At 46.5% G+C, this 144,179-nt stretch overlaps 1 protein-coding gene across 1 annotated transcript; it reads left to right on the top strand.

Annotated features, from left to right (window-relative positions):
• The first annotated feature begins 23,517 nt into the window (after nt 1-23,517).
• LOC144800839 (riboflavin-binding protein-like) lies at nt 23,518-72,660 on the top strand. Its single transcript, XM_078671713.1, has 7 exons — nt 23,518-23,628; nt 37,880-38,031; nt 40,999-41,098; nt 46,305-46,433; nt 53,008-53,116; nt 65,772-66,008; nt 72,191-72,660. The coding sequence occupies exons 2-6, from the start codon at nt 37,893-37,895 to the stop codon at nt 65,991-65,993; spliced, it is 699 nt and encodes a 232-aa protein (XP_078527839.1). The 5' UTR covers nt 23,518-23,628; nt 37,880-37,892; the 3' UTR covers nt 65,994-66,008; nt 72,191-72,660.
• Nucleotides 72,661-144,179: the final 71,519 nt, after the last annotated feature.

Here is a 144,179-nt window from a genome sequence, read left to right on the forward strand (position 1 = left end):
TGTTTTTAGTTCTCTGAAGTGGGAGCTGTTCCGCGTCATGTGATATCTGCCGACTGATGCCGTGATCATTGGCCCCTTTACTCCAGTCACTTTCAAAGGTTCTTTTGCGAAAGCGCTGTCCAACTTTTTTACTTGTCTCTGTTTCACTAGCACAGTGTCTCCTTCTTTAATTGTTGTGCCTGTCGCGTGTCTTCTCTGGTCAGCATACGCCTTCATTTTCGCTTTTTGTTCCTTGTCTCTTGTCGCGATGTCCTTTTGTTCTGTTTGCTCCACCTCCTTTATTTGTGGCAGTCTTGTTCTGCTTGAACGCCCTAATACCAGTTCTGCAGGGCATTTCCCCGTGGAGCAGTGGGGGGTGTTGCGATAGTCTCTTAGCACCTGACATAGGGCCTGCCCATTTGATATTTGTGTCAGCTTTGCTCTCTGTATCGCCTTTTTGAGGGTTCCCATGAACCGTTCTGCCATGCCGTTCGCCTGCGGCCACAGCGGCGTTATTCTTCTGTGATTTATTCCCAGGTATGCCATGAACTTCTTAAATTCCTCGCCAGAAAATGGCGGGCCATTGTCTGTTTTTAGTGTCTGGGGTGAGCCCCACGCTGCAAATACATCATCTAGCACAGGCAGTGTCGCATTTGCTGACGTTGATGCTACTGGTCTCACTATTGGGAATCTTGAGTATTCATCTATGATCACCAACAGGTAACTTCCTGTTTCTAGGGGCCCATAGAAGTCTGCTGCCAGCTCTGTCCACACCGCTTTCGGAAGTGGGGACATTTGCAGTGGTTCTGGCTTTGATGACGGCCCTGTTATTTGACAAATGTAGCAGCGCGTCACCATTTCTTACACCATATTGTCTAGTCCCGGAAACCACACTTTTTCCCGCAACATTTTCTTTGTTGCTACAATTCCTCTGTGTGATTCATGTGCCAGCTCCACGGTTCTTTTCCTCAGTGTCCTGGGCATCACTATCTGTGTGCCTCTCATTATTATTCCATTCTCGCATTCCGACAGTTCTTCACTTATCCTTTTGAAAGCTAACAGTTCTTCTTTTTCTACCCCTTTTTCCACATGGCTGTTGCTGTTCACGTGTCTCCATCTTTGCTGTTTGGCGATCTTCATTGATTCCTGCATGGTGCGATCTCTTTTTGTCTCATCCTGCAGTTCTTCCAATGTGATTGTCGTTGGTGTACTGAGTTTCAGTGCAAAGTTGAGGTATTCTTCTGCCATTGTTGTTACTTGTGATGCTTGTGGCAGAGGGTGCCGCGATACATAGTCAGCCGGGTTGTGCTCTTTTCCTGGCTTGTGAATAATCTTGAAGTTGTAGTCCATGAGCCTGATCCCCCACCTCTCTATCCTGGGCGGTATTTTTGCATTTGGGTTTCCATAAATTGTTGTGAGTGCCTGGTGGTCTGTTATGATTGTAAACGGCTTCCCGTAGATGAACATATGGTAGTGTTCGCAGGCCCACACCACTGCCAAGCTCTCTTTTTCTGGTTGCGAGTATCCTTTTTCAACTTCTGACAAGCTCTTGCTTCCGTATGCCACTATTTGCCTTGGGGAGTCCCTCCCTTGTTGATGTTGCGCCAGCATTGCTCCTAGTCCCACTGGGCTGGCATCTACTGTTAACTCGGTGCAGAGTCTCGGGTCAAAATAGGCCAGATGATCCACTGCTGTGACGGCCTGTCTTATTTCTTCGAATGCCTTCCTGCATTCGTCGGTCCACAGGAAACTTTGTCCTTGTTTTGTCAGCTCTCTTAGTGGTGCACTTACAGTGGCAAAATCTTTGATGTACCTTGCGCAGTAGCTTGCTAAGCCAAGAAATGACCTTACTTCCGCTACATCCGTTGTTTTTTTTGCTTTTTCCAATGTTTCCACCTTGCTGTGATCCGGCCGCATCCCTTTCCTGGAGAAGATGTGGCCGAAGAAAACCAGTTCATTTCTCCCTAGTTCGCACTTATCTTCATTCAGTGTCAAACCAGATTGCTCCAGGTGTGAGCACACTTCTCCTAGAGCTTTGTCATGCTCTTCGTCTGACTTGCCAAACACTAAAATGTCATCGCTGTAATTTAAGCTGTTCTTTATTGGCCTTATTATTTGTCTTATTGTTTCTTGAATATCTCTGCCGCCGATGAGATTCCAAAGCTCAGACGTTTGTATCGAAACAGACCTAGGTGGGTAGAGAATGTTGTGATATATCGAGACTGAGGATCCAGTTCTAGTTGGTGGTATCCTTTACATAGATCCAGTTTGGAAAAACGCCTTGTGCCTGTAAGACAGCTGATCATGTCGTCCAAGTGTGGTCCAGGATGTCGTTCACGTTCAATGGCCTTGTTCGGTATCCTCATATCTACACATATTCTTATCTTCGATGTGTCTTTCTTTGGGACAGCTACAATGGGTGATACCCAGGGCGTTGGTCCTTCCGCTGGTTCTATTATGTCTTGCTTTAGTAATGCTTCCAGCTCTTCGTCTACCTGTGGCTGCAGGTGTATTGGCACTCTTCTGTGGTGCTGTGCGACTGGCCTTACTGTCTCGTCAATGTGCAACGTGATTTGTCGGTCCTTCAGCTTTCCTAGTCCTCTCAGTAACTTGGGGTATTCTCTCAGAATATTTTTATTTTCTGACATGTTGTATGTCATTGCCATGAGACCCATTACTTGAGCCGTGACGTTGCTCAGTAGGCATGGTGCCGGGATGTCTCCTTTCAGTACGTGTATCTCTTCAGTTGTCCTTTGATCTTTGTATGTCAGCTCTTCTTTGAATTTTCCCATGTTTGTCACTGGTCTTTTGGCTCCCCACATGAATACTCTGACTCGAGATGGTTTTAGAATCGGCTTTATTTCCATCTCGTCATATTCAGAGATGCACATAATGTTGCATGTTGCACCGCTGTCCAGGACAAAGTCTGCTTCATGTGGCCCGACCTTTATGTTCACCGACTCTGTTTTCTTTATTTTATTTTTTTGTCTATCAGGCATATTCTTTCTTCATCTTCCTCGTCTGTTTCTGACTCTGCGGTCATGAGATACAATTGTTCCGTTTTTTCTTCTGCTTCCTCTTCTTCCGATTCTACTGATGAGCTTCATGCCCCTGTCTCGACATGTCTGATGTGTCTGTTTGTTGGTATTCATGTTCTTCCTGGCCTTCCTCGGTCGTTTCTGAATTGCCTCCCTTGGCACACACTGGCATAGTGATCTCTTCCATTACACTTTCTGCAGGTCTGGCCAAAAGCCGGGCACGGGCCTCTGTGTGGGAACTCTAGTCCGCGCCTGTAGCAAGTTCCTTCCGTCTGTTTTTTCGCCGTCTGTTCATTCTTTTCTTTTCTCCAACCTCCTGAGCGGTTGTTGTTCGTCATTCGCTGAATCTGTTCTGTGCCTCGTCCTTTGCCTTGTTCCATTTCCTTTGCGTGTGCCGTCGCCCTGGCTTCAGCCCCTCCCAGTGCCAGAATGTTTTCTAATGAGATCGGTTCTTTTAGGATCCTTGTGCGAAATTCGATGTCACAACAGCCTTCGATGATGCGTAACCTTATTGCCTGTTCATTGTCGAATTTGTCAAATTCGCAATGAGTCACCAGTTTCCGCAACCTTGTTGCGAAATCATCCAGAGATTCTTCTGCTTGTTGGAATGCGATCATGAAGGTGTAGCGTTCGAAATCAACATTTCTCTGGGGGTCAAATTTATTCGTTAAACACTTCTTTAGTTGGTCATAGGTGGCAATCTCTTCTTTCGGCAGGGTCACCATCAGGTCCTCCACTTCATCTCCTACTAGGTTCACAAATAGGCCTCTCATCTTTGCTGCTGTTACATCAGTAGCTTCCACATAGTTTTCAAATCGTCTGACCCACTTTTCCCATCTAATTCCTGTTTGTGGTTCAGAAAGGCTAAATCGTAGTGGCCTTCTGCATTGCGCACTCGGTTTCGGGTCTGCCATTTCTTCTTTCTTCCTTCTTTTATGTCTTGTTTGTTTCTTTTTTCTTCTCTTTCTTTAGTTTGCCAGTAAATTCTTTTATATTCCTTTTTTGTTTTCTATTTCTACTTTATTTCTCTTTGCTTTTCCTCCCCTTGGCTTTGCCTGTGCTTTATTTTGTTTTTTCTTTCAAAATCGGCGTTTTTTCACTATTTTCGATTCATCCTGACCTTAAATTGGCCGCCCGGGTTTCCTGCTTGCTGATTGGCTCTCGCGCCTGACTCCAAAATGGCCACCGATAGTCTCGCGAGACTTCGCAGCCAATTGTGTTGTTGACTGACTTCAAAATGGCCGCCCGCGTGTTGCTGCTCGCTGATTGGCCCTCGCGCCTGACCCCAAAATGGCCGCAGAGACTCTCGCGAGAGCTCGGGCCAAATCTTTAAACTTCGCGCTGTGCTGTACGGCGCTTACCGGCACAATCAGTCTTCTTTCGCAGCGGTCGGGGTGGGCTCCTGCGTCGCTGCGCTTCTTTGTTGGCGCTTCACTCAGTCTTCACTTCTGGGCACGATGCGATCCAGGGTGGGCTCCTGGTGTAAAATCGCTTTTTACTTCGATGAGCACGCAGAGGGATGCGTACCTTCGTCGCCAGATGTCGTGTTCCCTTGACCCACGAACACACAGGAAACGGTAGGGCTTTCAATATTATCTTTATTTGCTTTGCTCTCACATTTCTGTAGCTCGTCGTGCCCTCGACCTCTCGCCTCAAGGTCCTGCTCCTTAGTGACCTCTTGGTCCCCACCCCTGACCGGATGTGGTGTCCGGTTTCTCTTGTCCCCACCCTGTGCCCCAGGGTCCTAGTGCCATTTCCACGGCACGACAACACCCTTGTCACTGTGGACTCTCTCAGATGGGTCTCTGAGACTCTAGGGCAAAGATGGCGATCCCATCCCCAACAAGGGGCATAGTAGTGCTTTGGACACGGGCATAGTTATGAGGGCCATTTGAGGGAGTCAAGCTGGTAGAGAAAGGCACTCCTTGTAAAAGGGTCTAATGGCATTGCCTCTTCCCACTTGGCTAGCGCCACGTTGACAAAGCACCAAATCGCCAGGCTGGAAGGAGGAGCTCCGTGTTGCTCGTACAGTCGCCATTTTAAGGACAGGCAACACGCTTTAAACGAACAGCCGCAGAGCCCCAAATAAAGTTTTAAAAAAAGCAGCATATACCTCATCAGGTGTGTGTCCATTTGGATTAAGGTTAGTTCCTTGGGTGGTTCCAGCATTATACTTTGATGGCGCCGCTTTGACCACAGCTGCCATCTTAGAGTCAGGCATTGAGCTTTTGTTGCCTCTCTCCCCTCCGCAGGGCGCTGCAAGCCGCAGGCCCGGTATCAACACAGGGCAGTCATCAGGGGTCCCGCCACTACACCACACATCAGTCAACAACGGATGCACAGATACACAATCACTTCTTCTCAACATCACTGTAATCGGAAAGGCCGGTCGTTGTAATGCATTTAAGCCGCCATTTTAAGAACAGGCTTTGTCACGATAAGAGCCCCGCAAATTGTGAATACTTGGGTTATGGATTTATACCCCGTTATGTGGTCAACATGTGTCTGCCAATGTGACAATTAAGTTCAAGGTATTCATCAGGACCAAGATTTTATGTCACTCTGCTGGCATACAGTGCAAAGAATAAAATATAGAAAAATGATACTCAGGCCTCAATTTAATGGTGTCAACGCCTGATCTTTAGATGCTTCTTGCTGGATTCAGGTTACAGCAAGCCGGGACTAAAGAAAAGGAAAAGACCGCCATTAAAGTGAAAACAAAGCATGGGGCGCTTTTACAAAAAATAAGAGTCCCATGCTGTGCGTTCACTTAAATGGTGGCCGCACCCCTTTCTTTAGATGCGACTCGCCGTAACCTGAATATGGCCAGCAGCGTCTAAAGAAAAGGGTGTGGAACCATTAAAGAGGCCTCACATTTGCTAGAGTATAAGCTTTTGGTGTTATAAATGACAATGCCTTTTATATGTGTGTTGCTTTTCAAAGCACATAAATAAAAGGCATCGTCATTTACAATGCCAATAGGTTAAACTCTCGCAAATGCGAGACCTATTGCATTGCAAATGCTTGTTATTGAAAGTGCAGAGAGAGTTGACTTTTGTAGCTGCTAAAAGAGCCTAAAATGCGATCTAGATAGGACTGAGGTACTTGTGGATGCTGTGACTGAAAGCAGTGGAATGCATGAAGCAACAATGATTCACCCTCTGTTGACAAACTACGAGGTCCGCTTATACGTGTAGGAACACAAACTGAGACACACAGGCAGTCAAATGCATGGGACACTGATGTGCAAACAGTCACCATCGGCAACATGTGCAGCGCATGTGCACTGTGAAACTTCTCTGCCGGCAGCCACACAATTAATTCATTCACTCACATTGGCTTGAATGCATGCACAGTCACACTTGCACAGGCAGACTCTAGGACACTGCTGCACGATGACACGAGCGGCAGTACTAACACACATGGTGTGTGTTGCCTACATAGAGTGCGCACCCAGGCTCAACAGTTCTGCCCACCATACTCTTAGTACCACAACCGCAGGACACACACCCCATCCAAATGAGTCTTTCATTGCACAAGCCAACTCATGACAAGGTGACAAATACTGACTTCAGGGTACGATGGATATATATTCCAGGCTCCCTCAAAACAGGCACGGGTGTGGATAAATCCCCAGTGCAATGTGAAAACGCACGCGCAGTACAGCTAGCTTAGAACGTTGGGAGGGTATAGCAAGGTGTGCTGTACAAATCAAATTTTTTGCAACTTAGCAGTAATATTCATTTAATTATATGTGTGGGTGTAAACTGTAGTGTTACAAAAAGACATATTTTACAGGCATTGTGTTTTTATTTCAAGTTGTCAGTACAATATGGATTTTTGTACACTGGGGGGGCTACAAATCTATTTTTTTAACTTTTTGAACAATAGCGGCACCCGTGCCTTACTTTAGTTACGCGCGGGCGCCGTGATTGTTGAAAAAGGAAAGAAACAGATTTTCTTCTATTTGTTTACTTTTTCAACAATCGCAGCACCCAAACTTCATCCACAGCCATGTCAAGCCAAAGCGCGGGTGCTGCGACTGTAGCAAAAGCAAACAAATAGAAAAACATCCATTTCTTTACCCTTTCAACAATCCTGCCACCCGCGCTCCAGCTTAACATGGCTGAAGATAAAGCGTGTGTGCCGCGAAAGTGAAAATAATGTAAATAAAAGCATTACATGCGTGTGCTGGTACCTTGGCCTGATCCCTACGTTATTACCGGCTTTTTTACACCGAAGGTCGCATGTTTGATACCGAGCGCTGAACGTACTACCCTGGTGACATCCTGACTGTGGTGCTGGAGTAAGGACAGCCCTCTGACTCCTGGGAAGGTTGCTGAGGAAGTGGTTGCCATGACAATACAAAGCAATTGGCACAAGCAAAACAAGATGGCATCGGACTGTCCACTGTCCGTACGTACACATGCACGTACGTGTGTATGTTTACCTTTGGCTGAATGGCGAGAGCAGCCATCTTATTCCAGCCGTACAATCTTTGGCTGAATCGATTGCAAAAGGCACTCGCAATGGCGAGAGCAGCGCATGCGTGCTGCTCGTGCCAGGCGGGACCTAAAAACAACATATCAAAGAGAGAAATGATATCACTACACCAACGTGCACCATCACCCTTCACTCTGATGAAATACCTGGTCAACCAGGATTCAAAGATCTTACCTAAGATCAATGTGTATGATTCGACTGAACCATCAACAGAGTCTCTCACCATGTTGATTCCGCTAATTAGAGGTATAAATCAAAATTAGAGGTTGGTAATAACAATATGGACATGCCAGCATACAGACATTACCTATACAGTGGTAAAAAGTCGAACAAAAGCAGTCACATCAAGGGGTGTGTGTTCATGTTAAGTTCTCAAACAAGGACCCAGCCCATTGACTATATATCTAAGATAAAGGTATGGATGATGCCTACATCAATAAGTAGTGGAGGGGACACATGGTCCTCATACTAGTAAAATACTGTATCTGATCCACAAAGGTGAAAACAAGATAGTATATGTGGGCCGGAACCATCGGAGGCCCTTAGGTTTAGCCGTGTCAAACATGTGAAAGTAAGGGGTGAGGTCGAGCTCTTCAACCAAGTCCTCTTTGGCATTGGGACCATGTTCTTTGTTATAAAAAAACTTCTAACCCCTCTAAATCTAGCTACAGTGACTTATAGTGTTTTAAAATTCTAAAGGGACTGAACCTAGGCCCTAACAAGACTTTTAGTAATTTTGCAAAAAAATTGCCAATTTCAAAAATCAGAATTCTAAAGACAATTTAGGAGCTCTGTCGTGTGATCAGGTGGTAACCAGGTAGTCCAACAAATGCAAAGTAGTATATCCAACCGCTGATTCACCAATGTAGGAAGCTGGCTCTGTATATACTATACCAAAGTGAGGTTTAGTGTGCACAGAGTACAGTGGAACCCCAAAGGTAGGCAGAGGTAAAGTTAGATAGCACCTCTGAGAATCAAGGCTGGCAGTAAAAGTGCATGTTTACGTATACGCTTGTAGATTTTCAAAACACATAAATAAAAGGCATTGTCATTTACAATGCCAATAGCTCAAACTACCTATTGCATTGCAAATGATTGTTATCTGTGTCGCTGGAGTGAGGCCTACCGACCCACTCATGTAAAGCTCCGCTGGTGTCTACCCAACTCTCTCTAGCTAGTATGTAGCGCTGTGTGGGTGCGTGCGGTTGTGTGTGTGCTGTAATGTATGGGTGCATGTGTATGGTACAATACATGGAGGCCTGTGGATTTCATTTTGGAGAAATTGCAAGAGGTGTAACTAAACTTTATCTATTCTAGTTAAATCCGTAGTATGTCGAGAGAGGCTATGAATTAACAACGAGGTTTCAGATATCAAGTTAATGAATGCAAGCCAGCCGTGAAATAAACAAAAGCAATCACGAGAAGGGAAAGGAAGATGTTCAAAGAAGAAAAGCAAGCAAACACCACAAATATATAGGATTCCGAGTTTTCATTGCTAGCTAACATCAATTTCAAGTCGTGGTTGCGGTCATTTGGACCCAACTGGTAAACATGGCAAAAACACTTCTGCGCAATTAGCACTTGCCCCAGTGCTGCCGTTTTGTTTCACATCATTTACAGACTGGGGCTAAAATGTGAAATTAAAACTGTAATTTGCGCCTGTAATTGCTCCAATGATGTAGTTTGCCCGGGTGAGTGCCACCAAGTGCGAGCTGGTGGTACTGCAGGCTTGTGCTGCTCACTCTCAGGACACCGAGCCATGTCAAAGCCAAATGGTCTGGGTCAATTGTGCTTAACGCATGGCAAGAGCATTTACGCATGCCTGTGTTTACATGTGTTTGTACAATAATGCCTGACCTATTGTCTTTGCCAGTGCTTGTTTTGCTTAGGTTTTGTATATAAATATAGCAGAGACATGCTGTCTTTTGAATGTTTAAGAGCACCGTGTGACAATTAAGTATGCAAAAAAAAGGCAGACTAGAGGGGGAAGTATTGAGAGAGCCAGAGGAAAACATGTCTGCAGTTATCATGCACGGGAAAACAACAGTGCACATGAGAAGGAAAGCAAAGACACATGACGTTTGTTAATTGTGAGATCAGCTTCTCCTAAAAAATAAAACACACGTGACATGAAACAAGATGGCTCCCATACGTTAACTGTACTAAGCCACAGGCCTTTATTAACTATGGTCAATCTAACAGCAATAATACACAGTTAATAGCATGTGCGTGTTTATATGTTACAGTTGATAAAAAGCAAAACATTTCATTTGAAAAACCCCTTTCACTGTGCATATTCCACTTTAGTGCCCAGTGACAAATTACTTTATCAGATTATTCAGAGCAAGAATAGTACTGGCACTAAGGGCCTCATTTATGAGAAATGATGCATTGCTGCGTGAAAGCATTGCTGCGTCACTTCTCAGTGCGCACTCCTTGCGACATACCTGATGCGTCATATTTACTGTATGACGCATCATGTCGCAAGGAGTTACAGATACGTCAGTATTTCTGACGTATCTGTATGGCGCAAAAGTGACGCATTGCTGGAGTGAGTTACAAAAGTGACGCAACTTCACAAATGCATCCTTTCACATGTGGCAAGCCCCATGTGAAAGGGCCTGCGTCAGTCTTACACCTGCTGTGAGGCAGGCGTAAGATTTTGTCGCAACGGCGTCCTAGAAGTGACGCAGTGAAATCTCATAGATTTCACTGCGTCACTTCTATGAGGCTTTTTGCAGGGGAACTCTCCTCCTGCACACATAATGTAGCACAGGAGTTTACAAAGTGACACATCTGCTTAGATGCGTCACTTTGTAAATAGTGCACAACAGGAGGCATGTTGTACGCCGCCGATGCGTCACAAAAAGTGACGCATTGGAAGCGCAAAACTGACGCAAGGCCTTACAAATGAGGCTTTTAATCTTTTTCACTGAGTGGATTCTGTTAATGTCAGTGCAAATGTACCCAGCCATGGCATAGCAGTTGCAAAGTCTCTGTACAATGCATTTAATACAGGCCCCAGTGTCCTGTCGTGATATAAACTCGAATCTGGGAAATAAATTGTTCAAAGGAATGTTCCACCCTCATCCCAATCTTTAAATCCATGTTTGAAGTATTTAAGGGAGCAAATCCTAGGTTTACTTATTGCTCTCTCTTCCTTATTACTTTGGTAAAGGGATATGCATTTAACTATGAAATATTTCTCATCTGTAAGCACCATTATACATCCCAAATGTAGAATGCTCATATCTGCATTTTAATTGGGGTTCCCATACTTGTGCTAAAGAGCTCTGTCGGTGCCCTTGCCTGACCTGGGGCCCACTGTAACAGTGTCAACAAGACTTTGACCTTGTTACAACATGGCCACCATGTACAATATACATGAGCAGGCTTCTCTCTGAGCCCATACTGCAATCAGTGCATCTTTTCCCCTTCAGCACACAGACTGCCGCTGAGTCCCAGGGGCCTTGAATAAATAAAGCTCCCCAAAGCGAAAATTCTGAGAACAGCACATTTTTCCTTTGTTGAAGAATCAGCCATGCTTTCTGGCGTCCAGCGATGAAACCTTGGCGCTTGCCCTTTCTGGCCACATAGGGGTTATCTTTGTGGACATTGTGTAATCCTTTGAAGCTCCAGGTCCAACATTCCAACTTGTCAATGGGAATGTTTGCACAGTTCTGATGTTTACTGCAGTATTTAACAAGCATTGGCAATTTCACTAGACCGGGCTTTAAATGAATGCTGTATGGTAATATGAAGCATTACAAGAAGGTAGCATGGGAATTGATATGTATTTGTGTGGAGGCAAAGATGTGTAGAATAATATTGGTGTAGGTTAAAGGTTTAGGTGACAGTTGCACTGTCAAGCCAGATTTACACATCCATATAGGTGAATGACTGCTCTCCTCCCATCTCCCATCTGTGCTGCTGCCAGAGAAAAGCTCCATACATTCTCTAGTTATCTTAGACACTTTAATAGCATTACAATGGCATGTGTGTGCATCTGAAAGTTCAGATTCAGGCAACCGGATAAATAAACAAAATGATCACAGCTGAGTTGAGGGCAATCACTTTTTTGTGGAAGCAATCAAAGTCTGCCCATTCAAAACATGTACTGCTGCCACCCAACATGTGGGCGAACAAAAACCCCTGTTCTGGTGATTCTCACAGGATTGTCTGGCAAGAGCCACACTATCAAGCCAGACCATAGAAAGCAGATAGCAGAAAGCAAATATTACAATTATTGTTAAGTTATTCATGGTTCCTCTTGATGGTATCGAGGACATGTGGATGGTTTTGTATCAGCTCTCCTGTTCTTTCCTCGTGAGGGTTTTATGAAACACCCATGCATACCCAATTATGGTCCTTGTATTGTTTCATTTTGTCCCATGTCTCTCTTTGTCCTGACTCTCTCTGGCATCATGTGTTAGCATTGGTCAGGAGTCTGTAGTGATCTACACTCATTTGTACAAAAACAGAGTTCCTTTTCCTGATTTTATACCTTATGTGTGGTGTGCCTAACCCCGTCGGGGTGACCACCTACGTGAAAGAGATTCTGCAGTATTGTTTAGGTTACCAAATTTACAACTTGAAATATCAAACCCTTCGGTGTCATGGGGGACCATATATGAATCAAAGACTTTTTAAAATTTGTCATACATTTATTTATAAAATTTTGTTAAAAAGATCATAGTACCACAATACTGTTACATGAAAAAACAATGCAAGATATATATTCAGTTAATACAAAAAATGTTTATACCACACTCACTAAAACAATTTATAGTTTAAAAACTGCTTGTGCAGCAATGTTTACCACAGACATATTAATACATCATAATAGTAGAGCAATATCTTAATAGGAACAAACTGTCGACGCGGCGTTTCGGTGCCTCTTTTATTCTTGCACCTTCTTCAGGACTCGTTCCCTGATTGGTCACATCCAGGTAATATTCCCTGGATCTTTTTTCTCTATTCTTATGAGTCCGTTTAGCATCTGCTCATATTTTTCATTCCCTTTGTTTATAAGAAATGTCACTCGATATTCTCGGTCTTTCCTCAGAGTGTATGGAATTTAACCACTTCAGTACGGTCCTATTTCCATTTATCTTTTGGTCATGAGGAGGACGCCTCTGGAAGCTCCCTTTTGATATTTCTTCTCCCTGCTCCGTCTTACTGGATGACAAGAGTTACTTTTTATTTACTTCACTCTTATGTGTATAGATCCACTCTGGGGTTGGAAATCTTTTAGTTGAAGCCTTTTGACTTGGCTTGCATTGGTGGTGGGAGCTGAACTGCGTGGCGTCCTCCTTCCTTCTGAGTCTTCTCGATCTACACTCATACTTCTTAGTATTCCTTCTCTTAGGTGTGTAATATTGTTGTTTATTTCTTTTTGGTCTGCCATTGTAGCCAGGAGCACCATTTCCCTACAGCAGAGAATAATGCATGAGCCTAAGGTAAAAGTAATCCTTTAATGCATGAACCCTTTATTACAATTACTTCCTCATCACTTCTATGTCCCAGTCCTTATATCATGAAGTGTGTCCACACACTGATGGTAGGCAACCCCTACCTACCTAAAACAAAAAAATAAACTCCTATCCACCCAGGTGTGCCTATAACGTACCACATTTTTCCATAAACCACCTCTGTTTGTGCTTGTTTAACTTAGGATACAGTCATCCTGTGATCGTGTAAGTAGATAGGTGTTACAGCTTAACTTTTTGGCCAGTTTGGATCTGTTCCCCGTCGCTTGCAGTTTGTTCAGTTGTGGTGTGTGTTCCTGGTTTTACTGGATTCATAGGACCTTGCTGGGCTTGTTTTCTTGGTTCATTCAGCAATGGGCTAATTTGGGTATGTATAGTGATGCTACCAGTGTTTGATCAGAGTTTCACGGGCTTTCTGTTTGGCTAGGTCCTTGGGTTGCTTGCTTTCCTTGATGTCTCCGTAGGCCTCCATCAGTTGAAGTGAATTTCCCCCACACTCATCTATTGAGTCTGGAAGTGGGCATCCTGTTTGCTCCCTGCTGTCTTGGGGCTAGGGTGTGCCTGCCAGGTATATAATGCTGGAGCCTCCTTCACTGAAAGACTGGTGAATGCCCCCCTTTTTTACTTCCTATGGTGCGGTATGGTTTGGGCTTCCCATTAGCTCTTTGCTGAGCCTGGAGTTTATGGGATGTTATCCTGTTTTTCTGTCTTGTTGTACTATTGTATGTGCCAACCTTGCTGCTAGGTTTTCTGGGGTCTGTGTGGTACTGCTCTGGTGCTTGCCCAGCCTTTTATTATCTCCTTGCTGGGCTTGGGGCTGGTGTTGGATTTTCTCTCTTGACTACGCTGCAAACTTCTGCTTATGGATATTGAGGCTCCCCATTGACTGTGAAGCAGAGTGTGGGCAGGAAACATCCATTAAAATGCAGTCATTACATCGCACTGCTTTTACAACGCAACTGTTATAACGCAACTGCCTTTACATCACATGCCATTACAATGCATGTCACTACAACACATGCCATTACAACACATACCATTACAACACATACCATTACAACGCATGCCATTACAACGCATGCCATTACAATGCATGTCACTACAACGCATGCCATTATAACAAATACCATTACAACGCATGCCATTACAATGCATTATTAGGTAAGTAATGGAGATTTTTTAGTTTTAGGGTGGGTATGGGTGTTGGGGTAGATGGGAATAGTAATTTTTAGCCCTACACCAGCCAACACTTTCACTACTGTTGCACTCACTGGAGTGCGAATAGTATTTTTTACCCCTACATTATTCAACACTTACACTACTGTTGCACTCACTGGAGTGGGAATAGTAATTTTTACCCCTACACTATTCAATACTTACCCACTGTTGCCTTAAAGGTATTGTACGTTGTAATGGAATGCGTTGGCATGGTAGTTTAAACAAATGAGTTGTAATGGCATGCGTTGTAAAATCATGCGATGGTAGTTGCATGTAAAACCGTGTTGTAAAAGCATGCGTTGTAATTGTTTGCGTTGTAACGTTATATATTCGTAAGGGCATTTTGCAACATGCTCCGTACCAAGCTTGAGACAAGAGTGTACCTTCAATATGCTTGGTACAGGGGACCACTGGGTGGATGAAAGCTGAGTGCACCCCTTATACTAGTGTACAGACTGACCATAGGGTTCCCCCCTTTGTCCACTACTGGGCTTCAGCCTGGTGGGATGTGTGCCCTGTATCTGTCTCCTGGATTCTCGTTTGAACTGGGTGTGCCCCTGCTTCCAGCTGGGCTTTTTGGAGTCTGAGTGGTACTAGCTCTATTATTTGGCCTACTGTTGCAGTGCATCCTGCAGAGATTAGAGCTTGAAGTGTCCTTACCCTTATGTGGCACTGGACACTTCTTCTCTGTGGACTGGTGTTTCACTCCTTTTTTTCCTGTGGTGAGGACTAGTCTTGGGTTCTCCTCTGGGCTTGCAGCTTGTATACCATGTGCTTCCCATTGCACTCTCTGCTGGGCTGTGGGTTTGTGGGATGCATTTGCTGGCTCTTTCTCTGACTAGCCGGATTGCCCAAACCTCTCTCACCTTTTCGTCATATGGGTTAGCGTGGGCTGCTCCTCTTGAACTTAACCGTTTTTTCTGTGAACTGCTGGATTCTTATTTGCATGGGACTGTTTTAGGTCTGCTTTGTGTTGGCAATTGTGGGCTTGTCCTACTGCCCCTTTTTTAATTTTTACTTTTAGGGAGAGGAATTGGATGTGTATGGATGTATTGTAATTTGTGCAAGGACCTTTTACAAAGAACAAGATAAGTAGATCATTAGCAATCCCCAAATAATTGTACAAAAATGTTTAACACCAACTTCCTTTTTTGGAAAACAAAGAAATGAAAGAATCCTCCTTAACCGACCTCTTACATAGAGAAAGCAACTCCTAGAGGATGCCATGATTTGAATAGCCAGGGTGATGACGGCGTCCAATTGGATGTCTACGTTATTCGCTGTCATAACAGAAGCATGCCAGAGGCCTATGGTGCCAGGCCAAGAATTTCTGTTGGTGCATCAGGATTATCAAAAGCACAAAGATCTCTGTTAGCACAAATTAATTTTGAACAGTTCAACATCAGACTCGTCACCCTCCTTCATGCAAGATTTCTTGCATGACACACAAGGCCCTTCACCACAACTCACCCGCCTACCTGGCCAAAAAACTTGAACTATCTGAAGGTAGTCAATCAATCAATCAATCAAAGCATTTGTAAAGCGCACTACCTACCCGTGAGGGTCTCAAGGCGCTGGGGGGTGGGCGATGCTGCTACTACTCGAAGAGCCAAGTCTTGAGGAGTCTTCTGAAGGACAGCAGGTCCTGGGTCTGCCGTAGGTGGATGGGGAGGGTGTTCCAGGTCTTGGTGGCGAGGTGGGAGAACGATCTGCCACCGGAGGTCGCTCTTCGGATGCGGGGGACTGTGGCATGGGTGAGGTCGGTGGAGGGGAGCTGGCGGGTGGGGGTGTAGAAGCTGAGTCGGCTGTTGAGGTACGCTGGTCCGGTGTTGTGGAGTGCCTTGTGTGCATGGGTGAGTAGCTTGAATGTTATCCTCTTGTTGACGAGGAGCCAGTGCAGGTCTCTAAGGTGAGGTGTGATGTGGCTGCGGCGAGGGACATCGAGAATCCGGTGTGAAGAGGCGTTCTGGATGCGTGGAAGCAGTTTCAGGAGTTTGGCCAAGCTCCTGCTTAGAGGGCGTTTCTGTAGTCCAACCTGCTACTGACGAGGGCCTGGGTGACCGTTCTTCTTGTTTCAGTGGGGATCCACCTGTAGATCTTGCGGAGCATGCGGAAGATGTTGAAGCAGGAGGAAGAGATGGCGTTGACCTGCTCGGTCATGGAGAGGGTGGAGTCGAGGATGACCCCTAGGTTGCGTGCGTGGTCGGTGGGTGTTGGAGCTGTTCCCAGTGCGGTCGACCACCAAGAGTCGTTCCAGGCCGAAGGGGTGGATCCGAGGATGAGGACCTCCGTCTTGTCCGAGTTCAGCTTCAGTCGGCTGTTCCTCATCCACTCGGCGACGGCTTTCATTCCTTCGTGGAGGTTGGTTTTGGCGGTGTGGGGGTCCTTGGTGAGGGAGAGGATCAGCTGGATGTCGTCGGCGTAGGAAATGATGTTGAGGTCATGCAGCCGGGCGACGTGGTCGAGTTGTGCAGTTGAACAGCGTTGGGCTGAGGGATGTGCCCTGAGGTACGCCGCAGATGGTCTCGGTGGCTTCGGAGCGGAAGGGGGGAGGCGGGCGCTCTGAGTTCTGCCGGTGAGGAAGGAGGTGGTCCAGTCCAGGGCATTCTTTTGGATCCCGGTGTCATGGAGGTGTGTTTGTAGTGTGTGGTGGCAGACCGTGTTGAAGGCGGCTGACAGATCCAGGAGGATGAGGGCCGCGGTTTCTCCGTTGTCTAGCAGGGTCCTGATGTCATCGGTGGAGGTGATAAGGGCAGTTTTGGTGCCGTAGTTGCTGTGAAACTCGGACTGGGATGGGTCCAGGATGCTGTTTTCCTCAAGGTAGGGGGTAAGTTGTTTGTTGACGGTCTTCTCTATGACCTTCGCCGGGAACAGGAGCAGGGAGATGGGCCAAAAGTTCTTGAGGTCCTTGGGGTCCGCCTTGGCTTTCTTGAGTAAGGCGTTAATCTCGGCATGCTTCCAGCTCTCCTGGAAGGTTGCTGTCTCGAAGGAGATGTTGATGACTTTTCGGAGGTGGGGTGCGTTGGCTGTGCTGGCTTTGTTGAAAATGTGGTGTGGGCAGGGGTCTGACGGGACCCGGAGTGGATGGTGTTCATGACCTTGGTGACGTCGTTGTCGTTGAAGTTGGTCCAGGAGAGTAGGCGGTTGGTGGTCGTGGGGGCGGGGGTTTCAGTGGTTGTCGTGGTGGTCATGTTGTTGAAGCTGTCGTGGATGTCTGCGATCTTGCGATGGAAGAAGGCGGCCAGCGAGTCGCACATGTCTTGCGAAGGTGGGATGTCGTTGGTGTTGGAGCTGGGGTTGGAGAGTTCCTTGACTATGTTGAAGAGCTCTTTGCTGTTGTGTGCGTTGTTGTCTAGGCGGTCTTTGAAGGAGGCCCTTTTGGCTAATCTGATGAGGTGATGATGTCTGCGGGTGGCATTCTTGTGGGCTGTGTGGCTGTCCGGTGTTCGTTCCCGGAGCCAGTTCTTCTCCAGCTTTCGGCAGATTTGCTTGGAGGCCTTCAGTGAACCAGCTGGCTTTCTTGCTGGTTTCACTGTTGGAGGGTTTCTTGAACGGGGTGAGGGTGTTGGCACAGTTGTCGATTCACTGTCTGAGGTTGCGGGCGGCGGTGTCAGCGTCGGTGGGCTCGGGGGGTGGGCTCTGGGAGAGGGTGGTGGTTAGCTGGTCTTCGGCGACTTTGCTCCAGCAGCATTGAGGCATCTGTTGGGAGCGGCGGTGTGAGGTGGATGCAGCGATGGTCGGTCCAGTGGAGTTCGGTGGCGTGGTTGAAGGAGACGTGGGGGCTTGCGGAGAAGAGGGGGTCGAGCGTGTGTCCGGCGGAGTGGGTGGGTGTTGTGAAGAGTTGTCTGAGTCCGAGGTTGGCTAGGTTGGCGATCAGGGTGGTGGAGTTGGTGTCGTTGTTGTTCCCGAGGTGGAAGTTCAGGTCCCTGAGGAGGATGTGGTCCGTGAAGGTGAGGGCGTGTGTGCTGACGAAGTCTGTAGACGAGGGTTCCTCTGAGGGTGGTGTTTGGGTCGGTGTGGATCTGGAAATGCAGGTGTTCGGTGGTGCTGAGGGTGTCGGCGGTGCTGGTCGAGACTCTGAGGGTGTTCCTGTGGACGATGGCAATTCCTCCTCCTACTACGTTGGTGCGGTCCCTGCCGGTGATCTTGAAGCCGTCCGGGATGGCTATGGCGATGTCGGGTGCCAAGGAAGGGTTCAGTCAGGTCTCTGTCAGGAAGGCGACGTCTGGGGAGGTTGAGTCGAGTAGGTCTCAGAGTTCAACGGCATGTTTGCGGGCGGAGCGGGTGTTGAGGAGGATGCATCTGAGGTAGGTGGGTGCTTTCCTGGTCGGTGGGTTGGCGGCTCGGATGCTGTTGTAGATGCAGTTTCGGCAGGAGAAGGGTCCTTGTGTGCGCGTCGGGGTGGCCAGGCAGCAGGTGCGTGATCGTCCGGTGTTGAGTACGTGGAGGGTGCTGGAGTTGTAGTGAAGTCGGTCGTTTTGACTTTTGCAGGGGCCAGGGGTCCTGGCACTGGGCGCGGTCCAGGCGCGGACGGGCGCAGACGGGCTTGCCTTTGGCGCTCCTGCGGGGCGGCCGCGCAGCTGCCGTCATAAGAAGGGGAGGTGGGAGGGAGGAGCAGCTGGTAGGTGGGTGGGCAAAAGGGAGAGCGAGGCGGCGGGGGGACGGGGCCGCAGGGGACGCAGCGGCAGGAACGGGGGGCAAAGAAGGAATGGACAACAATGGGGAGTAATGGCACAGAAGGGAGGGGGGAGCAAAAGACCAACAGCAGATTTACAAAGAGCACAATGGAAATTACAAAAGGAAAAAAGCCCAACAGTGAACTATACCAAGAGCACAGATTGCCGTAGCATAAAAAGAAACCAAACCACGAGCAGGAGCAGTGGGGTCTCGAACCCCTGAAGGCAGCAGCGGCAGCAGGCTGGGGCACGGGCACACAGGCGGAGCTGTGCGGTGTGGGGAGCGACCTGCCAAGGGTCGCTCTCACTGCCACGCAGCGGCCGCCATAAGAAGGGGAGGTGGGAGGGAGGAGCAGCTGGGAGGTGGGTGGGCGAATGGGAGAGTGAGGGGTCGGGATGCAGGGGACGCAGCGGCGGGAACGGGCAGGCAAAGAAGGAATGGGCAACAATGGGGAGTAATGGCACAGAAGGGAGGGAGTGCAAAAGACCAACAGCTGATTTACAAGGAGCACAATGGAAATTATAAGAGGAAAAAAGACAAACAGTGAACTATACCAAGAGCACAGATTGCAGTAGCATAAAAGGAAACCAAACCATGAGCAGTGGCAGGGGGATCTCAAACCCCTGATGGCAGCAGCGGCAGCAGGCTGGGGCACGGGCACACAGGCGGAGCTGTGCGGTGTGGGGAGCGACCTACCAAGGGTCAAGGGTCTCTCCTCAAGACATTCTAACTCCCTGCTGCTAAAGCCACCGAAGTTCAAAAAGAAAAATAAGTACAACCACTCCTTCTCTGGTCTAGCTCCCAGAATACTGAACTCACTACCTCCTGAAACCTAAAAATGATTCTGATGAATAGATTCCTTCACTAGTCATCTTTTGTCATTTAGCCTTACTATTTTCATGTCATTCCTTGGGATTGTGAATCTTCCAGGATGTTTTTGATCAATTGTATCTGTATTTATATGTGGTTTTGTTCTCTGTTTTGTCCCTCTTGCATTTTCGCTTATGTGTATGACCTGACTGCTACATGTACAGAGCTCGGACACCCTGAAGGGTCATGTTCGCACTATATAAAACTCTGCAAATAAATAAATAAATAAATAAATAAAATGCAGCAGATAAGTGGGGCGAGGTGGTTGACCTTTCTGGGATTCCCAATGCACTTTCCTAAATGATGGAAAGTAAGAATCAAGCTGAACATGTTTCTGGTGATCTGAAAGGAAGAGACTGGCCCAACTATGCACCACCCCAAGAACATATATATCTTCCAGGGATCAGATTAAAATCTGGTGATCATCAGTGTTGAAGGCAACTGACAAATCCAACAGTATCGGAGTCCGGACACTGCCTTGACTGATCAACCGATACAACTCCCACAGAATCGAGATAAACACTAGCTCTGCATCCAAACCAGGCTTTACCCCCACCCGATGAGAACCAAAAATAGGAGTGGCCTCTACAAAGTCCAGTACTCCACTAGCTCCCCATAGCTACAGGTGCAAAGTTCAAGGGACTCAATGCTGTTCACAACCCCCTCGAAGCGAAAGGACCAAGATGTCTACAAGTTAAATTCAAGCAATAAAAACAAAACAGGACCCTGTCCTCCAGGCTTAAACCTCGGATCAGCATCCCTCCTTACTATAAGAATTCGTAGGAGACCCTGCTTTCTCAGTACAAGCCACCAAGCTCTGGAACTCGGTACCAGTCAACAATGGAAGTATTCAGAAGCATATTCACTACAGAAGACAGCTAAAAACATGGCAACTACATCATCCCACAGGCCTGGGATAGAACAAGAACGACATTTACACCCTCCATGACTATTGTTTAAAGATTACATCCCACAGACATGAAACGGCACAACCCGCACACCACTTTCTATATACAGGTAAGTCATGAAGGAATGATCTATGGCTAACTTGGGTATTATATAATAATGTCAATTCATATATAGCCCCCCTGGCCCACACTAATTCTAATACCATAACATCTAACAGTCACCAGCCAACTATTGCATAATCCTCTTACCCTCACATGAGACATATCTGCCACGGGGTTTGTCCATCATCCAGTACTGTACTAGTCCATAAGCCAGCCATCACCCAGTGAACATGCATGGAAATTAAAGCAATCTGCCACATACTGCTGGCCAATCAGATGACTCTAATATAGTGCACCACTGGAGGTCCCAACTATCTGCACACTATGACCACTTCCTGACATCTCACAATGACAAGCAAATATGGGATCCCAGTAACATAGTCCATCCCAGCAGATCTCTCTGTCATTTCTCCCTCCAGACCTGTCTGCTCAGGGTCATAAACATATAAACAAAATATCTCAGGTTGGACCACCCAGGGGATTAACCAGCTAAAAGAACTATAATCATAAGAAATACTATAAAGGGACCCGCAAAGTTGCTCAAAGCTACTAGTTTAATAAAATCCATTAACTGAGTGCCTCTCTCACCTTTCTTCATCCATCACACTGCTAAGCGCTGCATCCTATAACACATCTCCTCAATGGTCATCATGCCCAACATGCAAACACTTCCCACATAGGAATAAAAATATGAAAAACACCCTTCCAAACACATACCTTGCAGAGTGTAGCATGCTACCCATGTAGGCAAGCGCATCAGTGCTCCACAAAGGGGAAGTAAGCTCTATGTAAATGTTGCAATATAATGCAATACAATACCTGACCACAAAGTGCCCATTCCAATATTTTCACGGACTATGTCAGCCACGAGACATCACAAAAATGGGCAGAGTTAGCTGGATGCAACAAAAGCTTTTTAGGCAGGGGGCGAATGTTCGTGGACCTAAAGACCCCAGTTAGTACCCCCCTCGATAGTAGGTGTGTTTTGGGGCTTAGTAGAACTTGGAGAAACTGAAACACAACAGTTGTGCCTCACAAACGGGCATATTATCAAGGGCCATTTTGCCGTTTTTTTGGCTTTAAAAGGTAAAAAAGCAGCGAAAATGACATTGCCCTATCTACAAGGCGGTGCTAACATGCATTCGCACATGTTAGCACCCGTTTTCCTGACACCTCGCTTTGCATCTCTAATGAGATGCAATGTGGGCGTCACTGGGGAGTACTCTTTGTAAATTATCGCTGATGTGCACATTGCGATATTTACAAGGAGGCCCACACTTTTTTGCAAACCACGGTTTTTGCCAAAAACTAACTTCTGCAAAAAAGCTGACTTAGGGATACTTGCCATTGGGGTGGATTTTGCTGATACGACCACAGGGCTGTATCAGCAAGGTTATCGCCGTTTTCCATGGAACATCGCTGAAAAACCAGCGATGTTTCATGGAAAACACCGCTATCGCTGAAATAATTATCGCCACTGTGCTATGCGTTGTTAATACAGCACTAGCATGGTGATAATTACCAGCGATAGCCGGTGATAAAAATTTTCACGCTGAGTGCGGCCAGCGATAATTATCGCTGCCGTTTGATGATAAGCCCCAGGGTCTTTAACTAATTCTAAATGGTCACCTATATTCCAAGGCATGCCTCCCTGCATATTTGGGAACAGTTACGGTATTTCCATAGCGCTATTATGGGTTTTTTTTAAAGCACATTGGCGGAAGTGTTATACAGCATGTGAGTCTTGTCTTCTTAAATGTTGTAGCATACACCCATTGAAACTTCCATTGAAATCTATATTTTTCATTATAAAAAATCTTAGCCTGTGCTTATAACATATATATGGCACTCATAACAGCATATCTTGCCACATTGTATAAATGAACTGTGAATGACAAATATTCCTTTTCAGTGATGCCCATTTCAGCAGTCTCAGAAAGATGAAAAGCTGAGATGCCCTTACTGGGGATCAAGTCAGAATCCTGCAAGTTACATATGGATTCCTACATATGTCAAAATGCTGGTAAGTGTACTCATGTATGTACCCATGAAGAACACATGACGTGATGTATAAAATGTTCTTTCTTTACCATGATTTCGGGATGCAACCATTCTTTTGTTCATTTTTTTAGACACACCCCGCCTTCTATCCTTCCGAAGTGAGTAAACTGAGTACCATGAAGTGGGAAACAGGAAATTCTGTTACTTTTTACAGTACTTAGAAACGGTACAATTGTGGTATTTACGGCTATATGAAAACAGTTCTTATTTTGTAAATTATCTTTTTATTGTTATGAATTGGCTTACCTCAGGAACAAAATAAAACATGTCAATATAAGATAAACCACCACTGAGATATATATGTTCTAATTGCATGCACATTTGAAATTTATTTTCTTGGGAAGGCAAAATCATTTTCAGGTTGTTTTTGTCATGTTACTGGTTTCGCATAGCAAGCATGTCATGATACTCCCGAAATTACATGAATTATGCCGGTATAATTTAAATTTCGCCCTGCTTCTCATCTAAAACAAATGTTCAAAATGTCCTCCAACTAAACCTTTGAATGTGAATAAAACCGGCATACAGTGTGTAGAAACGAGCAAGCACAGGGGACGAGGCAGCAGCCCCTCTCTGAGTGACATGTGGCCGGCTGTGCCTTGACCCACCGTCACTGTCCCTGAGATAAGAGCTTGTTAGCTTTTCACGAGGTGAATGGACTTAAACACGTGCGGGGGCCTGCAGGGCTGCCAGGGGGTATATAGGGACTGCCCGAGAGGAGGCCGGCAGACGTCCATCGTCAGAGGTGCAGCTGAGACCCCACACACAGCCCCAGCGGCAGAGGTAAGATTGAGAGGGCCTGAAAACCAGCCCCTGTTACTCTGCAGGGCCACTGTGCACCCAGAAGGCCAGCTGGGTCCGGGGAGCCTAGAAGAATGTATACTGTGCAAAGTAGCCTAGCGCTGGTGCAAAGTTACTGCAGAAAGCGCCAAAAATTGCCTTTAGTAAGTTTATGGGGACAGCGGGTGGAGTTCTGTATTACCAGGAGCACTGCACATACTCCTGTCCCTGCAGGGGCCTGGCTTATTAGTCAGTGGGATACAGGGGGTGTGAGTTTGAGATTTCCCAACATGCATTGCAATGTATCCCCCCCAAAAAAGATGGCCCCATGAGCCAAGGGCACCGTGGCGGGGGTGGAGATTATGGGTCGTGGTGGTTTGTGGCATTTTACAGATGCCCATGGGCAGGTGCACATTATTCTGAGAAGTAAACAACATTTGTGAAGCCACTCAAACCCATCCAAGCCATGAGGCATCTGTGTGAATGATGTCAAAATATCTCAAAATCCTAACAGACACCTAACAAAGGAGCGCTTTGGATAGTCTATTATAGGTGACTGCGGATGGACCAGGACTGGGGAAAGAGACCTGTATTCCTCTCTGTGCTGATTGGCTCCTTGTAGGATCCTGAGGCCAGGTGTCCAATAGATCCATCTGTTGAGTACATGGCTTAGTCCCACTGCCACTTGTAGGTTACAGTTACAGGTCAAGTCTCAATGAGGTAGCGCATGAAGATGAGTGCTGCTGGTGTGATGTGTAATCTGCAGGTCACATGCTTCAGTGGCAGTAAGATAACCTGATCAATTAATGCACATGTGTGTCTGCAAATCTGAGTATGTGCCCTTTATACACACAGTGTTATAGCAAAGCATCTGTCCTCATTTACGCAAGGATAATGGCCTGCGCTAAATCCGATTTTCAGGTAAAATGGCATCTCTCAAATCACCTTTTAGTGTAAATGTCTCGCCTTTTAGCTTTACAACATATAAAAACACACTTGTAGTTCAGCTGCTGCTGGGGCTGACTTTAGCGCTGGTGGCGCCTGGTGCGACAATGATTTTTGGCGCCCCACACCCATGACCGCCTCCTCCAACTCTCTCACTACCACCAGGCAAAAGTGCCCCTCATCTCTCCAATCATAAGTTATTACTAAACACAGTGCTCCACCTCCTCTGCCTCTCTGTGCCTAGAGTGTGGTTAGGATGCTGTGGATGTGAGGTAAGTGTCTCTCTGTGCCTAGAGTTTGTTTAGGATGCTGTGGGTGTGAGGTAAGTGCCTCTGTGCCTAGAGTTTGGTTAGGATGCTGTGGATGTGAGGTAAGTGTCTCTCTGTGCCTAGAGTTTGTTTAGGATGCTGTGGGTGTGAGGCAAGTGCCTCTCTGTGCCTAGAGTTTGTTTAGAATGCTGTGGATGTGAGGTAAGTGCCTCTCTGTGCCTAGAGTTTGTTTAGGATGCTGTGGATGTGAGGTAAGTGCCTCTGTGCCTAGAGTTTGTTTAGAATGCTGTGGATGTGAGGTAAGTGTCTCTCTGTGCCTAGAGTTTGTTTAGGATGCTGTGGGTGTGAGGTAAGTGCCTCTGTGCCTAGAGTTTGGTTAGGATGCTGTGGATGTGAGGTAAGTGTCTCTCTGTGCCTAGAGTTTGTTTAGAATGCTGTGAACGTGAGGCAAGTGCCTCTCTGTGCCTAGAGTTTGTTTAGAATGCTGTGTTTGTGAGGCAAGTGCCTATCTGTGCCTAGAGTTTGTTTAGAATGCTGTGAGTCAAGTGCCTCTGTGTGCCTAGAATTTTAGAATGCTGTGGGTGTGAGGCAAGTGCCTCTCTGTGCCTAGAGTTTGTTTAGAATGCTGTGGGTGTGAGGCAAGTGCCTCTCTGTGCCTAGAGTTTGTTTAGAATGCTGTGGGTGTGAGGCAAGGGCCTCTCTGTGCCTAGAGTTTGTTTAGAATGCTGTGGGTGTGAGGTAATAGCCTCTCTGTGCCTAGAGTTTGTTTAGAATGCTGTGAATGTGAGGCAAGTGCCTTTCTGTGCCTAGAGTTTGTTTAGAATGCTGTGGGTGTGAGGCAAGTGCTTCTCTCTGCCTAGAGTTTGTTTAGAATGCTGTGAACGTGAGGCAAGTGCCTCTCTGTGCCTAGATTTTGTTTAGAATGCTGTGAACGTGAGGCAAGTGCCTCTCTGTGCCTAGAGTTTGTTTAGAATGCTGTGGATGTGAGGTAAGAGCCTCTCTGTGCCTAGAGTTTGCTTAGAATGCTGTGAGCATCAGGCAAGTGCCTCTCTCTGCCTAGAGTTTGCTTAGAATGCTGTGAGCGTCAGGCAAGTGCCTCTCTCTGCCTAGAGTTTGCTTAGAATGCTGTGAGCGTCAGGCAAGTGCCTCTCTCTGCCTAGAGTTTGTTTAGAATGCTGTGAACATGAGGTAAGTGCTTCACTGTGCCTAGAGTTTGTTTTGAATGCTGTGAACATAAGGTGCGTGCCTCTCTGTGCCTAGAGTTTGTTTAGAATGCTGTGAATGTGAGGCAAGTGCCTCTCTGTGCCTAGATTTTGTTTAGAATGCTGTGAACGTGAGGCAAGTGCCTCTCTGTGCCTAGAGTTTGTTTAGAATGCTGTGGATGTGAGGTAAGAGCCTCACTGTGCCTAGAGTTTGCTTGGAATGCTGTGAGCGTCAGGCAAGTGCCTCTCTCTGCCTAGAGTTTGCTTAGAATGCTGTGAGCGTCAGGCAAGTGCCTCTCTCTGCCTAGAGTTTGCTAAGAATGCTGTGAGCGTCAGGCAAGTGCCTCTCTCTGCCTAGAGTTTGTTTAGAATGCCCCTCATCTCTCCAATCATAAGTTATTACTAAACACAGTGCTCCACCTCCTCTGCCTCTCTGTGCCTAGAGTTTGTTTAGAATGCTGTGGATGTGAGGTAAGTGTCTCTCTGTGCCTAGAGTTTGTTTAGGATGCTGTGGGTGTGAGGTAAGTGCCTCTGTGCCTAGAGTTTGGTTAGGATGCTGTGGATGTGAGGTAAGTGTCTCTCTGTGCCTAGAGTTTGTTTAGGATGCTCTGGGTGTGAGGCAAGTGCCTCTCTGTGCCTAGAGTTTGTTTAGAATGCTGTGGATGTGAGGTAAGTGCCTCTCTGTGCCTAGAGTTTGTTAGAATGCTGTGGGTGTGAGGTAAGTGCCTCTGTGCCTAGAGTTTGGTTAGGATGCTGTGGATGTGAGGTAAGTGTCTCTCTGTGCCTAGAGTTTGTTTAGGATGCTGTGGGTGTGAGGCAAGTGCCTCTCTGTGCCTAGAGTTTGTTTAGAATGCTGTGGATGTGAGGTAAGTGCCTCTCTGTGCCTAGAGTTTGTTTAGGATGCTGTGGATGTGAGGTAAGTGTCTCTCTGTGCCTAGAGTTTGTTTAGGATGCTGTGGATGTGAGGTAAATGTCTCTCTGTGCCTAGAGTTTGTTTAGGATGCTGTGGGTGTGAGGTAAGTGCCTCTGTGCCTAGAGTTTGGTTAGGATGATGTGAGGTAAGTGTCTCTCTGTGCCTAGCGTTTGTTTAGGATGCTGTGGATGTGAGGTAAGTGTCTCTCTGTGCCTAGAGCTTGTTTAGGATGCTGTGGTGTGAGGTAAGTGCCTCTGTGCCTAGAGTTTGGTTAGAATGCTGTGGATGTGAGGTAAGTGACTCTCTGTGTCTAGAGTTTGTTTAGAATGCTGTGGACGTGAGATAAGTGCCTCTCTGTGCCTTGAGTTTATTTATAATGCTATGGACGTGAGGAAAGTGCCTCTCTTTGCCTAGAGTTAGTTTAGAATGCTGTGAACGTGAGGCAAGTGCCTCTCTGTGCCTAGATTTTGTTCAGAATGCTGTGAACGTGAGGCAAGCGCCTCTCTGTGCCTAGAGTTTGTTTAGAATGCTGTGGATGTGAGGTAAGAGCCTCTCTGTGCCTAGAGTTTGCTTAGAATGCTGTGAGCGTCAGGCAAGTGCCTCTCTCTGCCTAGAGTTGCTTAGAATGCTGTGAGCGTCAGGCAAGTGCCTCTCTCTGCCTAGAGTTTGCTTAGAATGCTGTGAGCGTCAGGCAAGTGCCTCTCTCTGCCTAGAGTTTGTTTAGAATGCTGTGAACATGAGGTAAGTGCTTCACTGTGCCTAGAGTTTGTTTTGAATGCTGTGAACATAAGGTGCGTGCCTCTCTCTGCCTAGTGTTTGTTTAGAATGCTGTGAACGTGAGGCAAGTGCCTCTCTGTGCCTAGAGTTTGTTTAGAATGCTGTGAACGTGAGGCAAGTGCCTCTCTGTGCCTAGAGTTTGATAGAATGCTGTGGGTGTGAGGCAAGTGCCTCTCTGTGCCTAGAGTTTGTTTAGAATGCTGTGGGTGTGAGGCAAGTGCCTCTCTGTGCCTAGAGTTTGTTTAGAATGCTGTGGGTGTGAGGCAAGGGCCTCTCTGTGCCTAGAGTTTGTTTAGAATGCTGTGGGTGTGAGGTAATAGCCTCTCTGTGCCTAGAGTTTGTTTAGAATGCTGTGAATGTGAGGCAAGTGCCTCTCTGTGCCTAGAGTTTGTTTAGAATGCTGTGGGTGTGAGGCAAGTGCTTCTCTCTGCCTAGAGTTTGTTTAGAATGCTGTGAACGTGAGGCAAGTGCCTCTCTGTGCCTAGATTTTGTTTAGAATGCTGTGAACGTGAGGCAAGTGCCTCTCTGTGCCTAGAGTTTGTTTAGAATGCTGTGAACGTGAGGCAAGTGCCTCTCTGTGCCTAGAGTTTGTTTAGAATGCTGTGAACGTGAGGCAAGTGCCTCTCTGTGCCTAGAGTTTGATAGAATGCTGTGGGTGTGAGGCAAGTGCCTCTCTGTGCCTAGAGTTTGTTTAGAATGCTGTGGGTGTGAGGCAAGTGCCTCTCTGTGCCTAGAGTTTGTTTAGAATGCTGTGGGTGTGAGGCAAGGGCCTCTCTGTGCCTAGAGTTTGTTTAGAATGCTGTGGGTGTGAGGTAATAGCCTCTCTGTGCCTAGAGTTTGTTTAGAATGCTGTGAATGTGAGGCAAGTGCCTCTCTGTGCCTAGAGTTTGTTTAGAATGCTGTGGGTGTGAGGCAAGTGCTTCTCTCTGCCTAGAGTTTGTTTAGAATGCTGTGAACGTGAGGCAAGTGCCTCTCTGTGCCTAGATTTTGTTTAGAATGCTGTGAACGTGAGGCAAGTGCCTCTCTCTGCCTAGAGTTTGCTTAGAATGCTGTGAGCGTCAGGCAAGTGCCTCTCTCTGCCTAGAGTTTGCTTAGAATGCTGTGAGCGTCAGGCAAGTGCCTCTCTCTGCCTAGAGTTTGTTTAGAATGCTGTGAACATGAGGTAAGTGCTTCACTGTGCCTAGAGTTTGTTTTGAATGCTGTGAACATAAGGTGCGTGCCTCTCTGTGCCTAGAGTTTGTTTAGAATGCTGTGAATGTGAGGCAAGTGCCTCTCTGTGCCTAGATTTTGTTTAGAATGCTGTGAACGTGAGGCAAGTGCCTCTCTGTGCCTAGAGTTTGTTTAGAATGCTGTGGATGTGAGGTAAGAGCCTCTCTGTGCCTAGAGTTTGCTTGGAATGCTGTGAGCGTCAGGCAAGTGCCTCTCTCTGCCTAGAGTTTGCTTAGAATGCTGTGAGCGTCAGGCAAGTGCCTCTCTCTGCCTAGAGTTTGCTAAGAATGCTGTGAGCGTCAGGCAAGTGCCTCTCTCTGCCTAGAGTTTGTTTAGAATGCTGTGAACATGAGGTAAGTGCTTCACTGTGCCTAGAGTTTGTTTTGAATGCTGTGAACATAAGGTGCGTGCCTCTCTGTGCCTAGAGTTTGTTTAGAATGCTGTGAATGTGAGGCAAGTGCCTCTCTGTGCCTAGATTTTGTTTAGAATGCTGTGAACGTCAGGCAAGTGCCTCTCTCTGCCTAGAGTTTGCTTAGAATGCTGTGAGCGTCAGGCAAGTGCCTCTCTCTGCCTAGAGTTTGTTTAGAATGCTGTGAACATGAGGTAAGTGCTTCACTGTGCCTAGAGTTTGTTTTGAATGCTGTGAACATAAGGTGCGTGCCTCTCTGTGCCTAGTGTTTGTTTAGAATGCTGTGAACGTGAGGCAAGTGCCTCTCTGTGCCTAGAGTTTGTTTAGAATGCTGTGAACGTGAGGCAAGTGCCTCTCTGTGCCTAGAGTTTGTTAGAATGCTGTGGGTGTGAGGCAAGTGCCTCTCTGTGCCTAGAGTTTGTTTAGAATGCTGTGGGTGTGAGGCAAGTGTCTCTCTGTGCCTAGAGTTTGTTTAGAATGCTGTGGGTGTGAGGCAAGGGCCTCTCTGTGCCTAGAGTTTGTTTAGAAGGCTGTGGGTGTGAGGTAATAGCCTCTCTGTGCCTAGAGTTTGTTTAGAATGCTGTGAATGTGAGGCAAGTGCCTCTCTGTGCCTAGAGTTTGTTTAGAATGCTGTGGGTGTGAGGCACGTGCCTCTCTGTGCCTAGAGTTTGTTTAGAATGCTGTGAATGTGAGGCAAGTGCCTCACTGTGCCTAGAGTTTGTTTAGAATGCTGTGGGTGTGAGGCAAGTGCCTCTCTGTGCCTAGAGTTTGTTTAGAATGCTGTGGGTGTGAGGCAAGTGCCTCTCTGTGCCTAGAGTTTGTTTAGAATGCTGTGGGTGTGAGGCAAGTGCCTCTCTGTGCCTAGAGTTTGTTAGAATGCTGTGGGTGTGAGGTAAGAGCCTCTCTGTGCCTGGAGTTTGTTTAGAATGCTGTGGGTGTGAGGTAAGAGCCTCTCTGTGCCTGGAGTTTGTTTAGAATGCTGTGGGTGTGAGGTAAGTGCCTCTCTGTGCCTAGAGTTTGTTTAGAATGCTGTGGGTGTGAGGCAAGTGCCTCTCTGTGCCTAGAGTTCGTTTAGAATGCTGTGAACGTGAGGCAAGTGCCTCTCTGTGCCTAGAGTTTGTTTAGAATGCTGTGAACGTGAGGCAAGTGCCTCTCTGTGCCTAGAAATTGTTTAGAATGCTGTGTTTGTGAGGCAAGTGCCTATCTGTGCCTAGAGTTTGTTTAGAATGCTGTGAGTCAAGTGCCTCTGTGTGCCTAGAATTTTAGAATGCTGTGAGCATGAGGTAAGTGCTTCTCTAAGCCTAGAGTTTGTTTGAAATGCTGTGAACATTAGATGAGGCAAGTGCCTCTTTGTGCCAAGAGTTTGAGTTTGAGGAATCAGAAACCTGTCAATTGTTTGCAACCGGATTTGCGCTCACAAACCATTGAGACATAGCATTGTGATTCAGAATTTAGAAGAGACGTCCTAAATACGCCCCCTTCCAAATAGCGATTCCGCATGGCTTCCTAAGTACAGTTTGCGATTCAATAATCTGATAGAGAATTGCAATATTTAAAAAAGCCATTTTGTGGTCACAAACCCTGTGATTTAGCAAATCTCAAATCTGATTGCTTTTCGTTTACAATGCGGCGCACCATGGGGCAAAAACGGCACAGATGCGTGACGCATCTGTGCCGTTAAGGTGGCGCATTGCTGGAGATGCGTCGCAAGCGCGACGCAGTTCCAGCAAGGCTCGGGGTGCCCCATCTTTGCAATGCTGCGTCAAGACCTACGCCTGCTTCAAGCAGGCGCAGGGTTTTGACGCAGCATTGGCCTGAAAGTGACTGAGTGAAATCTTATAGATTTCACTCAGCCACTTTTGCGAGGCGCACCTGCCCTGGAACGCCCCCCCCCTGCGCCGGAACGCCCACAAGCGGCACAGGGCTTTACAACGTGACGCATCTGCCTAGATGCGTCACGTTGTAAATCGGTCGTAGGGATGCGCCACGTTTACGCCGCCTTGCGTGACGCAACAGTGGTGTAAACGTGGCGCAAGGGCCTCATAAATCTGCCCCACAATGAGGTGTTTTATTAGAATTCACATTATGATATTCCAGCAACTGAGAGCAGTTATATTTTGCCCCTTTCAAAATTAGAGTGCTATAAAGCAGACAAATAGTAGGACATTTGATTATCTTCAATTCCCTTACATGATGGCCTCATAGAACTTTTATAAGGGAAGGAGTATTTTTTTACTTTGTTGCAGACCTGCCAACTAAATCAAAACTCACAGTGTGAGAAGGGTGGCGGCGGGGCCTCATGCTGAGAAGCACCTAAGAGGAACTTGTGCACCCACCCCACCTGCAAACTCCCCCCCGCACCCCCCCCCAAAAAAGAGCATAAGCATAAGCTTCCTGACGCTGTTTCCAATGTCCTGGGGTGTTTTCACAACCATTAATGGACGTCGGCAGTTCAAAGCACTCCCAAAATGTGGTGGAAACTACTATTAAGGGTGGTTTTCAGCTTGTTTTCCCTGCCACCGTGTGATATTGGCTCCTCACCCAGTGACCGTGTGAAGGGAGTTGATATTGACACGGTGGCATGCTTTGTTACAAGGATAACTACCGTAGGCTGAGATCTACATACATCTTGTTCTTTAATTGTTGTTAAAGGTTAATGCAAGTTGTGCAACTTAGATGGTATCCATGGATTTATTTTCTGAACTTAATAATAGATGTCACAGCTTGAGGCAGGGGTGTCTAACGTCACTTGAGACAGATTTGTGGCTAATTTTCAGTAAACAAGATAGAATAAGAGTACAGAGAATTCATGTAAAAGGTAATCACTTACTTAGTGGTTATCCTAAAAAAAATGGCATGGGGTCTGCCCTTCCAGACACTCGTTAGACAACTCTGGGTTTCAGCATGTACCGCTCTTTCCTAGATCAGCATGATTGCACGAAACAAATTCAAAAGTTAAAACTGTGTTATTCCGATTTTCACTGGTTAGAAACTAAAAGTGAATTACAATGGTCAATCGGATAGAGAATGCGGCATTTCGAGAATTGCTTTCAGTGTCAATGACATCATGAGGTGCAAAAGGGATGCCGTGTTAAGAGTAATTGTATCTTCATCAGTGCAGGAAGAGCCTTGATATTTGGAAAACAAACAATGCTAAATTTGCAGGATGCTTTGCCAGTAATTGAGGCAGTGGTTTCTTACAAATTATCACCTGTATTCAAGCTCTCCATGGCAAAGATTGTTATGTTATATGTATTTGTAAAACTCACTATCACCCGCATGGGTATCCTGGTTCTAAGCAGTTGTATGTGCCTAGTCCCGCCAATGGAAGGTTGGTTAATTGAAAAGTCAGGTCTTCAGATTCTTGCGGAATTCAAGAAAATATCAAGAGGCTCTTATGTAGAGTTGGAGGCCGTGCCATGCTTTAGGAGCGATGTAAGAGAACGCCTGTCCTCCTGATCCGGTTCTGTGTAGGATGTTTGCGAGTAGGAGTCCTGCGGAGTAGAGGTATCTGGGTGGTTGGTGGAAGAAAATGCAACTGTTCACGTAGGTGGGACCTGAATTGTGTAGTGCCTTGAAACAGGGTGTGAGGAGTTTGAATTGAGTGCATTTATGTATTGGGAGTCATTGTAGGTCCCTGAAGTGTGGTGTGAGTTCTGTGTGGGAAGTTGAAGATGAATCTGGCTGCCGAATTCTGGATGGTTTGTAGTCTTTTAGTGCGTTGCTTGGTATTCTGGGTGTAGAGGGTGTTCCCATAGTCCAACTTGCTGGTGACTATGGCGTGAGTGACAGTTTTTTAGGTCTCACCTACGCAGCTTGCATGTGCTGCATAGGAGACCTTTAGCCGTCGTTCAGCTCTTTTTTGAAGCACATACTCGTGCTGCAGCCTGCATTTCTTAAACTTTCAGCGAGAGGCCCGCTTGCGCTTGTTTTTTGTTTGTTTCTGCCCGAAGCACTTTTGGTGCACTGACACCTTTCAACTCAGCTTCAGAGGCACAGCGCCTGCCACGCAACAGGTGTACCCATGAAGCTACCTCCTCTCCTCCCCGGAATACATTAGATTTTTCCCATTTGCGAGCGAATGTTGTTCACCCCAAGACACTCTGGCTGAATTAATATAAGTGAGTCCCCGCTCCATGGCAGCATTTGTTAATTTATGCATAAATTTTATTTCTTTACACCGTCCATTAACATCATCTCAGAAACACAGGGCCTGCCCCGACCGGTGTACCCACATAGCTCAACCCACACCTCCCCTTGAATGCCATAAATGTTTCACACTTTGTTAGCGAATGTTGTGTGCCTTAAGTAACTCCGGCTGAATTAACATAAGCAAATCCCCGCACCATGAATTATTGCCATGGGAACGAGCAATGACGCGCACACTGCTTGCATGCCTTTATGTTGTTGTTTCTGTTATACCACACTTAGGGGCATAATAACAAGGGCTTTATCTCTGCTTTTTGGCTTTAAAAGCCAAAGAAGTGGAGATAAAAATATCGCCCTATCAACAACAGGGTACTAACATGCAAAATCGCATGTTAGCACCCTTTTCCACTACGCTTCCCTTTGCATCTCTAATGAGATGCAAAGTGGGCATTCCAGAGCAAAATAATAGGAGCAATCACAGCTAAGCGACATTTCTCCTATTATTAAGCTTCACACTAACCCTGTTAGAGACAAAAAAAGCAGCGCTAACCACGGTTAACGCTGCTTTTTTACGTACGCTAATTGTCAGACTTATAAAAACCAAAGGTGATGATGGACGGAGCGTTGACAATACAAACACTCACCCCCAGTCAACTGATCTGGGTTTAATCCATCACCGTTCTTTAGCTCACTCAGCCACCCCAGTCCAGACATGGCCATATGCAAATCAGTCTGACCCTGTGCCTCATGGGAACAGTCCTGCCCGAACTGCCAAGCCATGTCTTCCCTGGACCGGAATCAAGCTTCCCAGGACCGGTTTCTGGCATTACATCCGTCTTCAGTTGGGCTTGCTTGACTCCAGTCGCAAAGTGAGCAAGGGACTCACATCTGAGCATACCCTGCCAACTTAGGGCAAACAAAGAAAAACCAAAGGTGATGATGGACAGAGCGTTGACAATACAAACACTTACCCCCAGTCAACTGATCTCGGTTTAATCCATCATCGTTCTTTAGCTCACTCTGCCACCCCAGTTCAGACATGGCCATATGCTAATCAGTCTGACCCTGTGCCTCAAGGGAACAGTCCAGCCCGAACTGCCAAGCCATGTCTCCCCTGGCCCGGAATCAAGCTTCCCAGGACCGGTTTCTGGCATTACAGCCATCTTCAGCCGGGCTTGCTTGACTCCAGTGGCAAAGTGAGCAAGGGACTCACATCTGAGCATACCCTGCCAACTTAGGGCGAATAAAGAAAAACCAAAGGTGATGATGGACGGAGCGTTGACAATACAAACACTGACCCCCAGTCAACTGATCTGGGTTTAATCCATCACCGTTCTTTAGCTCACTCCGCCACCCCAGTTCAGACATGGCCATATGCAAATCAGTCTGACCCTGTGCCTCATGGGAACAGTCGAGCCCGAACTGCCAAGCCATGTCTTCCCTGGACTGGAATCAAGCTTCCCAGGAACGTTTTTTTTGTTTTTTTTTTTATTGTCAGACTTAGCCATGTAATCCAATGGGAGGTGGATTAAATGGCTAAGTCCACCATGGGCTATCAACAAGGATATCCCTATCCTTGTAGTTTTATCGCTGCATTACCAGCGATAACCTCCCAAAATGCTGCTATCGCTGGATTTTTTATCACCTAGGCAGTTAGCGTTGTTAATAATGCGATAACCAGGCGATATTATCCAGCGATAGCCGGCGTTAACAAAATTAACACTAAGCGCCCTTAGCGTTAATTTTCCCTGTTCCTTTTTAATATGCCCCATAGACCTTCTAGAAATGCTCATGTTTTGGTCTCTGAGCCTTTCTCATTCAATACTCTTCTTGGACAGCATTGTTACATGTCCAGCAGATAATATGCCATAAAAATAACTTGCACACTGTGCCACCAAACAGGGAAAAAATCTTGAACAAAGATTAAACATGTAGTGTGCTATGAAACTCTGCGTTTACGCCGTGCTTGTTTTAAACACCAGCTCTCCCAGGCTCTTCCTCCTTCTCCTCCCCCCACTCACAATGTCCTGCTGCATCCTTCTCAGGCTCTAACTCAATCTCTCACACAGAAAAATAAATAGCAGACTGATGACCCCCACCTAGCCCTCCTCCCACCACAGTCCCTAAATCTGCAACAGCCAATCTCCTACCCCAGGGTCTGTTTTTTTCAAAGCCCTCCCAGGATCTCCCATCCCCACTCTCCGTCCTACCTCTAAGATCTTGCTGCATCCTTCCCCTGCTCAAACCAGGACTTTAAGTGGGATGAAAAAAACTGGGGGAGGGTCTCTCAAAGGGGCGTGGCCAACGATGTTAAGGGCGTGGCTCAGAAACACCAACGCTAAAAAATCTGTGCTTATCATAGTGTGTTGCCCGACCTGTATTTTGCTGTTGCTGTCATTGCATCCAGATATATGATACAACAAGTAACATCATACCTACAAAAAATCACAACTATTGGCGTTGTCAATGGTTGTTAGTTGCATTAGATAAATTAAGCAGCAACTATGGCTTGTACATAATATTGAAAAGCATCCACTTAAATCCCTGGTGACACCAGGACAATGTTGCTGCTTCTGAGTTTCAAAAAGAGAAGGGAAATCCCGAGAGAAAATGACTCTCTTTAAAGGATTTCCCTTCCCCTATAACTTTCACCTGGCATGATGTCATGCCATAGCTTCTCCACTAGTGAGAAGTGAGCAATGTAAGCCCGCGCACATGGATGTTCCTGCTGTCACTGCAGTCCAGAAAAACGGACTGCCTGTGCCAGGCCACAAAACAGAGCCCGATAGAGATCCGTTTCGAGGCCTCCTCAAAAAATACTGTCAGTGCTCAGACCCGGTGAGACCCAGCCCACTTAAAGCCCTGGCTCAAATTCGAGCTGTACAGGAGGATTAAAGCTGTTGGGCAGCAACTTTCTCACTACCAAATAGGACTCTGCTTTATTAGAAGCTGCTTCCTCTACCTGCAATAAGCTAATGCAGTACACTTTGACATTTCCTTATTAAAATCTATGTATTTGTTTTCCATTCAATATTGCCTGTATCTTAGTTTTCTTGATTTTCCAAGCAGCTTCAGAATCCGGCCACATCACAGTTCAGAAGTGCACCGCACTGAACCATGCAGCACATCACAATACTTTTCAGCACACCATATGACACCAACTTACAACACAGCACGTAACAGTACAGTTTACAGCATATACCATAGGAGCACAGCACTTTAAAGCACAGAATATGACACCACACAACAGCATTCCACAAGACTTTACTTTACACTGGAGCACACACTAGCCGAGAACATCACCTTTGAAAACGGCACATCACATCAGGCGAGAGGGTACCATGTACAGCAGGTCACACCAGAGCATGTGACATAACAACAAAGCAAAACAAGCATTTGCATAGACAATAGGTCTCGCCTTTGGGACCTTATAACTGTTTAGCCATGCAATAGTTAATGTTGTTGCACCAAGGATATTGTGCTGGATAACTAAACACTTATAAGGTCCCAGAGGCGAGACCTATTGGCTATGCCAATGCTTGTCTAGTGTTGCTTGTGAACCATTTGAAAAGCTTTCTCAGCATCTTCATGGTGTGGAAGCAGGATGCAGTGACAGCGTTGACTTGTGCAGTCATGTCCAGTTTGCTGTTGATGATTATTCTGGGATTCCTGGTTTAGGTTCTAGGTTATCGGTCAGAGTCGGGCCGGCCACCAGTTGGCCTCACAAGGTGAGGTATCCTTGCCGAAGATCACTATTTCTGTCTTGTTGGTGTTGAGCTTGAGACAGTTGACTTTCATCCAGTTAGCGACTTTAGTCATGCAGGTAGTTACCTTGTTTCTTGTGTTGGTGGCCTTTTCCGAGAGACAGGGTATGAGTTGATAGTCGTTTGCGTAGGAGAGAATGTTGATGTTGTGTGCGTAGATGATGCTGGCCAGAGGTATCCTATATGCATTGAAGAGGATGAGCGATGAACCTTGAGGCACTCAGAAGATTAGTTTGTGGGCTTGTCAAATGTGATGTTACTGATTCAGGAGAAAATCGGGTCCAATATGTGTCTGGCAGTGTGGGTGGGGTTAAGTAACGTGCTGGGTAAGGCCAAGGTTTCCTAGGTTTTCTAGAATGGACGCTGAGATTACGTTGGCGTGGTCTTCTAGGTGAAAGTTAAGGTCTCTGAGAAGGATGAAGCTGCTGGCGTTGGTGATGAGCGGTGCAACAAAGTGGTCCTGGTGGTCCTCCCGGAAGATGGTGGCTTTGATGCATATTTTGAACATGAGGTGCTCCATGTGCTGCATACGACTTTACCAGAAAAGGAAGCTGCCGAAAGGAGCTCCCCACTGGATGTAATTTAAAGAAAGATCACCATATTTTTTTCCTCCACAGATACTGTTGGAAGATGCGGGCACTAGTGACCTTGGGTATTCTGGCCATTCTGACGCTGGGCGCATGTGGGCATAGCTGCCTCAAAGGACCGGATCACAAGTCTGTGCCCAGTCCGGAGGAGAGCATGACTGCGTGTACCCTCTACGCTAACGGTAAGAGCATTTAAAACTATTATTGTAGCACAAATCTATAAAACAAATAAAGCCCTCAATTGCATTGAAATAAATACTGATAACATTTTATCTTGATTCTACTGTTAATGCTTCAAGTCTCCTACTCTACGATTCATTGACTAGTTTATTGCTATATGTCGCAATTGCATGTCTAATGTAAAGAAGACAAGCCTATACCCCTGGATAAAGAACTCTAGAAAAAGAAGTCAGGATCTGGGAGCCTCTGGATGGGAGACTAAATAGTAGAACATAAGAGCCCTGGGTACCTGGGAGAGGTCTGTCAGAGAAGAGAGGGTCTTCTGGATAGACTGGTATATTCCCAGGTGACCAGAGAGTTTTTGCTTTTCTATTCTCAGGCCTTGTCTGCAAGGTTGATAGAACTGCTTGTGGTTGTTTTAACGCAGGGGATGCTATTGCGTTGAATACTCACGAAAGTCTTGCAGCTAGAGTTATCCATGTATCGCTGCTTGAGCTCTCCATGAACAGATCCTGATCCCCCTGCTTGATCTCTCTATAAACAGATCCTGATCCCCGCTGCTTGATCTCTCTATAAACAGATCCTGATCCCTCGCTGCTTGATCTCTCTATAAACAGATCCTGATCCCCCGCTGCTTGATCTCTCTATAAACAGATCCTGATCCCTCGCTGCTTCAGCTCTCTATAAACAGATCCTGATCCCCCTGCTTGATCTCTCTATAAACAGATCCTGATCCCCCGCTGCTTGAGCTCTCCATGAACAGATCCTGATCCCCCGCTGCTTGAGCTCTCCATGAACAGATCCTGATCCCTCGCTGCTTCAGCTCTCTATAAACAGATCCTGATCCCCCGCTGCTTGAGCTCTCCATGAACAGATCCTGATCCCCCGCTGCTTGAGGTCTCTATAAACAGATCCTGATCCCCCGCTGCTTGAGCTCTCTATAAACAGATCCTGATCCCCCGCTGCTTGAGGTCTCTATAAACAGATCCTGATCCCCCTGCTTGATCTCTCTATAAACAGATCCTGATCCCTCGCTGCTTCAGCTCTCTATAGACAGATCCTGATCCCCCCTGCTTGATCTCTCTATAAACAGATCCTGATCCCCCGCTGCTTGAGCTCTCCATGAACAGATCCTGATCCCCCGCTGCTTGAGGTCTCTATAAACAGATCCTGATCCCTCGCTGCTTGAGCTCTCTATAAACAGATCCTGATCCCCCGCTGCTTGAGCTCTCTGAGAACAGATCCTGATCCCTCGCTGCTTGATCTCTCTATAAACAGATCCTGATCCCTCGCTGCTTGAGCTCCCTGAGAACAGATTCTGATCCCCCGCTGCTTGAGGTCTCTATAAACAGATCCTGATCCCCCGCTGCTTGAGGTCTCTATAAACAGATCCTGATCCCCCGCTGCTTGAGCTCTCTATAAACAGATCCTGATCCCTCGCTGCTTCAGCTCTCTATAAACAGATCCTGATCCCCCGCTGCTTGAGGTCTCTATAAACAGATCCTGATCCCCCTGCTTGATCTCTCTATAAACAGATCCTGATCCCTCGCTGCTTCAGCTCTCTATAAACAGATCCTGATCCCCCGCTGCTTGAGCTCTCCATGAACAGATCCTGATCCCCCGCTGCTTGAGGTCTCTATAAACAGATCCGGATCCCCCGCTGCTTGAGCTCTCTATAAACAGATCCTGATCCCTCGCTGCTTCAGCTCTCTATAAACAGATCCTGATCCCCCGCTGCTTGAGGTCTCTATAAACAGATCCTGATCCCCCTGCTTGATCTCTCTATAAACAGATCCTGATCCCTCGCTGCTTCAGCTCTCTATAAACAGATCCTGATCCCCCGCTGCTTGAGCTCTCCATGAACAGATCCTGATCCCCCGCTGCTTGAGGTCTCTATAAACAGATCCTGATCCCCCGCTGCTTGAGCTCTCTATAAACAGATCCTGATCCCCCGCTGCTTGAGCTCTCCATGAACAGATCCTGATCCCTCGCTGCTTCAGCTCTCTATAAACAGATCCTGATCCCCCGCTGCTTGAGGTCTCTATAAACAGATCCTGATCCCCCTGCTTGATCTCTCTATAAACAGATCCTCATCCCTCGCTGCTTCAGCTCTCTATAGACAGATCCTGATCCCCCCTGCTTGATCTCTCTATAAACAGATCCTGATCCCCCGCTGCTTGAGCTCTCCATGAACAGATCCTGATCCCTCGCTGCTTCAGCTCTCTATAAACAGATCCTGATCCCCCGCTGCTTGAGGTCTCTATAAACAGATCCTGATCCCCCTGCTTGATCTCTCTATAAACAGATCCTCATCCCTCGCTGCTTCAGCTCTCTATAGACAGATCCTGATCCCCCCTGCTTGATCTCTCTATAAACAGATCCTGATCCCCCGCTGCTTGAGCTCTCCATGAACAGATCCTGATCCCCCGCTGCTTGAGCTCCCTGAGAACAGATCCTGATCCCTCGCTGCTTGAGCTCTCTATAAACAGATCCTGATCCGCCACTGCTTGAGCTCTGAGAACAGATCCTGATCCCTCGCTGCTTGATCTCTCTATAAACAGATCCTGATCCCTCGCTGCTTGAGCTCCCTGAGAACAGATTCTGACCCCCATTGCTTGAGCTGTTCCTGCACTGATCTTGATTCCTCCTGCTCAATTTCTCCATGAACAGATCCTGAACTCTTGCTGCAAGTGTTCTCCATGTAGAGATCTTGATCCCTTGGTGCACTAGCTCTCTATAAACAGATCCTGATCCCTAGCTGCTCCAGTTCTCCGTGTGCAGACCCTGAGCCCTCCTGCTCCAGTTCCCCGTGTACAGATCCTGATCCCAGGCTGCTCAAACTCTCCATGTACAGACCCTGAGACAATAGACTTGGACATAAAAGACGAGACAGTCAGCAGTGCATTTCTCCTGTACAATTCTCTCACTCTAGAGATGTCATGTGATATCTTGTGTTTTATGCACAACAGCTTCCTGCTGCCATGCAAACTACACCGACCAGCTGGCCGGATCCCCCGTCATTGCCGTGGACAACTACTACTGGAACAGATGCGGGAATCTCAGCGCAACGTAAGGGATGCTCTGATCACCTGTGTCAAAAATATGTCAGATTGATGTGTGCATGTACAATCTCAGTTACAGCCGCGGCCCGTGCAGGTAAGAGCGGTGGGACGGGTGGGGGGATTTCTACGGACTATCCTCTCTAGTTAGGACTGATCTGGGGTTTCATTGGGATTCAAACTGGTGAATGAAAATCATTGATTCCCTTTGAATAACTGGTGGACACCAGGATTAAAAGCCTTTATCTGTACCATAACAGGTGAATTTGACCCAGTGACCAGATGTTGTATGATGAGTCCCATCTACTTCTCTATTGGCATCTATTCCTTTCATTAAAGGACATCAACACCAGCCTCAGCTGGCAGCTAAGCTGGCAGTGCTAGTGCAGGGGTCTTAGAATCAATCGATTTGAAATCTGATCAACTCCCCACACTTTCACAGATGCCCATGGAGAGTAGAGATTAACTGCATGGTTTTGTGGTTTAGTGCTAAGATCTGTGCACAATAGACCCTGAATTCTGGTGTTTGTAACCTTTGTACAACAGAATAAAGTTAGGCATGAGGGCATGACCATCTATAAACAAACTTTCCTCATCTTGACCTAATTCAGATTTGTTGACAAGAGGCATCTTACCAGGATACTTCCACTTTTCTGGTCACTATTCTTCTTCTACAACCCTTTCTCCATACGTAAAGCCCAGTGTGCTACCGACATCTACCTCCATTGTCATAAAGGTACCAAGTTTAAAAGTCCTAGAAGTACAAAATACTCTCTATTTTAAATAAAAAAGTGCTGCCTGCTGGGAATGTATGTGCAATGTGATGCAGTGGCCAGTTGCAAATATTCACATTACAGTGTTTTTTAATTGCTCCTTATTAAGCATTTTACAAGCAGGATACAGAGTCAACATCTTATAGGCGCAATCAACATGTTTCAACTTGTACAGAGCTTGCGGGTTCCTGCTGCAGCGGGGTCAGCTGCAAGGACACGGCAAACTCGCTAGCTATGGCATGTGGGTGGTGGCCGCATCAGGATTCAGGCTGAGGTGTGTGTGATGTTGTTGCCTGGTAGCGGTCGACAGACCACACATTACAGAGTTGCTAGGAGGTGATAGATACAAGGGGAAATGGAATGGAAGGGGGAGGACACAGATAGGGTGGGAGATATCAAACGAAGGGATACTGTGGATGCAGAGGCGTAGGCATGATTATGGCTAAGTGGTGGAATGGGGCTCTCTCTAGCCAATGTTGACTACATGCGAACCAGGAGGGCTATCTGACACACTTCTGAGTTGGTGAAGAGCAAAGCCTTCAATCTTTTGATCTGGAAAGAAAGGTCTTACAAATTTCAGGGCTTTTGGTGAGAAAACATTTGCATGCCATGCATACGTATGTAGTGTCAAGTGCGGTAAAGTGGAGGTGGCTGGGCAACCATATTGATCTAGTGGGAAGTGTTAGTTGTGAGTCTAGTTTCAAAACAAGTAGGGTTATCCAGCCCGGAACTGGAGGAGAGGCAGAGGGTTTGGAAGTTGAATCTCCTCCTGCTTTTACTAGGAGCCATTTGTACTGACCATCTCTGAAGCCAGTGGCTACATCCACAGACGTTTTATGAACTTCATGATCTGGCTGTTTAGTATTTGGAGAAGACCACATAAATTGAGTGTAAAGGTACTTAGTGTGCTTGTTTTGGACTCCTTTTTGGTTACTGAATATTTTTGCACTCAAGGTGTTCATTTCAAAGTCCATCCTTAAGGTTTCATTTAGAGTTTGGATGGAACTAAAAAATAATCCAAATTCTAGAAGAACCTCGACATATGTAGTACAATCCACGGCTGAATTTTCTCCACCAGGAATATTAATGCGGAGGAAAATCAGCCGGTGAATTATAGTCTGTATTCAGACTTTCCTCCAAATATTGGAGGCATTTCAGTTCCCCTCAAACAACAAACATCTGTGGTACTAACGTTCTGTGTGTCCACCCCTGCATGTAAGGTTCCAGTTGAAAAGTGACGAAAGCGTGGATAAATGTGCAGTAATAATTTTTATCACAAAATGATCCTATTGGTGTGCAATGCAGGGACTGCCAGCCTTTTGCTGGTGGTAACAACATGGCTAACCATGCTGTGATATGATAACATCAATTGAGGGAAGTGGTTTTACTGAAAAACAACAATGTCCACAACAAGAACATCCACGGTTTGGCCCAGTACCCTTTGGAAAAGGGAGACGGATACAAGTTGGTAATGTGCAGTAATAATTTTTATCACAAAATGATCCTATTGGTGTGCAATGCAGGGACTGCCAGCCTTTTGCTGGTGGTAACAACATGGCTTAATGTGCTGTGATATCATAACATCAAATGAGGGAAATGGTTTTACTGAAAAACATCTATGTCCACAACGAGAACCTCCACTGTTTGGCCCAGTACCCTTTGGAAGAGAGAGATGGATACAAGTTGGCAGATAATATTGACCCCACAGCCTCTACGGTCATAGGAGTAACTTGCTCCGAAGAGTAAAATCCATTGATCGTGGTTGTTCCCCATTGAATGTAATTATTAACAGCTACTGTGGACTTTTGGCAGGAGTGTGTGTGTAGTTGTAATTTGGAGGAGAGATGAGTTGTGTTGAAGGGTGCAAAGACCAGACACAGATATAGACAGGAGTGTGAGAGGGCTAGCCATTTGATGAAGTTCAATAATAAGCCAAGCAGAGCTCTTGGAGACCCATGGACGGAGACGCAAAGTCTGGGCATGTTAATGCCATATGTAGCAGCATTATTAATATGTGGTGTGCTGAAACTCACTAATTGTAATTGTATTTATAAAGCGCTTCCTACCCCTGACGAGGCATCGCAGTGCTGTTTGTTAATTTAATTTTTTTAATTATTATTTTTTCCTCAATATTTCAGTACAGAAGCACTTTGTTGATAAAATAGTTATGATAACATTTACATATTGTGATAGTTGAATAAAACAGGAGCACATGGTTGATAAACATGCTAATCTTAGAATAATATATATACATTTACTATAAGTGTAGTACAAACTCATACTTTCAAGTAATATATAAATATTTATTTGTATTCTATCTTTACCCCAATATTTATATAGTGAAGGACTTGTAGATAAATAATGGTGATAATATTTACTTACCGGTATTGTGATAAATGAATAAAACAAGTACCCATAAGCATCTAATCAAATAACTTACAAGAAAACTATGCAGCACTGGCCTGTAAACATATTAAGGATTGAATATATATAATATATATATATATATTTCTTAAGCAGACCCAAAGAATATCTCGTTTTTAAAAAAAACATAGTTATTACAAATACTTGTACAAAGAAATACACACATTTAGATCGATACATGTAATCACATTCTAGATGTTTACAAACACAGGGCTATGCTGTACATTAAGTTTGAGTATGGTGGTTATATGGGAAAGAGCCAACTCTTGAGTAGTCTTCTGAAGATCAGATATTTGTCCATGGATCTTATATTTGGGGGTAATGAATTCCATAGTTTGGCTGCTTGAACAGAGAATGATGTAACACCTATGGTTTTCTTTCTTGTATGGTGGGGTTTTGAGGCGAGGTGCCAATCTTGAGCGAGGTTCCTTCATTGAATGTATTTGGTGATTTTATTCCTGATGAAGAGCAGTTCTATTTCATGTACTGCTTTGTGAGTGATACAAATCAGCTTGAAGGTGGATCTTCTTGCAAAATAGCGTTTTATCGTTCTCTGTTATAAGTATCTTGACCAATGTATTAGCTGCATTGACCATAACTTTTATTGCTGTCTTTTTAGTGCTCTTATTCTTATGTATGGTTTTAATTAACTTAGGCATATAATAAATAAACAAAAAAGATATAAATAAATAAGTACCCCCAGTGAGTGGAAAGTTTAAATAGCATTATAGCCTTTCGGACTCAGACTGTACCGTTATTTAAAGGGCCCCCACCTTCGTTATAGACTCTCGCCTGTGGCTCTGGTCTATAACTGGGGTTCAGGGCCTTTAACAACTGTTATAGCCCTCGCAAGTGGGCTTGGTGAACATTAACATAAGAAGGGTCTGTGGTAGGACAGTTACTCTCTATGCCACCATGCACACACCGTACTTCTCGTTTGATTCATGTGTTGTAGCTCTAAGTATTATTTTGTGTTTGTCCTACTGTATTACAATTTTGAAGCACGATTCATGTATTGTCTGCCTCTTGTTAAAATTAATAACAAGCGTTTATGAAAAGAAATTAACATAACTAGTCACATAATGACAAGTGAGGGTGAAACAACTATCAGGAAGTGAGTGGTGTTTATATATGGTGGCCAATAACAGCTTTTGGTTACTCGCCAGCAGGAGCATAGTCAGGGAAAGGGCAGGTGTGAGGCTGTCTGACCAAGGCCCAGACAAGTGTATGTAAATGTGAACACAACAGAGTTTCATCATTACAAGTAGTGGGAAATGCGCAAAGTGTAAGTGTCCAACCAATCAGCAAGGAGATGTAAGCAGTGCAGAACAGCTTAACCAATGGAGAGTTGGCAGGAAGTCACGAGGGATGAAACAAGAGTTGCGCCCTGGCAGTCGCAGGAGATGATGTCAGAAAAGACTTCAGATAACTTGCCATTGTCCACCAGAAGACCCTGTTACTCTATTTGGGTCAAGAATGACACACTTTCTAAGTATCCACCATGTGATGTTTGTGTCATATAAGCAAATTGTAGGCCTCTAGAACTGTGAGCCCGCCTGGCTCTGAGATTCCCCAGTGATCACCAGGCATTTTGACCTCTGTTTGACTTTGTTTTACTAAATACATTAACAACACACTCATTTTCATTATTGATTTTCTGCCCTAGTACCTAGTATCTAGTGATTCCTTCTTTATACATTCACTATCGTATTCCCTTTTCCTACTACAGGTCAGGGACCTTTTCTTTGCTATTAACATACATGAAAGTTTAGTAATTCTGTTCCAGACCGTGGCAAGTGCAGGGCTAAGGTGTGAAGTCACCAAATTCAAGAGAATGCAACAAGTCTCACTCGATTGAATATGTGTATTAGATATCAGACCACCTTCTCAAGGTCGTATCTACATTGCATGCGGATTTACTGCCTACTTTTTATGCTGTGTAATGATTTCGGCAAACATGGGCTCTCTGTATCAGCAAAGTACACTGTATCTTGTAAACAATGACCTTTCATGTCACAGGTGTGAAGATTACCTGAGGAAAATCCACTGTTTCTACCAGTGTTCTCCACATGCGGCTCACTGGATAAACGCCAACTACACAGCGGCCATGGTCCGTGTTCCTCTCTGCCAAAGCTTCTGCGATGGGTGGTAAGTCCAGGCTTAGTTTTGGATGAAGTTGTTTTTTATGGGTCAGAGTCAGGTGTGTGATGAACACTGTTCAAGACAACCCCATATTTGCCCTACTCTTCAACTTATTTGACAACAGTATCATTGACCGAGGAGCATAGGGGGTGGGGAAGTGAAAGGACTCCTGTGTGACGTCTTGCTCATGTCCCTGTGAATACCAGGTGCATCTTACCATATTCCTGGTTGAAGGTACTGTTTATTCCTTTGCATCCTTTTCGAGTGACCTATGGTTGCAATTAATCAATCAATTTGTAAAGCGCGCTACTCACCCGTGAGGGTCTCAAGGCGCTGAAGGGTGGGGGGAGGAGGGTGCCGCTACTGCTCGAATAGCCAGGTCTTGAGGTGTTTCCTGAAGGTGAGATGGTCCTGGGTCAGTCGTAGGTGTGCGGGGAGGGAGTTCCATGTCTTGGCTGCCAGGTAGGAGAACGATCTTCCTCCGGTGGTGGTTCTGCGAATCCGAGGGACGGTGACGAGGGCGAGGCTGGCGGAGCGGAGCTGGCGAGTCGGAGTGTAGAACGACAGGCGGTTGTTGAGGTATTCGGGCCCGTGTCGTGGAGCGCTTTGTGTGCGTGGGTGAGCAGCCTGAACGTGATCCTCTTGCTGACGGGAAGCCAGTGCAGGTTTCTGAGGTGGGTAGATATGTGGCTGTGGCGAGGGATGTCGAGGATGAGCCTTGCGGAGGCGTTCTGTATGCGTTCAGACGTTTCTGAAGTTTGGCTGTGGTTCCTGCATACAGGGCATTTCCGTAGTCCAGTCGGCTGGTGACGAGGGCCTGGGTGACTGTCTTCCTGGTTTTGGTGGGGATCCACCAGAAGATCTTTCGAAGCATGCGCAGGGTGTTGAAGCATGAGGATGAGACTGCGTTGACTTGCTTGGTCATCGTGAGGGAGGAGTCCAGGATGAATCCTAGATTGCGTGCGTGGTCCGTGGGTATCGGTGGGGTGCCCAGCGTCGTGGGCCACCAGGAGTCGTCCCAGGCGGATGGGGATTGTCCGAGGATGAGGCTGAGCTTCATCCATTCTGCGAAATCTTTCATTCCGTCCTGGAAGTTGGCTTTGGCGGTGAGGGGGTCTTTGGTGAGGGAGAGTATCAGTTGGGTGTTGTCGGCGTAAGAGATGATGTTGATGTTGTGTTTGCGTGCGATGGCGGTGAGGGGGCTCATGTAGATGTTGAAGAGGGTAGGGCTGAGTGAGGAGCCCTGGGGTACGCCGCAGATGATCTTGGAGGCCTCGGAGCAGAAGGGTGGGAGGCGGACTCTCTGGGTTCTGTCGGAGAGGAACGTTGTGATCCAGTCCAGGGCCTTTCCTTGGATCCCAGTGTTTTAGAGGCGGGTTATTAGGGTGCGGTGGCAGACGGTGTCAAAGGCTGCTGAGAGGTCGAGGAGGATGAGGGCGGCTGTCTCTCTGTTGTCCATCAGGGTCCTGATGTCATCGGTGGCTGCGATGAGGGTGGTCTCGGTGCTGTGGTTGGCTCGGAATCCGGACTGGGATGGGTCGAGCGAGTTGTTTTCTTCGAGAAATGCTCTCAGCTGTTTGTTGACGGTCTTCTCAATGACTTTAGCTGGGAAGGGGAGGAGAGAGATGGGGCGGAAGTTCTTGAGGTCTTTGGGGTCCGCTGTTGGTTTCGTCAGTAGGGCGTTGATTTCTGCGTGTTTCCAGCTTTCAGGGAATGTGGCTGACGTGAAGGAGTTGTTAATGACGTTCCGGAGGTGGGGTGCGATGATGGTGTCGGCTTTGTTGAAGATATGATGAGGGCATGGGTCGGAGGGGGAGCCGGAGTGGATGCTGTTCATGACGCGGGTGATGTCTTCGGTGTTGATGGGGGTCCATGCGTTGAGGCTGGAGGTGGGGGTCATTGGTTTGGTGGTTGGGGGCGGGGTCTGGGGTCCAAAGCTGTCGTGTATGTCTGTGATCTTGCGGTGGAAGAATGTGGCAAGGGAGTTGCAGAGGTCTTGTGACGGTGAGATGTCGTTGTTGCTGGCGCTGGGATTGGAGAGCTCTTTGACGATGCTGAAGAGTTCCTTGCTGTTGTGGGCGTTGTTGGCCAGCCACTCTTTGAATGATGTCATTTTGGTGGTGCGGATCATCTGGTGGTATTCGCGGGTGGCGTTTTTGAGATTAGTCATATTTTCTTGTGTCCGCTTGTGGCGCCAGGCTTTTCGAGGGTTCTGCACGATTTCTTTGCGGTTTTGAGGGGGTCTGTGAACCATGCGGTTTTTCTGTTGCTAGTCTTGCCAGGGGGTTTCTTCAGAGGGGCGAGGTTGTCGGCGCAGTTGGTGCAACCACAACCAATTTGAATTCAATAGACCTGGAGGCAAATCCTGGCTTCCTCATTTGACCCTCTGTTCTCATTTTAGGACTATCCTGTTACAAGGAAAATCTGTTAAATATCAAAGGTTCGGTGTTCATCTGTTAGTGCTGAGTTGACGTGTTAAAGATCTGTACAATGATTGTCTGTCCAATAATCAGAAATATGTCAAATGGAGCCTCTGTGAAAATATGGACTTAAAAATGTATGCTACTTAAATATTTGTATTTTGTAGATGTATTTATTAAATTTGATATTGCTCAACCTTACCCAGTACAATAACGTTTTAAGACAACAACAAGGCAAGCGAATAACATAAATCAGTGTAAGCAAACGCATCACAATAAAAGCAGCAGGCAAAAATTACCAAAATAATAAAATATTCCAGTACCCATGTCACATCTGAAACTGGTGCAGAATAATAAGACCCAGCCCTTGGACACAGTCGACAATAGTAAATCAATGTTAACTGGGGGATACATCCAGCAAATGGCTTTCAGATTAAATGTAAAACTTTGGAACTTAACTTAAGACAAAAGTAGAGACTCACACCAGCTAGGCTACAGTTGGAGGATTACCTCCACATGTATTGGGTCGCCTTGGAGGCAGTGCTTGCGGTTAAGTGAGAGACGTAAGACCCTGGGGTTGTTAAATAGAACTGACTGGACAGGTAAGTAGGAGAGACACTCGAGGTGGGTTTCCACACCTCAATATAGACTCTGAATTCAACATGATGGTTTTCATTTTTCCCAGCACATAAGCATAAATAGTTGGAAGACACCCATGGTTTGTTAGGCAAATGGTGACACAATGCCTATCCGGAGCACCGGGATCTGAGTGACATGTGCTGCGTTAGATACCGCACACCATAGGCTGATATTAGATGTGCAAGGGTAACCATATCAACATTCAGCCGTTAAGGGAAAGCCCGGATCACTGCGTAACCAGCCTGAATGGGGAAGAGGACAAGTGCCCCATGTAGACTCTCCCCGTGTGGACTCACTGGTTACCCCCCTGACCTCCCCAAGAAATGAATAGATCCAATCCAGTGACGTTCTTCTTACTCCCAATTTCTGGTTCAAGTGCCTGTGCAAGAGTCCATAGCCAGCTATACCAAAAGCCGCAGATGGATCTAATAGATTTAAAATAGAAGGACATCACAGGTTCTAATGTCAAAGAAAATGCACCCTCATGTCCAACACTACTGCACTGTTCCCCCGGCAAGGTCGAAATTCTGTTAAATATCTGAAAATATGCAGTTAGCCTTCAACTATATTCCTGCACTTGGGCCTTAGCTATGGGTTCAAAGGATTTTGCCAAGGACCTAATACACAGTTTGTCAAAAGAGACAGTGCAATAGCCTTCTTCACTGCTGAGGGATAGAACCCATGTTGCAGAAAGTGTTTACTAAACACGAAATGTTGCAAGACAACAATAATGTAATATTGTTTTTTATCACTGCCTCTAGAATGTTGCAGATTTGCTATTTCATTTTGTACATAATTCGCGACATGACAAGAAAGCAATCAAAATCAGAATTAACAGAGGGGTATAAGGTGATAGAAACAGCAGTAAAGTAACTGAATATGGGGTCTGTCTCAGTGGCAGATCAGCTGATGGAAGTAAGATCCCAGAAAAATACATTTGGGGAAAGGCATGTCCTCCGCTCGCTTGTTAGAGTGCAGACTCGTTAGATTCGCAACGTATTTTAAATAGCTCTCGCGTGACCTTGCAGGCGTCATCAATGCCTATTTGATAAAGCCTCAGTGTAGCCCTCTGTATCGCCTTCTTATACTGCCTGGGGTGAGATATATGGCTGTTTTGGCAGGATCAAGTTGTAATTTAATCTTCTTTATAATTGCATTCTGTTTTGCTTCAGAGTCAATATGTCTTTGATAAACCAAAGTTTAGAGAGTATAGTCTGCTGAAGTACTTTCTTACCCTCATTTATCTAAAGTAATTTTTCAGTTCCACGTCTCGTTTTCCCCCTCACATCGGCTCCCCCACACTCTCAGTATTGTTCCTCGCACCTCCCACCTTGTTGGTACATTCACAGCAACAAGTATATGTTTGCTGGGATTCGACTAAATTGTTGCATGAAAGTCCAAGCCTTGGCTCACAAATGCAGAATTTATGGTGCTAGCGGAGGTGTAGAATGCTGCACTCACTCAACCGGCATTTGCCGAAGAAAGATTTGCAGTGTGGAAAGCCATCTGAGATGTCTTTCCTACTTATCTCTCCAATCAGTGTCATTTTCAGCAACTCCAGGGGTGACTGGATTCTCTGGTGAGTAGAAAAGGAGATGTTTCTTCTCAAAGAGGCCCATACATTTCCCCCCTGGTTTGCTGCAGCGCACCATATTGCTGGAGCATTTCTATGCTCGGCTGTCACGTGCCCGGGATGGGTCAACGTGACTTAACCTTGATGGCACCGTGGACAGCTGACCATCGTATCGTAATTTCTTCCACCGGGGCACTACAAACAGAGCTGTTCGGGAAGTGGGGTTACACCCCTTCCTTCTCTCTACCGTGGGAGATTGTTTCGCCTTCTCCCCCTCGACTGTTGCATTTTCCCTTTGTTCCCCATTGTAGGTTGCTTATCTAGTAGTTACCCACTATTTGCCCAGCTCAAGCATCTGTTCTCTGAGATCTATACTCTGCTGTTCCAGGTAGTTCTGCATTCTACCTTGTTGGGTTCCTCATCCTGTGAGGCGATTTGGCTGTGTATTTATTTTCAATATTCCACTCTTGTTACTGCCATGTAAAAAGTCAGAAAAAGAATTGAATCCAGAAGATGTGTGTTTGCTATTCCTCCAGTGTCTTGAAATGTTTTCTTTTAGTTTTTTAAGCTGTGCTTTACAAAAAGGCATTGGTAAAGCCAATAACTTGCACTCACATTTAAAGGTGGGACCTATTGGCTTTGACAATACCTGTTTATTAAATTGCTCGATCAGCACTGTGGGTATAGCATGCATATTTTTACATATAAAAAAAAAAAATTAAGAACATAGAACAATGGAACTGGGTTGGTGGCAGCAGTTCTCAAGAACCCTCAATATCTCCCACGTCTTCTACTCCTTATAACTCTTCGATTATCCCAATGCGATAGTATGTGAACATATAGACTAAGAAATACAGAGTACAAAGATAAAGGTTCAAAAAATTTGAACTTTAAACCTGCTGGCCATGGAAAATATAATGAAAACAAAGTAAACATACATCTAAAGCCACTATCAACCATTTGCCACAAAAATGGTAGTTCTGAATGGTAAGTTTATCTAGGACAGGTGGCAAGAGAGTTTGACTGGGTAAGGACATTTTGAACAGCTACATGTTTTTGTTGGTGGATAGTTTTCTATTTTCCTTATTTTTGATTTGCCTAATTGTGCATGCTATAACCAGGCCAGCCATAAAAGATTGAAATCAGGGTCTTTACTTTTTTTTTGTGTGCGTGCTTATCTCTGTGCGGCCTTGTTCCGCAGTTTACTACCCCCACCCTGCCCCTCCTCCAACCCACGTCAGCGCCCAGCAGCACTCCCACCACGGGCCGCTACTGCAGATAACAGGATATACTTTCATACTGTACACTGCAGCATGATTCTATTTATGATATGAACATACATGCAGTAAGTTAACATTGTGGCGGAAGCTCACAGGCCTTGGAAAATGGTGTACATTGGGGATAATCATTTATGGATCTGTCCTTTAAGTGAGTAATCTGTGCAATAGGAATCTCCACACAGCTTAACAGAAAAGGAAAATGAAAACTGAAGAGGAAATAAAAAATAAAAACAAGAACCAGAATGAATAAGAAAAGACAAGTCCCCAGTTGTACGTGTGCTGCCCAAACCACTCCCGGCTCTAGTGAAAGATGCTGGTATCACATGGGGGCAAGTTAAGTGACATTTTGTTAAATCTTGTGAGGGACATGTCTTTGTTGCTGTTAAAATAAGCAAAGGGATCTGTTGGTCTTGGTGTAACAGCGCCAGAAATGTCCTTTTCATGTTAGACTAAGTGCAGGTGGGCCAAAAAGTACTTTCCACCATCTTTGCCTTCAACTCGTACCACCCCACCCCACACCATCCACTCACACCGCTCACACTAAAGCTCACACAGAAAACAATTCTCCAGCGCCAAAGTACGGAGCTAGGTTGTCTGAAACATTCAGCTACATTTTTATGCATGGAAGGAAGGGGCAAGAAATAACTCATGTATCTTATTTTAATCAGGTTTGATGCATGCAAAGATGACCACACATGTGTCCGAAACTGGCTGACCGACTGGACGGTTGACGAAAATGGAAACCAGTGTAAAAATGAGTGCATCCCCTACAGCCAGGTAAGTACAGCCACTGTGGAGCTTGTACAGAAGGATATGGGGCATGAAGAGCACCTGGGATGGGGGAATTGCTTTGACTTTTATTTATTTAATGTAGTTTTATATAAGTGCAAACTTTACCCAAAGGTGTCAGAGCGATTTACATAAGAACCAGGGGGCATATTACCAAGGGCCGGTGATACAATTATCGGCGCAAAGCGGCGATAATTATATCGCATTATTGACAAGGACAAGCTAGGCCGTGTTTCCTTGACTTAGCTCCCGTTTTTCACACGCCTCGCTTTGCAGCGATAATGAGATGCAAAGTAGGCATGGCTGTGAAAACAACATGGGTGTAGCGTTAATTTAAATCGCGCTAACTCTGCCTTATCTCGGGAATTTAACGTTCCTGACTAAGGCATACCTAACATGGGAGGTGGATTGTGGGGCTAAGGCCACAGGGCCTATCATCAAGCTTATCACCGTTTTCCATGGAACTATCGCTTTAATATTTATCGCCATACCGCTAAGCGTTGATAATACAACGCTAGCTTGGCGATATATTCCAGTGATAGCCAGCGATAATTAAAAGCGCGCTAAGCACGCTCAGCGATGATTATCGCTGGGGCTTGATAATATGCCCCCAGGTAAGTTATATAAGGTACACAAGACAGACACACTAAACACACTAACAAGTTACATATATGCAGTTCCAGCTCAAACTATTTGCATATTCATATTGCAAAATATAAAAGGTGTCAGCGTTATTTTGTTCTAACCTGCTAGTTTGAGCCAATGGCCACCCATCCGCTCTCTGGCCAGACAAAGGCAAGCCTTTCATCTCGCTTAGGCCGATAAATGTAATTGGATAATTTCACCTGTTATTTACGGTCAATGCTTAATTTGTAAAAATAATATAAATAATGCTAAGTACTTGTCCCCCAAAATTGGGAGGCAGGCCTTACCTGGAGTGCCACTTCTGCCTGGAGACCTTGCCACCTCTTCCAGCAGACCCACCATCAGCTGTGCCAACAGCCTGGTGGGTGGAGCAGCATGCACAACAGTTGAGAGAGCAAGAACAATAGCCCTTCTTTTATTTCCAGAGTGGTTCATGGAAATAGAAGGGCTACCAATACACTTAAAGGGTGAAGAACCACTGTAATGGCTGTTGTTCTATTTCTGTGCTCATTGGAAATGAAGGAAGGACGAATTGGCTGTCTCTTGTGGCCCACTTGCGGACTGAGAAAGTGCAGGAAGTGGCAGAGAGTCTTCGTCCTCTGGAATAAATGTTGGTAGTGCCCACCGGCACAAATTAAGCACTGTTTATAGTGCTTAGAAACGACAAACGATGGCTCAGAGATCTAGGCTCTTGCTGTCGACATTTCTGTGACTGGCGGATCGCAAGTCTGAGGTCTAGGAAGGCCTATTCATTATTGGAAAGACTATTTTCACAAATCCTAAAAACCGGTACTTTCCAGATGCCTGGAAAATTATATCGGTGATGCCACTCTTAAAAGAATCGAATCTAGATCGCGAGGAACCAGGCAACTATAGACCCATAGCCAGGATTCCTTTCAAAGCAAAAATTCTCGAGAAACTTCTAAATAAACAGCTGTCTAGATATCTGGCGGAGGGTAACTGGCTGGATCATTCTCAATTTGGTTTTCGTGAGGGTCACGGAACGGAAACGGCACTGCTCACGGTGGTGGAAGAACTCAGGAGTGTGCTGGATGATGGAGGGAAGGCCGCCTTGGTTTTATTAGATCTATCGGCGGCCTTCGATACGGTCAGCCATGGGACTCTCCTGAACAGTCTGAGAGAAGCAAGGGTCCATGACTCAGCTTGTGCCCTCCTTGCATCCTATTTAGGGAACAGAACTTTCTCGGTAGAACTAGGAGAGGCAAAATCCAAATTATTTAGTTCACCATGTGGGGCTCCTCAGGGGTCCTCTTTGAGCCCCACCCTTTTTAATTTATATGTTGCACCACTGGCAGAAATTATAAGGGGTTGTGGCTTTACTCCAGTATCCTATGCCGACGACACCCAGATAGTGGTGTCTATCAGCAAGGATGTGAACGAGACGGCAGAAAAATTTAAATTGTGTATGTCACAGGTTAGCCAGTGGATGCTGAATAATTGCCTAAAGCTTAATGGGGACAAGAGCGAGGTGATGCTACTGGGGGGTGACGCAAACATCTGGTCCCCGGCCTGGTGGCCTGATAACCTGGGCATTTGTCCAGATCCGTCAGAAAAAGTGAAAAATCTGGGCATTACTCTTGACAGCAAACTTTCATTTGATGCACAAGCCAGCAAACTGGCCTCAACAGTCTGGTTCATCTTAAAGATGATAAAAAAAATACTGCCGTACTTACCAGAGGATTCACGAAAGACAGTGGTGACAGCTCTAGCCTGGTCGAGGTTGGATTATGGGAATGGTCTGTACGCCGGGGCTAGAGTACAGATCCTAGCCAAACTACAACGCCTGCAGAATGCAGCCGCAAGGCTGGTGCTTGGCATCCCTAAATATGAGCCAATTGCCCACAAACTAAAAATTATACACTGGCTCCCAATTGTAACAAGCATTTACAATGCAACGGTTTCGCCTTTGCAAAAGTTAGAGCTATTTGCATTGTAAATGACAACATTTTTATTTGTGTTGGTTTGGAAAACAGATAAATAAATGGCATTGTCATTTACAATGCCAATAGCTTAATCTCTCGCAAATGCCACACACACACACACCCACAGAGAGCCCCTACACACAGAGCCCCCCACACACAGAGCCCCCACACACACACAGAGCCCCCCACACACACCCACAGAGCCCCCCCACACACACCCACAGAGCCCCACACCCACACAGAGCCCCCCTCACACACCCACACAGAGCCCCCCCTCACACAGCCACACAGAGCCCCCCCCCACACGCTGCGCTGGGGCAAGCAAGGGAGACAACTCTCGGATGCAAGTATCTTCAGAGAATAGTTACTGCTTGTGTACAAGGCGATGAGGCAAGGAGATACACCGATGTACACTCACCTGAGAGCATCGCTAGTGTTTGTCCTTGCACTGTAATCTCAAGGCGCTGGAGCGAGGATTAGATCAGTATCAAGCCTCCTGCAAGGATTGCTAGTGACTGTCCCTTTCGCACGAACCTCAAGACGCTGGACAAGAAGATGCGACGAGACACCAGCCTCTAGAGAGGACCGCTCGTGCTTGTCCTCAGAGGGTGTTCTGAGGTCGCTGGTGAAGTACACGATTGTCTCTACCTAATATAAACTTATTTTGACTTGTACTTAAGTGGTTGTCTATTTACTTATATACTATTGCGCGACCATCTGATGTGTCTGTAAGACTTACCTTTTGTCCCGAAATGTTGTCCTGAATTTTGACCTTCTGTCCTGAATTTTTGTCCTGAATTTTGACCCTTTGTCCTAAATTTTTACACTCACCTTCCTGAATTTGCACCCATGCAGTTGGTCACCCTAACTGGCCTTACACTCACCGCTAACCGACTTCCTGAACTCCTACTTGGTAATTGTGCGCCACTCAGAGCATGGCCGTCCGAGAACCCCTTCTACGCACTGCAGATGGCTGAATGCAGCCAATCAGCAGCTAGCAGTAGCCTAGCTAACCTATCAGATCTGCCTCCTACCCTCCCTTCCTGGTCTTTTTTGGGGATGGACAGCGAATTGGATCATGTGACAAATAGAGGAGTAATCCATCCCACGGGGCTCTTCCACATGTAGAACCGAGAGGATCTTCCGCATGTCGAAATGTGCACGGGCGATGCTTAGCATGGGGAAGGGCACATGAACTACAAGAACGTAACGTGAGCTATATGCAAATAAGCGGTGTGCGCAGGCGGTGCTGAGGGAACAGCTCATCACCTCTGGAGGTGTGTGTTGCATGCACAGCCACTTGGAATCTGCACTGATCAAAGGCGCCAAGTGGGCATAATCTGGACACGTGCACTCCACACAAGAGTTGTGTGCAGAGGAGTTGGATATATGTGCTGTAGCAAGGGGTCACTAGCTTTTGTATGTGCACAGGGACAGGACCTGTGCACTGATATTAACAGGATCCGGGCATCAGCCCAGATCGCAAGAACTGTGTGCACCGGACCCCTCCTGTGCTGCTCCAAGAAGCGGGAGTAGAGGATAACGTTGGACACCCATACAGACGAAAAAGCGGTATGCACAGGAGCTGCACGTCTGTACCGATCGCGCTGCGCAGCTTTTTCACGCAGGTGAAAACCTAATGAGAATAATAATATGTGGCTTTGGAATACGCCCTCTGTTCCATTGGCTAGCTCCATAAATGGAGGCTAGCCATTGGAACAGAGATCTGTCCGTCATGGCCGGACCAGATTCGTGGGCGTTCTGGCGATTTTTACTCATCCCGCCCCTTTAAGAACGTCATTGCGGCGGTGGGCGGGTTTACTTTTTTTTCTTTCAATGTTTGTTTTCGTCATTTCGGCGAAGATGGTGGCCGGGCAGTAGCTTGTTTAAGATGCTGCAAAGTGTGTCCCGACCTGTGCCAGGGAGCAGGCCACCGTCTGTGCCAGGGTAACCCGATCCTTTCCCCGATTTCCCAAAGGTTCTGCGGCGGCGAGTTCACGAAGCTCCGAAAGCGGAGCATTTATTATGAATGCCCTCCTTCACCCCACTAGACATAACAGTCGCTTAATTAACTTTTGGGAAATCACACATTTCATAACATCACCTCCCTCCCTTTAAACCACCACAAGCAACCAAACGCACACCTCCCTGGTAGCAGTGCCTTCTGCAATGTTAGGTTTGCTGGTGCTTTGCACAAGTCAGTTGGCGTTATTTACGCGGCCAGATGTTGTCCCAGCGGTTGGTGACTCGGATGCGTTCGTTATCTCTCTCCTTTCTGCAAGGGGCGGTTCCAACACCGACATCTGCTCATTTCGAAGTGCTTCTCTGGGCTGGAAATAATATCTTAAAGTGGCACCAGATACAGAATATTAAATCACCCCAGCCCTCTTGGCTTTGACACTCACTGACCCCTCGACTGAGAGGAACACTTAGTGGCTTTTAAATTAAATTGGTGTTTTCTAAAGCGCCCACGGTTTCTTTTCCACCACGTCGCAGCACTATTTGAGAAGAGAAACTGTTCTGAAAGAGGTTCCGCAATAAGAAATTGGGAGGCCGCGCTCGTTTCGAGTACACAAGCTAGCGTGTAAACTCACCAAGCGGAAACAAAACTCTTTTTGAAACCGGATACTTTAATTTGGAATGTGTCTTCTAACTGTACGTACCTCACTGGTCAGATCCCGCCACCCCGCGCAGACTCTTACATGGGGCTCGAGAATAATGTGATCTGTGGTCAAGATGGCGAATAACATCTGGAGATTAAAACGGTACAGTATTTGGGGCCTAGGCTCGTTGACGTGGAAGCACACCTTATTCAGCAGTTATTGTTCTATGTCTATCTTTTTTTAGCGTTTTGCCAACTCTATTATCCAGTGGAGAGTGGCCCATCGAACCCTTGCAATTGCTGTATTATACTTTACTCGCTCAAAAGTCCGTTTCCCGAAGCCAGAGATCGATATATATATGTGTGTGTGTATATATATATATATATATATATATATATATATATAATATGTGTGTGTGTGTGTGTGTGTGTGTGTATATATACACGTATGTGTATAAATGTGTGTATATATGTGCGTGTGCATATAATATATATATGTGTGTGTGTGTGTATATATATTCTATCTTTCAGCAAAATAATCTTTACACGGCACTCCGTACTTTTAGGCCTCCCTTCCCTCTTGTCTCCTTAAATATGGATTTCGGTGGGGCGGCCGCTCTGTGTTCCCACACACACAGCCGGCCCTTGTTAGGCGATTGAAGTTGCAGCCTTTGAGTGGTTTAATTGGCTGGCAGGATATAACAGGATTTCCTACTCCCGGCCACTTACATCTGAAACTTACATGGCCAGCTGAGCGGAGTGACAGACTCTCCAGCCGCTTTGTGTGCTAATGAGCAGGCTGCCAGGAGAAGGTGAGCTTCGGCTGGGAAGAACCACTGTCTAAAATAGAAGGGGTGTGATTGTGTTTTTATTACACATGTAACTCTCTCAACTAGTGTGCCCTGAAATGCCGGGGCTTCACACGTTTGTATGAACCGGTCTTTTTCTGGCTTGTTTGCACGGTTACAGCGGGTTAATGCACCTGTAGCAAAGAACTGTGCGGTCTGTTAAAATCCTGGCAGAAGTAACTATGCTTTTAATGTTTCTCAGAATGTAGATTGTCCATGCTAAAAGGCAATCCAGTTCATGAATGCTTTATTAGATTGGCTAATAAAAAATAATACATATTTACTTATGAGATTTAAAAAAAAAACACAATATCATAAAGAATCAGTAAAAATGATAACATTTTAATTGTGAAAGTGATTTACAAGTGTTCTTCTGAAAACAAGCTGATGACCCACTTTATTGTTCGTGATTAATGTTGTATGCTAGCTTAATTATTTCTCACATGGATCGGAAAGGCTCAGCCTTTTATCCTTCTCAGATCAAAGGGCGGAGTTGAGTTCCATTCAGTTGAAAATAGTAACAACAATTTGTTTGTGCGTACTTATGTAATGTATCTCGGGCACTTTTCGTACGTGTTGGCCTCTAGGCGCGGTGCCAATTCAGGCGGGAGCCAAACATGATCTGGCCTGCAAGATGTCAGGCGAAGCTTAAGGGCATCAGAGGGTTTTAAGAATCATGGCTCGGAGGGGTGGCCCTGACATGAGGTATTAATCAAGCTCCGAGATGCATCTACTCTGTGGCGTGTGCGCTATAAATGTTCATTTGGTATCCTTTTGCACGTGGTGTGGTTCACTGCCTGACAGGTATCAAGTGCCACAGGTTTGGTTTGAACACGCATCATCGACTTTTTATTGGTGCTGGGCAGTGCCACTGACATACCTGGGAGATGTGGCACCCCTCCCATCGGCCGTGCCCTCTGCTGACGCACCACGGTCCGCGTGCACATCCCGCTGCACACATTAGAGTCACACCTGCCACTCGCCCCAGGTTAAGCAAATGATGGACTGCTTTGTGTCATTTCCCCGTTTCATTTATTTTGTGAATTAGTAAAGCGCTCCATCCTTCTGCATCTCAGCGCTAGGTCTGTAGGTCAAGCCATCCGATGTAATGTTTAGGCTTGAGTTTTATTTGTTTCTCGGAATTGTACTCTTTCTGCCTCTGTGGAGGACATATCCCAGGAAGGTGTAATGTTTGACCAGATGCGTACAGCTATTTGGTAGATTTAGTTACTAGACAGCTCCTCGCCCTAGGTGCAGCGCCCAGAGACGGAGTATCTCTGGACAGCTGTACTGTTCACGCGAGTTGTGTGCACAGGAAGTGGACGCGCGTGCTGGCATGATGTGTGTACAAAGAAGCTCTTCATCACCGCGGATCACTGGAGCTTTGTGCCCTGAGCTGTAGATGCGCCCTGATCCAAAGACGGCTGCGCGCAGGAGCTGAGACCAACCGAGCTGCGTGCACGAGCTGAGACCAACCGAGCTGCGTGCAAGGATTAGCGGCGCAGGACATGTGGAGCGGTGCTGGGGAAGAGAAGTCGTGCAGGACAAGCGAAAGGGTGCCCGGAAGGGGAGCATGAGAAATTAAGTGGTGCTCGGGGAGGCAGTGGTGCAGGAGAAGCGACTCGGTGCATCAGAAGTGAAGTGGTGCATTAAAAGCAAAGTGACGCGTACATCCGGGTCTCTGGTTTGAGCTCTCTGCAGCTTACAGTATAATGGGTGCGAGATCGCACTACGGGGGGAGGGGCGGACACCGACAATGTGTCCCGACGCCCCTCTCCCCTTGCAGGCACTCACCGGGTCCGGCGGCTGCTGGAGGAGAGCTCCCGCTCCTCGGGACTCTCCGGGGCCGCGGAGGGACGTTCTCTTTCCCCGGGGCTCCTCCTGTGCTCGGGAGCCTCGGGACGGTCGATGCAGGCTGCTTCCTCCTTCCGGCTCTCTCCTCCTCCTCCTGCGATGACGCGGAAGGGGGCTCGACCGGCTGGGCCAATCCCAGCGCGGCCCGGGCTTGAAGGCGGGCGCTGCTTCCTCCTCTCACTCGGGGCCGCGGCGGTGAATACACGGAGCAATGCCGGGTGGGCACCGGCCTTAAATCTAAATATTAAGCGAGGTGGGCACTCGCTCGGGGTACCACAACAGCGGCAAGGTCCCTGGCAGGGTGGGCACCTGCCAGCGGACAAAATACTCGAAAATCAGGTGCCGGCAATGCCGGACCAGATTCGGGGGCGTTCCCGGCTTTCGGCTGACGTCGCGTGACGTCGGCAAAAGCCAAAGAATCTCGGGAACGCCCCCGAATCTGGTCCGGCATTGACGGACAGGCCCCTCGTCCAATGGCTATGCTCCATTTATGGAGCCAGCCAATGAATGACGAGGGCCGACCCAAACCCACACTACAGTTCTCATTAGATTTCTCCTGCGCAAAAGCTGCTTGCGCAGCTTTTTGCAGTCGAAACCTAAAAAGGGTGCAGTTCAAAGCGTTGTGCCTGGCCTATAAGGCGCTTCAGGGATCAGGCTCACAATTCCTGAAGACCCACTTGAAACTGTACGAACTGGCCAGACTTCTTAGATCCAGCCAACTGAAACTAATCAGAGTCCCGAAATTTACACGGGCCAGTTGGGGCGGAAGAAGTTTCTTGGTGCACACAGCACGGGCCTGGAACCGGCTGCCTCTACCTATAAAAAATAGCCCATCTCTGGGGTCCTTTAGAAAAGCAGTCAAAACTTGGCTATTTACTGCGGTTATCTAGGTTGCCCGTCTCAGAAGTTTGCAGTCTGTCATAGCACCAAGACGCCTCCGGGCATTCGCGCGCTTTACAAGTGGATAAATCAAATCAAATCAAATCTATTAAATTTCTGGCTTCTGATGTGGAGAATTTGGCTGCTAACTGGGGGACTGTAATGTCTGTCATTAACAACAAAAATGCTATATACAAATAACGTATTATTAATATAAAAGCAAGTTATTATTGCTTATCAGTTATTTAATTATAGTGCATTTGATACATGTTATATATATTAAAGTGTTATTGTACCCCTGGGACACGCTGTCTTGACCCCATACATATTTAAATACATTGGAACATATCTACAGGATTTACTAGTGAAACGAGGTGCTGTTGACTTGAACTCTAAAATTCCAATTTATCACTATAATTTTGCCTCGAATAAAACATAGTCAGTTCCTACATTTTGAGACTGTGAACTGCTTGAATTTCAAATAGTTCTAACATTTTCCCACGCTTTTGTCAAACTTTTCCTCTGGAGGACTGTGGCGCACTCTTAATAGGATGTCGCACCCGTGATATCAAAGGCACACACAACACAGCACCAATGCGATGTTGTTGAGTAAGCAATGTCACTCCAACAGCACATCCAACTCTTCCCACGGCATGCCCTTGCAGAGCCAATAGGACTTGTAAATCACGCCATACCTAACTCTCATATGAACAACACAGCACCAAAGCAATATACCACTACTCCCATTCTGACCAACATCACCTCCAACTTAGAACACAACCACTCATAACAGAGCTAATAGAACCTGTTAGGCACACCGCACAATGACTCACAAAAGGCACCAATCAATATACCAGGTATGGTCATTCCAACCTAACATTACCTCCCAGTTCAAACACAACCATCCATAACAGAGCTAATAGAACCTGTCAGTCACACCGCACCAAGACTCACAAAAGGTACCAAGCAATATACCCGGTACAGTCATTCCAAGCCAACATTCCTCCCAGTTCAAACACAACTACCCATAACAGAGCTAATAGAACCTGTTAGTCACACCGCACCAAGACTCACAAAAGGCACTGTGAAGGGGTGACTGGGGGGTCAGGAAGAGGCTGTAGACGCCGTTTAGGTAACGAGGGTTTTATTTTCATATACAGCTTTTTTTGACGAAACGTCAGTCTTTCTTTAGCGAATTCTGCGGGATCCGTGGTGGCTCTGCTGGTTTTCCCTTCCTCCGTGATTGGTTGGTTTTGGGCTTCTGGTTGGTAGCGGAGGCTTCCTCTCTCGTGGCCACCGTAAGGGAAACAGAAAACAAAGGGTCCGTTTTAGTGTACGTCCTTGTACTGTTATTTGCCCGGGGGAGAAACCAGGGGAGTGCAAGGACACCAGTGACTCGTGTTTTACTATATCACTTCGGTGAGTGGTGACAGTCGTGAAGGGGGAAGGGATTACACAAGGGGTCGGGTATCGGGAACTGTACTAGGAGGGCGTGCTCTGCTCTAATGAGGCACCACATTCCTTCTCCCCACCCAACTCGAGAACTTTTCCCGTACCTGTCGCAGCCACACTCCTCCCTCGGGAGTGTGGCAGGGCGCTGCACGGAAACGTTGGCCTCCTGGCTCGTCTGCTTCTTTGCTTGCCTTGTCTTCTTCTCTTCCTCGACAACGCCGTTCTCCTCTCGGTTCTTCTCCTTTGGTGATGTCACACGCCAGCTGGGGAAGTTCAGCATTTTTCACCAAACCGGTCCAGTCTACATCATGGTGGGTTAGGTCGTCCTCGGATTCTTGCGCCCAGTTAAAGGCGCCGCTCGCGTTTTCTTCTGTGTTGCTTTGCCAAGGGATTTGTGCGTCCTGCAGGGAAGGAGGTGAGGACACGGTATCAGTGTGTTGCCACCATTCCACCACTCGTTTGTCCCCTCGTGAGATGCGCTCCGCGTTACAGGCACCAAGCAAAATACCCGGGACGGTCATTCCAACCTACATTACCCCCCGCTTCAAACACAACCACTCATAACAGAGCTAATAGAACCTCTCAGTCACCCCGCACCATGACTCACAAAAGGCACCAAGCAATATACCCGGTACGGCCATTCCAACCCAACATCACCTCTCACTTCAAACACAACCATCCATAACAGAGCTAATAGAACCTGTCAGTCACACCGCACCAAGACTCACAAAAGGCACCAAGCAATATACCCGGTACGGTCATTCCAACCTAACATTACCCACCGCTTCAAACACAACCATCCATAACAGAGCTAATAGAACCTGTCAGTAACACCGCACCAAGACTCACAAAAGGTACCAAGCAATATACCCAGTACAGTCATTCCAACCTAACATTACCCCCCGCTTCAAACACAACCACCCATAACAGAGCTAATAGAACCTGTCAGTCACACCGCACCATGACTCACAACAGGCACCAAGCAATATACCCGGTATGGTCATTCCAACCTAACATTACCCCCGCTTCAAACACAACCACCCATAACAGAGCTAATAGAACCTGTCAGTCACACCGCACCATGACTCACAAAAGGCACCAAGCAATATACCCGGTACGGTCATTCCAGCCTAACATTAACCACCGCTTCAAACACAACCACCCATAACAGAGCTAATAGAACCTGTCAGTCACACCGCACCATGACTCACAAAAGGCACCTAGCAATATACCCGGTACGGTCATTCCAACCTAACATTACCCCCGCTTCAAACACAACTACCCATAACAGAGCTAATTGAACCTGTCAGTCACACCGCACCAAGACTCACAAAAGGTACCAAGCAATATACCCGGTACAGTCATTCCAAGCCAACATTACCTACCAGTTCAAACACAACTACCCATAACAGAGCTAATAGAACCTGTTAGTCACACCGCACCATGACTCACAAAAGGCACCAAGCAATATACCCGGTACGGTCATTCCAACCTAACATTACCCCCCGCTTCAAACACAACCACCCATATCAGAGCTAATAGAACCTGTTAGTCATACTGCACCATGACTTACTAAAAGCACCAAGCAATATACCCTTTACGGTCATTCCAACACAACATCACCCTCCGCTTCAAACACAACCACCCATAACAGAGCTAATAGAACCTGTTAGTCACACCGCACCATGACTCACAAAAGGCACCAAAGCACAGTAACATCGCCATAGGAAGCAGAGAATAACGCCCTGCATCACACACAAAAACAGATATATCAGGCCTTTCACCAAGATAAGGAGCCCAAGAGAGCATTTCTGGGCATGCCACTGGCAAAGCAATACACCAACCATGGAACATATTCAATGCACATGCCAATGCCCATTAAAACAATAAAACACATTAGACAGACAGCTCAAATTAACTTGCGCGCAGCGTGGTGCCATAGCCATACACCGTCCAGTTGATGCTGCCCAAACGCGCCACATGCATGCCTTTCTAAGAAGGGTAATGGAACCTTCTTCCAGCATCAATAGACATACTGCTAATCTGAGTCATGGACGCTGCCCGACATCTTGGGCCTGGCAATAGACAACTGTTCACCTTTGGGGACAAAAATAAATGGGGAGGTCTTTTGGCTTCCTCAATTCTATATTCAGCACGCCACAAAGGTCAGGAACAATCTCAGACACATTTTATTCATCTAAGTGAAGCAACATGGACCATCAGTAATCACTACATTCAACAGAGCAGTCGTCACTGCTCAAAATCTATAATTCTGATAACCATGACTCCAGTCAAAGAGAATTCCCAGAACCACCCAGAATGGGCACCCAAACTTCTGAAAGCTCCACAGGGCCATCGAAATAGTAGAAGTACATCATACGGATGATGTTAACATAACACGTGTATCCTTTTCCCACCAGATGTATGAAAATGGGACAGACTTGTGCCACAGCCAATGGGGTGATTCATTCACCACAAGCCAGACCTCTTGCCAGTGCCTGGAGATGAACGAGACGGATGAGCTCGCCTACAATCATATCGTTGAAGCCAACTCGGAGGAGAGCGGTGAGAAGATCGAGTGCCAGCGCAATCCACCAGTGGTGGAAGAGGCACCCAAAAATGAGGAGGAGGATGACGATTGATGACACCAAAAAGCTGTAAGTGAATAATAATGCAACATGATTATATTCTCCTTGTATTTCAAAAGGCTTTTTTAGGCAGAGAGATGAGACACCCAATGCAAATTCATCTGGAGACATTGTGTGAACAGGAAGTTTTGCATTTATTTTCACTCTGTTCTCATTTGAATCAATACAGCCTCAGCCAACGTGTTTTGTTCATAAAGATTAACTTCTGCAGGGCATACTAGTTCAAGCAACACTATAGTTTATTGGTAAATCAAAGGGAAAAATATAATTCCAGGTGAGGCCATATCTCATAAACTCCTCCTGTTTCCAAGCAAAATGGCTCATCAAATTAATGGTTTTGGCTATAAGTACCTCCCACCAGAATCCACAAATTCAGGATAGGGTATGCCACATTATAGACACCGGAATCCATGTCCCATGTTAGACAGGCACCCAAATGCCTCGATTTTCAGGGATCTACCTGGCCCCTGTTTATAGTTGTTTGAGTGACTCTTGCATTGTAGTGTATTAAAATATGGTCTACACTGTAATTGCCTACTCTACTAATACACTCTACACCAATACACCCTATGCTGTACCACTCCACTCGACACTACTTAGCTCTTCGCCTCTCCACTCTTCACCACTCTAATCAACACTGCACCACTGCAATTTGCACCACTGCACTCTTTGACATTCTACGCAACTGCGCTCTACTCTGCACCAGTCCATTATACGCCACTTCACTCTACTCTGAGCCACTCTATGACACAACACTCATCTACGCTACTCTGCTCCACTCCACACCACTGCACTCTATGCTACTGCACTATATGCCATTGCACTCTATGCTGCTACACTTCTCTCTACTCTATTATGCAGTACTTTACACCACTACACTGTATTTGAAACCACTGTATTCTGTGCCACTTTAATCTATGCCACTCTACTCAGTAACACTGTACGCCACTGCACTCTATGCTACTCTACTCTACGCCAGTGCTTTCTATGCCACTCAACTCCATTCTGCACCACTGTACACCGCTGTACTCAATACCAATGCACTCTACTTCAATCTACTCTGCTGCTGCACTCTATGACACTGAACTCTATGCCACTTTACTCTGCAGCACTGCACTCCATGCCACTGCATTCTACTCTGCACCACTCTACTCTAAACCAATGCACTCTATGCCTCTTTACTGCTCTTTAAGCGAATGCACCCTATGCCACTACACTCTATGCCACTTTTACACTGCATCACTTCAGTCAATGCCACTGCACTCTACACCACTCTACTCTGCAACACTCCAATCTACACCACTGAACTCTACCCCACTCTACTATACTTTGCAGCAGTCTTCTATGTGCCACTGCACTCTACACCACAATACTCTACTCTTCCCCGCTCTACTCTACACCACTGTGCTCCACACCACTGCACTCTACTCCATTGCACTCCATGCCACTTGTTTCTGCACCACTCTACACCACTGCACTCTACTCTGCACCACTCTGCTCCACTCCACTCTAATTAACTCTTTGCCACTCCACTCTATTCTATTGCACTCTAGGCCACTCTACTCTACTCTGCACCACTCTACTCTATGCTGCTGCATTCTTCGCCGCAGCATCTATGCCACTGCACTCTGCACCACTGCACTCTATGCCACTCTACTGTTCACCACTTCATTCTAACCCAATGCACTCTATGCAGCTGTACTCTACGCCACTCTACTCTATGCCACTGCACTCTATGTCAATTTACTCAACTGTACGTCACTCCTCTCCAATGTAGGCCACTCTACACGTCTCCACTCTGTGCCACTCCATGCCACTTTATGCCACTTTGCTCCACTCCACACAGTTCCACTTTAGGCCACTCTAGGCCACCTCGCACCACACAATGCCACTCTACTCTATGCCACTTCACCCTACGCCATTTAACTCTGCCCCACTTCACTTTACGCCTGTCCACTTTTTGTCACTCTGCTCCATTCCACGCTGTGCATGCCACTCCACCCTTCCCCACTTCACTCTAAGTCACTCCATGCCACTCTATGCTGCACCACTCCACTCAACTTTATGCCATTACAATCTACGACACTCCAGTCTACGTCACTTAATGCTACGCCACTCCACTTTATGACACTTTACTCCACTGTACGCTCCACCACTCCACTCTACTCCACTCTAGACCCTACACTCTGTGGCACTCCACTCTATGACACTTTTATTTTTTAAACTTGTTTGTAATTAAAAGTAGTTAAAAAATAAGACATTTGGAGACGGCACATCATCCAACACAACAGTAGAATGATCAAAGTTTCAAAAGTATGACATGAATTATTCTAAAAGAGATTTGCAAAAAATGTTCATAAGCCAAACAATATACTAAAACAAAAACCAACAGCAAAATAAGTGGCTTTCATAATGCGGGAGACACTCCCATACAACCCATCGCAACACAATGGAAAGAGGGAGAAAGGATGAAAGTCAAGGTAGGTTATTGGGGATGGTGAGTGCCCGAGAGGAGTGAGAAAATCAGTTTGAGGAGGAGAGGGGCGGACAGATACACTGTCCCCCGTATATTATTATCAGTGTCCAGAGGGAGATGGAGACTCACCCAAGCCCAGTGTCTGACATAGCAGACAAACCCGTCACCTGATGTGTCACCTGTTCCTGGAACCCAGGTACGGGAGAGTGAGTAGATGGCGGCAAATCCACATGCGATAAACCATTCAACACATCTTCCCACATCTCCAGATCGTGCTCAGCATTCTTCCCATAAGCACAGCTCACAGATGCCTCTCCTCTGCCTCACCCCATTCCTGCATGTCACATAGCCACCTACGACAAATCGGGGCAGCATGCTGTGTCCGATGTATAGCCACGTATGCTTGGCAAGCACCAGTCCGACAAGTGTACCTATGGCACATTCTGGTTCTACATTTGGGCGTTGGGAGTATTCCAAGTAAGCAGTGCTCCACTGAAGCTTCCACTGATATCTGTGTGACTCCACGCAGCACCTTCATAACTTCCTCCCAGTACCCCTGTAATGTGCCACATTCCCGTGTCATGTGAAGGAAGGACACTGGGGCGGGAGGGTACCCACACCGTGGTCATTCCTCTGAGTGATCCCTATTGATCCTGTGTAACCATAGTGGGGTCAGGTAGGCCTGTTGTAATAATAAAATGGTGTGAGTTTAAATCTTGCATTGCTTGCCACCTCATTCCCCTTGGCAAACGCCCCCTTCCATGCACTCTCTGTGAACGGCCTCGACAACGCCCCAGCCCAACTGTCCTGCACCGTTGACACGTCTGTATGGCGATACTCCTTAAGAGTACGGTAAACATTCGCGATCAGGCCCTGGGTTGATCCTGGGTCCAGTACTATCTGGAGAGTCAGACTCCACAGGTTCAGCAGGGAAAGTAGGCCAGATCCCACGAAGTGTGCGAGATATTTTGGCTTCACTCAATGACACTTTACTCTGTGACACTTTACTTCACTTGATGCTATGCCACTCTACACCTCTCCACTCTATGTCACTCCACTTCACTCTATTCCACTCTACACCACACCACTCCACTCCACCCCACTCTATGCCCCTCCACTCTGTGCCCCTCCACTATATGACATGACACTCTACTCCACTCTTCGCTACTCTATACCACTCTACGCTGTAACACTCAACTCCACTCCACTCCATGCCCCTCCACAACCCTCTATAACCCTCCAATCAGCGACATTCCACTCTACGACACTCTACAACATTGTACTCCACTCTACCACACTGCTGTACTACACCCCACTCAACACCACTAGATGCCACTCGACGACAGTCGATGACACTCTACACCGCTCCTCTCCCCTCTTCAGTACTCCAATCGACTCTGCGCCACTCCATTCTATGCCACTCCACTTTATACCACTCCACTTTATGACGCTCTATGCCCCTCCACTCTACACCACTCCATTCCACTCTACACCACTCCACTTTACTCCATGACACTCAATTCCACTCTGCAAGACTTTACTCTATGATACGCTACAACAATCTATGCTTCTCTACGACACTCTACTCTGTCACTCTATACCATGCCACTTCACATTTTAAAAGATTTTTGTCCATTTCCGTTAGTAAATTTCAGCCAATGCAATCTAGCTCACCTTACAACAGTTCACATTTTATGGAAAGCAAGGCATTTTCACTAGAGAGTTGGGCGGAAAAACTCAGGAATATACATCTATTTAAACCTGACCGACAGAGGAGAACAGTAGGCCTTGGCGAAATTTCAAATATGAGATAGTAATTGGAGTTATTTCAGTAATACTGCATTACTTTTTGACTGGAATTTCCAATAATTATGTGATTACTTCTCCTTGCATAATTAAGAGTAATTTAGGGACAAAAATCCTAATGCAAGAGAACATTAAGCTAGTGGAAGCGGGCGCTCGCGCTCGATCGCTCAGTGGCGTAGCAAGGGGGCGGTGGCGGCGCGCCCCAGGCAGCACGAGTTTTGTGGGCAACAGCCAAGCCCCCCGGCTCTTACCTGCAGCCACGCGGGGTGGCAAACGCTGAAATTGTTCGCCAGCAAAGCCTTGAACTGCCACAGACGGCAGAAGGCCTAGCTACGCCACTGCAATCGCTATTTGTGTTCTGCTGCATCTAGAACTGTTTCTTATCACAAAATGCATCCTCAAGTCACTTTGGAAATGAGGGTGCATAGTGCACTGAGAAAATACCGCTAAATGTTGGTAGTAAGTTGAGTGGAAATCCTACCCCAAGAGCACATTTGCTATTCATGCTCTTTCGCATTTAGTGCTTTCTTAGTGCAAAATGCATCCTTGTGTCTATTCTGGATGCTAGTGGGCATTTTCAATCCCATAAATAGCGCTAAATGCAGAATTACTCTTCTCATGTACTTCAAGCATAATCTTGCGGAGTTGTGAAATAATTCTGCATGATTAAGCTTCATTGAATTACGCTAATTACCCCTAGAGAAAAAGCATTAAGCCAGCTACAAGCCAATGCATATAAGAGCTGTTTGTAGAAGTTATGTCTCTATGCACTCCATAGTAAACATGGCCACCAAAGAAATCACATAAAGTGCAAGACAAAAATTCCTTAAGAGACACCTGACTGCAAGCGGCAGTACTCTAGCTTCATTCTTCTCATGTAATGCGTGGGCACTGTGAACTGTCAGCCAACAAACTCCGCGTCAAACGTTTGATGCAGAGATGGGCGCCCCTTGCCCATGGCGATTTTTTATTTTATTTATTTATTCATAAACCAGAAACCAAGGAAGGAGCAGAAAGATCCATGAGCGCCTAAATATCAGATGGAGGGAAACAGCCAGGTTTTTAAAGACTTACGAAATGTCAAGAGATTAGGGATGTCTCGAATGTGCGCTGGGAGAGAGTTCCAGAGTTTGGCCGCAAAGAGGCCAAACGAACGACCCCCAGCCCTCGCTCTCCAGACTCGAGGGACACAGACAAGCCCATGATTAGCGGATCTCAAAGCACGCCTGGGCATATCGGGCTTCAATAAGCCAGATAGCCCAATAGGGGCTTGGTGCATCAGGATTTTATGAGAGATGCACAGAACCTTGAAATTAATGCGTTCTTGAATGGGCAGCCAGTGCAGCTTGGGAAGCACATGTGCCACTGACTCAGATCTAGGTAGAGCCACTAACATACGTGCTGCCGCGTTCTGAACTCTCTGCAGGCGTTTGATACTGGCTTTGTTGGTGCCCAGATTTAAAGAGTTACCATAATCAAGCCTAGCAAGAACGGAGGCCTGCACGATGGTTTGGCGCACTCTGGGAGGAAAAAAAACAAGCAATGGCCTCAGTCCTCTCAAGAGCCCAAAGCAAACAGCGGCAACTACTCTTATCTGTTTCTCAAATGCGATCCCTGCCTGACTCTTGGATCCACTCCTGATTTTACGCAAATCACGAGCTATGTCATTAATTCCAATTTGGAATCATTGTATGTGTTTTATTTCACATGCATATCCTGAAAATATACCATAGCTCAAGCCCTCTTAGGATAACATTGCACACTCCTAACCATAACCCCTCATGAAATTAAATGCCATCACTTACATTTGTTTCCTTCAATTGTAAAGCTGTCTGATGCCCACTCGTTCTCTTCCATATAAAAAAGAGTCTTTCAATAAATAAAATACTCTTGTTTGTTTATTTTTCAGAGCTCCTGCAAGTCTACTGGTGCCAAATGAAACCTCTTCTTCCTCATTGCTTCTTTCACCCAGGAGACATGCCGAGTATGGCGGTGATTTTGGACCATGAGCTGAGCCCTCATGAAATAAAGAAATATTCATCATGGTGCACATTTCATCATCTCAGAAGATTTGCAGCCTTTTATTACATGATATGGAATTAGTTATGAAGCTTCCTCAGTTGAAATAAGCATGTTAGTTAGGTCAAAACATTTTGTTCGTTTTCGTGATGAATGAACATTGCACAAGACACCACAGGTAAAGAATGAGGGAGGACATCTGACCGGCGGATTCTCCTCCAGATTTAGCATTTCCTTTATATTCTATGCATTTTCTTTTATTCTAGAGTTTGCACTCAAGGCCTGACTCTTGAAAGTGTTTTCAGCAATTGACAATGTAACCACAGAACACCTCAAACTTCATTAAAGCTTCGATGACTTCTGGTGTGTGGTTTGGTTTTGTCTTCACTGTGAAACATGACTACTTCCAAGATGTAAACCTTGTAATAAAAGGAAATCAGAGGGTTCTGTAAATTAAAGCCAATCTGCTGCCATAAATGTTTCCTGCATCTCTGGGTAACTAAGGCAACAGGCAGAGGACTCATTGTTTGCCTCATCCAGCCTTCTTTTTCCCCACCTTCTCTTTCTACACATCCCCACAGTGACTTAGATTCAGTGATGGCTTGGTCCATCTCTGTTCTGGTTCTGCAACTTTGGAATTTGGTGGTATTTTCCAAAAGCTATTTGTCAATTGTTTCTTTAAAAAATGCTGAAAACCTGGCTTTTTTCTCAGTGGGAGCGTGTGTAGTTTGGTCCAAGAGTAGAAATGTACCACTACTGAAGGGTGTTCATAGTGATTTTGTAATCTGACTTGACCGTTCTGGTTAAAAAGCTCAGATTGTCTTAACACATTTCCCTTTATTGCAGCTGAGAAAAGCAGAGCACTAGCTTGCAATCCTTTTACAGAGCACAGTGTTTCCATAGGGGAGATTTAGGAGTTAATTTATAGGTTGATCATAACAGAGCATACTCCAAAAATTGACCGATACCCCTCCTACCAACCTCTTGGATTCCCACCTCATTTAGATATGGGAGAAGCAGATGCCCTTCCACAGAGTACCCACAGATGGCTCTTTTTAGGGCGGGTTGAACCTTACTCGTTTTCCCTCTCCTGGTCTGACTTGCAAGGCATAGTGGTCAAGGACACTCAAAAAGACAATCGGTGGCCCTCACGCACGAAGAAAATTCCCTGCGTATCAGAGTCTTTGAGTTTTCATTGAGGGTTTGTTTCTGAAAAACAAAAAGAAATATGGGAAAGGTTGAAAAACATGATGGCCCGCTTATCATTAGCAATGACAAAAGAGGCAGAACAACTGGAGTCAGCGTTGAAGAAGCACGCCATTCTGGAGATACTCTAGAAATGACCACCATGTTAGGCTTGAACCACAGCAGGAGTGACTCGGATGGCGGCCTCGTGACCTGGGTCACTGCCAACCAGTGAGAAAGAAGGTAAAGCATCAGGGGTTTGATGTGGACCTGAGACCAAGGTTCAGCTGAAATATTTGCAGTTATGAACCCTTAGACCTGATGCTGATGGATGGGTCCTTGGTGGGATGGGAGACACAATCTCTGATCCTTAAACAGGGAGACAGAATCCAGGGTAATCCTAATCAGGGCCACAACAAATGTACGGGTCTAAGCTAGACCAAGCGGTAACTTTTCCATTCTCAGAAGAAACCCTGCCTCTCTAACAGGTATGCAAACCATCTGGGTGTCATCCTGGGAGCCAGACTCCACCTCAGGAAAAGAAGGAGTACAGATTAACCAGTGATCTAAAAAGTGATCAAGTGTCTCCTCCAATTGCAATACTTTGGTGAAGACAAGCGATGCAGAGGAGAGACTGAAGGGCAGAGGCATGCACTGGAAATTATGGTTTCACCTTGTAATACTCAGGAACAGTAGATAGCTCAGATGGACAGTGACATGGAAAGAGTTTTTCCTTAAGGTCCAGAGTCATCTCAAAGTCCCTTGAGACACCAAGGAAATCACTGACTGCAAGGATAGCAGCTTGAAGATGGATGTGATGAACATAGTGACTGACTCCTTTGAAGTGCAGGATTGAGTGAAATTTACAGTCTGGCTGTGGATCAGAAAGAAGAGGGAATAGAAGGCCAGATCCCTTTGGATCTGGGACACCAAGATGATGACCCTCCTGAATAGAAGAGTTGGTCCCCGTCAACAGAGCCTGATGTAAGACAGAAATACGAAGGAGAGGATAGAACTTGAAGCATCTTTCTTCTTGCAGAAATTGAAGTTCAAAAGATTACCCAACACAGACACAGGTTCTGGTGTTAACCTGGGCTTCTATGGGAATTCACAAGGGCATATTATCAAGCGCATTATCACCGCTTTAACAGCAGTTTCCTGCCAATAAAAGCGGCGATAATGTATCGCCCTTTCTTGATAATATGGCCCTAGGATTTATCAAACAGTGCAGCCCCCTGGCCATGTGCTCGGCCATGAAGGGATACCTGGGCACGCTTTGCTGGTCCTTGTGAGGTTCAAAGGAACAGCTGTAAGCAGGAACCACCCAAAATGTTTGAGCAATCTTTCATTCTTGAGCAGATTTCTGGATAAAGTCCACACCTGTCAAGTTACCTGCAATTTGTAAGTCACCCACATTTCTGTGTAAATATTCACCCACCTGCAAAATGATTTTGTCTCCCGCAGTTCACAGAGGGCTCTCTGGTAATGCCATTTGGGAAAAGGCTAGTCTGAATGCATCAATGCTTTTTCCAGTTCCAAAAGAGTAAGGCTATACGAGGGAGAGGAGTCTATTTACATTACTGTGTGTGATTCACAGACTGGCCCACCTCACACTGAGAGGATGTGGCAGGCTCAAACCTGGCCATGCACCATGTATCTGTGACAACTGGAGTTCGAAACCTGAAGCTCGGTTGGTAGACCAATCCTTCCTTCGGTTGATGCTCCAATTAATAAAGCAAGAGGGTCGTTAGCCAGGATTGGGACTATCAGAGCCTCTCATAGATTTAGCTCAAGGCTGTCAATAAAACTGCACACAACAAAATTATAAAGTTAACAACCTTGTGGGTTTATTAAAAATATAGTTTAATTACAGAAAGAAAAAGTAGTTAGTAGATCAAGTAAATTAACAAGCAGTTTTATTTTTTTTTTAGAGTTTTATATAGCGCAAACTTGAGCCGAAGATATCAGGTATCAGAGCGCTTCACATGAGCACCAGTTTCGTTACAGATGGACACATTTATTTTTATTAGGCACAGAGAGATTAAGGGTCATATGTATCATTCCAAAATGCGATCGCAACCGCTGAAATTCGCAGAATTTCGCCATTTTCGATCGCAATTGGGATTAGTGGTATGTATTAATGAAAAACTGCCTTGCAAAATAAGGAATCGCAAAATTTGTGCATCTCTATTTTGCGATTGCATTTAAGGAATCGCAAATTGCGATTCCTGAAATGCAAGGTAAGAAGCACAGAAAGGGCCATATGTATCAAAAATAGTTTTGCGATTCTCTAATTAAAATTTTTAGCGAATCGCATTTAGAGAATCGCAAAATGCAATGTATGTAGGATTTGCTAAAAATGTTGTGAATCCTTCATATTCCTTATTTGCGAATCGCAAATTGGGATTCGCAAATAAGGAATACCTTCCCATTCATTCCTACGGGCTAGGAGGCCCATAGGAATGCATGGGAAGACATTCTCAATTTACGATTACCAATTAGAGAATCGCAAATTGAGAATGCAATTTAAGTTTGCAAGGGTGCCAAAAGGACACATATACATGTGTGCGCATTTTGCACACATACATGCCCTAAGGGCATGTATGTGCGACATATGGCACTTTAAAAAAATCAAAAAAGTGGTTTTGGAAAGAAAATCGCAAATTACCACCAACTTGAAGTTGATGGTAATTTGCAATTCCTTAAGGCCAAATAGCAGATTTCTGGTGCTTCCAGAACTGCATTTAAGGAATCGCAATTTTGCAATTCCTTAATTGCATTCACAAAATAGAGAATCGCAAATTTTACGATTCTCTATTTTCCGATGGCCTTTTGGGATGATTCATCCCAAAAGGCTTTTTCCCATTCGCAAATGAGCAGATTCTGAGAATCTGCCCCTTTGCAAATGGGAAAAAGGCTTGATACATATGGCCCAAAAAGTGCAATTTGGCCTTAAGGAATCGCAAATTACCACTAACTTCAATTTGGTGGTAATTTGTGATTTCTTTGAAAAATTCATTTTTTTACATTTTTCAAAGTGCAATGTGGCGCACATACATGCCCTTAGGGCATGTATGTGTGCCACATGTGCACCTAAGCTTATTTCAGAGGTGCAAAAGGGTGTCCTTTTGACACCCTTGCAACCTTGAAATTGCATTCTCAATTTGCGATTCTCTAATTGCTAATCACACATTGAGAATGTTTTCCCACTCATTCCTATGGGCCTCTCGGCCCATAGGAATGAATGAGGAGGGTTTCCTTAACTGCGAATCACACTTTGCGATTCGCAATTAAGGAATATGTAGGATTCGCAAATCTTTTTGCAAATCCTACATACATCTCGTTTTGCGATTCTCAAATAACGATTCTCTAAAATTCACTACTTGAAAATCGCAAAACCAAACTTTCATACATATGCCCCTAAGTGATTTGCCCACAATCACAGGATGTTGAGCGTCGTTGGCAAGACTCGAACCCGGTTTCTCAACTTCGAGGTCGACCACTCTAGCTGTAAGGCTATATCCTTCTCCCCTAGTTTGACATAAGGTCTGTCTTCCAAAGAAAATATGATATAGCTCTCAGGGCAGAGCAATACATTTCAAAGCAAGAGTCTCAGACAGAGCAAAAATCTCAACAAAAGCCATGAAGCAAAAAGTCTTCTAGCAAAAGAGCTGACTCATCTCCAAATAGCACTTTAAAAAAAATAATGTTTCAGGACCAATCAATCTATTAGCTCACAAGGCACCTCTAGAAACTCCTTCCTAATACATCTGGATGGTTAAATATTTAAATATTTACATATTTAATCAAGGGTATGAACTCATGCTTATGAAATAAAGGAATATATTACCTTGTTTAAGTTAAATGGATCTCGAATGGGCAGCCTTGAAAAACATGTAACGGAAAGAACACCCTGCCTTCCTTCCTAGGCAAGAACATATATTACTCAATTGAAAAGCATGACTTGGGCTGTATTTTGATAATTTTCTGAAATAAAGAAAAAGACATGCACGTGAAAAGCTCATTCACATAAAAAACACTTTTCTTCTGTAAATCCGAATAATTTTCAATGCAGTATGCTGTGGCCTAGTCATGCTAACTAACACCACCTAAATTAATCAATAGTTTCTAGTAAAATAAAGATTATTTACACTTCCATGAATCTTTACATCATCTGATCTGAAACCGTCATTGGAAGTTTTGTTGATACTGGGAGGCATATTTACGAGAGAAGTGGCAGATGTTGGTGTTAGCTTCCTTGGGTTAACGCTGCGCCACTTCTGAAATGCAGGGCTGCATCATATTTACAAGAACTATGAACTTACTTGACGGGGAGTTCCAATCTTCACCGCACTTAGATAAGGCCACAATGTTGTGATCATCGACACAGTACAGAGGTTGTGTATATTTGTCACACAACATTTCCTACACAACGTGTGAAAATTCCTTTGATAACAACCTCTATCTACCCCCATTTGCTCATAAAGTGGTCTTTAAACCATTGTGAGTTCTGATAAATATTGCTGGCCCAATGAACATTAAAATTAATAATGTACAATGCTTATGAATATAACCCTGCAAAACACTCACCTAGACCTCTGTAAAGTTGTCCTCTAGTTCTCAGCAATGTCACCTACCCAATGTGGTTTTAAAGGAACAATTTTCCAAAAAGCTCTTGAGAATCCAATAAGGTCCCTTAAAGTGGCATGTGAGCCATATCTTAACCAAAGTTACATATTTAATATGCCTTAATATAACATTCATAATTTCCTACATTATTTCCAAATAGTTTCTTGTGAGCTATCCCACAAACACCTCTCTAACATGGCGTTTAAGACCTAGCGTTACCAATAAATATTCTTTAAAATGCTCCATTGCCCAAAAAATTCCAAACACGTCCGTGGGGGCAGAATCCACAAACTGATCTCTAAAGTTATGCTTAAGTCATATCACCTTGTTTCTAACCCAGTGCCCTTTGACATGCTTTATTCCCTAGAAAAGTCCTGAAGCAATTCTATTGACAGACCCGCTAAGTTTCCCTAAAACGGGACTTGAACCCTTATCAATTCCACCCAATAAAGCTGGCCCAATGTGTTTTAAAATGCACCATTTACCACATTATTTACAAAGTTTCTTTGGGGGGATGGAGGGGTGAGGGGCTTCCACACGGTGTAAAAATTGGTATTTAAGCCCTATCAGTCATGTCTGTTCCTGACCCAGAATGCTACATTTCCCTCAACAATGATGCACATTTCTTTGGGGAGATCGCCAAATCCAATGTGAATGGATATTCAAGAAATACCAGTTCTTAACAAAAATACTAATTCAATGGGTTTACAGTGCACAGTTTCTCACGGATTACAAGGATGCAATGGAAGAGCAAGTTATTGGCAGCAGGCATCTCGTACTGTGTGCAGGAGTCATCAGTGACCTCCTAGAACTCATCACGGCCCTAGCATGTGCAAACACCTACTGGAGCTGTTCCTCCTGCACACAGATTCCCTTTGGAAGAGTTTCCTGATCCTCCCATTACAGTCAGGGGCAGGGGCAGGCCCTTTAGGAGGAAGAACATCAGCAGAACCCAGGACTGCAGCCTCGGGATAGACAATCATATTCTGGAACCTTGAGCAAGAGGAGCCCCAAGGTCAGGGTAGGCACGAGGACACTCCGCCGTGAACCTCCTTTCCTCACTCAATGCTGCAGGCAGAAGAGTAAATAACCTCCTGCAGCATTGCAACACTGCTGCCAGGCAACTGATGCCACATTTCAATAAAGCATCGTCATCAGAGAGTGTGTATGGTGTAACCTGTGTGGTTGTCATGCATGTGAGGCAGGGGATTACTGCAGTCTTGTCGCTGCATGATGGGCTGCATATGTGTATCCGTGATACAAACAAGCGTGAGATAGATACGGCGGCATCTTTTCCCTGCTGTAGCCATCTGTGGTAAGACTTTTCCAACATGTGCTTTCCCTGTGGAATCCACCAGTTAACTGGTGGTAACATATCCAGCTGTTCAGCGGTGATACAGTATCCATTAGTCTAGGGGGGTACGGTATCCATTAGTGCAGTGGTGGTGCATTATCCATCAGTGCAGTATTTATCAGTGCAGTGGTGATGCAGTATCCATCAGTGCAGTGGTGATACAGTAAACATCAGTGCAGTGGTGATACACTAATCATCAGTACAGTGGTGATACAGTAAACATCAGTGCATAGGTGGTGCAGTATCCATCAGTGCTGTGGTGATACAGTATACATGAGTGCAGTATCCATCAGTGCATAGGTGGTACAGTATCCTTCAGTGCAGTGGTGAAACAGTATACATGAGTGCAGTATCCATCAGTGCAGAGGTGGTACAGTATCCATCAGTGCAGTTGTGATACAGTAAACATCAGTGCATTGGTGATACACTAAACATCAGTGCAGTGGTGATACAATAAACATCAGTGCAGTGGTGATACAGTAAACATCAGTGCAAAGGTGATACAGTATCCATCAGTGCAGTGGCGATACATTATACATCAGTGCAGTGGGGAACAGTGAACATCAGTGCAGTGGTGGTGCAGTATACATCAGTGCAGTGGTGATACAGTATCCATTAGTCTAGGGGGGTACGGTATCCATTAGTGCAGTGGTGGTGCATTATCCATCAGTGCAGTATTTATCAGTGCAGTGGTGATGCAGTATCCATCAGTGCAGTGGTGATACAGTAAACATCAGTGCAGTGGTGATACACTAATCATCAGTACAGTGGTGATACAGTAAACATCAGTGCATAGGTGGTGCAGTATCCATCAGTGCTGTGGTGATACAGTATACATGAGTGCAGTATCCATCAGTGCATAGGTGGTACAGTATCCTTCAGTGCAGTGGTGAAACAGTATACATGAGTGCAGTATCCATCAGTGCAGAGGTGGTACAGTATCCATCAGTGCAGTTGTGATACAGTAAACATCAGTGCATTGGTGATACACTAAACATCAGTGCAGTGGTGATACAATAAACATCAGTGCAGTGGTGATACAGTAAACATCAGTGCAAAGGTGATACAGTATCCATCAGTGCAGTGGCGATACATTATACATCAGTGCAGTGGGGAACAGTGAACATCAGTGCAGTGGTGGTGCAGTATACATCAGTGCAGTGGTGATACAGTATTCATCAGTGCAGTGGTGATACAGTATCCATCAGTGCAGTGGTGATACAGTATACATCAGAGCAATATACATCAGTGCAGTATCCATCAATGCAGTGGTGATACAGTATACATCAGTGCAGTGGTGGTACATTATACACCAGTGCAGTGGGGAAAAGTGAACATCAGTGCAGTGGTGGTGCAGTATACACCAGTGCAGTGGTGATACAGTATACATGAGTGCAGTATCCATCAGTGCATAGGTGGTACAGTATCCTTCAGTGCAGTGGTGAAACAGTATACATGAGTGCAGTATCCATCAGTGCAGAGGTGGTACAGTATCCATCAGTGCAGTTGTGATACAGTAAACATCAGTGCATTGGTGATACACTAAACATCAGTGCAGTGGTGATACAATAAACATCAGTGCAGTGGTGATACAGTAAACATCAGTGCAAAGGTGATACAGTATCCATCAGTGCAGTGGCGATACATTATACATCAGTGCAGTGGGGAACAGTGAACATCAGTGCAGTGGTGGTGCAGTATACATCAGTGCAGTGGTGATACAGTATTCATCAGTGCAGTGGTGATACAGTATCCATCAGTGCAGTGGCGATACAGTATACATCAGAGCAATATACATCAGTGCAGTATCCATCAATGCAGTGGTGATACAGTATACATCAGTGCAGTGGTGGTACATTATACACCAGTGCAGTGGGTAACAGTGAACATCAGTGCAGTGGTGGTGCAGTATACATCAGTGCAGTGGTGATACAGTATTCATCAGTGCAGTGGTGATACAGTATCCATCAGTGCAGTGGTGATACAGTATACATCAGAGCAATATACATCAGTGCAGTATCCATCAATGCAGTGGTGATACAGTATACATCAGTGCAGTGGTGGTACATTATACACCAGTGCAGTGGGGAAAAGTGAACATCAGTGCAGTATACACCAGTGCAGTGGTGATACAGTATACATCAGTGCAGTGGTGATACATTATCCATCAGTGCAGGGGTGATACAGTATACAACAGTGCAGTGGTGATACAGTATCCATCAGTGCAGTGGTGGAACAGTGAACATCAGTGCAATGGTGGTGCAGTATACTTCAATGCAGTGGTGGTGCAGTATCCATCAGTGCAGTTGTGGGACAGTATCTATTAGTGCAGGTGTTAGTGGTACAGTACACTCTAGATTCCACGGAACACTCAAAATGACAACAAACGTGTGGCAATCACACATTGCTTACCTCTGAACCTGCCAGAGTGAGGAAAGCTATTTTAACATTATATTTGATTGATTTTTACGAAAACAAATAGCAAGCTCTCAGGTGGATTACAGTATGAAGCCTGTTTTTCCCCAAGCCAATACAAGCGTTTCACGTGAAATCACAAGTGAGGAAAGGTTCTTACAACTCTGCATGTGGATAGTGAAGAGCGAGAACACGACCTGGCAGGGGGGCAGAAGAATAGTGCAGTTGAACAGCAGCAAAACCTTTTTCACGGATGAACAACTTCGCTATATTCTGAAAATTCAACGCGTTGACAGCACCTCGAGCTCATTTCCCTCTGCAGTCAGATTACTCATCCTGTTTTCTGCTGTGTTGTCAAGTTATCAGAGCACCTCAGTGCTTGGTTTCTGTCTTTCTTCTTCTAGGTAATTCCTCCTTACCACCCTTTATTTGTGGCTGTGGGTATTTAACGCTGTGGGTCAGCTTCCATCTTTAAGGCACCTTATATGATGTACTCTTAGTTCCTGCCTACTTTCTGCCTCGCCCGGAGGAGGCGGTATCATTCAAGGGGTCACTCGGGTTTCCCCAAGGGTCCCGGTGTCCTGTCATGACATCACAAGAATATGGCACCTCCCCCCATCTCCACTTGAGGTGAGTCCATATGTTGTAATTAAGCAGCGAATAGGTTAAGCATTAGCAGAAGACATCGTGTATTTAGAGACAATCTTGTCCGTTCTGTGGAATCCATTTTGTATTTCTGGCAGCCATTTTGTTTGCCATGTGCTCACCATGTGCTCTGTCCTACCTCCATGTTAACTGCTCTTGAAATCTACCTAGAGACGAGTTATATTTAGCCTCTTCTGCTTTGCACATGCTCAGTTGAGCAACTTGTAACTGTCAGGATGTGTCCACCAGAATTAGCTAACTGTCAGCCCCTTCTACTTGTTGCTAGCACACTCTCTGTATGACCTTATATGTATTTGAAACCAGCATTCTGTACCTTGTACCACATTCATTTGAGCCCCTGTGTGGGTATAAAAGGACCAAGCTCCTTCCAGTCAGTGTTCTACCTCATACACTACCGAAGGGTGTTGTGTGAATGTAGTTCCACCTCATGAGATTTCATAAACTTTGTCTTTTCTATTCCAGTTTCTGTGCCAACTTCTTCCTATTGGTCTGAGGACTCTGTGCAGAGAAGGGAGAACCCCTAGCACCGGTAGCCCTTGCTGATGCTCACCACTACAAATAGGGCTCCTTTTCTTAGACTTGTTCAAAGAGACGCACTGGTTTCTTCCTGGTTCTTGTTGAGCAGTGGGCCGTTGCGGTCTAGTCTCTAAGGGCCAGATGTACGACCCTTATTTGCACTCGCAAATGGGAGATCATCCCTTTTGCGACTGCAAAAAAGTATCATGGCATGTACAAACTCTATTTTGCGAGTCACTAATTCGCAAAATAGTGTTTGTGACTATTGCTACGAGGAATCGGCGTCCCTTCCTAATAGCTAGACTCAATGCCTTTTACTATTATTTTTCGACTGCATTTGCGGCCTCAAAACACTTGCAGATCACCACCAACTTCAAGTAAGTGGTAAACCACTCGCAAACGGGAAGGGGTCCCCAGGGGATCACTTCCCCTTTGTGAATGGGTGCATGAATATTTTTGAAGAGCAGACAGTGGTCCCAGGGACCACTGCCTACCCTTAAAAAATAAAACTGAAAAGTTTAATTTTTCTTATTTAAATGCATCCCGTTTTCATAGAAGGAAAATGGGCTGCATTAAAAGAAACTGCTTTATTTAACACATGGGTGCTCATGACGAGCTCAGCTCGTCATGAGGCACGGTGCTGTGTGCTCATGACAAGCTGAGCTCATCATAACGGCCGCAACGCTTGCACGCGGGGCTAATTCCCCCGCTGTGCGAGCGTTCTACAGAAACGGGTGTGTGAGCACACGGCCCCCGTGCTGCGTGACGAGCTGAACTCGTCACAAGCACGGGGCGCTGTGCGTGCCCCCCTCCCCGCCCTCCAGCACATCTGGGGAATTACCCCCGCTGCGAAGGGGTTAAAAAGCAGTCCCAGACATGGTGGTCTGCTGACCCCAGCAGGCCACCACCCGTGGGAGTGCTAGCCATTTCCAATGGGGTCGCAAATTGCGCTTGTCTCATGAATATTGACGAGGCATGTAATTTGCGATCCCTTTGGGAAACGTTAACAGTGTCTGAGACACTGTTGTACATTCACTTTTGCGCGTTACAAATTGTGAGTCACAATTCGATGCAATTTGCGACACGCATAATGATTGGTTGTACATCTGGCCCTAACTGCGCAGTGCCGGGGTATTCTGTGGTCACTTTAAGGTCATCATAATCTGATGATGTCAGGCTGTTCTGCTCAGGCTCCTCCAGGGATTTGACTTGATTGGTGGTATTTCTTTAAAAAAGTAATGTTTCTGGACACTTCAATCTCTGGTCACTCGTTATGATGCTTCTGTGCCGACTTGTCACTTCCAGGGGCTGACTCCGTATCTGGCATCTGACTTTCTCCCTTATTCCTCTCAGACCAGCACCCAGTCCAGCCCTAGCATGAGCATGGATGGGGCTAGGTGGAGTTTTTCAGCATGCTCTGAGGAATGGGTCAAGTGCCTGCTGAAGTGGTCTTCTATTCATTTCTGCATGTTTGACGCTCTCCTTTAGCATGTCCATGAATCGTTCCACCATTCCATTTGCTTGAGCCTACTGTGCAGTGCAAATTCCACAAAGTTTTGTCCAATGGATGGCTGGCCACTGTCCATCTCGGCAATATCAGCAATACCCTGGTGGCAAAAGTTTGATAGAGAGCTGGCAATACAATGGAAGCACTGTTTGACAACAACTGTCTGACCAGGGGGAAACTTGAATACTCATCCATGATTATAATAATTATAATTTTTCCTGGATTTTAAGAGTCCGAAGAAGTCAACTGAGGTCTGACTCTAGACAGTGACAGATAGTTTAGACATCTGTAGCCGAAGTGGGGCTTTTGTCGGCTGGTTGCTAAGCATATTTAGCACTTCTTCGGTTCTCCTCCACAACTTGACCAAGCATCCTCAACCAAACTTGTCCTATTAGTGCCCTTTTAGAGGAGATGAGAGTTTGATGACCTTCTTGTGATAGTTTGATGTCTTGCTGATGCAAGAGTTTGGAATTACAATCTTTTCCCCCTATGAGTATGATTGCCCAACTAGTTATTGCCAATTCCTCACTCATGTGCTTGAAGGTTGCTGCTAGCTCTTTGTAAATTATTTCATTTGTCATCTGGTTTCTGAGTAATGCTTTACAAGTTGGAGATGGTCCCAATAACCAGCTGCCAAACCCGGGGCGGGGAAGGGAAGGGCAGAATGGCATTTCGAAGCCCTTGCATCTAATCGTTTATCAAGCACAAGAAGTACATTGAGGTCTCAACATTTATCTGCAAACACATGCAGTGCAGAGCAATTCGTTCACGCCCAGTGATGGACAATGGTTCCATCACGTCCATAACTTTGGATCTGCACTGCAGATTGCGGACAAACCACTTCTTGAGATGAGGGGCACCTGGATGTCCTGATTCCATTGGATGTGTTGATCGCACTCAACACTGTCTAACAGAACTTCTTATTGGAATTATTAAGACATTGGTTCAGGATATCATCGCTCGCCCCTTGGGTGCACTAGAAACATTACAAGAGGAATTTGGAAACTTTTTGTTCAGCAACATGTGGCATTTCACAGACATGGTCATGTTGAGCCCGATTCACAGAATGAACTTAAGACTCAATCCTAAACTTACTACTATTTTGGTATTCACAGAATGAACTTACTACTTTTGGTATTCACAGAAGTTAGGATTTTGTCTTAAGTCTGTCTTAAGACAAATTTAAGACATAATCCTAACTTCTGTGAATACCAAAAGTAGTAAATTCATTCTGAGAATACCAAAATAGTAGTAAGTTTAGGATTGAGTCTTAAGTTCATTCTCTGATTCAGGCCCGTTGCCCTTTAGGGTGTGTTTCTGTATGCAGATATTTGCTGATGAAATTTGGGGATTCAAGAATCATTACCAAAATGCTCAGATGACGCTCATTTGGTGGACCAACTAAAAAGGGAGAAAGGAGCCCTTGCATGGATCTATTTCACATGTAAGAGTGTGCAATCAAGGAATGGATGAGGGTGAACAAGCTCACCCTAAATAAGTAATTGAGGGCCTTTTACCGTATGTATGGGGCGCAGTCCGCCAAGCCGCCTCCTCCTTCCCAGCTGAACACCGCCCACCAAACAAGTAAGTGGTAACTTTTCTGCCGTCAGAGGAATAGCTGCTGTGGTGGCTTCATTCAACACAGTGAAGCTTTGCTAAGCAGGTGCCAGGTTTGATGCACCCCCTTTGCAAAGTTTTTTTAGTTTTCAACGATACATTCTCAATCTGGGAGTTTATTTTTGGAAAACAAAATATCACTGACTCCACTGCACAGGATTCATTTTTTACTTGTGAGTGGGAGCCATTTGGCGATATTCCTGCCCATGACTTACATGATAGGCAGGGGCAGGGAAATCTAGTAGTGTTCACCCTGCTGTAAATATGGCAGAACGACTGTCACTATGACCTGAAGGCCCTGAGGTGGAAAGTCAGATTTTTCTGATGGTGGCGCAAGCGAGGCAGCGAAGGCCCCCCCTCAGGAACCCAGCTGTATAAATGGATTTACTGCAGTCCTGTGGCACAGTCAAACTCTAAGGGGTAGATTTACAAGAAACTGGTGCATCTGTAGAGATGCGTCAGTTTTCCTGCGCCTGAGTGAAAAACCCTTGCGCCACCATAGATGCTCCGTATTTACATTACGACGCACTATGGCGCAAAGATTGACAGATGTGTTAGAAATTCTGACGCATCTGTTTGATGGAAAAGTCATTTATTGCTGGAGTTGTGTCGCAAGCACGACGCAACTTCAGCAATGCGCGTAGTGGCCTATTTCCAATACCCTGCGTCACTCAGCGTAAGGTTTTGACGCAGTGGCATCCTAAAAGCCAAGCAGTGAAATCCCTGTGTCACTTTTGCGAGGCTTTCCTGCGTGGGAACGTCTACCCTGCATACATTATACCTGACGCAGGTATAATGTCACGCAGGGATTTACAATGTGACGCATCTCCCTAGATGCGTCACGTAGTAAATTTACAGCATTTTTTACGCCGCCATTGTGTCACAAAAGTGACGCAACAGCAGCATAAAAGTGACATAAGGGGCTTGTAAATCTGCCCCTAAATGTCCCCACCCCCCAGACTGACATATTAATGATGAAACATTAGGCCCACTGTAACGGTATATTCCTTACATCTAGCACTTAGCATTGAGAGATGCTCTGAGGCCACGACTAGTGGGCAGGAGTGGGGTGTGGTTTTTACAACACCCAGTAAATACCAATACTTTGGCTTGTGGTATTTACTGATTGTGGTAAATGCCCCTCATTCTGATTTTCTTCAAGAATAAGAGGAATGACATGCAGAGCTGGGGTTTCCCATACCATTTTCAATACTTATCAGGCAATTTTTATACAGAAAATGTCAGCATGGCAAATCTAACAAAGTGTACCTGTGGAGAAGTGTGGGGTGTGTGGAGTTCACCTCACAATTCATAATTCTGATCCCTCTGAGGAGGGTGTTTGTCTACAGATCACAGTTTCATGGCAAAGACTGCCACTGCCTTTAAATTTAAATTTATTTCAAATTGCAAACACTTCCAAACAATAAATCAAACGAGTGATGAATACATACTTGGTTAGCAATATTGCCTCAGAGAGCAAATCATTTCTTTCCTGTTTGGGATGATCTCTCCCCACGTGCATCTCTTCACCTGTGTAAACACCCGTGTTAGAAGGGCTCATAAGGCATATTTGCAAACCCTATCGATTTAGGCAGTAGGGGCCTCATTTATGAAAAGTGACGCATCGCTGCATGAAAACAGCGATGCTTCACTTTTCATTGCGCCCTCCTTGCGACATGCTGGATGCGTCATATTTACAGTGTGATGCATCATGTCACAATGAGTTACAGATACGTCAGTATTTCTGACGTATCTGTAACCGTAAAAATGACACATTGCTGGAGTGTGTCACAAAAGTGACGCAACTCTAGCAATGGGTCATTTGACATGGGCAAGTCCTATTTCAAATGTGCCTGCGTCAGTCTTACGCCTGCCATGAGGCAGGTGTAAATAATGACGCATTTGCGTCCTAGAAGTGACGCAGTGCAATCTCATAGATTTCACTGCGTCACTTGTACGAGGCTTACTTGCGTCAGAACGCCCCCCCTGCATACATTATACCTGGCGCAGGTATAATGTGGTGCAGGGGTTTACAAAGTGACGCATCTACCTAGATGCGTCACTTTGTAAATATGACGCAACATGGCACATTTTTTTACCCTGCTGGTGCGTCACAAAAAGTGACGCACCGGCGGGGCAAAAGTGACGCAGGGCTCATAGATAAGCCCCTAGGATTTCACATTTTAGGAAGTCCTACCGCCTATGAATTTTAGCGTCTGATCCTATGCTTTTTCAGGGTCTGAAATTCAGTGCCCTCCTGCAAATAAAACACACTGCGACAGGCACTGCGTTTGTGTCTGAAACTGTATCTGCAGTGCTTAATTTGTAAAAATAAATAAAAAATTTTTTTTAAAAAGGAGTTCCAGGGACCAAGGGGCATATTATCAAGGGGGTTTATCTCCGCTTTTTTGGCTTTAAAAGCCAAGAAAGCGGAGATAAAATTATCTCCCTATTACCTAGCTGTCGCTAACACCAGTTAGCGACAGCTAGTAGGAGATAGCGACCATCTTGGGCCCCACTTTGCATGTCGGTGATATTTATCACTAATGACATGCGAAGTGGGCGTGCCAAGATGTTAGCGACTGGAAACAGTCGCTAACATCGCTATCTCCTATTACCAACTTCTGGAGATATTCGCGCTAAGCGCGAATATCTCCAAAAGCTAACACCTGCCCTGAGCAGTTCTTAGCCATGTTATCCAATGGGAGGTGGATAACATGGCTAAGAGCATTAGCTCGATAATGCATGAATATCGCTGACTTTTCAGCGATATTCATGCATTGCGGCCGATTTTTATCGCATTTGCGATAAACCTTGGTAATACCAAGGTTTATTTGCGATAAAAATCGCTGCAGCTCAGCGGTAGATTTTTGTCTCTAACCAAGCAATAGCGATAATTATCGCTATTGCTTGGTAATATGCCCCCAAGTTATTTCGCCCGAGATCACCGCAGCTTGCACAATGTGAAATGTTCGAAACAAACGGCTGATGTGCTCTTCTAAAAAATAGATAGACAGCGCCACCATGTGGTGACTGTTAGAAATAAGTGCTAGTGTTTACAAATAAGTGTTGATATCGAGCACTGGCAAACAAAGGCACAAATTAAGTACTGTGGTCAGATTTCAAGCCCCTTGCGACACTTTTGTGACGCAGTGGCTGCGTAAAAAATGTGGTCAATTTACAACGTGAAGCCCTGCATCACATTATACCTGCGTCAGGTATAATGTAGGAAGGGTTGGTGTAACCACGCAGGAAAGCCTGGCAAAAGTGACACAGTAAAATCTACAAGATTTCACTGTGTCACTTCTAGGATACCACTGCGTCAAAACCTTATGCCTGCTTGAGGCAGGCATAAAGAGTGACGCACTGTAGTGGGAATAGGCCTCAAATGCATTGCTGGAGTTGCGTCGTGTTTGCAACACGACTCCAGCAATGCGTGACTTTTGCCCCAACAGATGTGTCAGAATTTCTGACGCTGCTGTCAATCCTTGCGCCATGGTGCGCCGTACTGTAAATACGGAGCATCCATGGTGGCGCAAGGGTTCCTCAGGGTGGCGCAGGGATAGTGATGCATCTTTACAGATTTGTCACTTTCTTGTAAATCTGACCCTGTGTGTCTGTATTTGACTAACTGGCTGTGCTGATTTTTGACGTCAGTGAACATTTTATAGCTGTATTCAACAGCCCTGAAACTTCACTGCCTTTCGTAGGTCTATTGAAAAACTGTGCTTTTCTGTCTTGGGTGGATGAGGGCAGGTCAAAAGGACGCCTGCACAACGCAGCAACCTTCACACACAGGAGCAAAGCCTTGTGCGTGGATCCACCGGGCACTGTTTAAGCCTGGGGACCATAACCAGTGGGTATACCCAGGCAGGTTAAAGGTAATTTTGGGTAAAAGATATTACCCGAGTGTGCAATACTGGATGCCTCTTACCATAAATTGTAGATAGCAGTTTTTCCTTAGGTCCTGAAGAATCGCAGGGTTACTACACCAATAGCGAGAAACATGTTGACCCACGTATTTTAACAAGGACACCACCACGCGAGGATAATCCTCGGGAGAGTGCCTTGTACACCTTTTTAATTAGGACAGGAGGGGAGGAGCCAAGATGGCGGCGGAGACGGACGTGTAATCGCCCGGCTCCCCGAGCCTGTGCCTTTAGCAACCCTATCCTGATTCCTATCCTGTTACAGCGCTGCCGCGAAAGGACGAGGGAAGCGCGCTGTTGCCGGGGGCGTTTCTCCGGTGTCCCTACCTGCCCGATTGATGGTTGTACTGGCGTGTTCACCCGATGACCGATGCCGAGCCCTGGATCAGTGCCCCGGGTCGATGTGCACAGCCGGAGACGGCCGGAACTCCTTGGACCCTACCGGCGGGTGGTGTGACTGCTGTTCCCCGCCACGATCCATCGCCTGTTAAGACGCCCGCACTGCTCTCTCCTGGGGAAGCGTGAATCGACCGACTGTGGGTCTCCATCGCTACTCCCTCTCAGAGCGGCGTTGAGGTGAGCCGCGCTATTCTGTTCTTTGTTGTGACGCTGGAAGCTGCAGCTCGCCTTTGCTTTAATGCCTGGTTGGGTCTCCACGACGGGACTTTTGTGGTTTATTGCACGCAAATAGCGGAGCCCAGGATTTATTGTGCGATCACACCCCCGCTGCCTATCGTGGAATTCACTCATGTGATCGGTGACCCCCTTGTTGTGCTCAATATGGCGGTCGTCTCCTCCGCAGCACTGATGAGCTCCACCTCGGCCCCTGAAGGGGTCGCCCTCCATGGCCTCGGGTGGCGTACGGAATACTTTGTTGCACTTCGCACTAAAGATTCATTGGATCGCCCGCCTATATTCACCCATGCCTCCATTCTTACAGCGCTAGCCGATTTAAGGGCAGACTGGCATGAGAGTTACCGCGCACTCGGCGCGAAACTGGATGCAGCCGCTCTCGGTTCGGAGAGTGTATCGTCAGCTGTCCCCTCTGGCGGCATAGACCGGGCCCCTCCCGGCATCGCAACGGGAACATTGTTGCCGCCTGACTGTAAACTGAAGCACCATTCTGGGACTGAATTCTCTGCAGGACTGCCGCCAGCCCATGTTGCGGAAGCTACACTGTTTCCTATTCTGCCTCAGCTCTCATTGTCGGACAATGAACCCTTATCCTCGTTCATGGCTCCGCTGGCGATGCACCTATGTTCCTACACTGTACACGCTAGACATGATGTGGCTTTAAATCGTTGTTCTATGCTACATCGGGCGGACCTGGGAGCGGCACTCTTCTGGATCGATGCCATTGTTTGTAACTGGAGGTGTTCATTTTGTGCATGGGGACCTTCTCCTTGCCGAGGGCGGCCATCTTACCCTTTTGTTCCATCTGGGGCGGTTTCTTTCCCGGAGCCATGTTTAGGGGGACGCTTGAAATCTGGCCAGGGTTAGGAGTGACCTTCTTCATGTGAATTGTGATTGAGGGACGGGTGGGGGCCCGAGATGGGACGCTTCCTCGACGCGTGCTGCAGCGATTTAAGATGTCTCTCCCTATTTCATTCTGTGCATGGACGCTCTGATTTTGGTATTGTGGGTAGGGTGGAGAGTATTTAATGGCCGGGGATTTAGAATTTGGCCCTCCTCGAGTTTTAGGGAAATTCTTTTTCTATTCCTCCTTTTCTTTGCCTATATTTTGGGTTCTTTAGTGGGCGACAGACACGCTGCCGGGGGGGGGTAGGCCGTAGCCTCCGCATTGATGTAGGGTGGGGGGGGGGTTTCATTTATACAGTTCGTTTCTATGGGCCTTCTTTTCTCTATTTTCTGCGCTTTTCTTTACCTATTTCTGTCCTGGGTCCGAGATAAGGGTTAGCGGGGAGTGGGTGGCGCTGTACATGGCGTGTACTTGCCAGTTTACGATCTTGTTGTTTTGCTTTGATCCGCCATGTTGCCTGAGCTGCTAGCTTATACAGTTGATTTCATACGATGCTGTTGCCTGCTCATGCTGTGAAGTAACGGTACGGACTCAGTACTCCTTGGTCTCTATTCTTCACTGTTTATATTTTATACGTCAAAAACTTTTAAAACTGACCTTCACTGCTCCTGTTTTCCCGGCGACACGTAATCATTTGGAGTGTTATGACTTGATTGTTGCTATCCATCCTGGTGCCGCTGAGAATCTGTATTGCTTGCTCTTGTGCTCAAAAGTATCGTGGCCGGCCTGATGGTTGTGGGCCCGTATTTGTCATTTTTTCATGCACAATAAAGGTTTTAAAAAAAAAAAAAAAAATTAGGACAGGAGACCCCCAGAATAAAATGTGTCCTTCTAGGTACTCCCAGTCCTATTTTACATCACTACACTGCGTCTACACAGTCCAGGCCCCATACCCGCACTTCACCACACGGCAGTTGTATAGAAGATCTCTGACAAAGAGCCCCTTTTTAGGGAGCCCGTTGGGTGTTGCACCGCCGCCCCAACGAGGAGCAGCCCAGATGATGAAGCATGACACCTGAAAGGGTGTGTGAGGGCATTATGATACAACATATGGATCCCCACCTACGCTCTTTTTAGGGTACAGTGGCACCGAGGGGCATATTACCAAGGGCCCTTATCGCCACTTTAGCAGGACTTTTTCCCGCTACAGCGGCGATAATTTGATCGCCCTATTACCAAGCTGTCGCTAACACCAGTTAGCAACAGCTAATAGGCGATAGCGGGCATTTAGGGGCCCACTTTGCATGCCAGCGATAATTATCGCTAATGACATGCAAAGTGGGCGTGCCAAGATGTTAGCGACTGAAAACAGTCGCTAACATCGCTATCTCCTATTACCTACAAAGGCGTAGTTTTGGAAATATTCGCGCTAAGCGCGAATATCTCCAAAAGCTAACACCTGCCCAGAGCAGTTCTTAGCCATGTTATCCAATGGGAGGTGGATAACATGGCTAATAGCATTGTCACGATAATGTGTGAATATCGCTGTATTTCCAGCAATATTCACGCATTTCGAATGATTTTTATCGTTTCTGAGATAAACCTTGTGGATAGCAAGGTATCTCAGCGATAAAAATCGTCGTAGCGCGGCGATAAAATTATTCCCGCTACCCCTGCTTAGCGATAAATATCGCTATTGCTACGTAATATGCCCCCAAGTCACTTGTGACTCCAACTAGCACCTTTGATAGAGGAACAGCATAAAACCCATTGTTGCAGAACTTTTCTGTCTTGGTCAGCATTCAACAATGCTTCAAACTATCATTGAATGCGGACTGAGACAGACTGATTTGCCACATTTCTGCTATAATTCTAATAAGTTCATGCACAGTTATTCATCACTGGCTTTGGTCACGCACCAATTGTAGTGGGACCACGAGCCAATCTCTCAGTATCTCTACATTGCTTGATCCCTCGACAGTGCTTTTAACAAACCTGAATAACTAGTTGACTGACCTATCAAGGGGTCCTTAATCTTCATGCAATTATACAGAGACAGAAACGTTGACTCCTAACACAACTTTCTCTTTAGTCAATGTTAAGTTTCTGTTCAGAGTTTAGTCTTGTGTGAGTCAACCTCTTGCTATACATTTGGAAAGTGGGCTATAACATGCATTGACAAATGGCATACTAACTTAGGGGTAGATTAGGATCGCGGACGGACTTGAGTCCGTCCGTGACCCCAGAGTAGGAGGGTACATCCGCATGGGCTGCGGCGTTCCCTCCGTGCAGATTAGGATGTGACCGCCAGGGTGGCGGTCACATCCTCTATCTTTAACATTGCGGCGGGTGCAGCTTCAAGCTGCACCCGCCGCAATGTTAAAGATGCATGCATCGCATTTGCGTGCACAAAGCAGCAGGCACTGCGCGGGCTATGTTCACGCAAATGCAGGGGGGTACCAGAGGTACCCCCCATGTGCATCCCCCAACCCCCTTCACCCAGGGGGCCCGCAACGGGCCCCCGAAGTGAAGGTCCGTATGCTTTTCCACGGCGGAAAAGCCACCGCGGAAAAGCATACATCTTACACCATCCTAATATGGCTGGCGGTGTCTGATAGACACCGCCAGCCATGTTAAAGCTTTCCCGCCGCGGTCGGAAGGCGACCGCGGCAGAAAAGCTGCGGACAGATTTCAAGACCCACCGCCATCCTAATATGGCGGTGGGTCTTTTGAGGCTCCGCAGCGGTTTTCCCGCATCCTCCGGGCCGGCGGTGGCCTCCGCCGGCCCGGAGGATGCGGGAAAACCGCGATCCTAATCGACCTCTTAGTAAGGTGTTGAAGTGTTCACTGTCAATGTATGATGAGGATGATTTGTTTGAATCCCTTTACTTATGATTTTGGATTTCAATACAAATTTGATACACATATATGTACATGTGTGCTGAAATTAATTTTGTTAAAGAATCAAGTATATCATTTTCAATTAAGTTGTGATGTGAGGCCTGAACATCGCAAATGATTAAAACATGGATGTGTTAAATTGGTGTTTGAACAAATCACTTCTTGGCATCAAAGTAGTGGGTGACACTAATTTGAATTATATAATTAGCAATCCATACTCAATTGACAGTTCATCCTTAATCCTCCAAAATATTTGCAGATTATCAACTAAATAATTTTGGGGGGGTCAGTCACTTTTTTTTTACAAAATGCATCACCCCTTTTAGGTCAGTATCTGATTACAACGCTCTAATCCACACATGTTCTTCTATGCATTTCTCTGTACCTTCATGACATCAGTGCTGGTCACTATATAGTCATCAATGTCATGTTCCATGTTATCCTTTAAACAATAGTTAATGGGAAACGTTAATAACCAATCAGCACAGACATTATTTTTTATCTGGTATGTGTTGTATCCCAAACTGATTTTATTCATGCATGATATGTATGCATTAAATGTCCACATCATTTTACTGTTTATTTTCCAGGTAGTATTTGTATTAATGGCTTATGATATGTCTGTAAAATAAAACTATTATCCCCAAATGAACTGCTCACATTTTCGACAGCCTAGGTATAAGCTAGGGTTTCTTTTTTAATTACAGAGTACTTGCACTCAGATGGAGGCAAATGCAATTGTGTTCTTTTCCTATTTTTCCTGCTTTAATACCATAACTGCTAGCATCAAAAGTCATGATGAGTTCTAGAGGTGGGTTGAAGCATTTTAAAGCTTTGGCAGATACAATGCATTTTTAATGTTCTTAGAAGATTTCTTTCTTTCTGGTCCCAGATAAAAGAGCTATTATTTCTAATGAGCTGTCTCAAACTTCGGTTTTATCTGCAACAAAGTGAATGCATTTTGAATAATATTCACATAGCCTGAGAAATGACATTAGACGTTCTTCCTCTTGGTGCAGGGGCTGTAGTGATCGCCTCTACTAATACCCGCCGGGCCCGATTCACAGAATGAACTTAAGACTCAATCCTAAACTTACTACTATTTTGGTATTCACAGAATGCACTTACTACTTTTGGCATTCACAGAATGAACTTACTACTTTTGGTATTCACAGAAGTCAGGATTTTGTCTTAAGTTTGTCTTAAGACAGACTTAAAACAGACTTAAGACAGACTTAAGACAAACTTAAGACAGACTTAAGACAGACTTAAGACAGACTTAAGACAGACTTAAGATATACTTAAGACAAAATCCTAACTTAAGTCTGTCTTAAATCTGTCTTAAGTCTGTCTTAAGTTTGTCTTAACACACACTTAAGACAAAATCCTAACTTCTGTAAATACCAAAAGTAGTAAGTTCATTCTGTGAATACCAAAAGTAGTAAGTGGATTCTGTGAATGCCAAAAGTAGTAAGTGCATTCTGTGAATACCAAAATAGTAGTAAGTTTAGGATTGGGTCTTAAGTTCATTCTGTGAATCGGGCCCCTCGATCGGTAATTACAAGATCCTGGTATATTTCTTTTTCTCGTTGCCTTATTGATAGGTCTCGTCGGAGGAACCAGAATATACCCTTATACCCAACCAGAACATCTGTAATACAAACATACACTCTTCTTCCTGGGGTTCACTAAGTACAGTGCCTGTTATAGCGCACCTTAATAATGCCTAAGTGTGGTTACTAGTAGCAATTTAAATGATACATGTTATCATATATAGTCACAAAAAAGATAAAGGACCCAATTGTTACTGTATATTATCATATTATGTGAATCTCCTTGTTATCATAAGCAACATACAGGCAACATTCAGACAGTGCAGACAGCACAGTGCTGGGTGAATTTGTGAAAACATACAAAATAATCACAATTAGAACATTGGAATGTTGGGAGCACAATTGAAAACAATGGAGTGCTCTGGGATTCTAATGGCCAGTAGAAGCCCAGAGCTCCAAAGTTCAAATGTTTGTTCACAGCTGTTATTGTAAACAAAAGGCCTCATGGAGTCTGAGGGGATTTCAATCCCATCGGGCTCCGTGAGGCTTTTGTTTTACAAATGTGGACATTCTGCCCCCTAGGGGCAGAATCTTCCTATAGCATTAGAGCCCTCCAAAGTGGGCTCTACTGGCCATTAAATGCCCATTCCCTTGTTAAAGGCCCTAGCCTTCGGCTTGGGCCGTTAATGCTGGAGCCGGCCTTTAATGACTGTAAACCCCACTACAGCGGGCTCTAAGGCGTATAATATATCTAGATGAATCAATGAGAGAGCAAGGGTATAAGGGGCATGTCCTGTTCCCCAGGTACGTAATATGTTTGAACAATGTGGACTGGCCCACTATGTGAATGTAATTAATTTAGTCACTGTTTTTGTGGCCTGAAATAGGACCCACTAGGTGCTATTAAAAGACCCCTCACAGACCAACCTGGTTGGTGTCATGCTTCATCATCGGGGTCCCAACCATGCGGCCGAATGCCACCTGGTTGTGCTGTGACGCCTGATTACAGTGGAGCGGGTGTGGGTGCAACAATGTGATGTGAATATACAACAGTTAAAACTGCCTCTGGGAATCCTTGCCTTTGTATTTTAATGTTCGCGGCCCAGGGTATCATTTAAAATATGTGTGGTGCAACTACTAAAGGAGGGGTCTTTTAATAGCACCTAGTGGGTCCTATTTCAGGCCACAAAAACAATGACTAAATTAATAACATTCACATAGTGGGCCAGTCCACATTGTTTAAAAGTATAATATATCTGACCATCTGCACTGAACATGAATTCTGTTCAACAAGCAGCCAATTATTTGCCATTAAGGAACGTATTATAACCCTCTGCACTTAGTAAACGTCAACGTATTGACACATTAAAGCTAAAGTCAACATATAGCATAGCTTAAAAAAAGGCTTAATGGCCACTTTATTTTGTAGGCATCTGCATTCCTTAACATGCATCTGCAGGTCCACAAAAGCACACAGACCTTTTTATTTTTAGCTGCAGATCCAAGATGAATCAGTAAATTTAAAAAGTAGTGCAAAATCACCTTTTTAAAGCATAGAACGAAAGATCTTTAAAAAAAAATTTGAATGAATGAGTGTTTGTTGGAGCGGTTTGGGGAGGGAGAGATGAAGCAACGCAGAGAGCGGAAGTAGATGCAGCACGGCAGGGAAGATGCAGCATGAGGCAGGGAACACGGAGGTAAAGGGGGAAACATGCGGGTGAAAGAGAGCATGGGACCGAAGTACACGGGTGTGTGAGAGAGAGAGAGCAACATTAGTGAGGGTGGGGTACAAGTACATGGGCAAGAGAGAGCATGGAAAGCCATCAAATTGAAATCCAGCAAATAAGAGTGACAGGAAAGCTAACCACTTGCAAGTAATGGGTGGGCTGCAAGACACAGAAGGCTCGATTCACAGAATGAATTTAAGACTCAATCCTAAATGTACTACTATTTTGGTATTCACAGAATGCACTTACTACTTTTGGCATTCACAAAATTAACTTACTACTTTTGGTATTCACAGAAGTTTTTTCTTAAGTTTGTCTTAAGACAAACTTAAGACAGACTTAAGACAGACTTAAGACAAACTTAAGACAGACTTAAGACAGACTTAAGACAAAATCCTAACTTCTGTGAATACCAAAAGTAGTAAGTTCATTCTGTGAATACCAAAAGTAGTAAGTGCATTCTGTGAATGCCAAAAGTAGTAAGTGCATTCTGTGAATACCAAAATAGTAGTAAGTTTAGGATTGAGTCTTAAGTTAATTCTGTGAATCGGGCCCAGTATAGTCTTTATAGGAGTACAATATGTCTTCCACAACCAGGCAGCTTATGCTGTCTGGTAGGATTGACCTCTGGGAGCAGGGGCAAAAAAATGGCGATATCACTGTGGAACAAACAGCAATGGCCAGAGTTAGTTGATGTATGTCCTAGGGTGAAATATCTGCTTTTGACTGTGTTCACTTTTCTGGGTAGAAGGATTGTAACCTTTCACTTCCTTCTCGTGCAAGACCTATGCTGTGCCTTTAAGACTTGATATGGAATTTTATGGGGCTTATTTACAAGCCCATTGCACCACTGGTGAGTCAATTTTATTGACGCACTGGCAGCGCAATGGGCTTCCCCATATTTACAAAGCCATGTAATGCCGCCCAGCGTGACTATCCATGGCCTTCTAAATATGTTTCCCTTTCATGAATTTCTCTGCATGAAAGGGGCGTTCCATGGGTGTTGCTGTGGGCGTTCCTACACAACATCCATGGAACATTTTGTAAACCTGGGAATGCATCAGAATCCTACGCCTCCCCAGGGGTGGCGTAAGAAGGCGCAGCGAGGAGAAATACTTTTATTTCTCTTAGTTTTTTCCTCTTTCTATACTTGTTGCATTCTGCAGCACACATAGAAAGGGGAAACTGCCTTTAATGATTGGTTTTGAGCAGGAAGGTGTCCCTTCCTGCACAAAAAGATATATTTCCTCACGCTGAGACCCTTGAAAAATGACGCAAGGTTGTCTGCGCAGGCGCGCGGCTGCTGTTTATGCGCTGGCTCTGGTGAGAAGGACAGGAATGCGCAGTATCTTTTAGACATGGAGCATTCCTACCATTTTATATTGACGCATGGCAGCGCAGCAGGAAGGCTTGATGCACTGCCATGTGCCAAAATCTTGTACATGAGGCCCTATGTATCTAGTGTTCCGTTGTTTTCTCCTGAAGAATGGGGTTCTATATGAGCCAGTTATGAGTGTGACTGATTCAGGGAATGTCACACTCAGGCAGACTGCATTACACTAATCTTGTTCTACCTTCACACTGCCCAGACCACTTTATTACTTCAATTTCTCAACAAGGAAGGGATTACAAGAACAATTCCGCTCAACGAAGGGATTCCAAGAATGATTCCGAGTGCAGTGGGCACTGTCAGGGCTCACGGGAGGATTCCTCCTTGTGGTCCCGCTGTGGCTAAGGTTTCTCCCCCTCAAACTCGAGAATCCACTGTCCCCTGAGCTGGCGAGCATGTTGGCGGGGCTGGACTTCAAAAATGGCCTCCAGCATGCCCGCTGTGCAGCAGCATACCGCTGTTCAGTGGTCTAGTTCCCTTTAGTAATCACTGTCTGGTGAGGTGCACTCCAACGTTCCGTGGCGCACTTCACCGAAGATTTCTCCTGAGCGGCAGCTTATCCCTGGGCATCGAGTGAGTTAGTCAGGGCACTTTCATTTCGGGGAAGTGGCGGTTAGTTCCGGCGGTATTAAAACCTCCCCAGAGTTCAGGTCAGTGATTCTTCCTAGCACATGCCCTGAAAGTCGAAGAGTTTGGGTATTGTGCATGTTTATTGAATTAGTGTCCCTGTCAGAGGCGTGCCTTCGTCTTGACTATTGCGGGCTTTTAACCCTTCACTCCGCATTAGGAATTTACAGATAATTTAGGTGCATTAATTTAAAAAGCTTACACCAGAGGTTTCAAGAGTCCTGGCGAATGCGGGTGTGAAGCTTCCACACGCAGCATAGAACCATTGACTCCAGAGTTTGTAGAATTAAGTAAGAGGAAATAATAAGCTACGGTTTCAGAGGGCGTAATACAGAGTCCACTACCTTATCTTTCCCTACCAGCTAATTAGAATATAGTAAATAGATCTAGATTATAATATCCAATCTTGACAAGTATACAAATACTACAGTTCAATTCTCAGTGAGTCCAGATTGATAAAATTGCATATTCCCATCTCCCTCCTGAAGTTAAATAAGGGCACATTATAACTTATCTTATGTTTTTCCTGTGTGTGTATCAAGAGTCACAGTTAATAGACGTCAGGTCTGGTTCTGCAAAAAGAGAGCTGAGTAAAAATGTTCTCATTTAAAGAATAAATTCAACATTGCAAAAGAAGCAGAAGAAGAGAGGTTTAGCTCCAAGGGTATTCTGGTAAGATAAGTTATCTATTTAAAAAATATGCAGTAAGTTTGAATTTAGAATTGTTATTTAGCAATGTGTATGTTTACAGCAGTATAAGAAGAAAGAAGAAGACAAGGCAGAACAGGCAGAGTGCCACTGAGCTGTCTCTTCTCTGTCCCAATCCCCTTTCCCCCCTTAGTACTTACCTGTGAAGGATTACAAAAACCTAGCAGGAACGTCCTGATAGGGGCATTGGGAATTAGCATTGTTCTGCTCTTCAGCGGTCAAGAGTACTATAGACCAGGGTCTTGAAAGGCATCTACAGTCTGATATACACAAGGTATTGGCTCCACAACTTAGAGACAAGGAAGGGATTTCAGCAATTATTTCGAGCGCAGGGGCCTTTCGCTTACAAGCTGATGTCCGCAACGCTAACATAGAGACTTGACACCCAACACCCGACTTCCTTGACTAATGTAGAGCACAGTTAAAATATCTGAATTGTATTAAAGTCTTAAAAGCCTCAGGGCACCAATGTGGAACGCAACACTCTTGAGCCTAAGTTCCGAAGGTCTGGTGGGCCTGTGTGTCGCCTGGCAGACTGTAGGGCTGAATCCTCGTTGCCGTATTAGTAATACAGTGGAGAACATGGAGAGATTGGATAGTACACTGGGGGTCAGTGTCTGAAGATTCAATTAAACACAAATCAATGTAGGGAACAGAAAATCTTACAGAGCTTGTCACAGGCGTGGGAGTAGTTTTCATGGTGGAGAATCCAAGTTGTGTTATGCTATTGGTAAGGAATGCAGGAAGTATGGCCGGAAAGGTCACTTTGCACACGTGTGTTAAGAGGTTTACTAAATCAAAGGTTGCAGTTACAGAGGATTTACAAAATGATTAGTTGAATGATCAGGCTATGAGTTTGGGTCAAGATGAAGGTGGATAAAGGAGAAAAAATAGGCTCAAGGCATTGTTCACTGCTTTGGGACCGGATATAGAATTGATGGTGGATACTGGGACAATATACACATTTGAGAGAGAGTAGCCTGGCATGAAACTTCTACCCAAGAACATTTTTCTGGGTGAATATCAAGGAGAAGAAATTTCTGTTATGGGCTATCTGAATGCCCCCTTTAAAATTTATGGCTAGAGAGATTGAGTGGAAGGTTTATGTTGTGGAGAGTGGACCACCAATTTGACATATTATCATTAATCCAAGGGATGCCAACTAAGGGATGGCGGTGGAAGAAATTAGTGTATGTGCATAAGATAAAACCTAGGATCAGTACCAGCCAAACATACGTTGAGGAAAATCCCTATTATAGCCAGGGATAAAGTCAAGAAGCTATTAAGTGATATGGTAAAGGAGGGAGTTACAGAACCTGTAGTTTCCAATTGGATGTCACCAGTGATGATAATGCAGAAGGCTGATGGCCAGTTGATATTTTTCCTAGACTTGAGGAATGTTAAGCAGAGCATTGTCACTGACATTTTCCTCCTACCCAATATCAATGAATAGATTTTGTTTTTGAGTGGTGGTGAGTTATTTTCAAAACTTGATTTGAAGATTACATACCATCAGATTTGGTTACGTAAGGATTTCAAGCATTCATGCAACAGCATTCATCACCATTCAATCCTTTTCAATTTACACATATGTTGTTTAGGTTATCATCTGCAACAAGTGTCTTTCAATACATGATGTCTCAGGTGTTCATGGGTTTGTCCAACATCATCAATTTCCAAGATGATATTCTCATCTCTGGAGCAAAAGTGGAACAACACAATCAGATTCTAAAACAGGCTTTGAACAGAATGCTTGTGGTAGAGGTTCTACCCTGCACAAAGATAAATGTGTTTACTTAATCAAGGAGATGGAATATGTGGGACACATAATTTCAGGTTGAAATTTAAAAGAGGCTTTGTTGATGTCATCAAGCTGTCTCCTCCATCACAAGAAAAAGAACAATTAGGGTCCTTCATGGGGCTGATTGAATATTTTTCTGAATTTGTAGAGAACATTGGCGTAAAAAGACAGAGAAGTGAAGAGCCTTGTTAAGGAAAGTGGGTTTTGAAATATGTAGAGAATGTTGCCGCTGAGACAGAGAAGTGAAGAGTTTTGTTAAGGAACAGTGATGTGTTTAAATGTGGTGGATAAAAACACAAGTGTTTTGAACACATCAAAAGAAAAAATATGTTGGGCGGGAATATTGGTGCCACTTTACAAAAGTCTGCTATTTAGAAAGGACAGTAACAGGAGTCAATTGAAAAGATGGGCAGAACATGGGCAGAGCTTCAAGTCCAATTCTGTTAATAGTGAAATAAATGAATACAGCATGTCTCGAAGAGACAGCACAAGTGCTGCCTAGGCGAGTCGTAAAATAAAATGAGTTTTGTCTGCTTGTGAGACACTCTTTTGAAGCCGGTACCTTACTGGTTATGGAGTTATTTGAGTGTTTGGGGTCTTTTTATTGCCTCCAGCTCAGTAGTAAGCTAGATAATGTTGTCGGCGCTATACTGTTGAACTCAGCATCATCAGGGCCTCACGATGTTGGAGCAACAATCATGGATGGTGCTCATGCTACATGAAAGCGGGTCCCTGCAGGATGCAGGTGCAGAGTTCATGCCGCTGATGTCAAGATAGTCCCATAATTAATCGCTACCGCTCCTCTTGTGGCCTTGTAGTCTTGCAATGGGGGCCTCATTTATGAAAAGTGATGCATCGCTGCCTGAAAACAGCGATGTGTCACTTTTCATTGCACCCTCCTTGCAACACCAATGATGCGCCATATTTACAGTATGACGCATCATCGCGCAAGTATTTACAGATACGTCAGTATTTCTGACGTATCTGTAGGCGCAAAAATGACGCATTGCTGGAGTGTGTCACAAAAGTGACGCAACTCCAGCAATGGGTCATTACACATCGGCAAGTCCTATGTGAAATGTGCCTGCGTCAGTCTTACGCCTACCATGAGGCAGGCATAAGATATTGACGCATTTGCGTCCTAGAAGTGGCGCAGTAAAATCTCATAGATTTCACTGCGTCACTTCTACGAGGCTTACTTGCATCAGAACAACCATCCTGCATACAATATACCTGGCGCAGGTATAATGTGGCGCAGGGGTTTACAAAGTGATGCATTACCTAGATGCGTCACTTTCTAAATATAACGCAACATGGCACATGTTTTGCACTGCTGATGCGTCACAAAAAGTGACGCACCGGCAGCGTAAAAGTGACGCAAGTACTCATAAATAAGCACCTGGGGGTATTACTAACTCTAGAGGTGAGGAAAATCTGGGTCATGACGAGTAGGACTTTGAGGCTTTCCTTAGAACTGAGGAACTGGTTGAGAATCGGTAATTTGTAAATCCTCATTTCTCCCAGATTTTCAAGATGAGTCGTTTCAGCTGCTGAAATCTTACTGTGAAAATAAAGCGATTGCGGGGAACTAGGGCCGTCTTAACAGCCTTATAGGGCCCCGGGCAAAGCAGTGCACTGGCCCTGCCTACACAAGCATTCACTGGAATAAAAATGTTTAATGGAAAATGTGTGTTAAATTCTGGTCTGCATGGGGCCCCTATGCTCGTGGGGGCCCCGGGTAACTGCCCAGCATGCCCATGCATTAAGACAGCACTGGTGGGATCGTCGCAGTTGTGATTATTCCGATGGTTACCAGCCCCAAAGGAATTAGGAGGCACCTCATAATGAGGTCCTTATAGTGGTGAGAGGGTCTTTCCCACAGCACAGAATGTTAGCAAATACACTGACTGATGTCATATAAAACCATGATAAGACATTATCTCCATCACTGTGTTGTTCACATTACGTCACCACTGAAAGGCCTTGGTCTCACCATGGGGCATATCAACAATAAAAGGCGATAGTAATCGCTGAACGTGTTTATCGCATTTGTCATTATCGCTGTCTATCGCTGGTTCACATCGCCGTGTTAGCAGCGTATTTACAATGCTTGGCTAACTGGCGATGTGAAATCCGGCGATTGACGGCGATATTCTACATTACCGTGCGAAAACCAGCGACAACAGGACGGCGCTAAAGGAAATGTTGATAATAGGGAGATGTGGACTCAATCAATCAATCCACCTCCCATTGAACAGATAGACAAGTCTGAAATTTATCAGACGTTAGATACCGGCGATAACCGCGGTTAGCGCGGCTTTTAATAACGCTATGGGTGTCAGGGCACGGCTTGTAAATACCGCAATGTGTGGTTACCAACTTTTTTCCCTGTGGTTTTCTTTGGGAACGCCTTCTTTACATCTCATTAGAGATGCGAGGCTAGGCGTGTGGAGAACGGCTGCTAACATGCGCTAATGCATGTTAGCACCGCATTGTTGATAGGGCGATGACATTTTCGCCGCTTTCCTGGCTTTTAAAGCCAGAAAAGCAGTGATATGGCCCTTGTTAATATGCCCCCATATTTCTAGGACATATAATGAACTTCTTTTTTTTTTTATTTTAAGAACCTTTATTGTTATAGTACGGAGATACAAACATGGGCCTACAACCACTCTGGCCGGCCGCTATACAAATGCAGTAGAAAAACATACAGTGGTCCGGAGTTCAAAAGCTAAGTAGCATCCAGGATATATCAGATAATTAAGTACCATGCGATAATAAGGATCTGGGACGGTTCATTTTGTAGGAATGAAAAAGAAAGTGAAAATCAATGTCGCATAATCACACACATCCCTAATATAGCTAACTAAAAGCAAAAGATTTTACGCAAGTGATGTATACAGATTGAAAGAGACGGGGGAGGGGGTACATGAGTCAGGATAGATGCAATAAACACAAAACAATCATGGCGAACTAGCCCCACCCCTCAAGGCGAAACACTATAGGGGAGACATGGAAGACGACGACATCGAAAAAGGAAAAGGGCAAAGGGTCATAGAAACAAAGAGAGAACAAAATAACAAACCCAGCCCCCAACCCTCAACCCTGCACCCCTGCAAAAGGCTACGGCCTACCCCCCCAGCAGCGTGCCTGTCGCCCTAAATAAGAGACCCCAAATACAGGGAAGAAAAAGAAGAGAAAATATACAGGAGAAGGGCCCTCGATCTGGTTATCCGGCCCCTCCCACCTCCGCGTGCAAAAATCATATAAACAATAATGGTAAAAGAAGTACAAATAGCAGCAATCACGTATAACGCAATCAATGACATCCCCGCTAAGCGCCCCTCAAGTCAACATCAACCAACCATGAGTCCCTCCATGTTCCAAGCAAATTCACCCCTGGCCTCGTCTGTCAATAGTACCAATGTTGAACCATCCCTCAAACGGGATACAAAGTAGCACAAAGGGTCCGATTGCACCGGGAGGGTCAGGCAGTGTCGCCGCCCCATAGGATCCCAGCCACCGAATTTTCGCCGATGATGCATGGCGGAAGTCTGATTGTGACAATGTCAACACCGCCAACAGTCTCAAGTCCGAACACAGTCTCGCCAGACACGGAAAGGGAAACACACGATGCGGGAAGCGCCAAAACCCCGACGGGGCAGCCCAAGCCGTGTATCGATGCTGTTCCTCCACTTGCCGATCAGAGAAAGGCCTCGGTGAGACAATCACATGCGCCACAAGTGCATCCACAGTAAGCTCATGAGACAAATCTATCCACGTCTCTAAGAATGTAGACTCATCCAGAGAATACGTCGATGAAGCAGAGGCAGACACATCGGCGCCTCCTTGAGAGCGATCCGTGCCATTACAAGATGGCGGGACAACAATGGCGGCCATTCTTTGTCCCAAGTCTCGGGCCTCCCGGATCAGGGCTGTCTGCAGAGTTGTTAGTGCAGCCAGTATAAGTTTGGGCGTGGGCGTTTTCTCGCATAGCCAGACCCCGGGATTCTCTTGTACACCGGTTTCTCTGCCCGGGTGAGGGGTGCACGGGAAAATATCATCCGCCATTTCAGCCGTCACGTTCTCTTTCCCCCCCACCGCACCTCAGGTTCGGGTCCGACCCCCGGAATCAGCAGGATCCACAGCGGGATCTCAATAGTCGGGGCAGGCAGCAGAAAGGAGAGTCACCAAAAGGCTAAACAAGCTCCCTGCTGTCCGGGAGTCACCCACCGGTTCCCGGGGGGGGGGGCTGTTAACATAACCAGGTGTCACACTGAAGGGGAACTGGGCATCATGGACTCTCTCCGTCCCAGCTATTGCGCACCTCCCGCAGGGCAACCCACTCTTGGGAGTGGGTTGGTATCATCTCTTCCGGCTCACCGATCTCAGGTTCTCTCCGACCGGCTTCCCATCGCAGCCAGAGGCCGCTGGTGTTGCAATCACGGCCGGACACTCTCCTCACTCGAGATCCCGGTCTCAGCACCTCGAAGGCCGCCAAAGAGACGGGGACATTTCTTCGGGTCTACTGCGCGGTGGAGCCTCAAAAGCAGATGGTAAGTGAATGCATTCCTTCACCTACTTAAATTGGCAAATACTGCTCAGGTTTATCGCCAGGATATACGTGCAGGGCGGGAGGGCTCACGGAGCCAAGCGGTTATGCAGCCATCCCGATCGCCATCTTGGCTCCTCCTCCTATAATGAACTTCTTGAACAATTTACAGCTGCATCTTTAAAATTCTTGAATTGGTTTGAATGATGTTGAATGGGTTTCTCTTGCTATTTGTATATTTTTTCCTTATTTTACCCATACCATGGCTAATGCTATTGAGTGGCTGTGTTGTTTTCTACGTAAATATGAATTTGCTACATAATCCAGTATATGATGGATAAATTGAACAACCGCATATTCGTTATTTTCCACTTGTATAACTGCAGCTGAGAGAATGGTATCAGAGGGGGAACATCCTTTACAACGCAACTTTTACTCCGTACTACCATTACGATGCAGCTATTACAACGCAAGTCGTTACAACGACTTGCGCTGGAGGACGCTGTAGGATAGGGAATACTTTAATTTTCTATCCAACACCTTCCCTACTATCCACGGGGACTGGAGTTGGAATAGAAAATTAAACTATTCCACTATCCAGAGCCCCCCACGCAAGTCGTTGTAACGACTTGCGTTGTAAAAACTGCGTTGTAATGGCATGCGGGGTAAAAGCCTGCATTGTGATGTCATACATCCGTGTCAGAGAGCACGAAATTCTGTTAATAGTGAAATAAAAAATATGACAAACACTAGGAATCATGATATCTACTCTGGTTGAATTCAACTTAAATATTTAAGTTTGTGAGGTAGAAAATGTAAAAGGATTAGTCCAGCCTTTGTCTCGCACAATTTGTTTTAAGCCGTGGCCTTCCCAAGACCTTCTCACATGTGCAGGCTCACCTGCAGGGGTCTATCAATCACTTAACGAGAATGCCCCCCTAGAACAGCAGGGCCACCTAAAGTGACCACCTCACTCCATGTCATCTGTTTCCAGTCTTGGGTTTCGTGTGACAGCCTATTTTGTATCTATTGTATTGTGGGTGTTGAAGTTCTGGCTGTCATCCACCTAACCAGCTAAAACCTTTTGCTGCCTGTGGTCGGACAGGGCACCACAACCGGCCTTGGCAAAGTGCTCGCCCCCTCCCCCCCTTACCACTCCGGGGAGGGGGGGGTTGGAGGTGCCACCGAGCTCTTTGCCGAGGGCCCCAAACCGGCCCCCACCCGTGCGGCGCACCGGGGGATTGCCCGGTGCCCGCTATGGCCAGTCCGGCCCTGAGCGGGGCGGGAAGACAGATGACGAGAGTACAAGTGCCACTGCCCCAATACTTGTGCCGCCTCCCCACCCCATTGTTACGCCACTGCACTGAACTAATTAGACTAACACACCAGAACTGGCAACATGTCCTGATGAGGAGTGAGGTGACCAATCTAATGCCATCCCTTGGCTTGATGGTGCTGTCTGTGCAGATGAAGATGGTTTGCCTTTCACAATATCTTCCAGGAGGATCACTGACAGAATATCGACAACAAAAATATTCACCTGCAGAAATATCAGGACATAAATATTGTCTTCATAATAATAAGTACAAAAATATCGGGGAAAAAATATCGATGTATATAATATTGGGGCATATTACCAACAAGTAGCGATATTTATCGCTAAATAGGCTTAGCAACGATTTTTTTATCGCTGCCTATCGGTGGATATGTTAGCGGAGAAAACATGCTATTAGCAACGTTTTTCTCCATTGTGCTAAAATATCCAGCGATAGCGTCGAAATGCGTGAATATCGCTGAGAATACAGCGATATTCACGCATTAGCGACGAAATGTTCTTAGCCATGTTATCCACCTCCCATTGGATAACATGGCTAAGAACTGGTCTGAGCAGGCGTTGGTTTTTGGCGATAGCGGGAATATTTCCATCGCTACGCCTGCCTTGCTAATAGGCGATAGCGACGTTAGCAACTGCTTTCAGTGGCTAACAGGTTGGGTACGCCACTTTGCATTTCCTTAGCGATAAATATCGCTGACATGCAAAGCGGGCCCCAAAATGCTCGCTATCGCCTAAAAGCTGTCGCTAACATCAGTTAGCGAAAGCTTGCTAATAGGGCGATAATTGCCTATCGCCACCCTTGGTAATATGCCCCATTGTTTTTTATTATATGTATAAAAAATAATGTAAAATACATTAAATAATAAATGCAACTTTACATTTTTTTAGATTTATTTGTAAATGCTAACACTTATAAGTAATAAACTTATTGTAAAAAAAATTAAACATACATATATCAAATGTACTATATATATATTTACTTAAAACAATTCATAAATACTACGTTTTATTAATTTTAAAATGTTATGAATATATTAAAAAACTATAAATAAATGTATATACATGCACATGTAACATAAACATTAAAAAATATATATATAATATAAATTAAATATTACACTACATTGAGGGCAACAGTAGAAAAAGTGTTGGAGAGCGGAGGTGTAAAAATTACTATTCCCACTCCAGCAAGTCCAACATTAGGGAAAGTGCTGGATAGTGTAGAAGTAAAAATACAAATTCCCACTCCAGCGAACATAAAAGTAGGGAAAGTGTTGGATAGCAGAGGGAAAAAAATTACTATTCCCACTCCAGTGAGTGTAACAGTAGGGAAGGTGTTGGATAGCGGAGTGGAAAAAATTACTATTCCCACTCCACTGACTGCAACAGTAGGGAAAGTGTTGGATAGCGCAGGGGTATAAATTAATATTCCCACTCCTGCAAATGCAGCAGTAGGGAAAGTGTTGGATAGTGGAGGGAAATAAATTACTATTCCTACTCCAGTGAGTGCAACAGTAGGGAAAGTGTTGGATAGCAGAAGAATAAAAATTACAATTCCTACTCCAGCAAAGACAACAGTAGGAAAAGTGCTGGATAGCAGAGGGGTAAAAATGACTATTCTACCTAAAAAAAAATCACATTTAAAAACAAACAAAATATCAATTACAATACAAAATGAAATAAAAAAGCAAAAAACAAAACATATACAAAATTTGAAAACATACAAACATTATAATGTTAAAAATATCTAAAAATCACATCCAAAGAGTTTTTTTAAATTTAAAAATAAATCACAAACAAATAAATATTTTGCAATACAAAATATTCATAATCAACAACATTACCTATTACATAAATATAATATTTAGTGTACCTACCCTCTGACACCACACAATTTAAAACACACATCTAAATTTGAAAAAAACGGTACCTCCATAATTAACACAAATAATTATCGATTAAACAAATATTATTAATTAAAAAACATATTTATACAGATAACAATTAATGTACTAACCAAACGTTCCCCCTATAGAACTAAAATCCACAAACAAAATAAAAATAAAACATTTACTAAACATATTTATCAAGTAATAAATGAATCTTAATGATCAAGTAATAATTAGTTAATTTAAACTAAATTAGTTTCCACCCTATACCCCAATAAACACCACAACACACACCTAAAAATAATTATATAATTTCCATAACTAATTTCACATTCATAAATTAATATCGATTAACCACAAATCATTAATTAATTAAAAGAAATACTTCCCACCATCTACCACTGTGAACTCCACAACTCACACAAATTAATTCCACAATTGCCATATTTACATTTTAATTAATTAATTAGCATTAATTAACAAATAATGAATTATTTATGAATAAATTACCTCCCACCATATTCCCCCAAAAACCCGACCACCCGTTCCTAAAAACATGACACAATTAACATAATCAATTAACTATTCATTAATTAATTATTAACAATTACCAAACAAATTATAAATAATTATGAATACATTAATTACCCAATTCACACTATAATATTAAATTAAATAAATATTATATAAAATATATTAATGAATATATTAAAATTAAATTACTTCCCACCCTACTCCCCTATCAACCCACAACCTGTTCCTAAAAAAATGACACAATTAACATAATTACCAATTAATTAATAATAATTAACAACCAATTAATAAATAAGTAATAATAAATTAATTCCCACAATTAACAGCATAACATATTAAATAAATAAATATTCATTAATAAAAAAATAATTTAATTATAATTAAATTACTTCCCACCCTGTTCCCCTATAAACCCACAACCCGCTCCTAAAAGAATTACACAATTAACATATTTACCAATTAATACATTAATAAAAATGATCAGCTAATAATTAATTAATGATAAATTAATTCTCACAATTAACAATATAAAATATAAATAAAATAAATACGAATAAATACAAATTAATAATTAATTTATTATAATTAAATTACTTCCCACCCTATTCCCCTATAAACTCGCAACCCGCTACAGAACTAAAACGCAAAATGTTATTAAAATAAAATTAATAACTACTAAACCATTAACACATATATTAAAAGAGAAAAGCAATACTTAGACAAAAAAACAGAGCATTTCCATTTGAAATACATACTAACACACATACCACTAACTAAAAAAACGATTTATTTTAACAACGATATTTTGCAAACGATATTAATGACTTTGATATTTAAAAAACAATATTTCTTACCTTAACCTTGATATTCTGGACCACAATATTCTTACTGTCGATATTTCTGTTCCTCGCTATTTCAAAGTCAATATTAATCAAGTCGACATTTCCAACTCGATATTCTGACTCTATACCAAATGGAATTTACTGCAAGAAATGTAGGGGCAGATTTACATGCCCCTTCCGCCTCTTTTACGCCGGCGCGGCGCAAAGCCAGCGCCATGGTGCGGGGTACTTACACCGTGATGCATCTGGGAGATGCGTCACGTTGTAAAGCCCTGCGCCACATGTAGGCGTTCCTGCGCAGGGGGGGGCCTTCCGGCGCAGGAACGCCTCCTAAAAGTGGCTGAGCGAAATCTACAAGATTTCACTCAGTCACTTTGCAGGCCATGCTACGTCAAAACCCTGCACCTGCTTGAAGCAGGCGTAAGGATCGACGCAACATTTTCAGGCTAGGGCACCCCCGAGACTTGCTGGGGCTGCGTCGTGCTTGCGATGCAACTCCAGCAATGCGCCACCTTTACGGCAGCAGATGCGTCACGTATCTGTCCATTTTTGCCCCATTGTGCGCCACATTGTAAATGCGGTGCATCCATGGTGGCGGAGCCGTGACGCACAATAACTGGTGCATCCATGCTGATATGCTGATGTGTAAATCTGCTAGCAAATCTTTTAAAATGTGAACCCAGCACGGAAAAACTCAGGATTGCTTTAAAAGAGAACGCCATTTTTGGTAGTAAATCTATTGATTTGAAAAGAATAACTATGGGCTTTATGTGCTATTTATTGGTCGCAAAATACTGATCGCACTTTGAAACCAGTATTTTTGTCACCAGTAAAGATTTCTAAGATCTGACCTACGTACTAATAGTTCGCTTCTCAAAAATCCGTATCACACTGGGTGAAATTCGACCTACCTCATGTACATTAATAAGGCAGGTTACAAACTGAGACCCACTATGATTTGTTGCCTTCGCAGGCATGGTGGCCTGATTGGGTCAGCAGACACCACCTGTGATTGCTTTTAAATAAAGCATTTTTTAAATGAAGCTCACTTCCCTTAAAAGAAAATGAGCTGTGGCCAAAAAAAATTGAAAACTTTTTAAAGAATAGGCAGTGTTCCCCTTTCCCGACCTGCTCATAAAAGGGGTTTTTTGACCATTCACAAAGGAGAGGGCCCCCGGTACCTTCTATGAGTTACTACTACCTTCAGTAGTCGGTAAAATATTAATGTTTTGTGACTGGACTTTGGTGGCAAAAATTAATACACATTTTGAAGGGACGCCCTAAACACACCCTTCCAAAAACCGATCAGTATGATTTCCTTAAACCATTTAGGAATTTAATACCAAATCATTAAATGGGTTTAGTACATTCAAACAGCACGAATGGCATGGTTTGTCACCAGAAGATGCGTTTGTTTACACATCTATGTGATTAACAAGTAGGCACTTAACCCACAGTAAGCAGTAGATGGCGGCATTGTTTAAAAAATAAAAACGGACATGCTGCACTTACACATCAAGGATAGACCGCAAAACACCCTTATTTTAAAGTCAAGAATGAAAAGAAGCATCATATTTTTTTAACCTACCATCGTATGATTACAAGGTGTGCTCAACTTACCATTTCACCAACGGAAAAATAATTTTCAGTCAGATATGTAACGCCGGGCCATATTATCAAGAACGGCTATAACATTATCGCCGCTTTAGCGGCAGGAAACTGCCGCTAAAGCGGGGAGAAGGGGCTTGATAATACGCCCATGTGAATTCCCATAGAAGCCCAGGTTCTGGTGTGAACATGGGCTTCTATGGGAATTCACAAGGGCTTATTATCAAGCCCATTATAGCTGCTTTAGCGACAGTTTCCTGCCGCTAAAGCAGCGATAATGTTATCGTTGTTCTTGATAATATGACCCAACTTTATCTGCAGGGTCCTCCCACCCAGTACAGACTGCACCCAAAAATGTCCCATTTCCTTCAAAATATCTTTCCAATATTCAGGGGCAGATTTAAAAGCCCCCTGCGCCACTTTTGCGTCACTTTTAACATGGGAAAAGTGAAGCAAAAGTGGCGCAAGGGCCTTGTAAATCTGCCCCTCAGTGTTTAGCCCTTTCCTGTTTCCTCTTTCACTGCACCCATGTTTGTGAGAGCATCTCAAAACACATTTGTACCAGTGTCTAGTCAAGTAAGCTTGCCAGGCTTGGATTTAGCGCCTAGTTGCTCTAAACTGGTGAATGTTGCTCCTGTTAAATGCCCCAGTACATAACATAAGAATTGTGAGCATTGTGAGAGTGTAAATGTCGTGGCATCCATATCCACTGATGTACAGCACGTGACAACTCCATCCACTCACCTTTCACAATATTTCACAACTGACCTAATTCCACTGAGTGGGAATTGCTTGATCTTGGGTTTGATATAAGCTTGTATGCATGGGCGCTGGAAGTCGGGGTGCTGCACCAAGTTGGAGGCCAGAAGGTGAATAAGCAATACAGAAACCTTTACATTTTGCTTCCATCTTGTCACAGAGGTCAAATGTCAGGCTATGTTTTCTGACAAATTGCTGCTTCTTCTTTTAATATGTAGATTGGTGTTTACGTTTCTTTCTCTAACTGCAAAGTGGGAGAAGTTTGTAAAGTGAACTATGTGACAATCTAGCTGGGGTGCAGGGGGTGTGAAAGGATGTTAGTTTTTTTTCTAACACATAACAAAACTTAAATATCTGTAAATGAGCAGCACAAACATTTCTAACTGTACGTACAGCAGGGAAGCACAAATGAAGCACTTACTTGTAACCCTGCCATGTGCTGGCAACAGAGATTCTAATAGCATCAAAAAGACACGTTACTTTATGATGTGCAAATGACGTTCACTAAAACGTGATTTCCATACTTTATTCCTATGATGTGTAGTTTAATTAGTAAAAATGCATGTATGTACAAATGTATTGGTCATGTCAATGGAAAATATGTTGGCTGTAAGCAACAGTATTCTACCGCCCTACCCTGCTCCAAAATACACCACCAGCTACATACCACTCTTACCACTCTCCCGCTGAATGGGTGTAGCTCATTTTTTACCTTTGTCCTTTCTTTGATGCCAGGATTTTTCACACTCCCTATGACTTGAGTAATGTCACATTCATGCCTGCACCCCAACCCTGAAAATAGTTGCAGCACCACTGCTGTGATGAATTCACCCATGTGAAGTGCCAGATTAGGAGGCTGGAAGCTCCAAAAGCATAGGATAAAGTTATAGAATGATTGGGGCATATTAACAAGGGCCTTATCTCCACGGAGATAATCTTATCGTCCTATTTGGAAGCCGGTGCTAACATGCATTAGCGCATGTTAGCAGCCGTTTTGCCGACGCCTCGCTTTACATCTCTAATGAGATGCAAAGTGGGCATCACTGGGCATACCCCCTGGCGGACTACCTTGTAAATCATCGCGAAATGCACATCGCGATATTTACAAGGTGACCCTCAGGATTTTAGCAGACGTTCGTTTTTGGCGAAACCCCCAATTTTCTCCAAAAACTAACGTCTGCTAAAATCCTAACTTACCTATTCACAACATAGGGGGTGGAATATGCTGATATGACCACAGGGTCGTATCAACAAGGTTATCGCCGTTTTACAAGGAATATCGCTGGAAAACCAGCGATGTTCCATGGAAAACACTGATATTGCAGGAATAATTATCGCCATTGTGCTATGCGATGTTGATACAGCGCTAGCATGGCGATAATTTCCGGCGATAAAAAATTAATCGCTAAGCGCGGCCAGCGATAATTATCGCTGGCTTTGTTAATATGCCCTGATTGTTCTTGTTCTACGTCCATTTGAGCCTGAGCAGAAGTTTACTTAGATACCACACAGCTAAACACTGACGTACGCCTGACTCGTCTTGAATCCTTCTTATGGCTGCGGGCTGTGCTTTTAATGCTGAGCACACATCTCTCCATTGCCCCACAATTTGTTGGATGTACTACTGAATATTTAGCCCAAGAATATCGCCATACAAGAATATCATGGACAGCAAATCGAGGGATAAAATACAGAAAGGTAAGTGCATAGCGGGAAATGAACATTTACTATTCCTATGTCCACGTCTATGTACCATGGGCCTTATTTATGAAGGCCTTGCGACACTGGTACGTCACTTTTTCCCATTTTAAAAGTGACGCACCGGCGGCGCAAGACCTTCTTAATAAGGCCCATGAGGTTATGTACCAAAATCTGGAGTTAGGGGAAGAAAAGCTAGACTTTTTTTCCTTCTAATTGCTTTTCAATATTTTGGATTCGATATTTTGCCCTTGATATTTGCATGATATTTGATATTTCGGTATTCAATATTCAGAGATTATTCAAGTATGCGTATCGACAAATCATAGCGAGGGAGCAATGAAATGCTGTACATTAATGGGTGGTGTTGGGAGACAACACAAGATCATTGGCCCGATCATCTGTTTACGTTGGATTGTAATTATAAGTGGTGCGATGCTTAGCACAAGTGGTAATTACCAGGTGCGGTAAAGTCCACACCCCACAATTTAAAGATTGAAAAAGACCCAGAAAATATCAGGACCGGGGGATTTTGGTGCAATAGACACAAAAATCCATGGTATGGCCCATTTTCAATTCAGAACATGGGATAGCTGAGAATTATCACACCAGATAACTTCCAAGAATTTCAGAGTTTTATTTTATTAGTGACAATAATTATACCTTTAGAAACCGAGCCCTTCATAATCAGACACCAAGTAGAGAATTGCAGTTATGCTACAATTTTACAATTACATTGTCAGGCCCGTTTCAGATTGGTGCAACTCAAAATACTTCACGGATCTTATTTATCCTGCAACGCGATTGTAAAATGGACAGGAAACCCCGCTTTGTCGTAGACAATGTGGTCAGGAGGCTTCCTTCTTCCATATCATTTGGGATTGTCCAATGATCCGGACCTTTTGGGAATCCGTAGTGGCATGTATGAATGGCATATATAGTAGTGATTTGCCACTCTCAGCTAAATGATGTCTTTTTTTTTGTAAACCTTTTTTTTCAACATCGCTCATAGACTTACAAAGTACATAGCAGTGATCAAATATCAAAAAGCATGAAGCATTACATGATACATTCGAGGGCAAGTCATGCCGAGTCATTGTAGCATGTCGCACCTCTCCCGCTCCCCGCCCCCCCCCCATCCTCCGCGTGCCCAGGTACTTCCTCCAGGGGCCCAGATCCTCCTCCACTTCTTCACACCCCCCCTGGCTTTGTAAACTGTCTCCTCCGTTCTCTGATTCTCTGACACAAATCTAAGTCCCGTCGCCACTGGTCCCATTGCGGGGCCTCCTGCGCCCCCCAGCCACTTGCTACATTTCTTTTTGCTACCCCAGCCGCTAAGGCCAGCCAATTGTGTCTTCTTACTGTGTGGGATGCTACTGACCTGGTTCGCACAGAACAAATTTGGATGTCCTTGGGAATGTTAATAGTCAAACTTAACGTGCCTCACTTGTGGGGGGCAGGAATTGCACCACTTCTCAGAGACTGGAAAAGGGACTTGGATTGGTGTATGGTGGCAGAAAAAGTGGTCTATGAAAGCAGGGATTGGCCAAAGAAGTGGGAGAGGGTTTGGGACAAGTGGAACGTTTACAGAGGGAGTCCATGTGCCACCCCCATTAATATGTATATTGAGGCCTACGTTCCAGGAGGGATGTATCTATTGTATCCACGGATGAAGGTGTACCGATCTGCTGCAAATTACATTGTAGAAACCACGGGGCAGATTTATGTTAACTGGCGCATCCCCAGGGATGCGCCAGTTAATGTGCGCCACAGTGCGCCACAGCTCCGCCACCCATGGTGCGCCGCATTTACAATGCGGCGCAAATGTAAATGTAAATGTAAATGTACAGGAATTTATATAGCGCAAATCACCAAGCGGTTTCTAAGCGCTTGCTTAGGGAACCCGTCCTGGTATTCCCCTGTGAGATAACCCCGGCAGGGTATCCGCAAGGTGAAAGCCAGGCATCCCGCCACGAGGGGCCGTTGTGGAGATTAAGCAAGCTATTGCCCAGAGTCGCAGAGTGTGAACCCGTGAATCGAGTAGGCACCGGAGCGAGAATTGTCGAGTCCATGGACATTTTTAGGACTCAAGTCCCCGCCGAGCCGGGAATTGAACCCTGGTCCCGGGCTGACCTCTGCTTCCAGGTCTGCCTCCTCTAACCAGTGAGCCACACTTCTCCTCGGCGCACCATGGGGCAAAAACGGCACAGATGCGTGATGCATCTGTGCTGTAAAGGCGGCGCATTGCTGGAGTTGCGTTGCAAGCGCGACGCAGCTCCAGCAAGGCTCGAGGGTGCCCTATCTGACCAATGCTGCATCTAGACCTAGGCCTGTTTCAAGCAGGCGCAGGCTTTTGATGCAGCATTGGCCTGAAAGTGACTGAGTGAAATCTTATAGATTTCACTCAGCCACTTTTGCGAGGCGCACCTGCCCCGGAACGCCCACCCTGCGCCGGAACGCCCACAAGCGGCGCAGGGCTTTACAACGTGACGCATCTGCCTAGATGCGTCACGTTGTAAATCGTTCGTAGGGATGGGCCACGTTTACGCCGCCTTGCGTGACGCAACAACGGCGTAAACGTGGCGCAAGGCCTTCATAAATCTGCCCCCACATATGTAAGGTCTCAAATCCTTACTTGTCTGTATGACTACCGTGTTATATATTTACAATGGACTGGATTGCTCTATGTTCAATTAAAAATTAAATTTCCAAGTAGCTACAGTTTTAGACACAGGGAAATGAATGGCCCAAATTTGAGTTTGGTAGTCAGGGTATGCCAACGTAAGCATACCCAGTCCCTCAAAACAAAACTCCCCACCTATTTAGGATCAGGAGGCTACCAACTATCCATCGACAAAGCTCCTGCCGGCTAAGCTGATGGAAAGCATCCTCTAGTGGCCCAATGTAATAGGGGTTGTCACAGGAAGGGCATTACACTGCCTATTCTATTTAAGTTAGATGGTGAGATTTACTTTTTTTTTCTGGCAGACACCACTAGGTGGAAGTGGTGAGGATTACTACAAAAATTAATATTAACCCTCTACAAGCGAGAATCATTTATGTTTCAACTAGCAGCCCGTCCCGACGTTTTCCAGGAGCAACAGGCTTCCCCGACCCCCGCCCGCCCCGACATTGTCCAGCAGCCCGGCCCCCGCCCGGCCCATCCCCCGCCTGCCCCGACCCCCGCCTGCCCCGGCCCCCGCCTGCCCCGACATGGGTCCCCTTACTTCAGCCGCCACTCCTCACGCCTGTCCGCTGCTGATATACTGCTTTAAATATGTCTGTTCTTCTTTGCAGAGGTGTACAGCTGACCAATCCGTTCTACAGAATGTACATTGGCTGGGAAAGCTTACATCATAGCTAATCTTTTTGGCCTAGAGGTGTGTTAATGATTGCTGTTTCACCCTAAAAACACAGGATCATTCTCTTTTCTCCTGCAGCCCGGGCCCCCGCCCAGCCCGTCCCCCGCCTGCCCCGACATGGGTCCCCTTACCTCATCTGCCGCTCCTCCCGCCTGTCCGCTGCTCGCACCGCCGCTGGCCTGTCCGCTGCTCCTCACGTCAGCGCTCCTCCCCCGCGCCATATCCGCCGCTCCCTTACCTCAGCCGCCGCTCCTCCAGCCTGTCTGCTGCTTGCACCGCCGCTGGCCTGTCCACTGCTCCTCACGTCACCGCTCCTCCCCCACGCCATGTCCGCCGCTCCTCGTCGCGCTCCTGGACGCCGCTCCTCCCCGCGCTCTTGACGTGAGCACGCGCGTCACGGCCGGCGCTACTTCGGAGGGACAACTTTTTTTTTTACTGTACATTTTTTAAATAACGTTTTAAAAAAAAAAATTATATAGCCTATAACCATCTACACACCCTGACGATTCCAACGGTGTATCGGGTGTGTGGATTGGCGCTGTGGTTCCCGAGTTTACCCGCCTGAAAGGCTGAAAGTTCTTCCTTTATTATAGTAGTATAGATAACAAAACAGAACCTTCAGTGAAGTTTGGTGAACGGCCCTCAAAACCGAAGGCAGCTTCCCCCCAAACCTTTCGTACCTTGACAGGAACCGCTGTGATGGCAGTTCCTATTAATGAACAGGGATCATCCCTGGGCGACGGTGATCTCTATATTTGGCAGACAGTAGTCCATCAGGGTAACCCGAGACAATGTCCTCTGCCACCTAGATGGAAAATACGCCATCCGCCTAACACTAAATCATACACTAGACGATTTGCCTAGAAATAGATGGATTTCATTTGAGCACAGAAGCTGGGATAAAATCACAGCTCTCCAGTTTCCTAATTTGGTAGCTCATCAATTAGACCACTTCTCCCCTCTCCTCCCAACTTCAGTCATATGTATGGTAAGTTCCACAAGCTTTTATACGGATTGCATGTATTTATTGATTTTATATTGTGTATCAAATGGAGGACAGCTATGCAGCCTCTTGGTGTCACAATAAGAAATAATACAATATGTAAAAAGAATATTAAAACATAAAACCAAAGGTACATGTAAAAGACAGCAATATGAAATGTTTTTGTTTTTAAAAAAAAAAATTTATTGACACGTACTTCAGATACACAGCTCCAGGCCTACAACCTCAGGGGCCGGCCGCGTTATACATATTGCAGATAAGCAATAAACACATGCAGACACAGCCCATCAGCCGACAACCCGAGGGTCTGGCGGCGTATACCTGAAAAGGAGCTAACAAATTCACAGTTATCGGTGCCAAAGGAGCAGGGTGCAGTCGTCATGCGCGGTTTCATTCTTTCCACCAACAGTTCGTCCCCACCCTCCCTCCCCTCTGTGCTGCGGTTCAGATAAAAAAATAATAATAAAAAAATAAATAAATACGTACGCGCCATAACTTTACAAATACTAACTCCCAACTCAATCAATGGTCCTACCCCGACCCAACCCTCCCCACCCACGTTCACAGTGTATACTAGGGATGTAATTGCTAGAATGATGCCTTGTCCAACTTCACAGCTACACTTTATTCATAAATGTGCTCCTGAGTAATGTCTGCGCCCCATCTGAGTTGTCCTAACTAGTTTATCTGTCCTGACTACGATGTCCCAGCCAACCTTGGAATAAACAGTGTGTTCGCGTAGCCACCCCGCCCCTCTAACCAGTGCCTGCCTCACTCTGCGACTCTGTCAAACTTCGTGAAGCCATTTCTGAATGATGTGGTTCCAGACTGTCAGCTTCCTCTCGCTCCCTCCCATTTAGGTAAGTTTGGTACAGTGCCCAAATTTTTTTAGGGCGGCTCTTGGGGGGCAGCAATTCGCTATAAGTCTCCGCTTGGGTGCTACAGTACAACATGTCTCACGCCCATCTAGCTCTGGTTGGGAGCGGTCCTCTCATCCAGCTATGTGCTACTACTCTCTTAGCCATTAGCATCCCCATATCCGTGAGTCTGCGAATTGCGACTGGGAGCCGCTTGGAGTTGCCAATGAGCGCCAAGCCCGGTTCCGGGGTCATGTCTACCTCCAGGATTTTGCTCATTTCCGAAACGATGTCACACCAGAAAGACTGGATGCCCGGGCAGCTCCATGCCAGGTGCATGAAGTCCGCGTTAGCTGCGCGGCATCTTTCGCATTCTGCCGTTTGCCTCAGGCCGTATCTATGGAGTCTCTCAGGAGTGTAGTACACCCTCTGCAGAAACTTAAAGTGGATCAACCTGTGCTGTCCATTAAGCGATATCCGCTTCATACTTTCACAGCAGTATCGCCATACCGCGTCGTCCAAAGTGGTCTCCAAGTCTTTTTGCCATGCGAGTCTCGCTTTCATAAGCTGGTGCTCTCCTTGCGACCTAGCCGTCCTATACAGATTTGTGAGGAGCTTCCGGGGCTCCTTATTCTTGATGACATATGCCAATTCAGGGACGTCTGGAGGCTCTGTCATGTCTGGGCCGAGCAGCTCCAAGAGTGCGCTTCGCGCCCTGTGGAATTGAAAGCGTGGCAGCATAGGGATCTCTCTGCTGTCTCCACGCACCTGATCCAGGTTTTGGCCACTCCATCTTGAAAGAGGTCGCCTGCTCGGTTGAGACCTAGTTACGCCAACTCTCTAGTGACACCCTTCTCACACAGAGGTGGGAGCCAGAGCATCCACTCCAGTGGCATGTCTGGTGAATATAGCAGCACGCCTCCCTGCCGCTGTAGGAGCGAGTGCCATGCATGGTTGGTAGCAGTTATGGAGTCCAGCACTCCCGTTCAGCGATCCAAAGGCAAGCAGATCATGGCCGGCAGCGGCTGCGGGTCGCGAAGAGCCGCTCCATGCGGACATGCGGGATCATCTTGTCTCCGTGTACCCACGTGTGCAGGTGCGACGCCTGAGCTACTCTGTAATAAAGTTCAAGATCAGGGGCCGCCAACCCTCCCATGCTGTAGGGCAGAGTAAGGGTCGACCACTTTACCCTGGGCTGCTTTCCCGCCCACGCTAGGCTAATCATTAGACTCGTGAGCCGCTGAAAAAAGGCCTTAGATAATACTATCGAAATGGCATTAAAGTGGAATAGGAACCTCGGCAGGACCACCATTTTCATAATGGCTATGCAGCCCTTCAAAGTGAGAGGCAGTTTGCTCCAGAGCGCTATATCATCTTCCAGCTTGCTTATCGCCCTCCCGTAATTTTGGCTGATGAGCAGGTCCGGATCCATGTGGAGTTGTATGCCAAGGTACCTAATCGGGTCTTCGGACCACTGGAGGGGGTATTCCATCTCCACTTGCCTAGTCACCGGTGTGAGAGGGAAAACTATAGATTTTGCCCAGTTGACTTTAAGGCCAGAGAGCGCACCAAAATGAACCACCTCCGGCAGCAGCGAGGGGAGATTCGTCGCGGGGTCATGCACATAAAGCAGCGTATCATCAGCATACATGGACACTACTATTTTGTAGGTCGGAAATCGTATTCCCTCGTGGCTGTGATATTCTCTCAAAGCGCAGGCCAGTGGCTCTGCCGCTAGTGCATTGGGGATAAAGGGCACCCTTGGCGGGTTCCCCTGCCAATGTAAAGGGGTTGTGAGACCGCGTTGCCAACTCGCACTCTAGCCGAGGGCCCTTTGTAAAGAGCGCCAATAATTTGCAGGAAGGGCTCCCCGAGCCCCATTCGTCGCAATACCTGGAGCAGAAACGGCCATTCCACTGAGTCAAATGCCTTTTCCATGTCCAGGAATATGGCCACGGCCGTCACATCCTGCTTAACATGCTGGATAGTGCCTAATACCGTTCTTATATTGTACGTCAAATTCCTGCTAGGTATAAACCCTGCCTGTTCTGAGGCCACTAATTCGGGGGCCAGTAGTGCTAATCTAGTCGCTAGTACTTTTGCATATAACTTAGTGTCCACATTCAGTAATGACAGCGGCCGATAAGAGCCGCACTCATCATGTGTCTTATCCGGTTTAAGAATAGTGACTGTCATTGCCTCTCTAATGGAGCACAGCATGCTTCCCTGAATACAAATGTCGCTCATCAGAGTGGAAATGTGCGGCAACAGTTGATCCTGAAATGTTTTGTAGAAGTCTACCGTTAGGCCATCTATGCCGGGTGCGCTGCCCGAATGCATTGAGGCCAGGGCATCCCTAATTTCGTCGCGTCGTATAGGGTACATGAGGAATTCCCTTTGTGAGTCAGGGAGGAACGGAAGCTTTATGTGCTCCAGGTAATCCAGGATTTCAGCTGTCAGCTCCCCGCTCTTCGAGGAGTATAATTCCCAGTAATAATCTCTAAAGATGGCAGCTATGTCCGCCTCTTCCGTGGCACCATGTCCCTCAGCGTCCTTCATTTCCGTGATCAGTGGTTTCCCTCTCCTGCCCTTAAGTAATGTTAGCCAGCACTGAGCCCGGCCGTTCCCCCTCACCATATGTACGAGCAGTGGCATATTTGCCCAGATGTTTTACCTCCCTGTCCGCTTCGTCATGGTACGCCACTAGAAGGTGTTTAATTTCCTCCTCCGTTGCCTCATCCGGTCGGTTCTGCTGCTGTACCTCAAGGGCTGCAGCTGGCCTTCTAGCTCCGCCAGTCGGCGTCTTATCGCTTTCAGGACACTGGAGTGTTTAGACATCGCAATGCCCCGTATGTAAACTTTAAACGCTTCCCACACCGTCTAAAAGTCTTCCACCGATCCAACATTCTTTTAGAAAAATAGATCAATCGACTCTGCCAGTTCTCCACGAAAAACTGGGTCTAGGAGCGAGTATGGTGGAAAGCGCCATGTAAAAGGGGGAATTGTCCTAACCGGGGCTTCCATTACCAGTAGTATGGGGGAGTGGTCAGACAGCGTGCGCGGTAGCACCTTGCAGTGTCTAATACTACGGTGCACCCCCGAGGTGGCAAACCAATAATCTATTCTAGTGTGCACTTCATGATAGGCCGAGTAATGCGTGTACCCTCCCGAGCCCTCATTTCTGCTTCTCCACACATCTACCATGTCCAACACAAGTAATCTAGCTGCGAGCATCTGTGCTGCTGCCTATGGCTTGCGAGGCGGGCTAGTGGACCTGTCCATGTCTGGGTTAAGTGTGAGGTTAAAATCCCCACCCCAGATTATTTGGGGCGTATCATATGTGCTGATCTTCGTGGCTAGCGATTCGTAAAATTCTGGGGCATCATAATTGGGACCGTAAGCATTGACAACCAGCAAGTCCAACCTCATGCCCTTACAGGACGCTATGACGTATCTGCCCTCTGGATCGGCACTCAGTGTCTGTAACAGGATTTTCGAGCCCGGGTTAACCCATGTGATTACCCCCCTGGCATGGGTAGTAAACCCGGCTGCTGCTATATTCCCCTCCAGGCCTCTACTACGTAACATCCTGCTAGTGAGTGGCAAATGGGTTTCCTGTAGCAACGCTATGTCTATATTATGTCTTTTTAAATATCCCATCACTTTCTTTAACTTTCTGAAATCGTTCAATCCACTGACATTCCACGTGAGGGTGCGTACAGTGGCTGGCTGTGTACGTTCCTGTGCTCCCGATGCGTTAGACATCATGACGTGACGAGCATAGTGTGTGGGGCGCAAGGTCTCCAGTGGAGAACCAGACTAGTGTGCCAATCTGTAGAGCCGTGTGCGTTGTGTACATGGGTCATCAAGTAGTGAGCCATCCGTGAACGTGGATACGATGAGCACAGTGCATACATTCCAAAACAACTAAGCATCTCTCTTCCCTTAGGTACACCCCCCCCTCCCACAGCAGACCAACTCCAACTCGGCCTAGCATGAAAATACTTCCCCCCCTGATGCTTCCCATGTAACCCATACAGGTCCCCACAGGAACCATTAGTGCACACAGCGCTGGGGCAGAGGTCGCCAGAATCAGTACTAGTAACAATTGTAGGCGAGAGTACATCTCAGTATCGCTCCTAGCGCCATCACCCCATTTGTGACATTCAACCTGAGCCAAAAGCAATGAACACTGCGTACATTAGCGCAGCCCCTCCCATCCGTGCCTTCAGCCACCCCAACTTGCGATCGGGCACGGCCCGTGCCAACAGAGTACACAAAGTTACGTGAGACTTCACAATGCCTACTAAGTTGAGTCATCAGTGTGTAAATAGGAGAAAATAACATGGAAAGGTCTCACCAAGTCCCGGGGCGACGCATCACCCGCAGGCACCTTGAGCTCGCTCCGCTCCCCACCGTCCAGCAGGCTGAGAACTCGACTAGTTGGAGCCTATCACCCAGTCCAACTCAGGCCCCGCCTCAGCATGTCTAATGGCAAGGTTACAGAAGAGGGACAGTGATCCTAGTCCTGCTTCAGCAAGCTACTGGCGTTTTCCTGCTCACCCAACTGGACCCTGGGGCTATTTCTTTGCTCCCGTGACCACGCCTTCAGGGCCTTTTGGAGGAGTTTCGGGTCGGTGAAGAAGTGAGAGTGACCCTGTCGGTTAATTCTCAGCTTCGCCGGATACAGCATAGCATAATCCAGCCCAAGGTCTCGGAGTTGTTGCTTATATGGTGCGAAGTGCCGACGTTCCTCCTGCACCTTTGCTGTAAAGTCCGGGTATAAGGAGATGGCTGCTCCTTCAAACTGTAGCTGTCCATTCTCTCTGGCCACCCTCAGCGCAGTGTCTCTGTCTCTGTAGTTTAGCAGTTTTGCGATAATTGACCTCGGGGAAGCCCCCGGGCGCGGGGGCGAGGACCCAGCGTGCGGTGCGCCCTCTCCGCAATGAACATGGGCGAGAAGACATCTTCTCCCAGTAGAGTGGTCAGCAGGTTCTCCACAAATAGCTCCATCTTCCCGGTGTGCGTAGTCTCCGAGACACCTGTGATACGTATATTGGAGCACCTAGAGCGAGCTTCCAAAATCTTCTGACTTGTCTTGTATTACCTGGAGTAGCTTGACAATTTGTTTTCGATCTTTGTCCAGTTCCATCTGCGCCTCTCAACCTCAGACAGGCGTCTCTCCGACATGTCCAGCCGCTCCGTGTGCTTGTCCACTCTTTCTGACATCTGGTCCATTCGATAAGTGAGGACATCAATCTTTGTCCCTATCGCCGACATACTGTCCTGTAAGCCCTTCTCCATAGTAAGCAGCAGCTCCTTGATGTCCGAGTAGATCGAGCCCTCCGGGCCTCTGATCTGCTGCGCAGGCTCAGGCTCCTGCGAATCTGGGGCCTTCGCTCGGCGCTGTTCAAAAGGGAGCTGGGTTTGCGTCTTGTCCCCCTTACCCATGTTGCCGGGGAAAGCAGCGAGGTTACAGTTCCACACAGTTCGCCACCAGGGGCCCGCCTCGGTGCAGTGTTCCCGCCACCAGCTGTCCGTCCGGTCTCTACGCCGGGCCCCTCAAGGGCGGATCTCTATCTGCAAACGGGGTCACACAAGCAAGATAGGGGTGAGTGGCAATGAGTCGTAGTCGTCTACCCAGCAGGGTTCCCACTCCAGCAGCTAGGAGCAGTCTCAAATTGTTTATGCTTTAGTCAGGGGGCCACTGCAGGTGACCAGGGACATCAGGCTCTCCCCCTCCACGAGGTACCCCTCAGCGCGTATTAGGGCGCGTACATCGCGATCCCGGGCCAGGGACTCCTCAGCGCTCACCTCCGATGCGCTGCGCACAGTAGGCATGGGCAATCCTCCTCGCAGCCGTGGAGCTAGGAGGGGGTGGGGGGGGGCGGATGACCAGCACAGTCAGGCCTTGCCAAGCCCCCCCGGGTAGCCCTATGCACTGGAATTACCAACTGTAGGCGTGTGTGACCCGGGGATCACTGTGTTCTTCTGCTGCCCGCAAGTAGCGGGCCCCTCCCAGCCGTGCACGGTCGTCGGGTAGAGGAAGTGCGGGCCCCGGACAGCCCCGGGATTTCCCCGCCGGTGACTGGGAGCGCCGTCCACACCCAGGTCTCTGTTGCTCCCTCGGGGCAGTAGTAGGTATTCGGCGCCTCCGAGTCAGGTATCGCAGCTCCAGCCGCGCGCCAGGCAGCAAACTCATGGCGGCGAGCAGGGCGAGCCCGTGGCTCTGCGGCCTAGATCGTCGATATGGCCGCCAGCGCCCAACTCCTTCCCGGGCAGCCAGGGACTTACTGTGATCTCTTCCGCTGGTGCCGGCGGCCTCCTGGGGGTCATGCTCTTCCCCCGTAGTCTCTTGGGCACTGTCAGCTCAGGGACTCTGGGCATTCGCGTTGGTCCGGTGCCTCAGAGTCAAGCGCCGTGACTCCAGCCGCACGTCGGATGACATACGTCGGGCAGCGTGCGGGGCTAGTCCGAGGCTTTGCGGCCTAGTACGCCGATATATAGGTCTGCCCGCTACTCCATCCCGAGCAGGCTAGGCTTTACCGTGCCACCCAGGTTGATGCCGGCAGTCTCCGGGAGTCGTGCTCCGTCAGCAAATCGTCTTGGGCTCCGTCAAACCAGGATAATAGCAGGATTATTCGGGCGATGGCACGGAGCTCTGCTCTCAAGCGTCCACCATCGGCGCTGGCAAGCTCCGCCCCTCGAGCAATATGAAATGTAAAGGGACTCAATAGTGCTCTGTGGTCATAGGATAGAGAACTGGTACTTACGCTAGGTGGAGAGCCATATACAATCATATCAATCACCTTCTCATGACCAAACTAAGGGGTATATTCACAAGGACGTAACTCCGATTTATCTCCACCTTACCGCACCGAAAGTGGAGATATATTTAACACCCCTTTCACAAGCTGGTGCAAACTGCAGACATCTCTAGTATTCCCGCGATACCTGCCCAAAAATTTACCTCCGCGGTGGACACCGCCAACTAGCCCTAATGAAATGCAGAGTAGGCGTTCCCGTGAAAAAATACACGAAAAAAACACAACACCACTTTCACAACGAAATGCTAGACCCGCAAAGCGCCACAACAACAGGAGATAAGCCGCGGTAGCAGCAGGGATTTAACACCTGCCTTTTATTGGTGCTAAGCAGGGGTGCCGCCAAATCGATTGGGGAGGACGTTTCTTTGCTCACCTTTGGCCACAGAAAGACTACTTCCAGCTCCCCAGCCCAGGGTGTGGTCTCCCTCCGCTGCCGCAGCTTCTGTCACCTAGCGCGGCCGCTGTGAGGGGGGACTACATCCCCCAGGAGCCCTAGCGCCAGGAAGTCGCGCACACCATTTCCGTGCCCGGAGGCGCTTAAGAACGAACGAGAGCCCCGGGGGAGCGGGTGCAGCCAAATCGATTGGGGAGGACGTTTCTTTGCTCACCTTTGGCCGCAGGAAGCCTACTTCCAGCTCTCCAGCCAGGGTGTGGTCTCCCTCCTCTGCCGCAGGTTCTGTAGCCTAGCGCGGCCGCCGTGAGGGGGGACTACATCCCCCAGGAGCCCTAGAGCCAGGAAGTCGTGCACACCATTTCCGCGCCCGGAGGCGCTTAAGAACGAACGAGAGCCCCGGGGGAGCGGGTGCCGCCAAATCGATTGGGGAGGACGTTTCTTTGCTCACCTTTGGCCGCAGATAGCCTACTTCCAGCTCTCCAGCCCAGGGTGTCATCTCCCTCCGCTGCCGCAGCTTCTGTCACCTAGCGTAGCTGCCGTGAGGGGGGGGACTACATCCCCCAGGAGCCCTAGCGCCAGGAAGTCGCGCACACCATTTCCGCGCCCAGAGGCACTTAAGAACGAACGAGAGCCCCGGGGGGAGCAGGTGCAGCCAAATCGATTGTGGAGGAAGCGCGTGGGTAGCGCCGGGCTAAGCCCGGGCAAAGGGCGGGCTGTCTGTGGCCGTCCGGGGCCAGAGGAGGCCGGGCTGGGCCACCCCCATTTCATCTTGTGATCGATGCTGCTGCTCCCCAAAGGTACTGTACTCTAAATTCCATCTTCCGAGGGGGTGCTGGAGTCCCTGTCTGCCCCACTACTGGACATTTCGTCTGCACCTCAAGGGACTGTTTGCTTTGCCCACATTGACTTTGCCTGTCCTGCTCCAAGCATTCCTTCTTTGTCCTTAATTATCCCTACCCCATAGTTATGGGAAAACGGAAGGATATGGAGGGTGGGAGTGTATCCATCAGCAAAAAGGGAAAAAGGCAAAAAAACCGCCCCACGCTGCAATGAATTGTGTACTATCCAGAATTGAAGAGATAGTTAACGACTGCGAAGCGGTTCTAGCCGGAAATAGTACTGAGGTTCCAGATACTCCTGTGCAAAAATCTGCTAGGGCTCCACCTAAGCTGCAAACAAAACTAATCCCCACCATGTTTTCCAAACAGAACCCTCTAAAGCAAAGCCCCAGCGCTTTGCCAAAACCAGGACCGGACCCAGAGCCTACTGTGCAAAAAATACCAGAGCTAGAACCTCGTGAGGGGCCAGATCAGGATCTGGTCACGATGCCATTGGCCCTATGTTCAAATACGTTTGCCCCTCTAGATTTAGTCTGTGCAGATACAGTAGAAACTTCTGGAGTGGCAGTGAGGGGTAGTTTTGACAGAGCTAGTGGGGGGGGGAACTTAGCTGTAACATATGTATGACCACCAAGTTGGAGCTCCTTGATAGGATCTAGACCCTGGAAAATTTAGTGTCAACTTTAACCGCGAAGGTGGAGCGTTTAGAACAAGGGAGGGTGGTCAGGTGCCCAGACCCCGCCCCACTGCCCTTTCGGGGGCAACCAAAAACAGCTAATAAGGCAGGCTCTGATCAACAGAGAGTAGTTTCTCCAAAAGCCCCCTCCTCATTGGTCAATGACCTAAAGGATGGTGGGAGGGTAACTAGACCACCTTACATCTCCGTGAGTCGTAGCATGCCAATAAGGCCCAGTCTGGGTCGAGTCCCTCCTATAAGGCTCAAGCAACCAGTGGTTCGCCCCATCTCAGCTGTGAACAGGCTTCTACCACCTATGGGCGCACAAGACTCTTTACCACACTGTCCCCCTGTCAGGCCAATTGTTTACATGACCCACGTTCCTAAATTGGCTAAGGTGGGGGGCTACGAAAGTAACGAGTCAATTCACAACAAATCAATTCATTGGTTGAGGCACACAAGGGGGTGTATATCAATCATAATGGCTAGAGTAAGGCGGATCACTAGGGCTGATTCAACAACGGATTGTGTGGAGATAGAATTCCTGGACCCCATCATAGCAGAGAATTTACTAACTCTTGATTATAGAACATCTCCTCCCGAATACTCTTCCATCCAGATCCGCCAGTTTCCTCTCTGGTCGCAGGCCTGTGTGATAGAGGACTCCGGGTTGACCCAAATTGACTGACTAGAGAGTACACACACTCTTCCCTTGAGCTTGGATCCACACGTACTGGGTGGGGAAGCTACGAGCCAAGCCCCCCCTGATCGAGCTGTTGCGGTCTCTTTGATCCATGGGGAGATCGCGCCTGACCATCTCGGTTCACAGGGGAGAGGGCTAGCCAATGTTGCCAATTCCAGCAACAAAACACCGGGGGTAATCCAGTTTATATCCTTGAACATAGCAGGACTACAAAAAAACCCAGCCGACCCGGAATAGAACAAATTCATAGATAACTATGATATTATCTTGTTCCCGGAGACATGGAGTCTGGCCCCTCTCCACAAACCAGGGTTCACCACATACTATATCCCCGCAACCACCTCAGTCAGGGGACGCCCATCGGGGGGACTCATTATTTGGGTGGACATCGAGCTGAATTGGCTAGTATCCAAACAAGACACCCCATCCCAGGACATCCTCCATATATCCATCGAAGGGGTCGAAGTTAATGCTCACTTGGAAATTTTTAACATCTATGCCAGAGAGTTCCCAGGTACCCAGACTAGCTCCACCATAACAATCCTTGACATGGAATTGTCGCCCATCACTACTAACACAGGGATCATCGTTGCTGGTGACTTTAATTGCACCTTTGAGCCCCTGTGTAGTGAAGATATCCTGGGCACTGGTGACGAGGATTCCAAGTGGGCTATCCCTCAACTCAGTTTGGTCCCAATAAAGAGATGGTCCCAGAGAGCCGTACAAATTAACGCTCTAACGCTGGAGCATAACTTACGAGCAACAAATAGTAGAACTCGATCTGACCTCATGGGAGCATACACCTACAATAGATCTAGGTCCCCATCACGCATCAATTACATACTGTTAGATGTGGGGTTGTGGGATGACCTTATCGACATGGAGGTGATCCCCAGGTGCGACAGCGACCACAACCCTCTATGTATGCAGCTGATGCGAGCACGGGATACTACCTGAGCCGTCCAACTCCATGAGGCTGTTGACTAGGGAGATAACACCCTCTAATTGCAGCCGCCGCTTGAGATGGAATAAGGTTGCCAAGCAAGAATCAACACTGGAAGCCATCAGGGAGGTTATGGAACAGAGCATCGTAAAATTAGATGCTATATCGAGTCCCATCTCAGTGGCCACACAGGATTCGAAGCTTACAGAAGTTTATCAGGCGACCCTGGGGAAGGTAGGGGAGTTCTTCCTGGTTAGAGAAAAAGGTGGTCGGAAGGCCCCCTTGTCCAAAGGCTGAAAACCCGTGGTATTCAGAGGTTTGTAGGACAAGGAGGCAGGAGTTGTCAATGGCCCTAAGAGCAAAAGATCAGCCTAGTATAATTGTAGTGAGAAAGATTTACTACCGTGCCACTGAAATAGCAAAGCGTGTGTGGGAAAAAACTCATTGGAAAGTACTAAAATTTGCCGCCCAGTTGAAAGACTCAACCAGATTCTGGGAGTTAATCAGCATTAGCACAAGGAAAGGAGTAGACGCCACAGCAAATCACATAGCAGGGCGCCAATGGTTCGAGCATTTCTATGGCTTGTACTCTAGTGGGGTAGGGAATGTCCCGATAGAGCGAGTGACGGGGTTGACTTTTTCCGAGTCCCATAACCAGGGGGATCAGTTTGGGCTGAGTGAGGTCTTATCGGCAATTGCAACAATCGCACCGGGTAAGGCCGCCAGCCCTGATGGACTCCCCGGTGACCTAATGCTGTATGATAAAAACCTCTGGGCGCATTTTATTCTCCGGATCCTTAACCTCATTGCAAGGGGGCACCCAGTGCCAGATTCCTGGAAGGGTGCAGAGGTGGTGACCATTTATAAGAAGTGGGACAGGGAGGATCTTGCCAACTACAGACCGATCAGTTTGATCGACGTAGCCCAGAAAGTGGTTGGCAGGGTCCTCCGGGCGAGATTGAGGACATGGATTGACGAGGATGGCATTTTGTCACACTTCCAGGGAGGGTTCAGACAGGGGATTGGCACGATGTACCAGGTCTTCAGATTTTTGCACTGTTTTGGAAATCTGTCACAATCGAAAAAGGCAGCCATTATTTGGCGTTCATTGATTTAAGAACGGCCTTCGACCTGGTCCCTCGCGCCAAGCTATGGCAGATCTTGGCACTCCCGCCCTGATCTTGGACCTCACCAAAGGACTCCATGAGGGGAATTACGCTAGAGTGAGGTGGGGTAACCAGAGCCAATTAACTCAGAGGATAGCGGTCGAGAGGGGGGTCCGCCAGGGTTGTGTTTTGGCCCCGACCCTGTTCTCCCTATTCGTCAATGGGGTGGTGGACCATTTGAGGGAGGACACGGCCGATACCCCAACCATGGCGGGGGAAAAACGCCCACCTTGCTTTTTGCGGATGATACCCTCCTGATTTCCAAAAGCCCTATGGGGCTACAAAAACTACTCGCCCGCTTCACCCAGTTTTGCGATGCCAGAGGCCTGGTTATAAATACATCCAAAACAAAGTTAATGGCACTGGCTCCATCGAAGAACTTTAAAAATAAAATCAGGTTGAATGATTCCCCTCTGGAACTCGTCGAAGCCTTCGACTACCTAGGAGTGCGGATTAATAGCCGGATGAACTGGTCGTCCCATCTGGCCAAAATGCTGCTTAATCATAAACGCGTGTTGGGGGCTATCGCTAAACACCAGCGCCTATCCTATAGTCGACCTGTGGCTCCTGCCATTAAAGTCTACGAGGGAAAGTCCTTGCCCTCATCTCTATACGGAGCGGAACTGTGGGGTTTCGAGAAAGTTACGGACTTAGTAAGATCAGAGAACAAGTTTCTTAGAGACTTGGTCTCGCTCCCGCCATCGACCCCACTAGTCCCGCTCCGTTATGATCTTGGGAGGCACCCAATAAACAAGGTGGCAAGACTGCACCCCCTATTGTTTTGGACACGCCTTAGAAGGTCCCCGGAACTATGTCACTACACCTCGGCACTGTCTGAACTGATTCAACTAGATGTAGGCCATAAGATAGTCTGGCTAACCAAACTGAAACAGCTAGTGGGGGATATTGGATTGGGAGAGGCCTGGGTGAGCCAGAACCCACCGCCCAAACAAGCTGTAAAGAAGGCCTATTGGGATTGGGTTGCTGTAGCTGCAACAAGAATTAAGAATCATGGTACATTGCCGGAATTTTTACGGATGTGAAGCCTGTGCCTAAACTTGAATCCCTTCTGGATCTCATTGAGTCCCCGAAAGATAGGGCACTGTATTTGAAGTTTAGGTTTGGTACCCTCTCATTGAATGACTTTAGAGCAAGCTGGAGGCACTGGAGGGGGAGTTACTTGGGGTGTCCGGGCTGTGCCTCTCCTACGGAATCTGTCGCTCATTTCCTCTTCGCCTGCCCAGCGTATGGTCAGGCGAGGAGAAAATGGTTGAAACCCGTTTGTTCCAACTTGGGTTGCAGAGGCCATAGGGTGGCGCTGCGTATCTTATCATCTGAGATCTCGATCCCTAGAGTGATTTGTGGGATGGCTAAATATCTGGGCTGTGCCTGGCTGAGGAGGACAAAGCTTTCTAGGATGACCCGAGTCCAGGCTGCGGAACTGTAGATTGCCACACTCTAATGATTTGCACTTTGTCTTTTAAGAGAAACTGTTTTTAAATTATGTCTAATTTCCATATGATCAATTGTATTTATATGTGCATACTAGATACTGAGGATGTATTATCTTATATATTTTTCCTTTTTTTTATATACACTGTGTGAATATATCAATGAGGGGTAGTTTTCTTCCCTTTCTCCTTTTAAACTGTTTTTACACTTTTATGATATTGTATATCGAATAAAGTTATATACAACAACAGCTAAGCAGGACGACTACCCACAGCATGAAAGGGAGCCCAGCCAAGAGCCACACCTGAAGGCCCATAGATGCCATGGAGACAATGACCATGCAATAGCAGGAAGTGAGGAGAGGCACAGAGCAGGCATGAGGAAGAACGGTAAGTGACCAAGGAATGTGAACCTACCAGGTGTGGCCTGGAGGTTCCTGACAGACCACAGAGTGCAAACCTCGGAAATGCCCATGTGGTGAGCAACTGCTGGTGCATGGAGTGCAGTGGCCAGTGGATGCCACCATGTCCCCCCAGAGGCTGTGGGCAGAAAGCGGCAATGTTGGATGTTACCTCTCCCCCTGCATGCGCATGCGTAGTGGGTTGGACCTGCGTACGCCAGGCCTGCATAGGGGTGTGAACAAAAAAAACCCTTGCACTTCTTGATGGTTCTCATTTTGAATGGACAACGACTTCCAGGGCGGCGCCTCCCAGCCCGTCATGAGTCCTGCGCCGAGCGCGGCGGGGCCTGCGTCCCTGTGAGCCTGCTGCACCCTGGGCTGCTGATCCCCAGATCCCTTATGCCTGCCATAGCGCACAATGAGGCTCCGCTCACCTGCCTACACCGGCGTGTGTCAAAGAGGGCCCACCACATGCAGGTGCAAGCTCCAAGCACCAGGCCCGCGACCTCTGCAGCCTCCGCAGACCATCGCTGGCCCACCAATGCTGACCCACAGTACTCCTTTCTCATTTACATAGTCCACCGGCGTCCTCTTCGGTCCAGTAGGCCCCACATGTGGAACTGTGTCCTGAGTCCTGATTGGCATGGACCCGAAATTCCGTGGCAGCAGCCACAGCACCAGACCCCCTTTGATCAATAAGGCATAATTCCATATGGCAGGCCGGTGACAAGTGGTGCCACTAACCCTGTTCAACACAAGCTGGCGACACTCGGTGAATGGCCCATGCTGACCACTGCCTCAGGCCTACACTGCGGTCGAGTACGTGGCACACAACTTTGAATTCAGCCTTGATTCATTTATGGCAAACTTGATGTCATTTTACAGGCCTCATCGCAGACTGCATCCCCTTCCAGGCCCGGTGCCACTGAGTCTGTTTCCCGAGACCTACGACACATCCTGTTTGGACTCGGGGCGACTGAGTCCATGGACTTGGGTTCGTCATCGCCATCATGTCAGCGATACTGCCTCCATAGCAAAACGATGCCGTGGCAATCCACTCCTCAATTTGCTGCTTTCGGATAGCCTCCACCCTCTGCATCATCCCCTGGAGGAAACCTTCCACATTCCGCTGCAACCCTCCACCACCTGCACCTGCACCATCGACATATATGAGGACCCGCCCAGTCACATGGCTCATCTGACTGCACCGCAAGTCACCGCCCCGTGGTGGTGGGCCTGTTCTGGCCGCAGTTCATCCTGGGCCACTGACTCTGTGCTGGTCACGTCCGGGACCCCTTCTCCTGATATATTGGATGACCTCTGTGACGGTGGTATTGGGGTTATCAACGCCATGTGTCTGTGGACCTGCGCTGCCCGCTGCCTCAGGCCTACCCGGCAGTCCAGTAGGTCACATATATGGAACTGTGTCTGCGGTAAGATGTGGAGGAGTCCACACCATTGGACATGCCTCATCGCAGGTGGCATCCCCAACAGCACTGGTGCGATTAACTCCGTGCGCAATGAGTCGTGGTTGTATGGTTATGTCCTTTACGATGTACACTGTGGTCGATTTCTGACTGCGCCAGGCAGCCCTTGCCGGCTGGTGTACTTACACCCCACACACATCCAACACAGGTGCCACTCCGTATGTGTGCCTACTAATAAATGTGGCTGTGTGCACATGCACGTAGCCATTCACACCATCTGAGCAAGTGTGTCGGTGTAGTCATTGTGTCAGCATGATGGCACTGTTTCTGAAATGTCACAGTGTGCTTTCGTCATTGGACGTTACCATGTCACCTCAGTGTCGGCAGTGACCCTGGACCTGTTGCTGCGCATGCACATCCCTGCATGCACGTGTGACGTGTGCTGGTCCGGCATATGTCAGGTCACCGCAGGGGTGTGCTGATTCGGCAGGGTCAGCAGGGTGTGGCTAGGACCTGGCCTCGTGCAGGAAGTGCGGTAAGTGTTTCTCTGCAGTGGGGTGTAGTCTCCACCAGGGCCACAGTGGTCGATGTTGCAATGTACCTGGAGGGTGGGCTCGCACAGACAGGGACATGTAGGAGTGCATCGCACACAAGTGAGGGGGCTCATGGGAGGGAGAGGCAGCTATGTGGCAACATAATACACAGTGGCGCCTCTCATTTGCCACGTGCTGGGTATACCATCCAAGAATCCCAGGGTCACAGACATCCAACCACACCCACGACAGGCCTCTGTACATCTCCTGTATGCATGCAGATTGTGAAGTTACTGTTGGGATGAAAGGTCCTTGGTCTGCACTATCAGGCGGTAGCACATCTGCAACTCTGAGCAGGAACTTGCATGTGGCCAGCACCCCCGGGCAGATACAAGAGCATTGGCTTGTGACTCCCACACTACTCACTGCCCAACGTGGGACCAATGTGTACACATCCCACATGCAGGAGTCCTTGGTCGCAGTCAGCATGCATGAAATGGCCTTCACACGTATACTCACCCCACCCCCAGGCCTGTACCAGTTGCACACAGACACTGCTCATTGCACCGGGCTGTACCATTACATCCACAGGTCTGGCGCAGAGCAAGCCAGTGCTGCTTCAAGAAGAGCCAATGACGCAATGGCAAACCATTCCGGACACATACCTGACTCCGGTCACGTGGAGCTGTACCGTGCACATCTGCTGCATGTCCTGGGGGCAGTGCCCTTGGCAGTGCTGCGGATAAGTTACCGGCCGCGCTTCCACCTTGCGGATGTCACCTGCATTCAGCCTGTGTGGCATTGTCACTCAGGCATATTCAAGTGGTCCATGGATGTCTGCCTCTGCAACGTAACGGTAGCTGACCTGGATTTTGACGTGTGTGCACCCCCTGTTGACCCATGACCAGGAGTGTCACTGTGATGCCCGTTTGTGGCATGCATGGCTGTTTGGCATGCAGGCTGGGAACTGGGCCTGGGAGATTGTGTGCAGTGAGCACATTGAGGCACTACCCGATTGGGCTTTGTTGCACATTGGGTCGAGTGGTTGGAGTCAGCACATCTGTCTGGGTCAGCTGATGGATTACGTCTACATGTCAGATGTGTTGGACGACGATGGGTCATTGGAGCTGTTGGCCTACGCTGCTGTACTCGCGTTCATGGACGAGTGACAAGGTACCTGCAGCCACGACTGGATGTGACCCATTGCACGTGTCCCGATGCCTGTTTGCAGGTGGTGGATCTGGTTACATGTCCCAGGATGACAGTGGACATGGTTGCGTTGTCCTGGACACATGATCCCGGCGTGGACAACAAACGCAGGTCGGTACTGACTTGTGTTGGTGGTAGACTCCCCCAAGGTGGACATGGGCGCTTTCCTACGTTCCTCATTCAGGCATGCTGCTGCATTGGTCTGCATATCATGGCACTTCTCTTGGCCGCATTGACACGCACCTGTTGATAAAGTTTGGGCACTTTCACTTGTCTCCGACTGTGTTGTGTCTTGATTTGTATGCCAATGTGTGTGTCACAGACTCTCTGGCTCACTGCCATATGAACATTGCTACCCCATCAGGACTGTGGGTTTGTACTTGTGCATTCTCATGTCCCTTTTTCGTGCTTTGCCATGTGCGTATGGCCATTTACCGGCCACAGGCGGGTGCAATTGTGTCATGTGTTCGGCTCTGATTTGGCTCACCCTTCTACCTTTCGGGCCGGATGTTTTTCACTTCTGTGTGTGTCGCAGGCCTGGCGGTGCTAATCCCTGCTTTCCTTATCGCGAATGGGCTCTTCCCACGATTTTTTCACATTGGGGCTTGTGTTTTTATCTCCGTCACAGTGGTTGTATCGCAGACATTGGCCTTGTTTTCGGCGAACTATCGCATGGTACAACGATGTTGTGAATTTCACGTTAACACATGGTTATTTTCCCGCAATCGGCTGCGATGTGTAAAGGTGCGGTAGCATTTTTTGGTGATATTTAGTACACATTCTTGTGAATAGACCCCTAAGAGTGAAATGTGTGTGGTGCAGTACCAGGTAGACCTCTGATGGTAGCTATCTTGAAACAACACATGTAAAGCACAATGGGTCAGTGGCCTGGTTCAGAACTAAATGTACCTCAACTATCACTTATCAGGATCCTCCTGGGGTTTGTCACTAGGAATTATTTTTAGAAACTGGTGGAAATTCAGCACTTTGCAGTACTGAGGTCCTCGTGGGTCACCCTTAATATTGAGTAGATGGTTTGTTCAAAAGCAAATTTCTCTTATAGCATTGGTTCAAACTGATATGGCGCAAAGACAATTGTAGAGGGGTCGGCAAAGATATTCTAATTATTTTTGTTACTTTTGTGGGAATTGTACGGCTTCTAGGATTTATATTCAACATTAAAGATACTAATTTGAGGAGAGGCCATTTTGTCTAAAGAGCAGCATCAGTTCCAGTGAAGGCTCAAACAGGATGTGTGTGCACTGATAAATTTAGCTGGGAAAGGTGGTCATACGCTGTCCAGACATATGTAGTTATATCAATCAATCAGGTGTTTATTGAAGTGCAACTACTCACCCGTTAGTGTCTCAAGGCGCTGGGGGGAGGGGTGCAGGTTCCAGTCCATCAAGGGTAGGGGGTCTGTCGAAGAGCCAGGTCTTGAGGACTCTTACGAAGATGGGAAGCGATGTTGTCTGTATGAGGTGGAGCGGAAGAGCGATCTGGTTTTTCTGGTGGGTGGGACCACGGCATAGGAGAGCTGGGCTGATCATAGGGTCCTTTGGGGTGCGTGGAATTTGAGTCGGCTGTTCAGATATGCTGGTCTGGTGTAGTGGAGGGCTTTGTGTGCAAGGGTGAGCAACTTGAAGGTAACTTTAGCCTCGATGGGGAGCCAGTGAAGTGTGCGTAGGTGCTGGGAGATGTGGCAGTATTTTGGCAGGTTGAGGACCAGTCTTGCGGCGGCGTTCTGGATGTTCTGTAGCTTGCGGTGAGGTTTTTGTTTATTACGGCGTAGAGTGTGTTGCCGTAGTCGAGTCTGCTGGTGACCAGGGTGTGAGTGGCGGTCTTTCAGGGTTCAAGGGGGATCCATTTGAAGGTCTTACATAGGTGGCAGAGGGTGTGGAAGCAGGAGGACGCGACTGCGTTGATCTGGCGGTCCATTTTGAGCTCGGAGTCCAGGATGATTCCCAGGTTGCATACGTGGTCCGTGGTGGTGGGCGGGATTCCGAGGTCAGGGGGGCCACCAGGTGTCATTGCAGGCGTTGGAGTTTTGGCCCATGATGTCTTGTTGGTGTTAAGTTGTAGACAGCTGTTTTTCATCCATTTGGCGACAGCTTCCATGCCTTCTCGAAAGTTGTGTTTGGGGGTGTTGGGTTCATTGGATAGGGAGAGGATGAGTCGGGTGTCATCTGCGTATGACACAATGTTGAGTCCGAAGGTTTTGACAATGGGGGCGAGCAGAGCCATGTAGACGTTGAAGAGAGTTTGGCTGAGGGAGGACCCCCGAGGGACTCCGCAGGTAGTTGGTGTAGGGTCCGAGAGGAAAGGGGGGAGTCTGACCCGCTGCATTCTGCCGGAGAGGAAGGAGCTGACCCAGTTGAGGGCCTTGTCCTGGATCCCTGCATTGTGAAGTCTGCGTATTAGGATGCGGTGGGAGCATGTGTTGAATGCCGCTGAGAGGTCGAGGAGGATGAGGGCTACTGTTTCTCCTTTGTCCAGTAGGGTGCGGATGTCGTCTGTTGTGGCAAGGAGGGCAGTTTCCGTACTGTGGTTCTTCCTGAAGCCGGATTGGGAGGAGTAGAGGGTATTGTGCTCTTCGATGTTGATGGCTTTCTCGATAAATTTCGCAGGGAGCAGGAGCAAGGAGATGGGTCTGTAGTTTTTACGGTCAGAGGGGTCCGCCGAGAGTTTCTTCAGGAGGGGGTTGTCCTCGGCGTGTTTCCAGTCGTCGGGGAAGGAGGCGGTCACCAGGGAGCGGTTAATGGTGTGGCAGAGCATGGATGCGATGGTGTCTGCGGCTCTGTTGAAGATGTGGTGAGGGCAGGGGTCCATAGGGACCCTGGAGTGGATTGACTTCATTGTCTTCAGTGTGTCTTCGGTGGTGAGGGCAGTCCAGCTGTCAATCGTTGGCTTCCGGGTGTCGGGGGTTGTTGGTGGGGGTTGTGTGTGTTGGTTGTCTTCGTTGAAGTTGTCGAAGATGCTCTTGATTTTGTGGTGAAAGAATGTGCTGAGTTTGTCGCAGGGGTCTTGCGAGGGAGGGATATCTGTTGACTCGCTGGTGGGTTGGGCAAACTCCTTGATGATGTTGAAGAGTTCTTTGCTGTTGTGAGAGTGTGCGGAGATTCTGTCTTCAATCGATTTTTTCCTTGTTTTTCTGATGCGTTGGTTGTGGCCGTTGGTAGCAGCTCTGAAGTTGTTGTGAGCTTCTGTGGATTTGGTGTTCCTCCAGGCCTTTTCGAAGCAGGTGCGTCTGGACTCTTGAAGTTCAGTGGTGAACCATCTGGCTTTCTTGGCGTGGGTGCTGTTGTTTTTCTTGAGGGGGGCTATGGGGTTGGCGCTGTCGGAGATCCATCTGTGCAGGGTTTGGGCTGCTTTGTTGGGGTCGTCGTTTTTCGCGATGGTTGGGGTGGAGTTGCTGAGTGACGAGGTGAGCTGTTCGTTGGTGATTCTGGTATAGTTTTTTCGTGGGAGCAGGTGCTGGTGTCTGTGGATGATGGGTGTTATGCAGGTGAAGTGGACACATCGGTGGTCCATTCATGGGAGTTCGGTGGTGTAGCTGAAAGTGATGGAGTTTCCTGTTGTGAAGAGGGGGTCGAGCGTGTGTCCTGCTGAGTGCGCGGGTTTGGTCACGATTTGGTGGAGCCCCATGTTGTGGAGGTTGTCCAGGAGGGATGTGGTATTAGGTTCCAGTTGGTTGTCGATGTGGAAGTTGAGGTCTCCCAGCAGGGTGTAGTTGGTGGATGCAATGGCATGCGGGGAGATGATGTCCGTGATGGAGTTGGCGAACGGTACGCGGGGTCCAGGGGGTCGGTAGATGAGGGTTCCTCGGATCGTGGCGGTGAGGTTGGTCTGTATCTTGAAGTGTAGATGTTCCATCATGTCTGTAGGCTCATCGGGGAGTGTGCTCAGGCGGAGGATGGATTTGTGGACGATGGCAATTCCTCATTCCGGGTCGGTGTGGCGGTCCTTCCTGGAGAACTTGTACCTTTGGGGAATGGCGATGGCGATGTCCGGTCCCGAGGCGGTCTTGGTCCAGGTTTCGGTGAAGAACGCTATGTCCGGGGTGGTGCTGTCGAGGAGGTCCCAGATTTTAGTGGTGTGTTTGTGGAGGGATTGGACTTTGAGGAGGATGCATTGCAGGGTCTTCGGGTCGGAAGTGTTCTTGCGGTCGGGTTGTGATGGGTCCGTGTTCCTGGTGGTGCTGTAGGTTTGATGGCATCGGTGGCAGCTGAAGGGTCCGTGGGTGTCGGCCGGCGACGCTAGCTTGCAGTTGTTTGGGTTGAGTTTGTGGAACGCTGTTGGGCTGTAGCGTTGGTGTAGCGGAGGTCCAGTGTTTCTGGGGCTGGTCGTGGTCAGGTCGTGGACGGGCGCAGACGGGCTTGCCTTTGGAGCGCCAGCGCCAGCGGCACGGCAACGCAGCAGCAACTATTAAGTAGGGGTCGGTGAGGGCTGGACAACTTGGAGGTGGGAGCGGGTAGGTGAGCTGGACTGGTCGCGATGGTCGTGCTGGGGTGGCGGGACTGCGGGGGTAGCATGTCAGGATCAGCACTCTGCAGGATTCGTTTGCAGCAATAAGCTCCACCTCCGGACCTCCCAAACACCCTGACTGATACCACACAGGGTGTTCGAGTGATACGGTGAGGGAAAAACCCCGAAAACCCAAGGAAGGAAAGGAGGGGTCAGCAGGGAAAGGAAGCTGCAAAACAAAAGAACAGGTTAGTACACTTCCTATGTCTACTCTCAGTAAAGTCTCGCTTAAAAGGACTAATCACCTGCTTCTATCATGAATCATTCTCCGCACGACGGCCTTCATCCCTTTCCTCCAATCCCTATACAACACAAGGGACACAGTTAACACATACAATGAATACAACACCCTGCACTTCATCTATATATGTTAGATCGTCTTCACATACCCCCAGAGTGGCAACACTCTTCCTCATGAAAATCATACAGCCAAAGAAGTCTTGCACAGTGCACTGTTTCTACTATCCAGCAGATCAATGAATGCAAGCAAAAGGAAGCAAAAACTGCAGAGGCTTATTCCAAATAAAACAATATCAATTACGGCATTGAAATCCATGAATGGAACTTAAAACCTCTTTTTGTCAAAACCCAACCAAACACGGTGAGGTGTAGCCACAAAGCCACTGCCACCCGCTTTGGGAATTGCAATCCGAAAGAAAAGGACAACACTCGTCATGAATTCATGACGGCAATGAGGAGATTGTCATTCCCCTTCATTCCGCCACTGGTAGTACCAAACCAAGTACAAATGTTGAATTAAACAAACGCCAGTCACGCCTTATCCAAGGACGTTCTGAATCACAATCACAATAGTTTTATGTCGAGTTCAATGCGACTTGCATTTCCTGCCACAGGTGAGCGCTCGGCACTCCTAAGAAACGATATGCCCAGCAAGCAAAGTAAACTGTTTCAGTAACGATACCAAACCAGGAACGCCAATGTCGCCGAATCCTATGCAGACCTCACTCCTGGGAAGGAGAGCAGGAACCGAGAGCAGCCGCTCCCGCGGGGACAACAAGAATCACTAGCCCCGAGCAAACCGCCCATCAGCGCTAAATCGCGAGGGCCGCAAAGGGTCATGGGAGTTGTAGTTCTCGGCCCGCGATAGCTGGGAATTGTAGTTCGCTAGGCAGGCGCGAGGGCTAAGACCTGACATAGCAGCGGCGGGAAAAACGGGTGGGAAAAGGAAATAGAGGAAAAAGGAAGAAAAGGGAGAAAAGTAAGGGCGAATAAAGCAGAAATAGCTCAGAAAAGAGCAGAAATGCAGAAAAAAGCAGAAAGGTGAAAAAAGAGGGTAGAGAGAAAACGAGTGAAAAGCGGGTCAACAGGAAGGAGACAGAGGTCCACTGGACCATCAGGGATGAGGCGCAGGGAAACCTGCGGGTGAAGGAGGGCCTCGAACCATCACTCGAGAGTGCAGGGGCAGGCCTCCCTTAATGGTGGAGCTGCGAGGGTGGGAGGGCAATTTCACTGACAATGAGTCAGTGGCCTTGCTCCATCTGGTTGGGTGATATGGTTATACATTCTGGAGGTTGTACAATTTAGACTGTATACTAAATGTGTTTACAACGATCTGGATCGGGATGAATGTAACACATGCAACTTATATATTTGGCCCCATGGTGTGATTAATGCTCTTGTTAGGTTCTGAAATAAGGACTGGAAAGGGATAGCTATTTTTACTTTTTTTGTGATTTGTTTTTATTTTTTGTTTTTGACCAATGTATATCTTGGATCAAAGTTCATTTTTTGAGGAGGTTTATTTAAACTGCACAATAAAATTATATTACTACAGTCTTTGGATTGTTACCGCTCAAAGACATGCAGTGACATGCCATGCAGCTCTCTCTTAACACCATAGAATACTGTGGGATGGAGTAGCTGTCACTAGGCAGTTAGTCCCCGGCTGAGCTGTTAACATCTCCTGCTGGTGGGGTGACTGTATTTGCTTCTTCTTGCACCCGCCTGCATGAAACTGAACAAATCCTCCTGCTAACCTACAAGGTGTCTGCGTGCATTCCCGTGTTGCATACCACCCATCTTCCATCGCAACAGACGATCTCCTCAAATATTCGTTTTCATAAATGTTGGGGTAAAGGTGCATTTTAAGACATATCATGCAGCTTCTACTGGCACAAGTTACAGAAACGGGCTCCTGCCTCCAAAGGTAATACCAGATGAACTCCACCAAGGCCAGTCCCAAGCCCAGCTACCAAAAGAGGAGGATTATGCGTGGGACTTGCAACCCCACCATGTAAAAAAATCCTAGCTGGTAAAAAATCAACCAAAGGACATCATGGCCTTGGGGAGAGAGGAATCTCCTTTATGGAGAGCTATGACA

This window comes from Lissotriton helveticus, chromosome 1_2, assembly GCF_964261635.1.
Source record: "Lissotriton helveticus chromosome 1_2, aLisHel1.1, whole genome shotgun sequence".
In the NCBI taxonomy this organism is placed as follows: domain Eukaryota; kingdom Metazoa; phylum Chordata; class Amphibia; order Caudata; family Salamandridae; genus Lissotriton; species Lissotriton helveticus.

Bases quoted from the DNA above. Each gene is read 5' to 3' on its own strand.
- LOC144800839 (XM_078671713.1), top strand. From the start codon at position 37,893: ATGCGGGCACTAGTGACCTTGGGTATTCTGGCCATTCTGACGCTGGGC. The intron at 38,032-40,998 runs GTAAGAGCATTT...TATGCACAACAG, and splicing joins GTGTACCCTCTACGCTAACG to CTTCCTGCTGCCATGCAAAC. The intron at 53,117-65,771 runs GTAAGTACAGCC...TTTTCCCACCAG, and splicing joins AGTGCATCCCCTACAGCCAG to ATGTATGAAAATGGGACAGA.